Source organism: Polypterus senegalus, chromosome 2 (assembly GCF_016835505.1).
Source record: "Polypterus senegalus isolate Bchr_013 chromosome 2, ASM1683550v1, whole genome shotgun sequence".
Lineage (NCBI taxonomy): Eukaryota > Metazoa > Chordata > Cladistia > Polypteriformes > Polypteridae > Polypterus > Polypterus senegalus.
In genome coordinates this window covers 253,568,082-253,712,260 of record NC_053155.1, presented here as the reverse complement: position 1 = coordinate 253,712,260, position 144,179 = coordinate 253,568,082, and positions in this window count along the sequence as shown.

Genomic DNA, 144,179 nt, shown 5'->3' with positions numbered 1-144,179 from the left:
ATTCCTGTACCCAATCCTGCCAGAACAAGCTCAAATTTTTATTTACTCTATATTTGACTGAGTTACTTAAAAAATGGATGGACTTACATTGAATGAACTTTGTCAAGGTGGCTGGAGGTATCATCTTTTAAATCACCAATTAATTGAATCCAGTGTTAGGCTAAGAACATTCTAAAACAATCCTGGCCTGTGGTCATTTTAATTTTTTCATCATACTGTATTCTCTAATACGAAGCCATCTTAAGTATCAAGAATGACATGGTGCACCTCCATGCCCTCATGATTATCTTCAATACTTAATAATCATTTTTTTATCAAAAGAAAGCTCTTGAGAATTAAGTCTAACTAGATGTTTGTTTAACGAATGATACTAAGCACAAAAATACTATGCTGTCTTGAATAAGCATTCAACTTGAAGTTCAATTTTGCCATCATATGTATATAGCACAAAGAAATTCTTACTCCCATATCTCCTGTGAATAATGACATTAATACAGTACCAACAAAAGACAGAGACATAAAAAAGCATGAACAGAATGCAACATGTATACAATTATAGGGTACCAGTCAGTAACCTCATTTAATGTCTGATAAAAAAGCAAACACTCAAAATTGCGCATGTGGCTGCAAAAGAAAGTTGCTTCTAAGATGGAGTTCTATCTTCTTCAGATGCTGGTCTTCAAAAAACTCCCAACTCCAGTGGCTTCTGGGGTTTTATGTGACCAATGCAGGCTTCGTAGGCAGAAAAGGAAACTAGGTGAAATGTCATCTGGTCAGCGAGTGAGGATAATGTTAGAGACAGAGCCCGCTCTGTGCTATTGCCTATGTTTTCTAAGTCTTGACAATGTCCCCTATGCACACACGATTGACAGTACAGTGGAACCTCGGTTCACGAACGTCTCGGAACACGTACAAATTGGTTTACGACCAAAAAGTTTTGCAAACTTTTGCATCTGTTCACGACCACACACTTGGTATACGAACAAGCCAGTTTCCCTTTCGTTTTGTGCATGCCAATGATTTCCGCACGTTTTCAGTCTCTCCCTGTACAGAGACAGAGAGAGAGAGACAGACAGACAGACACACAAACAGATGCACGCATGCACGCGAGAGAGACACACACTCAGACACACCTGCGAGAGATACACACACAGACGCACACGCACGCGAGAGAGAGACACACACACTCAGATGTGCACGCGAGAGAGACACAGACACACGCGCGAGAGAGACACACACACACACACAGACACGCGCGCGAACGAGAGAGACACACACACACATGTGCGAGAGAGAGAGACGGCTGGACGCATAAGGCCGAGAAGGCAGTTAAAGAATGCACCAGGCTTGTTTTTAAAGAGACAGATCCGAGCATTGTTTTAACCTTGATGTATTTAATAAAGACTCTTTTCTATTGGATTTTAACCTCCACTTCACTTCTGTTTACAGCGATCAGTTCATAGCGTGCATTGTTACTTTTCTTGGTGGTTTATTAAATTACGGATTTTTCAAATGTTCATTTTTTTTCTCTGTGCTTAAAACTCATTACAAAAAAAGTGTTTTTAGCGAGCCGTTCGTAGCGCTATAGTATTAGTTTTCTCTGTTGTTCAAGGTTTTCTCAGTGTTATTCAATGTTTTTAAATTTAGTTTACTATTATGCTGTGCATTCTATGGTATAATTAACTATATTTGTGCCTAAAAATCTTTAAAAAAATATATTTACATACAGTTTGTACGGTCTGGAACGGATTAATTGTATCTACATATAATCCGATGGGGGAAATTACTTTGGTTCCACTGTATATATAGTATACACAGCATACTGTATAGAACACTTATTTGATATAGTGACTGGATGTTAAGTAAGTTTACGATAAGGGAAAAAAAAGAGTCTGATGCAAAAGTAAATGCACCAGAAGGGAGCAGTAAGAAGACTCTCTAATAATTTTTCTCTTTCACATTTATGCTTATGTGGTTGATCCATTTGTTAGTACTTTTCTTGAAAATTCCTAATATAAGTTTAGGATCAGAGTTTCCAAGGGTTTGTTCCATCAGCATCAGTCATAACCTTAATTATATGGCTCCCAATCAAATAGGAGTAAGTCTCAAATATTATTATATTAAAGAATGTCATTTCTTTTGTTTTTCCTTGCCATTTGTAACCTTTCCATTTTTTTCCAGCTATCAAATTGCTTAAAAACTGTCATAAATCTCCAGATCTTATATTCAGCTACTACAGTGTATATACTATACTACAGGGTGGTCCAGATCTAATTATGCAGATCCAGATCGTCTGGATGACTTTGATTTATGCGGTAACTGGCGCGAAGATGATTCTTCGACTGATATAAGTTATAGCGCACAGAAAATTACATAATTAGATCTAGACCACCCTATATACTATACTATATTCTGCTTAGCATATTTAAATTTCTAGTTTCATATCTCTTCAAAACAGATGACAATATTGACAACAGCAATATGCATTATATTGTGCATTTATATATATATATATATACTTTATATATATACATGCATATATATATAAAATTAAATACATTTATATAGCATTTACTAAAAGAATAGATTTATACATGCATACATACAGATTGTTTTTTAAGTGGCAATATCTCTTACAGTATGTTACATGTTAATTATAGTTTATACACAAACATGAAGCAATATCTTTTGATTAAACTTTTTAATTCGGGGTTGCAAATTTAGACAAGTACTTTACTTTTCCATCACATTGATTTGAATGTGTAGTCTGTGACCATATCTCAAGTATTTCTGCCAAACGATATCAATATTGCTTCATCACTTTACATTGTATTCTGAAGTGCTATAAAACATTGACAGAGGAATTCTAAATATAATGCAGCTGATTGGATTTTTTTTTACACATACTGCTATAAAGTTGGCAAGAAATGTTAAATTAAATCTGCATATCAAAAGGATAGGGATATGGCAGCAAGTATTGCTAAACAAATATGTATAGTCTCTTGTTTGTACAAGAAACAACTGCCTGTTTCATGCAAGAGCACTTGCTCAAAGCTGCATGAAAAGTAAACAGCTCTTTTCTCTGACTGTCAGGCATGTGAATCTAAAGCCAAGGAACATCCAGACATGTTGCTTCTCCACTGCTGCCTCTGTGGGTTATTCTTGAGTCTAAACTCAAGACTTTGCTGATCTAAATAGGGGAGAACTGGTCTACAGTGGCAAAAATGGCATATGCAAAATATGACATTATATACAACCAGTGGTGTTTCTCTCTTAGGGGCGAGCCCCATTAGATGTTTTTAGTAATTTAACTTACTTGCTTAAATGATTTTAACTACCCTCAACTTTCTTTTTTTTCAAGCATCAAATGCTTAAACATCGTATTTGGAAAACATTTCTTTTTGTAGTATGTTAAATTGTCTTCAAGCTGGCTGCTGCAAGCTTGTTTTTAGGTGTTCAGGGGCAGGTTCTATTGGCCCTGTAATTTGCAACCTTAGCTTTGCAGTTTATAGCCGTTCATTCTGTGCAATAAAATGGGCATGACGAGTTTGCACTTCTTGTTCAAGTTTTTCCTAGCAAATGCTATAAAGCACAATCGTGCAAATAGGTATGAAAATCATAGTAGAATTTTCTCTCTTACAGATTACTACAGTGATTTGAAAAAGAAAAAAGAAGAAAGCAAATCAGAAGCAGAAAAATAACCACAAGACATTACCCTGTTGGGGCTGAGCGTCATTTTATTCCTTTGCTAAGGAGATCTGCCTGATGACAATACATTTGAAAAAGCCATCAAAGAAGTCTTATGTATGCTCCTTCCACTTGATGTCTCTGTTTCAAAGGAATGTAGGAGAGTCCTGGCACAGAAAGAGTAGGTCCTGTATGTAAAGAATTGCTTAACATTTACTGGTCTCGAGCAAATAGTGTCAAGTTATGTTGAGTTATTGTCGAGTTATGTAGTATGTGTAGTCTGCGTATTCTTCTGTGTTATTGAGGCTTGTCCTTTTTCACCACAAAAATATTCAATTCTAATCCTTGAAGTGTATATTTTATATTTATTTATTTTATAATTTCTTGGGGAGCTGTTGGCTACAAGTCTTTCAGTTTACATAAAATTGAAATTTATATTGCCGTATTGCATCAGATAGTGATGATGTCGATATGATATTGTCTATATGGTCAGGTAGAGACCGGGGGCAGCATATTTTCTATTAAACAGAGCAAGTATTAAAATTTGGCAGCTGTTTTTGTTCTTTTAAAGGATAGGTTTTGAATTTTTCAGATCAAATGTATTTCTTCACAATTGTGTTTGAAAGTGAAGTGTTATTAATAAAGTTTAAAAATACCTTGTCTGGTCTAGTAGTTTACATTGGGGCTGTAGGGTACTGGGGTCCAAAGGTGAAAGAAGAAGCCTTAGAAAATTATCCGCTTAAGTGGTAAAGGTTTCCATTGAAGGAAATATTCCTTCTGTGTTTATTAGGCTACCATGTAATAATGAAGGGACACTAGAAACAATTAATTTATCACAGATTCTTGGTCCTATTCTCTCGAGGTAAGGATACATTTCTTTCTTGTGTGTCTACTTATAGCGACGATCATGGGTGGAGTTGTGACCGTCCAACACCAAACATCCCACCCCTTCCCTCAGGCCATTACATTCTGTATTGTTATTTTACATAGACTACAGAGTGAAATGCACACAAGGTGGCAGCCAATAGTAGTAAGTTTTATTGTATTTTCTACACATATAACAATATATCTCAACTGTACAAATAACAATATATCTAAACTGATTACAATGCATTGTATTTTTAATAAAACGTCTTTTTGAAAGAGCCAAGCCATATTTTTCACATGCGTAATAAAAGTAAATCTCAGAAAACAAAAAAGTCAGAGTGTGCAATAGAGCAGACTGAAGCGCCACAAAACAATTATTGATTTTTTTTAATACAATATGAGTCACTCTTCCTGACGATATGGTAATAAATAAACTGAGCACAATGCAGTTCAAATACAGTTATAGTGTACTGGTATGTACAGCCCTATTTGAATCCTTGGGAAAGTTGCCTGCGTAATATTCTCTTTCACTAGTAGCACACACAAGCACTACCAATCTAGTGGCATCGAGCAGTATCTATGCAGAGTAAAGAAAAAAGCTTCCATATAGTGAAAGAATATAAGCAATTATGTGAATTTTTTCAGTTAATATTGTCAAGTTGTCTACAGAACTGAGACAGCAATTCACATCTATTGTAATATAACGAGTGGCTTCAGGGAGTGATGTCATGTCTGGGAATGCCAGAGGTCAAACTGGCCTGGCAAAGAGTTTAGCCAGAAATTAATTTCAGTGGGGTATGAAAAATTACAAATTCATAATTCCATGTATGATCAACCAGTTGGGACTGTCATAATACAGGTCAAAAACCATTATAGCGAATACCAAAGTATTGAATTTTCAGAATAGCTAATACTTTTCTTTGGCCGGTCAGACTCTCATACAACATCATGATTAATGGATTTTCTTTTAATCGAAATGTTAATTTTTGTATAACAAATGTTTTTTTGACCAAAAATGGCCACCAAAGATAATAATGCAATGCAAAAAATACTTAATGCCGCATCTATACTTTTGCTGCATCTGGAACCCTGCAACAGGCTCTTTCTTGTTTGACCAAAAGAAAGTGATGGTCTGTTGCAGAATTTCCAGTCACGGGCAGTCTCGGTGAGGCTTACCAAGAACATAGGTGCAACTTAGCGTCCCTGTGGGTATTGGTGTCATATGCAGACAATGTATTGTTTCAGTTCTATAGTGTTTGTCAAACTTTTCTTTGCAAAGAACAAAAATGTGAGAAACAGCATCAGTTTACACTCAAACAAAAAGTTACATCTAATGTCTCATTTTCATTCTGTATTCATACTTGTGTTTCTATAAAAACTGTGTTTTTTTCAGTTTAAGAAACACTGTTTTTATACAGGTATTGTAAAGTTTTGGTCACAGAGTTGCACAAGAGACTGCAAGGAGAGTCCAGGTTTCCAAGGAAAATGCAGGTACTTTATTATTGTGGTAGGGTTTCAAACCCACAATCTCCCATCCAGCTTTGCCTGTGGCTCTAGAATTTTGTGGACGCATCCTTGACCCTGGTATTAATCATAGTATGTTTCTGAAAGGAGCTTTACAGCATCCTTTAACGGCTGCTACTTGCAAAATCATCAGAGAGCTTTGAGCTAGTAACTGATGCGAAGTAAGATATCAAATGGCTTAGCTTTAGGGCGGCTAGGGTATTAAAAGTGGTGTGACCAGCAAAATCATTAATCCATTTAAATTTACAAGGTCTGAATTTGCAAGTAAGGAATAAGAATGAAAACAATATAAAAAAAATAACTTGCTTGTTATTTAGAACCTATTGTTGATATTATTGACCAATCATTATTAAATAGCATGTAACAATTTCCTTCAAAACAGCTGCTGGTAAACTTCAATTAGATCTGAATGCTTTTTAAGAGTTAAAGTCCCATCCATCCATTATCCAACCCGCTATATCCTAACTACAGGGTCATGGGGGTCTGCTGGAGCCAATCCCAGGTAACACAGGGCGCAAGGCAGGAAACAAACCCTGGGCACACACACACACACACACTCACACCAAGCACACGCTAGGGTCAATTTAGAATTGCCAGTCCAACTAACCTGCATGTCTTTGGACTGTGGGAGGAAACTGGAGTGCAAGGAGGAAACCCATGCAGGCACGGCAAGAACATGCAAACTCCACATGAGGAGGATGCGGAAAGTGAACTGGGGTCTCCTAATTGTGAGGCAGCAGCGCTACCAACTGTGCCACTGTGCCACCCGAGTTATAGTCTATTTATCAATTTATCTTTTCTTTTTTCATAAAGTATCAAAGAAAACTGTAACCACACTAACTCTTATCTTTAAAAATACACTTTTTACGAAATATTTAATTGCAGCTTTTGCTCTGGACAGAGCACAGAAACTACTTTAACTGATGTTGTAAAGGATATCCTTATGTTTTCTGGTTAAGGAAATGCCACAACCATTATGTTTTTTAGGTTTACAGTAAGAGCTGTTTTTTACTCGTACTATTTGTTGGTTTAAACAGTGGTATAAACAACAAAAGGAAGTTGATCGAGTGACATAGCGTGTCAGAGAAACTCAAAAGCAACAAGTTCACAAAGTCACACAGTGCCCAAGATAAAAAAGAAATTGTCAGATATCAAAGTCGCCGTGAAAAGGCGAGTTGTAGCCCACCGTCTGAGTGTCATATGAAAGCTTATTTTTATTGTACAGTCAAAAAAAAGGCACACAGTGGGGAAAAAGCATGAAATGTCAACTTTAATCTCTAAATTTCCACTTTAATCACATAGTTTATTTTGTCATTAAAGTAGAATATCATAAACTTAATCTTAAAATCGGTTAATTTACTAGTTTCTAAATCCCATTGTAACTAAAGTACCACGTTAAATGCTTTGTTTTGTATTCGATCTTCTATGTGCTCTATGTGTGTGAATCACTACGTGCTTCAGGGATTTCTCTTCTTCCAACAGAACCCAGAATCCATTACATTCGTGATATTACAGCTCTCTGAATAACTAAAATACTGAGATGTATACGTGATATAATTTTCATGATGATAGGAGTTAAAGCATGTTATAAACATGGGAACATGGTGGAGCAGTGATTGTTCATGTCTCATGCAAGATGTTTGCTGCGCCGTGTGCTACCTTCCATGAAATACTTTATTGTAGCAGTACTGTCTCTTTCAAACGTATGAACCACCAATTCCTGTCCTTACTTTTCTTTCTCCAAATACTCAATCACCATACAATCAGCTCTGTAATAGACATTAAGCCATCTGTAAGATTAGAACGCTGATTCTTCAAAACTTTTAAGAAACATCGAAATATCTTCGTAGTATGTGTTTAATTATTCTATCCGTCTATCCTTCTAGTGTCTCATCAGCACCAGCAAGAATACAGCGTGAGGGAGGAACAATCCGTGAAAAGAGCGCCAGCAGCTCGCTAGCGCTGCGGCACCATGTAGTTAAAGTTAAAGTTTCATCTGTATAATATAATAAACATATTTAGCTGCATTTCATCTTAAAAATGATATTGTCATCATATATAAATACGCTCTTTATAAACTGGCTCAGGTTGTGCAATATTATAACTGTAGTGCAAGTTTACAGTGAGGTGATTGTACTAATAAGTACAAACAGTTCTACAAGGAGCACTTGATGGACGGATTGAGTGAGTTTAGAGTTCTTGGGATGCAAATGTTTCTGAACTGCGAGGTCAGTACAGGAAAGGCTCTGAAGCGTTTTTCATATGAGAGCAGTTCAATAGACAGTATGGCTGAGGCAGTGTGTGCTTGTTGCTGTATACTGATAATTCTCTTTCCAATCAGCTGCTGTACATCTGTGATTCACACTCAGATACAGTGATATACATACTCCGAGTGGTGCAGTGAGAGTAATATGGAAAAAGTTGATCCGATTTGGGATCTGAAGGGCAGTGAGAGTAACAACGCTAAAGCATTTATGGTATTTGTAATAGTTTGACCATTCTGTGGAACATTATATTCTTACAGGTTAATTACAATCAGATGCATTAAACTTATAAACAATATGCAGTTAATTTCAGTGTATTTATAAAGCTGCGTCAGGGATGTGGATCTAAAAAAGAAATGATAACCACACAGGAACAGTAGCACTGCTTTGATGCTGGGCGCCACCAGTCTGCAAAACTGAGCAGAGAACTGGCATATGACAGGGTATGAGCTACTGTGGAAATGTGTGTGGCTTTACACCAAGTTTAGGTTTTATACATCGTGATTTGAACATGGAAACGTTCTTACACATTTTTGTGTGTACGCATAGTTTATACATGAGGCCCCTGGCCTGGAAGCCCTTAGAATGGAAGGACCAGTGGATAGAATGTGCATGGAGAATTATTTTCCCTGGAAACCCTACATGTCAGCGAGTCCAGGCTTGGATCCCCACATGGGTGCCCATAAGGCATGCCGGGTACTGTAATCCCTGGGATCAGCTTTGCTGCATCCCCTGGGGGCTGCCAGGGGGTACTGCAGATTTGGGTGTCCCTATTATGTGTGGCTCCAACCTCTCCTGGAAATGCTTCGGAGCCGCAGCATCATATCACCAGAAGCACTCCCGGGGGATTAGATAAAAGGAGCTGCCTGCCTAAGATTGACAAGCCAGAGGTGGGTAGAGAGTAGGACGAAATGTGTGAGGAGGAGTGGAGGAGGCAGTGAGTGATTTTCAGTCGACTAGATTACTGTAACGCACTCCTCTCAGGACTACCCAAAAAAGACATAAATCATTTGAAACGAGTGCAGAATACAGCTGCTAGAATCCTAACTAGGAAAAAAAAATCCGAACACATTTCTCCAGTTTTGATGTCACTACACTGGTTACCTGTGTCTTTCAGAATTGACTTTAAAATTCTGCTTATGGTTTATAAAGCCTTAAATAATCTCGCTCCATCTTATATATCAGAATGTATGACACCCTTTGTCCCAAATCGTAACCTTAGATCCACAGATGAGTGTCTACTTACAATTCCAAAAGCTAAACTTAAAAGAAGTGGTGAGGCGGCCTTCTGCTGTTATGCATCTAAGATCTGGAATAGCCTGCCAATAGGAATTCGCCAGGCAAATACAGTAAAGCACTTTAAAACACTGCTGAAAACACATTACTTTAACGTGGCCTTTTTATAACTTCACTTTAACTTAATCCATATACTCTGCGTGTTCAATTCATCATAATAACTATTCATAGTAGCTCTAAAATCCGTACTGACGCCTACTCTCTCTTCTGTTTCTTTTTCCGGTTTCTTTGTGGTGGCGGCCTGCGCCACCACCACCTACTCAAAGTATCATGATGCTCCAACATTGATGGACTGAAAGCCAGAAGTCTACGTGACCATCATCATCAAATCCTTCCATGAGAACCCTAACTACAAACAGGACTGTTTCATTTATGTTAGGTAGAATGCCCAGAGGGGACTGGGCGGTCTCATGGTCCCTGCAAATTTTTTTTTTCTCCAGCCGTCTGGAGTTTTTTTTTTGTTTTTTCTGTCCACCCTGGCCATCGGACCTTACTATTTTATGTTAATTAATGTTGACTTATTTTATTTTCTTACTGTGTCTTTTATTTTTCTATTCTTCATTTTGTAAAGCACTTTGACCTACATTTTTTGTATGAAAATGTGCTATATAAATAAATGTTATTGTTGTTGTTGTTGTTATTGAGAGAGAGAAGACGAAGAGTGATTTATTGTGCTATTGTGCTTTATTGTGCTTGTGGCTGTGATTATGGTGGGAAACGTTTATAGGGAAGAGTTTGCTGCTCTTTGTGCTTTGAACTTGTGTCCTGAGTCTGCTTGTATTGGGTGTTTGGGGAGCTGGATTTCCCCCTACTTTCCACAGGTTCTTTTATTGGCTGATAACTAAAGTAGTATCTAATACTATTATCTCAACTGCTTCCATTAAACTGATTTAATCAAATTCACTCTTATTCCACAGTATTACGTGTGGCATCTTAAAAGTTTAATAATCTTGAAAAACTAGCTTATCAGTTAGTTTCAAGCAGAGGGTAAATTCTTTATAACAAGGCTGTTTGTTTATTTCACCAACTGCTCAATAATTAATTTGAAAGCTCAGCATCAAAGATTGCAGCCAGAACTAAGAAGGGGAGCATATAATTTACCTTTTCCCTCAGATGGAGTATGTGTCTGCAGCATGAGGATTTGTTTGAAATTAGGCTTCTCAGGTGGTGCAGTCATCAGAGACACAGTTACCTGAGAGCATCATTTAAGATCCTCACCTCTCTGAACAAGTTGTTGTGGTATTAGTTAGTTTGTTAGCTGCTGTTCTTATCACTGTTAAGGGTAGCGCCAGAAGTTGTTAATATAAGCAAGGGATTGCAACCAGAAGACTAATAGAGACATTATCAAACCCAGACTGTAACCGAAAACAACAGTAGAAATACTAACACAAAAAGTCAGGATCCAAGATGTCTTTTAAAGGAAATAATAAACCATCACAGTCAGATAATAATGGTTCTGTTTTGTCAATCTTATAAACCATTGTGATGAGGATGTCATTTATGCAACTGCCAGGAGTGCTCTCTGTGGCAACCACAGACACAAAATAGCTACTGCAATTGTAAATAGTAGTGATGAGACAAACAATAACATTGGTGAACTATTTCAAAGTAATTAATAAATAAATGAAAAATAATCACAAGTAAAAAGTATGAGTCAGTGTGGCTGAGTTAGTTTGTTTTATTTTTGTGAACATTCTCAAAACTATGTTTTTTTAATACTGAAATGCTTCTGTTTTACATATTGTGAATTTTGTTTAATGTGAATCCAATCAATGTATCTTTTGTATAATAGTTCCTGTTTGCCTGTTGTAGACGTTGGGGCGGGGGGGCTTTAATTAATGACACACCCATAGGACGCACATTTAGCGTACAGCAGACTCCTGACAAAAGATGGGTGACGCTTTCGCAGTTAAATGACATTGTTGCGGAATAAACGGCAGAATCCGGATATTGGTGTGTCTGTCTTCTTTCAAACCGTCAGCAACCATTTTAAAGCCACTACATCAGGTATAATAATCATGAAGTCTTCATAAAGTGGGTAGAGAAGAAGAACTTTGTAGTTCTTTGTCTTTATTTTGCTTCTTATTTTAGCTATGATTTCTTTTTTATTTCTTTTTTCCTTTTTGATATAATGGATTAGTTATGTTCCTTATTACTTTTATGGATTATTACTTTTTTGGATTTTTAAAGGCTTGTCCTTTCCTTACATTTTTGGTAATTTTGGATTTTGTCTTGGTTTTGCTCATTTAGGATTTAATCTTAAGTTTAATTCATTTTCTAGTGTTTATTTCCTGTAAAAAATCTTCCGAACATTCTAACATTTTTTTTGTTTAGTTTAATGTTTTGGATTATTCTTTTTCTTAGTTTCTTTTGATTAGTTATTTTTTATATATATTGTGAGGTTTCTAAATTCTTTTGGTACTCCCCACAATGGGATGACACGCAGAAGAGTGTCCTGATGCACAATCGCCACACCTGTGGAAGACACCCTATCAGTTGCCGGAGCAACCGCAGGCTCCCAGTGCTGTAGCAGTTCACCACAAAAGCAAATCAGAAAAGATTGCGGTTGCACTATAAGCTCCTGCTGTCGATGGGTGATGCAAGGAACATTATAAATGCAGGGAGCAGTATTACTTGGCCACTAACCTGGCCACGATCCTGCCTGATTGCTGTGACTGTGTATAGGAGAGTAGTAGATCTCACTACAATAAGTAACTGTGCTGTTCCTGTTTCAAGCTGAATAAAGGTGGTTTTGCAAAAGTACTGAGACTCAGCCTCATGTTTTGGGGTGCAAGACAGGGACTCACACGTCACAATGTTTAGAAGAGTTCTTTCTCCTCAGTTATTGTAATTATGATGTATTTGAATTTTGCACTCAATCTTTGTTTATACTGATTTTCAAATTTATCGAAGTTCATTTTTATGTTTTTGTTTTTAAGTTTTGAAAGGTTTATCTAATTATTAAAATTATCAAAGTTCATGTTTGTGGCTTCTTTTAATTTTAGAAGGTTTTTCTGTGGTTTTGGTCTTCCCGCTTTAGGGCAAATCATCACAATTATAGTGATTTAGGTAAAGGGGTTAAGCCTTTGGCAGTTATGTATGTTGAAAGGTAGATTTTCAACAAAATGCCCTAAACCCAACTAGAAAATTACTGTGAAAACTGAAAGCCATAAATGTTTTATATCTCAGCTTCACTTCCTAAGGTTAACCCAAATAGTAAAAGTAACAATACACTTAAGGAGCTGACATTGAAAATATAATTGAACAAAGGTAAAGGTTATTTTGATACTGAAAAAAGGAAAGAAGAAAAGAGAGACTCCATAAGCCTTTTTTTTGTTAGTCATACACCTGGTGATAGATAAAGGATTTTGTCTTTTATTTATTCGTATTCTTTTTTAACATGAGGATAATCTTTAATTTTCTTTTGCAGATGTATGCAGCCATTCAGGAACTCAATTCAAAAATAATTATCTCTCCTGTTATTTAAAACATTTATGTTAGAATAATGTAATGTATCATTGCAGTTTTGATGTGTTTATATATATTTTGGAATTTTGCTGGGTTTCTTTACTTTGTCTGGTTTATTTTGTTTTACTCTAAGACTACAGTGTTGATAAGCCACTGTATCGTTTAAAGATGAAGCAGGTGGTTCACTTAACTGCAACTCATTTATTGGATTTCGGAAACAAAAGCAGTTTTTACATTTTTCATTTTCTTCAAAATTACACCACACTCGCACTTTGAAACTGTTCAAATATGCCTATGTTTACCTTACCCAACACCTTTAGTAGTTTAAAAGTACCAAACCTCATGTAATTATCATCAAACTGTAATATGTAGCATTAACCCTTTACTATAAAAAATATTTCAACCACCACACCATCATCTTAGTTAATCAGTAAGTATCATGTTGAAAATGTAATCATAAAAGAGTTGAACATTTCTCCCTTTCCTGCCTTATCATTGTCTTTTGGCTACTCATCTACAGAAATGTTCATCTTTCTCTTTGTTATCTACAGCTGGCGGAAACTGTTCCACCCAACATGTGTGCATGCATATTTTCAATGAATAAACACACAATATACATATCCACATCTTTACACTAGCATTATATTGTCTATCCATGCATCCCTGATCACTAAATTTGCTAAATATCTTGATGCCAAGTATACAATGATGCCATTCCTTTTAGGCATAAGCACACAGACACACTCACATACTGTACTGGCCCTCTATATAGCTGTCATGATCATCCCATTAATGTCCATTAGCTTTCCCACTATTGCAGACAAAGAACTATATACAAATTTACATAGCTTAAACAATGCATGTCAATGTATATACATTGTTATTTTACTTGAAACAAAAATACAACAACATACAGTTTAAAGTCATGTCATACTCTTAGTATTCTGCCTTTAAATAGCTAAGGCAGGTTTTTATGAGACTTGTCAGAAGATAAGATGTGGTCAAAAGTTAAAAACCAGGAAATTGTAGGTTAGGTAACAAAAGTTGAGACATGAAGCAAAAATCAAAGTAAAAAGTTGAGAAAACAAGATCAATATCAGGAATTTCAAAATAATTGTATAAATAGTAACACTGCCTACAAATATAGACTTATCCTGCATATGGAAGCTTTGAAAGAGTGACTTGGGGTCATGAATTACAGTGCCACACTCCCAGCAAACCGTGATGGAATTCCAAATTGTGGGTTCAAAAATAAAAACCCCTGCAAGAGACAAAATGATGGCAGGAAGGAGCTTAGTATCAATAAACAGAGGAGCAAAAAATAGTTGACCCTGATAATATGCAGCCTGAAACTAAGGGAAAATGCTTTTTTTTATTTTACTCTCACACGTTTCCACACAAACTTCAGCGTGAGTATTCCTACTTACTGGGAGTTACAGTCCCATCCAACATCCTCTGAACATCTGTAGAATAGTGGAATGGGAAAAGGCAATATTGTTTTTTTTCCTTTTCCTTGTATATACCTATATTTTTTCATAATGTGGGTCACACCACAGTTCCCATGTTACTGTATGTATGCACAATTATACTGCTACTGAAGTGTGATGTCATGTGCAACTGTGATAGCCCCGGCTACAAGAACTGCAACATGGGTGACTTCAAGTATCTTCTAGTTCAAGTACAAGAGGATAAACAAAACTTTAAGCTCCCAGACTTTTTTCCTTCATTCTTGTTGGTCAAAGGTCAAAGAAGGACATTCCTCATTGAAAGACAATATCTGAAAAAATAAAAATAATCCACTGTTTCATCTCCCAGATCACTGTAGAACTCTTATGAGATGTCTCCACAGTACTAGATTCTCCAAAGGCCTCTTCTCCTGATAAAACCCAAACTTCTCTTCTTGAATTGCTCAGACGGTTATCTCTACAAACATGGTTGCATCGTCTCTTTCAGAAATTCTCAAGAGCTCTAGCACAAGCAGACACAATGACTGGAATGATTGGAATGACAACTGACTAAAAGACAATGACTAACTGACTAGCGACTGCAGCCCTGTTTTAAGTACCTAATCTCTGAAGATACCTGACCCATTCCCACGAATATGGGCTTTCACCAGCACTCTCACAATGCAACATACCTAATCAAGCAGCAACTCCTACATCTGGGGATAGCCGATGCGCCCACATGTGTATTCAAACATACAAAACCTCCTCTACCCAGGCACATTACCTAACCAATGTACATGTAACTTTTTCAACTTTTTCTGTGTTACCCTCAAGGCCCTCAGCTGCCTCACAGCTCCTCTTTTAACTCCTTTTTCTAACATACTGTTCTTTAATTGTAGTGCCAGCACCCTGCCAAGACATCATTACTTCCACTACCATGCATAGGCACAGCACATTTGCTTCCTGGACCCCTGCACATCTGCACAAGTGCACTGCCTCGGGCAGCTGCCCAGCCAGTTCTCATAGGCATATTCCCACCATAACAATACCGACCAAACAAACAGGTAAATTCAAATGAAACTATTTAAAAATTACAAAACTAAATATATAAATAATTCTACCTGCAACCTAACCTCAATTCTGTTATATGACCTACTACAGCCTCATTTTGTATTTATGTAAGTGCTAAGCAGAAATGTTTTCATCCTTGTAAAAGCAAAACAAAATCAGTGAAAGAATACTTTCCATTTCTTTCTTTGTAGCAAAGTTTGCAATTCTTAATAGTTGGCCACTTTAAAGTGACAGACTGACGTGTGATTGTTGAAACTAAAAAAGACACAAAGTTTATTGATAATTTTTGAGGATATGACTTCTTGCTTTTGATCTATGTGTGTTAGTTTTGATCCTGTTTCTAATTATTGGGTAAGTTCATTAAAAACTTTGCAATTTAATTACTGATTATCAACTTAGCAACTACAATATACAAATGTGTTATTTTTCCAGTATACTGTATATTACTGAGTAGAATTGCCATTGTTGGACTGGAGCACAATTTTTATGTTTTGCTTGCACTTTGCACAATGGACACACATGCAAACATTTTGACTGACTGTTTGATCCACCTATGGAAGCTGAATGATGTGAACCTTGGGCTAACAATATATGGGCTGAAGAAGAGGCTGCAAGTTTTTAAGTGGTGCAGCTCTGCCTCTATGGTGGGGGAAGAGACAAAAACAAAAAAGTGCACATAGGAAGCTACGCATGGTGTGGAATTGGGAAAAAAAAGCATTTTTAAGACTGACGGGAGCGAGAGTAATTATCATCATGGATGGTGGCTACAGAACAGCTGGCCAAGGTAACGGAAGAATAGTGTCTCATTCAATGTTAACAACACAATACAAAAGCTACTGGCCCAGACATAGTGTGAGTAATCCAGTTTTTTCAATTTGTGGTATATTCAAGCGATGCAATATTGTGGGATGCTACATGTGGAGAACTGCCAGTGTGTGTTTTTTTGTAGGTGCAGTGCTGACAGAGAGCGTATATAAAGGCAGAGGGGCTGAAGGCTCGTGGATGGCAAGTGCATGGATTGTGTCGGACAGGGATCGCTAAAGACTATGCTCCAAGGAAATCTTTTTTCCCCCTTCCTCCCATATTTAAAAAGGACTTTACGTGACACTCAACAACCTTGTATGATTTTGAAATTTTTGTTTCTATCACGGCTGATTGGGATATTAAAACGGGTCTCAAATGTTTTAGTATGTGGGTTTTATGTATGTATTTGAGGATTATTTAACAAGTTAAAAAAAATAGTTATACTGGTGTACTGGAATTATTGTACAGCCACAACTCTGGGGAAAAAAAGTACTTGAACAGTGTGGAATACTATTTGGGTTCCCCATACCTTATAAAATTGGGGTGGTGTAATTGATTCTTTGAATATTTAGGAGGGGGAAAGGTGGGAAGTCTGGGTTTTGGTTCTTGGATACTTCCCACCTCAACATATACTACACTAGCAAAATACCCGCGCTTCGCATCGGAGAAGTAGTGTGTTAAAGAAGTAATGAAAAAGAAAAGGAAACATTTTAAAAATAATGTTACATGATTGACAATGTAATTGTTTTGTCACTGTTATGAGTGTTGCTGTCATATATATATATATATATACAGTATATAGACACACACACACACACATATAAACATATATATACATATACATACATATCTACATACAGTATATACATTTACACATACATATATATGTATACATACACATATACATATATATACACATACATCCACATATATATACATATATACATACATATATATACATATACACATATATATTTATACATATACACATATATATATACATATCTACATATATACACACATACTTATACACACATAAATATATATATATATATATGGTATATATATATATATACCAATGTAACAGTTTTGTCACTGTTATGAGTGTTGCAGTCATCAAGGATTTGATTATCATTATTTCTTTCAATCAGGTTCGTATTTGGAGGATGTGTTGTGTTCATGTTATATTCCATGTTTGTTAACTGTGGTAAAAATAACAGGTTTCATTCATTGAAGTGTTCACTACCCAAATCGGTACTCGTGAATCTAAGATGTTTAACAGGCATTCCCGGTATTAAGTTGTGGATTTGCCTGTGAATATTTAGCGGTAGCATGTCTATGAACTTAATTTAACCTTTCCCAGTCCTGCAAAGTCAGTTCACGTGAGCTGCTCGGAGTACATGCATCGAAGCTTCTCAGCTGTGCTTGTGCTATCTCGTGCGATCTCATGATGTCCACGGCTTTATTTAATGTTAGCTCAGACCTGACATACCAGCAATTTAAACTCCGTTACAGCAATTTTAACTCTGTTACAAAGTGATCAAAAGTCTTGTTTAAACCCTGCATCTTTTCATTAAACTTGTATCTCGCGAATATTGTATTCGTTGTGGGCATGACAAACGCCAGCGGTAGCCTGTCTATGAACTTAATTTAAACTTTAGGTTTACACCATGCTTTGTTTCCGAAGTAGCTGCACTCATGAATATGCTTGTATGCGTCACTCACTTCATATTCTTTTGCTGCCTTCTCAATTGTGTAATGCTTTTTTTGAACAGGTTTCATTCATCAAAGTGATCACTTGTACTGCGTTCACAGTCAGTTCACGTGAGCCGCTCTCTTGTGTGATCTTGTGATGTCCACGGCTTTATTTAATGTTAGCTAAAACCCGGCACTTAAAGGTTTCTCACTACAGCAATTTTAACTCTGTTACAAATTGATCCAAAGTCTCGTTTATACCTTGTGTCTTCTCATTAAACTTGTATCTCGCGAATATTGTATTAGTCGTAGGCATAACAAACGGCAGCGGGAGCGTGTCTATGAACTTAATTTAAACTTACGGTTTACACCGTGCTTTGTTTCTGCAGCAGCTGCACTTATGAATATGCTTGCATGCATCACTCATTTCATATTATTTTGCTGCCTTCTCAATTGTGTAATGCGTTTTTTGTTCAGCGCTCTTTGGAGCTGTTGCTTTTTGTCTGCATACTGCGTTCACAGTCAGTTCATGTGAGCTGCTTGGCGGCAGAGTGTTTCTATTGGATTGCCGCTGACGGACGGCCTTATATGGCCAGGCACTCAATTATGTGGAAGGCATGACGATGAGGGACGCAACTCCGCCTGACACGGCGACCAAGCTGCAGGCTATGGCCGGTATATATGTACATAAGTAGGTTCCAGTTATGACCGTTACATGTAGAATTTCGAAGTGAAACCTGCCTAACTTTTGTAAGTAATTTGTAAGGAATGTGCCTTCCAAATTTCAGTCTTCTACCTGCACGGGAAGTTGGAGAATTAGTGATGAGTCAGTGAGTGAGTGAGTGAGTGAGTGAGTCAGTCAGTCAGTCAGTCAGTGAGGGCTTTACCTTTTATTAGTATAGATTATGAAAATTCCAGATAATTATGTATATTGTGTATGTTCTTGCCAGACAACCCATAGGAAATAATCAGCAGAACGTCAAGATTCATTAATAGTGTCAGAACCTTCAATTTATGTTTTTACTGTAATAAGAAGGAAATTTAGTTTGCAAGTAGAGCTGTTAAACACAGACTAGAACATCATAAATAAATAACAACCTAATAGAAAAGCTAATCTTTGTATATAATTAAGAACAAATTATTGAACATGGGTAAACCAGATAGGTCATCAAACATCAAACATATAAGTGTTAAACAATAGCTTTAATTATGAACAATCTAGGACAAGAACTGAAATGCAACAGAGGGCACTAAAGTCTCCCACTTGGTCTATACAGTAAGTAGATTATACATAATATATATAGTTTCAGGTAACTATATGTAAATCACAGTCACATTTTCCTCTGTGCAGTTCAAAGCTGTGTTGTGTCTTGTCCACCACAATAAGTACTAAATGTACTGTAGCTACAGGGGGTTTGTTAGTTTCCCCAAACTCTTCCAGGGCCTTTCCAATGGGGCAGTTCCAGACTGGGAGAGAGAGAGAGAAAGGGAGAGGGCTTTGATCAAGAACTCTAGTTCTAGAGACAAAGCTGTGAGGTGAATATATTTAGATGATACTTTTCAACCATCTGCACATGGTTTGGCTCTTTTCTCACCAGTAGTTACGTTTCAAACCCCAAAAGCCAATTTCCATTGCCAGGGCCTAATGTGTTCTGATCCCTCCTGCTCTTGCCTAGAATATAAAAAGGACTGCAACTGGCCTTCTTTCTACACAGTATGGGTGATGAGCACACAAGGCAGCTCTACAATGTTTTTGGAACTCAGCCTAATCATGCTAAATGGGTTATCCGGCCATCAGGTGCTCGTCAGTGAGTGGGTACTGGTACATCTGATTTAGATAAACTAATTTTTGGTTTATTTGAGATTATCATGAGGGTCATTAATGGATCGTTTTTAGTCTGGCCTATACTGTACCTTCACACACATTTACCATGGGTATCCCAGTCGGGAGCAGAGATCTCCGAGTGATATAGTTGTGTGTTGCCAGAGGCATGCTGAGTCCTTAATTATGTTGCAAAGTTATGTCAGGAGGCCCTGCTGTCTTAAGCATAACATACAAACTAATATAGTTACAAGCAGACTTATATGACAAAATCATCTTAAAAGACAACAAACACAAAACACATTATCAAAAGAGAAAGAATAACAAGAACATTAAGATGAACAAATATAACACAATAAAACACAATGAACCAACTAATTTGGAAAAACAGAAATGCACCCTTTTACACCCTTTGCTCGGTGATGTCATGCACTGTGACAAAATTGTGGTGCCATTAGAAAAAATAAAATGATTGTGTGAAAAGACATCAAAATAATTTAACAATTGCAAAACATTTTTGTAAGTACAAATAAACCAGAAAAGACAGATTCAGCATGTTAAAAATAACTAAATGAACATAAATAATGCCAAAATGCATTCCAAAAAGGCTAGAAAATGTTTTAAAGATCCAAGTCATGACACCTGGTATACCTTGTATACATTAGTATGGCTGCTGAAAGTGTATATATCAAATGCATTCACAGACGTAGGACCATATGTAGCACATACACTTGGCATCAACTGTGCAGATCAGGATGAGCTAAAACTGATTAGGATTACTAGACATGGCTAAGCTAAAATATACAAGTCCATAAGGATGAAACAGGCAGAAGGTCAAAAATAGGTTGGCAAAGATATTTAGCAACACAATCCAAAAAGGCAAAGGTCAAAACAGTGTGCAAAAAAACAGGTAAAGGGTAAAAGCACTGGAGATAAGAACAAGACCAATACCACAACAAAGTCAAAATGACAAATACTTGGCACAGTCCAACATAATCACTGTTGTACAGTTAACTAACATAATCAATAAACACCAAATTTATGATCCACTGCCCCACCAACATGTAATCACCTTATAATAAGCATTACAAAACAACAAAGCCAGGTAGGAGGCGGAAGCAGCAAACATATGTAAGGGCTAAATGTGAAGCCCCAACACATTTGTGAAATAAAGTGGAAGGGCTTGGGGCAGAACCCCGTCCTACTGCAGACTTTAAGGACAGGCTGAATGCAGAGCCTTTGGCAGTTCCTAAGAGCATAATTGTTATTTATTTGTCTACCTCATCCTCTAAACTTGCTGTGGCTAAAAGATTTCTTTCCAAAAATAAGTGTTACTTATAAGCCAATCCAGAAAGTTAAATGAATGTTTAATTTAATTGGAGAACTTCTTCTTCTCTCATCCTATTGTGGGAATCAGTGCTCATCATTAACCATCACCTACTGACCTTTTTCTCTGTCATTTCTTTCTGTGTACATTTTTCGAGCACCTACTTCTTGAAGAACTCTCACAAGTCCAAAAAGTTACCAAGTTAACTGTCCTGCTTGTGGAAATTTTGTTGTTCACATTCATTTTAATTGGCAAGAGTTCAAGAAGAAAAGGAACAATTTTACAGGGTCAGAATCCATATATTATGAAAAAGTTGTGTATAAAAGTTACTGTAGGCACTGTATGCTAAATTAATTGACATGCATTAAAAGCTATGGCAGTAACTTTTCAGAGGAAAATAAAAGAAACCCTATTGGTAATTTCTAAAGTTGTGGCAAAAGTACTGTAAAAGCAATCTAATTAAATGATAAAAATCAATTTACAGAAGGCTTCTAATTAAGACATTAGTTGGAACAATTCAAATCAGTTTATTTTTATTAACCACACTTCCACTTGAAAGCCTAACACTGTATAAAATTACAAATATAGTATGGCTGAAAGGCAAATACAAAACATAATCTTAAAGGAAAAAAAACAGCAGCTGCAATGATTTCAGCAGATTAAGAACCACTGGTCTAGAATAAAACTGGCACTCATGTTGTTTATATATATATATATATATATATATATATATATATATATATATATATATTGTCACACACGAGCGCATCGGGAACAACTGAACTGAACTGACTCGACGCGCACCACAATAAACCCGGCCGGGCCTCTCTCTCCTTTCTCTCACAGAAAAGACGAAGCCACGTCGCCATAAAGCCCAGAGCACGCGACAGTCTTCACTTCCGGGGTCCTTTCTTCCCTCTGGTCCCCCAAAGATGACATCAACCTCCCACAATCCATCACGCCTTCCCAGCAGCCATCATGTTTGATTTCCCGTCCTTCCCGATATATTGTCGCCCTAAACCCGCCATCTTTGTCTTATAGTTTTACTGTTTTGTCTCAAACGAAGACCTATTTCTGATACAGTACAAGGGGTACAAACTCCCCAAATCTTTATGCTTGTGTCCTTCTCTTCCTTTTACAATATATATATATACACGATCACGTGGGGGCTGCCACCATGGGTGTTTTGGGGGCCACGGGTTAAGGGCTTGGAAGCCCAACCCTGTAGGGGCCCGTGGTCACCGCCAGGGGGCCCCCCGATGCCTTGGGAGCACTGGACCTCAGCACTTCCGCCACACCAGGAAGTGCTGGGGGGAAGAGAAGCACGGACACCTGGAGTGTTTCCGGTAGGACAGCCGGCGCTTCCGCCACACTGGGGCGTGTCAGCGGGTGATTGCCAGGGAGCACCTGGAGCACATCCGGGTGTGGATAAAAGGGGCCACATAGTGCATAGTCAAGCCCTTCATTATGGCTCCAAAATGATCTGCTGCTGCTTCAGGGGCCGTGCCCAAACGCAAACGGAAGATGTTAACGATTGCCGAAAAGGTAAACGTTTTGGATTTGTTGAAGGTTAGGATTCTTTTTATTTAAAAAATAGGAAAGGAATATAAGATCTACAGCCACAGTTTCCTTTTAACCAGGGTGCAAAACGAGTTGTAAGTGGATGTAATAAGGCAGTAGTCTGGATAGAATCTACTTTAGGGATTTGGATTGAAGACTGCCAGAAGAAGAACAACGGCAGTGCTACACAATCGCCTGAAATGGCTACTTTGGAAGAACTGTAACGCTCTCCTTTATTGTGCAGTAAAATTAAACTCATTGTTATCGGACAAGTCATCGTGTCATTGTTGGTGAGTAACCATAATTAATTTTCTACTTACAGTACTTAGTACATGTACGTACGTTTAGTGTCACTGTACACACATTTACTGTATACTATTTTTCTTGCGTTGTACATATTTATTGCTGGTGTCTATCGTAATGGCTGTAACATATGTGATATTGGAGACACTCAATATCTTTAAAATAATATTTAGGTTTTACTGTATATAAACAGTGTGTTTATATACATAATTTCAATTAATCTTACCCAATATCTAAGAGAATACAAAGGAATTATGCTGTATAACTCTGCGGGGAATATTTATAAACAGTGTGGGAGAGTTTATAAGGGCTTAAAATATATAAAAATAACCATAAAAAAAATATGGTTTCTACTTCGCGGATTTTCACCTTTCACTGGAACGCAACCCCCACGATCGAGGAGGGATTACTGTATATATATATATATAACCTTTTTATGTATTTATTTTTTCTCCAGCCTAAAAAATATCAATTATATTCAGAAATTATTTTTGATCAATGCATGACTAAAACAAGTCAATAAACAATTTGTTTGTCACTAGCCAACCCGCGGCGTACCATACGCCGCATAATCAGGCCGTTTTTTTAATGATTTTTAAGCACAGGAAGAAAATTAACATTTGAAAAATTGGTAATGTAATAAATCAGCAAGAAAAGCAACATTGTAACAATGCACGGAACAAACCAACACACAATCGTCCGTGCGGCGCTCAGGCGCGGAGGGTGGAACGGGAAGAGAGAAGGACATCCACCCCGCTCCCTCCATAATGCTAGTCTGCTGATTTCTCGTCCAGTATGCACTGCCTGCTTATGTGCCCACCTCCAACTCGTCACTCGAGTCGTTGTCTTTGCACAGTCCAGATGCACCTGTGACTCACGTAGACTTTTCATTGCTCTGTGCGGTTTGGCTGCCTTTTCAAGACACCCGACCACGGTAGTAGCGAAGTGGGAGGGGGGTGTGTACAAAGTGCAGGAGCATCTAAGAAGACGCATGTTTGTCGTGGATGCGAATTGCTGTATGTAGCATGTAAAACAGCTTGCTATGGTCACGTGGTCGTCCGTCGTAACCGAAAACTCAGTTTTTAAAGACCGCTTACTTCATTGTGTATACGACTGTAGGTGAATGAAAAGATATAACTCTGGAGAGGGCAACATACAATACAGCGTTTGACACGCTGCATACAGCGATTCACATTCACGACAAATATGAATCTTCTTAGATGGTGCTGTCGCGTCCACCCACGCTCTCGAAACACACACTGCCTGGTCATGTGCCCGCTCGTAAGATCAACTAACAGAGACCCGCCCACCAAATGTAAGACCATGGAATACCCCTCGCAAACTGTTCTACACGCCGCATACAACGATTCACATCTGCGACAAACAAACTGTTTTACACAGTGCATTCAGCGATTCACAGCCGCGACATGATTTTTCTTAGATGGTCCTGTAGCGTCCACCCTCACACTTGAAGCATACACACTGCCTGGTCATGTGCTCAGTCGCAAGAGCAACTGACAGAGACCCGGCCACTGAGTCTAAGACCATGGGAAACCCCTCGGAAAATGTTTTACACGCTGCATACAGCGATTTACATCCGTGACAAACATGCCTCTTCTTAGATAGTCCTGCCGCGTCCACCCTCGTTCTCGAAGCACACACCGCCTGGTCGTGTGGTGCCTCTGTGTGAACCAGTCAGGCACAGAGAAGGTCAGCTGCTGAGAGAGTGTCTCGACTGTTGCAGGGCCTGCATTGGTGAAGCAGGTGAGACGGTAATGAAACAGAGGCACAGGTAGTGAGGTGGGTGTGTACAAAGTGCAGGAGCATCTAAGAAGACGCATGTTTGTCACGGAAGCGAATTGCTGTATGTAGCATGTAAAACAGTGTGCTATGGTGCACGTGGGTCGTGGGTCGTGCGTCGTAACCGAAAACTTGGTTTTTAAAGACTGCTTACTTCATTGTGTTTTAACCTCAGTTGTGAAGGAATGTTTTAAGGATCTCATGGGATACCCCTCGCAAACCATTTTACACGCTGCATATGACGATTCACCTCCGCGAGAAACATGCCTCCATGAACAGTCAGCGTGGGTCGGAGCTGCATGTTGCCTCTACGACAGACGAATATAAATGACGCCATTTTTTCTGTGCCGTTGTGTCTGATTTGGTGGGCGTGGCTCTGTGAGTTGTCATCGTATCCAATGGTCTTGGAGTTGGTGGGCGTGACTCCTTCCTGCGTGCGCCATAGGTGTCTCACTTGTGGCTTAGTGAATCCACGCCCCTTCCGGCGTGCTTTCCATGGTTGTCTTGCCTTAGTGAATTATATATATAGATTTTGGTGTGTACTTTAATTTGCTTTAAAGACTTTAAAGACATACACTTCTTACACATCTTTTTTGCTCTATATAAATACAGTAATCCCTCCTCGATCGCGGGGGTTGCGTTCCAGAACCCCCCGCGATAGATGAAAATCTGCGAAGTAGAAACTATATGTTTCTGTTGTTATTTTTATATATTTTAAGCCCTTATAAACTCTCCCACACTGTTAACATTATTAGAGCCCTCTAGACATGAAATAACACCCTTTAGTCAAAAGTTTAAACTGTGCTCCCTGACAAGACAGAGATGACAGTTCTTTCTCACAATTAAAAGAATGCAAATAGATCTTCTCTTCAGGAGCAGAGAATTTCAGAGAGAGAGAGAGAGCTCGCACTCAAAGAAAAGCAAACAATCAAAAAATCAATACGTGTGCTTTTAATTTTGCCGCAGCATTTTTTAGAGGAGCTCCAGTATCTTCTAAGCAAACAGCCTCTGTGCAAACAGCTCCTCTGCTCACATCTCCTCCATCAGGCATAGAGAACGTCAGAGAGAGAGAGAGAGAGCGAGATTAAAGCAAACCATCAAAAAATCAATAAGTGTGCTTTTGGAAGAACCGCGATAAAGCGGCATTTCTTAGAGGTGCATCCGTATCCACTAGGCAAACAGCTTCTGTGCAAACAGCACCTCTGCTCACAGCCCCTCCGTCAGGCGCAGAGAATGTCAGAGAGGGTAAGATAGAGGCAGAGACAAGCAAACAATCAAGCTCCGCCGGGATGCATATCTTCTAGCATTGAGGAGTTTTAGTTAATATGTAATACATGCTCTGATTGGGTAGCTTCTAAGCCATCCGCCAATAGCGTCCCTTGTATGAAATCAACAGGGCAAACAAACTGAGGAAGCGTGTAGCATAAATTAAAAGACCCATTGTCCGCAGAAATCCGTGAACCAGCGAAAAATCTGTGATATATATTTAGATATGCTTACATTTAAAATCCGCGATAGAGTGAAGCCGCGAAAGTCGAGCGCGATATAGCGAGGGATTACTGTATAGGAGTTTTTTTATAAACACATTTTAAATGAAAGAAAGAGAGATTTTCTTCTGATAGCTTGTCCCACTGCAGAATACAAAGGTGCACCACTAGAACCCTTTATTATCCCTTAGACTCGATAACATTATGGTTCTGTACCTAATGATTGCATGTACGATTCCTCTGCACATAAAATAAAAAACTTTCAGATCTGTCTACATCTAACCAAATTTTGCGTAAATAATATGCAAGCAATAATGTTGACTATTAGAAAAGAGTTAAATACATTTTCTACAAAACTATATATGCATATCGTGAATTGTATTCAACCTTATTATATTTGTAAATGTGTGGTATTACCTCAGGTACTTTAACAGAATAAACTGAACTGAAATTAACAAGCAGGGTGCAGTGTAGGGCTGAAATGATTAGTCAACGTAATTGACGATGTTGACTACAAAAAATCGTCAACGCAGATTTTTTATTGTTGATGCGTCATAAACAGAACCTTCAATAGAGGCTCCAGTCACAAAGAACCAAATTGGTTTTTATAACTGCAATACACTACATGAACGTCTGGGGGCAGTATCGTTTGTTATTGTTTGACACACAGTCCTGCCAACGAAGAAGAACATCTGAGGAGAAGTAGAATGTAGAGGAAAATAAATGTAGTTGCAATGGCGAGTCGGATAGAGGAGGTGGAAGGAGGTGGAAAAAAATTGAGACAGAAACTATCTAAAGTGTGGGAGCACTTCACCGAAAAAGGAAAAAAAGTTGAATGCAGATTATGCAAAGTGGAGCTTTCTTTTCATGGCAGCACCACCACGATGGATTAGTATCTGAAACGTAAGCATCCTGGAGCTGCGATGCCGTCGTCTCTTGAGAATTTATGCTGCCGCTATTAGTTAGTTAGTTAGGATCAGATCAGGAGGGGAGGGAGAGCGTGAACGAGACTGAGAAACAAAGAAGCAAGTAACAAATTTACACCTGATCTGTTAATTTTCAAATAATATTGCATTAGTCTGATGATGTTTTCGGATTGGTACTATTCAGGTCATACTATGATTTTTTAAAAATGTCACATATATTTGTCTCTTTCTATTTTTCCCCAGTGCTGTGCGCTGACACCAGAAGGCGTGAGCTTATTCAGTGCTAGCAGGAGCAGGCAGATGACCGGTTGCTTGTACTATAACAAGCTTGACCTGGCGGCAATCAAAGCACATGTACTGTGCAAGGCATGTACGGGGTCCACTGAGAAAAGAAGAGTGTTCATGGCTCACCTTGCAGAGGAACATTCTTTTGTCTGCATGTCCTGGAGTCACTGATTACAACCACATTCATATGAATATGAATAATGTTGCATCTGTGCCACAATGTTTTCCGAAATGTACTATAAGGTCATAAAATGAACAATTCCAAATATCACATATACCTATGTCTCTGTTTTATTGATATCACGGGCCATAAGGCGCATACTAATTCAGTGTAAGCAGGAACAATGAATAAAATTGAATTAAAAAAATCAAGTGACAATGAGATATGAATAAGGCAGATTCACCAGTGTTTGTGTGTCAGCTTGTATCCATCCAGATCAGAGAATTTCCAGTTTGATTGTCTCAAAACACCACTCACATCTACAGTTATTCCCAGTATCAGATAAAAAGTAACAGCGTCAGATCCTTGGTGGGCGGTAGTATGTATCGTGATTGTAACTTAGAGAATAAAAGTGAAAAAAAACATAATTTGTACAAGTTCTATACATTTATAGTGGCTGTTACAGATGCAAATCAAATGCATGTGTTTATTGTATAATATTAACAATAAGAGCAACTCACTACTCAAAACGGTAAATATACGAGGCAGTCAGGATCGAACCGAGAGACTCTTGATTATAAGTCAGCAATTCCTACCGCTGCACCACAGAAGCTATTGTATCAGCCTTGAACCTTTTGTGAAAGTGTTTATTTGATCTTTGCACTTCAGGCTTTACACATTATATAGTTTATGTCTACATTTTGTCATTTATTACTAAAATATGAAAAATGTTTCAGTTTTAACAATGTATTTTTTGGTTAAGATAAATGCACTTTTTTTGTTTAAAGACTATGTGCCCTTTAGTTTGTATTGTTTAATGTATTTCTTTTTTATTGTGATGGTCACACTAATATAAAAACATCTGATTATTTTCAAATTCATATGTTTCACTGGTTGTTATTTCAATTTGATTATTATTAATTTTAATCTTGTTAATGCAGAGACATCAGGGTGACATTCACAGGTTCACAGACATGAGCAGATGAGGTAAGACATGCACAGGAGCCAAGAACAGGATGTGCAACCACAGGTCGCAGGCATCAAAATAGTGAGGCATGAAATAATCATGACTAATCGACTAATCTAAAAATAAATTGAACGATTAGTCGACTACCAAAATAATCATTAGTCGCAGCCCTAGTGCAGTGATGTTACCACCCTCCACCAATGTTTCCACTCATGTGTTTTTCCACATAGATCTGTTTTTCTGCTCCTATGTCTCTCACGTTTTTGTCTGTATAATCTGTTTTTTTTATCAAAATCATTTATTTCTTTTGACGCAATTTTTGAACTGCATTTTCTTTTGTGTTGCAATTTCTCACAATTTGTACATCAATTTATTGTTTTTTTTATATGTTAATGAAAAATGTACTCTTTGCATGACTAAAACTAACACGTGCCTTGCGCATTGTGTAATGTGTCCATGAACATGGCAGTTTGTTGGACATCATTTTGTCAAAGTTTGTGATAGTGGTAATTTTTTGATATTTTACGTTTTTTACGTGTTATTCAATAACCCTTTGGCCATCAGTTCCAAATCAAATTTTGATTGTGGAGATTTCTCCGTAGCTGGCCTAAGACATACTACAACTAAATGTTGAATGTGTACTGCTGTTGTATTTAATTCGAAATTTCTGTGTGTACCTAATTAAACCTGTCTGTGTTTTTTCAGTTACATGGTCTAAGTTATTCCTTAAAAGTTGGGATAGAAACACTACCTGCCCCTGAATGAGAGTAAAAATAGTTTCCTAAGCTATGGGAATTAGCAGGCTAGGGCAGCCTGACCAGTGTAAAAATTTAGATATGAAGTTAGGAGTAAGATAGTATGTAGTTCATCAAGGGTGATCAACATCAATCCTAGAGGACTGTGGCGGCTGCAAGTTTTTATTCCAACCCAGTTGCTTAATTAAAAAAACAATCCTTGCCAATGCCAGGTTTTATTCAATAGCAAAACTTGTTAGTATTTTAATTCTGCAATGTCAAGTCATTCTTAAATCATGGATTTTTTTTCTTTCTAGTGATATCATCCTAATGATTTGATGTATAAAACAGATGAGTAATTTTCAGTCCTTCATGTTTTTCTCTGCAGTTTCCATCTACGGTATTTTAGTCAACCAAATAGGGCATAATGAAAACACACAGATGAAAATGAATACAAACTAGATGGTGATGGTTCCTTTGTAATTTGTAACTTATTGCTAATAAGAAGCAACTAAAACAATGAATGTAGCTGTTTAAGGCTAAAATGAGTAATTAACAAGCAAGGCAACTAACATAAAGCAGAAAAATGTCACTTGAGCAGTAAGTGCTTCATCAGCAATAAATGACTTCTCATGAAGCAATTGGGATGGAACAAAAACTTGCAGCCTCTGTGACCCTCCAGGACCAATGCTACTCTCCCCTGATTTTAAGGGTCTGAGTCTTAAATAGAAAATAAATTAAATGAAGCTAATTAAGGAAATGGTTACAATGAAAACACATAGACATTGTGGGCCTTCAGGATTGGAGTTGGGCACCCCAGTAGTAGATGTAATGCAGATGAATTGCATCTTCTCATTTTTTTCACTTTTGAACATGCAGTTGGTGAGTGCCATGAAAGAACAAAGCAGCTTGTACTATTGTATTGTATTTCAGATGTGGCAATGATAGACTGACCATCAAGCTCTGTGAAGAGAATTACCAGTGGTCTGTTTTGTGTGTTGTATTTACCCCACATTTTGATACCCATTGCACATACAACTTTTTTCACTATAAGGGTTTATTATTTGTCTTCTTAGGGAGTCAAAACAGGGGTGTGGGATGGGGGTCAGAAAACAGGGCCTGTTAAAGCCCAATAAGTCATTCCTTTTGTGATATTGGGCTGTCCAAGAAATAAATTAGTAATGGGCAAAGAGACACTATAAAAGAACACATACTATGTGAAAAGTAAATAATGTGAGTGATTGTAACCTGATATTTCCAACTGATATTCTTGTTATTTGTGCAGGTTTATGATATTAGCTAGGGTATGTTCTGTGCTTGTCCACAGTTCACTTTTTCAATCCTTCCACATGTGTGTATGAATAACATATATAAACCAAAAATGTGCTTGAGGCAAAATACAAAAGCTCTGTATTCCTGTCTGGAATATGGCACCAAAGTTGCCTATTAAAACACTCTCTCATTCTCAGCACATAACTAAAAATGAAGAAAAATGTCTCAGTATGGGACTGAGCATAAACATGAAATATTAGCTAACATTCACTGGAAAAATAAATTAGACTCAGAAATAAAATAACACTTCAGTCACAATAAAGGGGATGTAAACAAATAAAAAAATATGTGTATGATATGATATATTGGGCAGAAAGTCTGTTAATGACAAAAGGAGCTCCTAATAATAATAATAATAATAGTATGGTTTGCTTTATAGTGTTCATTACTCTAACTTTGTTACATGCAGTTAATTGGTTATGGAGGTGCTTTCTTCAGATAATCCAATTCCTTCTATACTTTAGTTATTTTTATTACTGTTTTTTTTTTCTTTTCCTTTAAATTTTAACACAGAAACAGCATCGCTAACCATCGCACAACTTTATCATCCATGATAAAGACCAGCACAGTTAATTCAAATACAAAGAATGGTAAGGAAATAAAAATAATATAAAGCAACTATATTTTACCTGCAGAAGCAGGATAATAGAGTCATCATCAGCATAGTAGGCACACAAGTATTAGCAATTAAGATAAAACAGACAAAGCCGATTTAAAGAAAGAAGGATGTGCTACTGATCTTCAGCGTGTTAATAGATTTTTTCTTCCTGGAGCAAACATTGTAAACGATGGATTTTGACTTCAATGTCAAAAATGAGAAAAAAGGCATAGATGCTGCCTCACATTCTCAATCTTCTGTCCATGTATTGTACTACTGAGCTCATTTTCTTCCCTTTTTGTCATCCCATTTAAATGAACTCATGACTTTAGTATTCATCTTTTCCGGCTTTACTAGTAACATGACAATATAACGGGTCCAGAAACCTCATTCATGTGTATTGTGTGCCTTTGTATGTATGTTTTTAGAATAATTGATAATAACATAATAAATCCATCCATCCATCCACCCTCTTCCACTTATCCGAGATCGGGTCGTGGGGGCAGCAGCTTGAGCAGAAATACCCAGACTTCCCTCTCCCCGGCCACTTCTTCTAGTTCTTCTGGGGGAATCCTGAGGCGTTCCCAGGCCAGCCGAAAGACATAATCCCTCCAGCAGCCAGAAATTACAAATTACCATTTGTTTTGCTGGTAAGTTTCAATAAAAAATCGATAAATGTGTATAAGACTGATTGAACATATTGCTTAAGTAGAATGGTCAAGTCCTGGACCATTACATAGCCTCATGTCAAAGAAGTTGACTTACTGTATTTCCCAGGTATGAAACAGTTATATAGACTTTACAACGTTTTTAAAAAGTACCTTTTCTGGATTTTTGTACATAAACAGCAGAGTCCTCACATAACTGTGTAATCTGGCCAGCAGAGTGATTATGTGTTCATAGAGTCTGGTGTGTGCTGGAACTCTTTGAGTATTATTTTGAACTTGTTATAATCCGGTAATCCTTTTTTGTAGAAAGAGATTTGTGGAGAGAATTGCAATAATCGAATTTTACGTCAGTTTACCCAAGTCACATCCAGCTGGCATTTAGACACATAGAAAAATGACAGTTTAAAAATAGCAAACATTTTCTAATTTATTACTATGTGTGGTGGTTCTGTCAGGTAATTTAAATCTATAACTAGAGTGAAAGAATGGTACACTGATTTTAAAAAAATAAATGATAATCTATTTATTTTCTATTTTATCTGTGTTTATACTGAACTAGATTTTATATCTTTAAACATTTAACACTTGCAAGTTCAAAAGAACCTGCAAAAATAATTAAGCATTTATAAAGCACACAGACAATTCTCTCAGGGGGCGACGTTTACTTGAATATTCAAATGTGGAACTCTATTTGAAATGGTAGAGTTTTTTGCACCTTCCATCAATTCAAGTGATAATGTTCAATGGTCTGTTTCAAAAGCCGGGTACCCATTGCTAATTGTGGTTGCCATCCTGAAGCCCCTGCTATAATGACAGCTCCATTACTGAATGTATCTAAAGGTCCTTCCACTCATTACACATCTGGCTCTACCTGACCTACTGGAAGTTAAATTTACCAGGACTTCAAGACATTGCCCTTAAGTTTCTCTAATTTACAGAGAAGAAGGATGAATCAAGGATCTATCTTGTTATGGTGATATTGTGCAAATAAATTTCAGTAGATCAATGTGGTAAAAACTTAACTATTGCACTCATTGCATGATGAGCACTGCTATCCATACTGATTGCTGTTTCATATTGGCATAAAGCCCTGATCCCTAAGTATTTGCCAATACTCTGACTCTGGTTGTCGTATGTGTATGTCTATTATTTTTCCTGCACACTTTATTTGACTATGATTTTTGTCATATGTATTCGGACTTGTTTTTTTAGTTTTGAGTTTTGAGATTCTGGTTATGACTCAGAATATATTGCTTTGGTTACAATTCATCTCTCAATTCCTTTCCTAAATAATGCACTGTCCCATGCAGTTAGCTCATGCTTTTTGCCATTTCACCATATATTTGGCTTTTTATGGTATTTGCTGATCACAAATATGATTTCTGAAAAAGCCACTCCCAGAAGGACAGAAATGACAAATTTCAAACATAAGCAGGTAGAGCATCATTTTAGACTACAGCATGGACAGTTAGTAAGATTATAAATGTTATTTTTGATATTTGATCTTTTACTAGGGATCTAACCCTTTCTGGACCTCTATCAAAAGATGAAAAATCACTAATTTCTATTACAATCAATTTAAATTCATTTAAATCAAAGTACACATTTTAATATTTCAAATATCCAAAGAAACTCTTCATGTTTATTATGTACTTTACTTCATGAAGAAAATCATTGCATTTTTCATGAACACCCTGAATTAGGATGGCTTACACTAATTGAGGCTTCTTATAGTTAAGTTCCTTAACCTCGTAAAAATTAAAGTGCCCTGGTCTAAGAACTAAACAAAAAGAGACACAGCTCATAGCTTTCCCGTTGTAAGAGCAGCTCACTGTGGCATTCTCTAACTAAGGATTAAGGAACAAGAATTGAAATAAATGTAATATTAATTTAGGTGTGAGAAAAAAAGGGTTTTGATATACAGTAAATCTTTAATGATTATCTCCCTCTTGCCAGCTAGTATAATGTATTGAAACTTTTTTTGCAGTATTGTGTGTCTCTTGATGACACACTCCTCACAGCAATGAGCAAATCCTGCTCTATCAAGCTAACCTGACTTTTTTATGTTTGTTTTCTTCAGGTAATGTGCCGAAGCATTCAAAAAGTAGGAAAACAGATTTCTACAGAAGCTTAAGCCTGTTAATAGATTTAAATAATAGCAAGCCAACAGATGGTGCCTTTTCACCTAAATGAAAAAAATGACACATTGGCTTGCAGTTACACTGTATGATTTTATTCACAGGCTGTGTTGTGCTATGAAACTGATGAAAAAAATCACTCAAAATTTCTAAATCTTTGTACTTCTGAATTAACATTATTACTATAATTGAATACCTGTTGTTCATATGCTTATTCATGTTTTCAGTTTTACCCACCTAAAAGATTTCGATTTATTCAGTTGAATAACTGCATTTCTCCCAATACACCTGTTACCCATAGTGTGCCACATGGTTCAGTAATGGGCCTCTTGCTTTTTATTACGTAAACTTCTCCCCCTTAATTATGCATCATCATGGTGTTCGATTTCAATTTTATGCTGATGATATCCATCTTTATATTTCTACTAAACCATCTGAGGCTTATTCTGTATCCTCTGCGGTTAGTTGCCTTCTTATATTAAAATTTAAATGGTGTGTCATCTGCTCAAGCTTAATAGTGCCAAGTCTGAAATTCTCCTTGTGGGCTCTAAAGCTAGCCTCTTAAAATTTGGAAATGTTCAAATCTGTTTCAATGAAACCCCTGTTCCTTTACACCCTCCAGTCAAGAGCCTTGATGTTGTTTTTAACAGCATTTTCTCCTTTTAAAACTCACATTAATGCTATGTCCCATGTTGCATTTTATCACCTTTGTCATATATCAAAGACTTCATCCTTCACTGTCTAACTCTGCAGCTTAGACACTAATTCATGCATTTGTCACTTCAAGGCTAAACTACAGTAATGCTTTATTGTCTTGCATCCCGACTAAACTTAAAAAAGCTGCAATAATTCTGCTGCAACCTTATTGAGTCAAAATAGGACTCATAATCTCAATACACCAGTTCTACAGTATACAAAGTTTATTAGCTTCTAGTTCAGCACCATATTAACTTAATATAATTGTTCCACACTTACAAAGCAAACCATGATCTAGTTCCCACTTATTAAAGATTATACACTGGTCCACTCACTGTGCTTGTCCACTTCTGACCTTTGTGTTGTCCCTTCAGTCTGCCTGTCTTTCATGGGAGGCCAGACTTTCAGTTACGCTGCTCCCTCCCTCATTAAGTCCGGACTCTTAAATCTCTTTATTTAAGAAGCAACTAAAATCTCACCTTTTCAAAATTACTTTCACAACACCATAGATTTTATCTTTTTAAATTATTCTGATTACTTGTTTGTTGTATTTTTTAAATATATGAGTGTTTTACTTCATTCATTTTTTTTTATTTATTAACTTAATTTTACTGCTTTATGGTTTTATCTTGTGATGTATCTTTGAGTTTTTAGAACGGTGCAATTAAATATAATGTATCATTATTATTATTATGGTTATTATTATTAAAAACGTGCACCACAAAATTTCAAAGTATGTGCAAATACAATTAAATATTACATAAAAGTAGCATTACGTATGTATTGTGGTCCCCGGCCGGGGCAGGAGCCCGGCCAGGACGCCCAGGAGGACCAGAGGAGGGCTTGTGCCTCCTCCAGACCGCGAGGGGGCGTCCGTCCTGATTATGTTGGGGGCCACGGGTAGAGGGCTTGGAAGCCCAACCCTGTAGGGGCCCATGGCCACCGCCAGGCGGCGCTCAGATGCCTGAGGAACCCTGGAGCCCAGCACTTCCGCCACACCAGGAAGTGCTGGGGGGAAGACGACAGGGGACGGCTTCCAGGTGTGCAGCCGGCACTTCCGCCACACAAGGGCGTGTCTGCGGAGGAGTGCCGGGAAGCAGCTGGAGCCCATTTAGGTTCCTATAAAAGGGGCCGCCTCCCTCCAGTCATAGGCGGAAGTTGGGTGGAAGAGGACGGAGCTGGAGTGAGGACTGGAGGCAGCCGGGAGAAAGAAAGGCACAGGACTGTGTGGCCTGGACATTGGGGGAATCGGTGCTGGAGGCACTGGGGTTGTGAGTGCACGTTACACTGTAAATATTATTGTAAATAAACGGTGGGTGGTGAAAATATGATGTCCGTCTGCCTGTATCCGGGCCAGAGTCCACAGTATGTATGTGTTTAATTATTCACTTATTTAGTCTCATTTGCTATAAAAAAATATGTGTAAAGAGCAGGATGGTGTAATAGTTGAGGTTGCTTCCATACTCCTTCCATTTGAGGAGAATGCCTTGTAACTCCCTGTGTTTATGTGAGGTTTTCTTCTCTTGCTGCACCATTATGTTGATTAGAACTAATAAACTGACATGGTAAGATTGAGTGTGCTGTAATTCTAGCTATACACCAAGAGATTTCAGGACTAACATGGGCTACATGCAACTCTAAACCCCCTTTGGACCAGGCATATTCAAAGGTGGATGGATGTGTTTATGGCAGTAATGCAAAGGAATATGTCTTACTTAAAGATCTTTCAGTTTTCAGGTATACTTTGCATACGCCATATAACTCTATGAACTCAATCAGACCTAAATCATTGTTCTGAAAATATACAATCTATTGGATATGTTAGATTTTTATAAACATGACATTTGTTTTTATTTGTGTAGTCAGTGAAAAGAGTTCCATGATGAGTACATTGTAGAAATTAAAGCTTTTATTAAGAATTTATGCAAGAATAATTACAATTACTAATTATTAGGCTCAAATTGTACATCCTGACCCATTATTTAGGACACTGCCTCAAGAAAAATGGAAGAAAATATAGACTGCTGAGAATCCAACATGAACCCCACATTTATAGCTGTTTGCTAAAATAAGTGAGGGTGAACGCTTTTTTGTTGGTGTCACCTTTGTGCTTTCATCACACATTGTTTCAGCCTCATGCAATTATGACAGATCTTTGGGACTATACAACCTGAAGATCTGAGTGAGTGGAAGGAGTATCAGTTTGGATTTGAACACAAAATAGCTCTTCTATATATCCCCATTAAATTGTCCCACATAAATTTTGTGATAGTCTCACACATGTTTACAATAGATAGATAGATAGATAGATAGATAGATAGATAGATAGATAGATAGATAGATAGATAGATAGATAGATAGATAGTGTGGGGGAGGAACGATCTCCTCAGTCTGTCAGTGGAGCAAGACAGTGACAAAAGTCTGTCACTGAAGCTACTCCTCTGCCTGGAGATGACACTGTTCAGTGGATGCAGTCAATTCTTCATGATTGACAGGAGTTTGCTTAATGCCCATTGCTCTGCCACAGATGTTAAACTGTCCAACTTTACTCCTACAATAGAGCCTGCATTCTTAACTAGTTTGTCCAGGCGTGAGGCGTCTTTCATCTTTATGCTGCCTCCCCAGCACACCACCGCGTAGAAAAACTGACTGGGATAGGTGAAAAAAATGGCAGAATAAAAAATTAGTAAAGGTAAATTAAAATGAAATGCAGTGACGACAGGCAGATACAGAAATGTTCCTTGCATCAAGTTAGATTCGTAAATGTATAAATCAACTAGTTACATTAAAAGAATTCTCCAGAATAACTTGACTTTTCATTTTTCCAGATGTGAAATTCTTTCAACAAAACTATTAAATTGCATGTCTCATTATATCATTAACCACACATGCATTTACTAAATCTGCTCTCTCCATTAGAGGGCTATAGAGGCACAATGTCATGGTTTTGCTGGAGTTCAAACCATATCTGTACCGTTTGTTCATTTATTTCCCTTCATAATCCAATGTTATGACCGCTTCAGCTGTAATTTTCCCCCCTTCACATTGAGATCAGAGCCTGTGGGTCAGGGTGTGGTATCTACAATTCCAAATCAATTGTGGGGTATTATTTCTAATTATCAGTGCAGTCCCCAGAGGGAAAATAAAATAGAGAGCCCTACTTTTAGATTATCACTAAAGGTAATGTTTATTTTTTTGTTATGTTGGCTAGAGAGAGAAGATTTGGAGTAAACAGGAAAAGGATGTGAAAGCAGAAATGGTTCAATTCTGGGAGATCAAAGAAAACCATGCATTAAGGACAAAAACGATTACAAAATTCAAGGACAAAAGTGAAACTTGGATACACAAAACAATGAAACACAGATTTTAGCAAGCAATTGAAAATTATTTTTTTTTTATCTGTAGTCTGGATAGGGAAGGATTTCCATAGAAGAACCTTCATCCCATTGTCCCATAATACCCAGATCACAACCACTGAGGACATGGCCATAACTACCATCATGTGTGGGAACAATTGTCTCCCAAAACTGTGGCAAATATGCGCAAAACAAAATGGTGAGTGGCACAGTCTTAAAAATAGCCATTCAAATAGAGTAGAGTAGCAAAAAATAAATGCCAGAATAAATTCAGGGGTACTAAAAAAACCCAGACAATTGCCAGATCAAAAAAATGTACACACAGTTACCTGTAAAAAACAATAAAAAATGGCATAATTCCTAACAGATGTGCATCTTTTGAAATGCTGAGCTATTTTGGATGGTTATCTACCAGATAATCCTTGTGGTTGGTTGGCCAGTTAGCAACAAGTGCCACGTCCTCTCAGGTGCAAAAAGCAGATCTTAGATATGTGATACACTACCTGCCAAGTAACACAAAGAGTACACAACACATGTTTCACCCTAACTGGGGTCATCAGGTGTATGCATCTTTACTTCCCTTTACAGGGATCAAACCTCAGGCTTCAGTGCCCAAGGCAAATCCTCTGCTGTTGTGCCACGGCAGCTTGTTCACTTACTTGACAGTGTGAAGATTGGAGTATTATTTTCATAGGTCTGAATCGCAATCTAATTATTTTGGTTATCTAATAAGTAATATTTGAAAAGATCTGCCACATCTTCTCAGTTGCGAGAAGCAGACCACAAGCGTCTGTTTGGTGTTATTGTCTTTGCTTATGGCCAAGCCAAAATATAAGCAGGCACTTCAGTGAGGTTCCCATTTTGTTTTTGTTCCTGTTCTCAGAAAATGTTTGTTCTCTTTTAAGAAACAAATTAATACAATCTATCAATAAACACAAATAACAGATGTAGCTGCCGTAGTATAAGGCGAGTTCAAGCACGGGTAAAACACGTGCCAAAAGAAATCTCTCAGTCCAAAAGTTTGTTTTAAAAATATTTAGTGAAAATTAAAGGCATATAATCCACACAAGAATAAAGAAAAAGGTTGTTACACACGTAGGGTACAATGCAAAAAAAAGGAAAAATGTATCTTCTCTAAACTTAGCTTTTCTTGAGAAACTTTAGCTATTTCTGTACTTAAAATGTCTTTACTTCTTCTTCTATACTTAAAGATTTTTAACTTCTTATATACTTAAAGATTCTTAACTTCTACACTTAAAGATTCATAGCCTCTTCTTCTGTACGATTTAAACGTACGACTCAGCACTTAAATAAACATGTTGTCTTACATATTACATCACACACTCAAAAGGCCCGTAGACACGTTTTAAACCATGTGCCCTCTACACCTTACACATGGCAAGGCTGGTCATTTACTAAGAATAATGTTTACTCAAAGCTGTTAGAAATGGCTAGAATATACCAATTCAATTCTACTTATGGGGTTATAGGAACCTCCTATAGATTATGCATTGTCATTCAGCAAAACATTTATTAATCCTATGTAACTATGAAATGGCTCTTACAACAGAAATAAGATAATTGCTTATTTAGTCACTTGAAAGTCAATACAGGGGACAGATAGAGTTTTCTAGAGTTTCATGAATATACAAACTTTTCATTATATGTCAGTTTTATGTTGCATTATTTGTGTGAATCACAGCTAACCCTTGCTCTAATTCACAGACTTGAGATACACAATGTACTAAACAATTATGCAGCAATTATGGAGGTCTTAAGGGGAGTAACTTTCACCCACAAAGACACATTTGGGTTAAATTTCTACCTCCAAAGAGACTGGATGAGCTCAAATTCCCAGAGAACAAAGAGATGCATGTACCTAGGTTTTTAACACTAGAATCACCAGAGCCTACGAAAAAACTCGTAGATCCGTCCCACCTTAAATCGCTTCTTAAAACTGTTCTCACCTCTCCGGCAGTGTCTTTTGTTCATCTAAATGTACTAATAAACACAAGCTGCAACAGCCGGCTATTCCATCCCCCCACCAATTTAGAACGTGCACAAACTTCTCCCAGCTCATGCCTTGATTGATTATCTGGGAGTGAAGTGGAGTTTTAGAGTGGAAATAATAGATCATTATTTGGAACACACTCATTTCATGTGTGTTCCGTTTCTACAGTAATCTGTGTAAACACATTGTTAAAACAGAAACTTTTTCATATGTTAGCAATAAACATTACAAAATGTAGGCATAAACTATAAAATGTGTGAAGCCTGAAGGCCAAAGATCAAAGAAACACTTTCACAAAAGGTTCAAGTATATCACAACAGTTTCTGTGGCATACCGGTAAGATTTCGTCATTCAGAGTGCAGCAGACTTGCTGTACCTCAGAGACCTGAGTTCAATTCACCTCTGGGGAGAAAATGTTTTTTTTTTTTTTACCTTCACCGTTCTGCCTGCCTTAACTCCCTGTCTATCTACTGTATATAGTAATAACAGTAATTTTATTATTATATAGCAGCTTCCCTGTCTGCCTATCATATAATGCCTTTCCTTCCTGTCTTTATATCTATCCCCTTAGCTGCACCGTCCTTTGTATGTAAGATCCAGATCTAATGTTATTACCTTTATTTATTTACTTACTTACTACAGCGTAAAGTCACGAGTGCAGTGCTTCCCATGTACATATACAAAGTACAGCGATGGCAAAAGTGCATTCTTGATCCGATGTATAACAGTCATCATGATTTGAGTTTGCCCCTGTTATAGCGCGTCTGAGAAAACAGCAGTGAATGATGCGGCGGGTGTTTATTTGAGTTGGGATCATGTACGCGGCTGAAAGAATGACATAATAAAAAAAAAAGTATCATAAATTACACCGGCTGTTACAGACTGGAATCAAATGTATATTTTTATTTAAAAATAGTAAGAATACGTGCAGCTCACTTTTCAAAGCGGACTCATCTGGAATCAAACCCGTAAAGTTCAGACTACCAGTCAAGAGCTGATACCCTTTGCCCTCTTTGCAAATGCATGTCAATATCGCATTCTAACGTGGGTTGTTTTTCTGTAGTTATATTTTTGAATAAAAGTGTACTTGTTCTATTAAATTTGTAATTTTTGTGAAACTGTTTCTTTGATATTTGGACTTCAGGCTTCACACATTATAAACTTCATGTCTACATTTTGTCACTTATGACTAAAACATGAAAAACGTTTCTTATTTAACGATGTGTGTACATAGATCTATGTAGACACGGAACACACATGAAATGCAAGTGTTCCAAATAACGATAAAGTATTTATAAAAGGTGTCGTTTTGCTTGACTTCTCACTCTATACAACTCTAAGCAACTGACACAGGTAAACAGACTTGACCTGAGAAAACTGTGCACCGGCGGGGGATGTGATAGTAGGCTGCTTGCAGTTTGCTGCTTAGCCACAAATTTAGAAGACAAAAGACGTGACGGAGAGGTGTGAAGCGTTTTAAGGTGGGTCGGATCTACGAGTTTTTTCGTAGGCTCTGGTGAATCTAGTGTTAAGAGATTTGACTGCTAATTAGATGAGAGTCCAGTTCCAATTAGTCTGCCTTACAGTAACAAGGCTGAGATGAATGTTCTTTAAGGTGCATCTTACAAACATATCAGCAATTAGTACCTGTTATTATAAGATGAAACTCTGAAAACAGTTTCACCAATTGATGGTTAACAGGGAAATCACAGGACAGCTTCAGCCACCCAATTTAGCAAACCACTGAAATGTGTATGGAACTTTCTGCATCTCTGTTAAGTCTGTTCACTAAACAGAGAAGACCCTACCAACTGCAGCAATGTACCCATTTTATACGTGTGCTTATTTTACGGTTTTCTACTTTGCAGAATTCGTTTTTCAGGTTATTTGATTTTTTCAATGCACTTTGAAAAAGTTTTATATTATTTATTGTTTATATAATGTGGTAGAATGCGTCTTGGTTTTTGATCCCCTTTGTGCTTTTGACTCGTGATTCTCAGTTTGCCCTCATGATTTAGTTTCCTTTTCATTTGCTTTTTTTGGCTTTGCCTTCATTTTCTGTCTGAGTTTAATTTTTTGCTTTACATAACCATCTTCTGGTTATATTTTTCCTCACAATCCTTTGACACCAGCATGTCATAACACTGTATTTTATCATAATGTTTGCACACTTCTGTACCATGAATAGTTTGGCTTATTATTATTTTGTTACAACTTATTTAGTTAAAATAATATATATCAAAAGAAATATCAACACTAAAGAGAATATTGCAGAAAAAAGTAAAGCAACTATAACCGCAATATTACAATTTTGGAATCATATCCATCTATTTTTGTTTACAGTAGAAGTTCTTGGGGTAATTTTGGACATATACTTCTTAAAGAGGTGAACTGAGAAGTTAAGCAAAATGGCACTTTTTATTGGCTAGCTAAAAAGATTATAATATGCAAGCTTTCGAGGCAACTCATTCCCCTTCTTCAGGCACATTACATCTGCCTGAAGAAGGGGCCTGAGCTGACTTGAAAGCTTGCATATTATAATCTTTTTAGTTAGCCAATAAAAGGTGTCATTTTGCTTAACTTCTCACTACATCCATACTGGCTAAAACGGTACAACACCCTAGTACTACTTGAAGAGTTGAATACAGAATACTATAAAGTCAATTCTGCCATTCATTATCAAACTTTTTGGTTCAGCTTAGGATCATGGGGGTTAAAATCTCTTCTGCTTCTTCTCTTGGCTACTCCCGTTAGGGGTCGCCACAGCGGATCATGTTGGTCCATATTTTCCTGTCTTCTGCCTCTTGCTCTGTCACACTCATCACCTGCATGTCCTCTCTCACCACATCCATACATCTTCTCTTAGGCCTTCCTCTTTTCCTCTTTCCTGGCAGTTCTATCTTTAACATCCTTTTCCCACCATACCCAGAATCTCTCCTCTGCACATGTCCAAACCAAAGCAATCTCATTTCTCTGACTTTTTCTTGGAACTGTCCAACCTGAGCAGATCCTCTAATGTACTCATTTCTAATCCTGTCCAACCCATATAACAAAACTGGTGTCACTACCGTCCTGTAGACCTTCCCTTTCACTCTTGCTGAAACCGTCTGTCACAAATTACTTCTGACACTCTTCTCAATGGGGTTCAAAATCTACATTGGACATATTGGATGCAAGGCAGGAACAAATGCTGGACAGGGTATTAGTCTGTCATGGGCATTTCATGGATGGCATTATTAACCCAAAGACATTCAGTGTAAGCATAGCACCGCAATTGGTGAGCCAACTCCTTAGCACACTTTGGTATAATGTAGTCTTGCTCTGCATTCTTTTTGTTAAAGAAAGTACATGTTGGCATGAGTTTTTAATGAGGGACTAATCTTAATGAACTGAGAAATACCTATAAAACCATATGCATTCTTTGGCTCAAATAACCAATATGGTTTCATTAAAATACTGGGATTACAAAAATTAAAAGTATTTTTAAACAGCCATACCAAATTTTCATTAGTAAATCCTCGCTTTATCTGAACACTGCAATCTGTATACAATGTTTTTCATTGCACGTAAATGATTTTGTTTAATGATGTGAACAATGTTGTTGCAATTGCTTTATTATGAATAAAAGTATAAAGGCAGCCATTATATTTATATATCAAAACTGACAGAATGAGAGTAAATGAGAGAGAAGAAAAGAAAATGAGAAATTATAAAATTGCTAGAAAAACTGAACAGCAAGAACATGGAGGAAGATTTTAAGATTACAAACATAGACAAACAGTCTAGTTTTATTTAACTAAGAACATGATTAGTAGCTTTTGCATGTAGGTGTTTGTTTACTTTAGATTGTTAATGTAATTTGGCAGTTTGACTAATCACTTTCTTTATTATCCAGATTAGTTGTTTCTTGTGTTGAATAGTTGACTTGGTTTTTCAGTTAATGACAGATCTATTCTATATCACACATTGAATTATAAACATAACTGAAATTAAAATTTTTCAGAAAAGCTATTTTTTTTAACTTACATCGTATTCATGTTTTATTATTAAATAAGATTTCCCTATGGCTCTTTTTTCACTAGGCTTCAGTTTCTGACACACTGCAATGACACAACTGGGTAACATTTGGAAATGTGAAATACTTAATTTTTCATTTTATTTTCACTTTCTGAATAAGCACTTTTTTGAAGAATGTTGGTAGAAAGGCAGTGCTGAACTAAACAGTGTCATACACTTTATGATTTTATGCTATCTGTTTTTCTTATTTATATGAAACTTTCGCCTTCGACAATCACTGTGAACAGATAAGTGAACAGAAACATATCCTTACCTGAGGAGTCAAGATGCTGTGATAAAATGTACTTATTTCCCATTGTTGTCATTAACATCCCACAGAAACGCAAAAATGATTTTTCCTGAAATTGAATTTTTTGTTTTTCCTAAGCTTTTTATATTTGGACCAGTGTCCCATAAATCCCATTTTAGACTGCAAGAACAGGCATAGTATCTTTTTTTTATTTATAAAAAGGCATTACTAAAGAATGCCCATTGAAAATTAAAGTAAACCATGATTGTGAAAGAAAAAATGTATTATTCAAAATTGGACTTTTTTTTTATTCTAGTTAAAATTATTCCAAAGTTTCTGTGTGCTAGTGTTTGAGGTTGCCTGTGTAAGGTTGTATTTTTAGCTGGAGAAAAGAAGTTTTTGAAAACGGGTACTTTTACAAAAAATAATTCATAACTCTTAAATCTATTCAGCATGGTCTGTTTTACTCGAACAAAATATGGGCATCTTGTTCTGTTCATTCACTTATTCATTTTGAAAAGTTTTCAGTAAAAGAAGGTCATATAGTTTCAACAGATGACTCAGAGCAAGGGTTAAATTATGTTATGAAGACTTACCATGTTTCTTCCTATGTTGGATATTACATAACCCATTACACGCATCTCACTGAAGGGAAAACTCTTCTAGTTAGAATTTGCCTTCAGTTCACTTTAGGTCATACTATTTTACCTTACTTCAAGAGATTTATTTTGAAGAACTATCGCTTGTACAGATAACGTCATCCTTTAAGATATTAGCATTCTTAGTTATTGGGTTTTAAAAGTAGAAATGGTTCACACAAATTAAGTCTATATCAACAGTACATATCCTTTAACTTTAGCAATCAAGTGGAATTAAGTTTTTTACATTAAATTATAAGCTCTGATTATTTTTGCAGCTAAATTTGCAACAGCAAGAGGGTTTCAGCTTGACGGGAGAGGACAAAGGGAAGTAGTGCTGAATGCCTGTAGGGTTGAGATAGAAGCACAATGGCAGCAAGAGTGATCCCAGTAATGACATGTGGATTTACAGCAGTCAGCAGGGGATGGAACACCCAGCATTATTGCCGGGTGTCTCAAAAGCTCAACAAACAGTATAAGGATGAACAGTATGGCAAAACCTGGGAGCTGTCCTATCCATTCAGTAAAGGCTACTTAGTTCTAACAGGGAACTCATGGAACTGTTCTGTCACTTCAAAGAAATAGGCATCTAAGAGGATACCTTGGATAATTGGCTCTTTATTTGAAAAAGAAGACTCAGGGTAGAAACCAGGGTTTTGCTTGGGATCCCAGTAGGCAAATATTCAGCTGCTCTGCACCTGCAGGTAATTTAGGAGCTTGGCTTGTTTTACCTGTATAGGATGGTGGCACACAGCTTCTGGCATCCATGGATTGGATTAACTTTAAAGGTCTTGTTCAGAGCTAGTTAAGGAAATTTAAGGTTAAGACTTTTTGGCAATGTTCTTTGACTTACAATTATTAAGCAATATATTAAACAATAGTTTTGTGGTCTAATGTATTGTTTCCTTTCCTTCATGGCAGTTGCATCATGAGTTTTGAGTGGATTTGCAGAGATACTTGGAGCAGTGTGATCAGGAGAATAACCTCATTAGTCTCAACTACAGTGGTGATTACTCTTCGTCTATGCTAGTCAAACATTGCTTATGAATTACCCATAGTAAACCTAATGTAAAAAGTAAGGGACTGTGCATACTGAGCATATTAAAAACCTATGTCTGCTTTCTTGGCTTCAAGTTACGTTTTTTAAAGAATTCAATTCTGTAAAGAGTGTGTTTTTGTTCTACCTCTTTTATTCATGCACAGACTCCCTGTTCTGCCCAATTTTGTCAAACATTGCTCTTCTCAATTCTGCACCTTCTGCACTGATGATACCTATAATTTACCTCTATAAAACTGAAGTTTTAAAGATCTTAAAGAATCCGATATTGGGATTAGAAAGCACAGGAATGGATAACCCAAGCAGTACTTGAGACATAAGCTGAATTAGAGAACTAGGTAATGGGCAAATAAAACAGAAGGTCTAAAAGGCAGTCAAAAGCAAAATGTAGAAAGACTGGTGAAAGGTAAAAATGAATAGTTATAAAACACAACCGATGTACGTATGACTAAGAACCCTTTTGAGGACATGGAAGATGAAAGGAAGGGCACACTGACTAATAGAAAGGTATGAAGTGGTGAGCCAAATGTATAGGGTATATAGGGTAATTATTGTTACATATACAGAGTAAACTGAAATTCATACTTTTATGTGTTAGTCCACAGACAACACCAGACTTCAGTACCATAATGAGTGAGCAAGACTACTTACCTCGAAATTTTGTTTTCCATAACTTAAAAATCTCATAACAGATAAGATACGCTATTATAAGAATAGTGTAACCTCAAAATAAAAACCCTTTGTTATATATATATATATATATATATATATATATATATATATATATATATATATATATATATATATATAAATGTACTCATTTGCAAAATGTCAGCAATTTGATATGCGTGATGCTAAATTTGTGTGTATAGAAAACAAACCACAGGTTTTGACTATTTGTGCTACAGTGATTAGTGATTGTCAGAAAAACTGGAAGAAGAAACATAAAAACTATTCTTTTTCTGTGAGAAAATAAGCAAGCCAAAATGATGTAAACCAAGTATTATTTTTAAAATGCCTTGGCACAACAACATTCTCTAAATAAACACAGAGCAATGCAAAACACATTAAAACTGTAGCTTACTTGTTCGAGTGTTAGCCAGCCATCCTATTAGCTGTCTATGGCCATATTTAGAATTATGTCAGATATACAGTATGTGTATATAATATCAGTTTGGCACATTTAAACATGATGTTACAATTTTTGTATCTTCTGAATGCAAACTCTAGCTTTTATGATTCTTGCCAGCACAAAAAAAGCTCAGGGTGCACAGTGTACACATAGTGCAAATAAGACAAAACTTTGTCCATAAACAGGCAAAGCCGTACAACATAATGTTTAAACAGGCAATTTGCTAATACAATGAATTGCCAAAATTACACAGAGACAAAATAAATCCAAGTTCACATATCAATTCAGTGACTGATGTTTTGACATGATAGATAAAGGGACTTGTGCATAAACTGGAGCAAACATCAGATATGAGATGTAAGGGTAAGGTGGCAGATCATGGTGTTTGAGAAGTCTGGTGCTGTAGTATGTTTTTCCAGATGGCAGAAGAAGGAAGGATCCATGAGACAAATGGGAAAGGACCTGCACAATACAGCAGGTCTTGCAGACACAGCGTTTAGAGAACATGTCTTCCAGAGAAGGAAGAGGCACCACGGCAATATACTGTACTTTGCTGACTTCACTCGTCTCATCAGTCTCCTGTGGTTGGACATTCAATTTTTATTCAGGTGGTCAAAACACTCTTGATGTGCCTCTGTTAAACATCTTTTGTAGGCCTTTTTAGTTAAAGTAGTGGTATTGTTAACCCATGCGGAATCCTCAGGTGAGGATATTTGAGTTATGTGTCTTGTTAATGTTGAGGGACAGATCTTTGATTCTGAACCTAATGGCGAGCTGTTCCTCCTCCTCTCTATATGCTGACTCGTTATTCCTGCTATATCATTCCCAGCATGGTCATGTCATCAGTGAACTTAATGATGGAACTAGAGTTATGTGTGCCTGTGCAGTTACAAGTCAGTAAGGTGAAGAGCAGAGGACTGAGCAAACAGCCCTGAGGAGATCTAGTACTTAGTATGTTGGAGTTGAACTGACAGGGGCCTCTCTGTCAAGAAATCCAAAATTACAGAAGAGGTGTTACAGCATGAAGTACTCATTTTCACAATCAGAATCTTGGGAACAATTGTGTTAAATGCTGCACTAAACACATAGGCTTCAAATGTCCACAGAGGCCTACTATCTGAGTGAGCCTTACCCCAAACTTTAGAAGCAGGCTCATGACCTTCACTGTCCCGACAAAAAAAGGAGTACCTTGAAAACATAAAAAAAAAACCTCAGAATTGGAAAGAGGAAGACTGTATAAAATCCTAGCTAAAAATTTTTGAAAAATTGTAAAACCCCTAGCTAATAAAATGTAAAAACAATATTCCTTTATATTTACAAATGTATTATAAAATACTCCAAAATAACAACAAAAGCAGGACAAAGTGGAACTAAAAAAGTAGGCCTAAAAGGTAAACTGAAAGCAAACAAAGCTTATCTGTAATTGAAAAATCTTAAAACCTAAAAAAAGTCAATAAATAAAAATCTGAAAGAAAAAATAACATATGCATGAAATAGAAATGCAAAATAAATGCAAAATGTGTTTATCCATCCATCCATCCTGTTCCGCTTATCCGGGGTCGGGTCGTGGGGGTAGCAGCTTAAGCAGAGAGGCCCAGACTTCCCTCTCCACGGCCACTTCTCCTAGCTCTTCTGGGAGAATCCCAAGGCGTTCCCAGGCCAGCCGGGAGACATAGTCCCTCCAGCGTGTCCTGGGTCTTCCCTGGGTCCTCCTCCCGGTTGGACGTGTCCGGAACACCTCACCCGAGAGGCGTCCAGGAGGCATCCTGATCAGATGCCCGAGCCACCTCATCTGACTCCTCTCGATACAGAGGATGTTTTTAAATGTGTTTACTTAGGCAGAAAAACAATATGTAAATAGAATGAAATTTGGTGCTTAAATTACTTTTGCAAAACAAATTAAACTTTAGTTATATTAATGTTATTAGTTGATATGATAAGTTTTGCTACCTTTGATTTTTTTCCAGTTTAGGATAGGATTGTGGTTGAAGAGTAGGCCAGACAGATTCCAAGGGATTCTGGGTTATTTTATGATCATGGGATATGCACTTTGAATATTTGCATTTGTAGTTTAAGTATTTTTTTATTTTTGGTAAATTATACTTTGTGTTAAATATAGTATTTTGTTTGTTAATTGCCTATATTTATGGATTTAAGTGTATTTAATTTAGTTTTTGATATTTTAAGTGACAAAGGGTAAAGGTTAATGGAGGAGCCTTTTTAAACCCTGTGTGCCATCCATTTAAAGAGGGCTGTTCAGGAAGGGCAGTGGATGTGATTTTTTTTTCCTTCCTTCTTCTATCCAAGAAGAGCTACAGGGAAAAAGAATCCCTTGTGCTTTTTGAATTGCTTCAAATATAAATGTGAGTATATTTACATTTTCTTAGTTAAAATTGAACTATAAAATTACCTATTAAGATATATATATTCCCGGGTTCGCTTCCCGGGTCCTCCCTGCGTGGAGTTTGCATGTTCTCCCCGTGTCTGCATGGGTTTCCTCCCACAATCCAAAGACATGCAGGTTAGGTGGATTGGCGATTCTAAATTGGCCCTGGTGTGTGCTTGGTGTGTGGGTGTGTTTGTGTGTGTCCTGCGGTGGGTTGGCACCCTGCCCAGGATTGGTTCCTGCCTTGTGCCCTGTGTTGGCTGGGATTGGCTCCAGCAGACCCCCGTGACCCTGTGTTCGGATTCAGCGGGTTAGAAAATGGATGGATAGGTGGATGTTTTGGATTGGTATCAGTCCTCTATTACTGCTTTCCTAACATCACAAGACATACTGACCACAATGCAGAAGCTCAGTATTACAGCTGATACAAGCATCAGTAGCCCTTCCACTTAGGCTCAAAACAGGGAACATTAGTAATCAGTGAATCCATTATTTACATAATTCTGAATCATACAATAATAAATAAAATGAAAACAATGAATAAAACAAAGAAAACATAATATACAAAATTGAACTCATGAAAGAGAAAACACAAATAAGCCAGAGATGAGATCTTGGCTTTGTCCTACAAAAGATTCAGGTGCCATTCAAAGAGTTTTTTGATAGGGTTTAACTATGTCTATGTTTTGGCCACAGGTAAGGGCAAGAGTAAACATCAGATGGATGAAAAACTTGGAACAGAGAATACAGTGCTGCTGCCTCTGTGCAGGTCATTTGTGACGTAGTGCAAGGCAAGTTTTTAGGTAAATTTAGATGGTATGGGCATCTGGTGAATAAAACTCCTGGGCTTCTTATGATGTTAGGGCCTTGCCCTTGCCTAATGGGAGGAGACCCCCCAGGGCAGACCGAGGCAATGCTGGAAGGAGGATTTCTCACAGCTGGCATGGAAATACATAGGAATCCCACTGGAAGAGCTGGAACTTATTGAAGGGGAAAGGGACATGTTGTTTGTTTTCCTCAGATTGCTGAAAATGTTGTCTTCCTCAGAAATATGTTTATAGTATAGATGGAAACTGATAGATATTCAGACTTCTAGGTAACATTGTAATTACAACTGTGCTACCTTTAGTATTCTATAAGCAAACAGCCATGATAAGACTATGGGAAAAAGTGTAAATTTAAAAGATTTCTAACTATTTTGCTGTTTTTCCATTGCAGACAATTTTAGCCATTTTCCTGATAAAGCTTGCAATATCACATACTGCATAAATTATTTTTGCTGTTGTTTAGCTGTCAAACATTCATTAAGTGTTTGAGTCTATATTATATATGTAAACTGGAATAAATAATTAGTTTTCATTTTACACAGAATTTGTTTTATCATGAAAAGATGCAAATTACTTTAACAAATGTTATGCAATGGGTGTGCTTCGATAGGTGTAAACAATTTCAAGCAAAATTTCACCTTTAAAGTACATTCAATTTATTGCACACCTGCAGATCACTAATGCCTGCTTTTAATGTAAAAAAACAAAAAATTGAAGAAGGGACTAAGAAGCCAGCAAATGGATAGAACGCCAAAGAACCTCACAATCTTTGTATATTTATACAAGAGGTCTGTCAGTGTCTGAGAATTAAGTCCAGTCACTACAAAACGTAGATAAAATTAAAAGGAGTTTTTAACTCACTCTGGGCAGCCTACCAGTAGTCAGTTAATACAGGGGGATGGCACTTTATACTTAAGTTTCAGCAAGTTAATTTAATTAAATATGTGTTATTCCATCCATCCATCTTCTTAACATGCTGGCCTAACCCGTTTTTCAACAGTAAGGAGATCAGCGTTCATGTCGAGTTTTACTCCCTGCATGGAGTTTGCATGTTCTCCCTGTGTTTGTGTGGGTTTCCTCTGGGTACTCCAGTTTCCTTTAATAGTCCAAAGTTATGGTTTCTAGTTGATTTGGTGATCCTAAAATTGGCCCTATTGTGATAGACTGGCGCCATGTTCAAAGTTTGTTCCCTGCCTTGTACCCTAAGTTAGCTGGGCTAGGCTCCACCATCTTCTGCAATTCTGTTCAGGACGAAGTGGGTTAGAACATGACTAACTGTTTAACAGTTAAATAAGCTTCTGTTTTGTTATTTTGGTTCAATATATAACTAAAGCCAGTAAATATTAACATAAATATAATAAATTACTATTTTACACAACATAAATATAATAAATTACTATTTTACACAAAAAAATCAAAACACAGGAGGAGTGATGACCTACAGATTCTTACTAAGTTGGCAGTAGAAAGAAAATTAGAATGCAACAGACTCAACATTAGATGGCTAAAGAACTGTTCTTATCTGTGTACAGTATGTTCTATTTTATGATGTGTGCTCTCAATAGGATAACAGGTCAAGTCTTTCTTACCAATATCTTCAAAGGAAAAACACTTATGGGTCTATTGTTTATTGCAAACACCCTTTTCAAAATATTAAAATGGAAACAGAATATGCTGTTTTGTTCCGTGAGTTTATTTTTTACTTTTCCTGACCTTTTTTCAGTGCTGTGAGTCAAATATTCATGGGTAATATTTCATTTACACACATATTGTAAAGATGAAATGTCTGCCTCAGTGAAGCAAAAACAGTTTTCTGCAACACTTAAAATTTCAGCTCTACTAGATTTCAACCAATGATTAAATATTTCACAAAAATTAAAATGCAACAGTACCTTAGTTTAATATTGAAAACTTAACATTAAAACAATGGATTAATTTAAACAGAGTACTAATGGATAAGTAAGTTAACTAATAAAAATATAAAATAGCAAAGACCTGCTACCTGCCTTGGTTTAACTATATTGGTTTTGGCTGGACCACTGTGGTGGTGTCAGACACATCAGTTTAATGAAACACAAGTGGAAGACATGCAAGGTTGCACAGTTACCAAATTACCTTTGTTTCCACCCTTAGACTACAGGAAGCAGAATGACATCATTTCCGCTTTAAGCCACACCCTTTTCACAGAATCATATAACAGAAGCCAAGATACTAGAAGTTGTGCTTCATTTGGGAGCCTGGATCCATTGGAGAAAGACCCCTCATAGCACAGCTTAACCAGTCAGCCCTATTTAAGAAAGAACAGCTCTATTTCACCATATGTTCTTACCACCCTTTAAAAAATTCACTAATCCTGTTTTTGCCTGTGTTTGCGCTTTTTGCAGTAATAACACATTTTCTTAAGTATATGGCTTTGCCTCAAAGACTAGGGCCTTTTGGCTGCAGCTTATTTATAAGGAATCCATTGTGGCTTACTCTATTTAAAGCACCTACGTGGATTCATACTTTATGGTGGCATTTCCCAATTCTTGCCATACTGAATGCTTCTTGTCCTGGTATTCTTTTTGCTTTCGGTATGTTTTGGTAAAATAAAACCTTAGACTAGTTTTTGGAGTGGCAAAGTCTTTGGTCTCGTAATCCCCTATCTTGCTAAAATTTGGATTTGGTTTAACTATTGTATCTGGCAAAAATTTATTTGTTCCTTTGTGGATTTTGTACTTTTTAGTTTGACATATTTTACTAATTTATTTTAATAACTTACCTCATAGTGTTTGATAAATTTATTGCTGATATAATACTTCAGATTACTTTTGGAAATTGTGTTTTTTAAATGCGTTTCAATTAAATTGAAATTCCCCTCTTTGGGACTGCTTGAATCTTTTTTTTTTTTGAATAAATGAAAGTCTCCAGGTCTAAAGAGTCCCCTGATCAGTTCTTTTTTTTTGGTTCTTTTGAAGACTGATCATAACATCACCAAAACAAAGTGCCCTGGTTGGAACTCCAACCCTTTTTTGTAACGGTTATTTTGTGCTTATTCACAGTGGCTACTCCACTTGCTCAAAATATTCCACTCTAACTAATTTCAGTGTCATATGCCTTGGCTTCTTAGACCTTTCAATCTAATTGAAATAACCAAACAAAATCCTAGGTGGTTGTAAATTTAAGTCTGCCTAACCTCTGTTACACATGCTCAAATGTATATTCATTTTGTGTATGAGTATATGAGCACTTACATAAGTGGCAGGATGTGGCATTTTGAAATGTACACATCTAAAGAAAAATTACAGTGGCAAGCTATGAAGTGCCAGAATGCTTTATCAGAGTGAGAGAATCCCCCTGGAGACAAATAAAGTTTTATCTAATTATAAAAAGAAGGGCATATATATTTAAATTATATCAGATGTTGTAGGTAATATTTGAATATAATGATAAAAGAGGGGAGGTCTGCCCATCTGCTGCCATCTGTTGTAACTTCATGTTGTAACATCTGAGTGCTGTCTTACTGTCACAGCAGAAGGCTTTTGGGTCTTTTTACAGATCCAAGTTACCTGAGCACAACTGAAGAGCCAAGACACTAAACAAAAGATAATAAGCCTATTTATGTTACTGTTATGAAAAAGAGTCTTGTTTTGATGATGATGATGATGATAATGTGTTGGTGATGATAACTATAGGTGCAAGTTAAACCATCATTAAGTTAATGAGTTAAGTTTAGAACTTTTTTTTCTCTGCAAGCTGTTTTGAAATTAAGGCAAATGTTTTTTTTTTTATTTTTTTTATTTTTGGGATTTTCTGTGGGACTAGCATTAGGAAAAAGATAAAAGAGCTCAGCTTTCAGGGAGTGTGTGTCTCCTGTAAAAGTACACCTTGCTATGGCAGAGAGCTCATAAAGGGTCCAGTAAAATGGAAGAGCAGGTCAACTTGCAACACAGTCTAGCTGGAACAAAAGTTTGTCCTGCTCAGTTGCAAGAATTCTAATGCCCCCTCCATATCTAAATGAGAAAATTATATTTTTATATTATCTGAAACTAGAAAAACAAATCTAATTTTCCTTATGTGGAATTGTGCTGAACTTCATTCGAATTTGGCGCAATTTCATTAATGCCATCCTAAACTACGTCTGCTGGCATTTGCCCGTGCCTCTACTAAACACCTAATGTTTTAATTAAGAGGTTGTAAAACACAGTGGGCTTCTCATTACTAATTAGATCTCCATTTTAGGTGACAATGAGGGTTTTAGTGTGGCTTATGATTACAAATCTACATTCTTTCTGTAATATATGAGATTGATTATATTTCTGACTGAACAGACTTTTTAATTTTATTTTGCAGTAACGTATGTTTGATTGTCCCATTATCAAACCTCTTCTGTAATATATACCTTTGCAAAAAAGAAAACCAAACAAAAAATAATATATCTTTAAGAATTAGTCACTACAACCAACAGAAAATACCATATCTTAAAACATGCTGCTTTTATTCTGTTTGGAGTTTAAAAGTGGTATACAGTAACATCTAGAGCTGCCAGGAGGCAGAATTATGTGGCAAGCTCAAAATGGTTGGCTAATCTCATGGAAACCCAAGAATTCATTTTGAAAAATTCCCTTCTGCCAAGGCCCATTTTTCCTTGGCGGGAGAAAGGAGACAAAAATTTGCTGGGGCAGTTTATTAATATAAGTTTGACAATATTATATCATTTCTTTTTTCTTTCCTTGCATGTGAATAAGAGCCAAAACACAAAAGAAGAAAAAAATAAAGAATTTTTTTCCAAGGTTTCCAAACAATTGAGGACACATGATTTAAGACAAGTTCAAAGACATCACATAGAAAAAAATCCTTGCAAACCAGTTATTTACCATAAAACAAAATATGTGTATATTACTGTAACAGTTAATAAAGTATTATTAACAATCAAAACGTATTCTTTGAGTCTGCCAGCAGTTATAATAGTTTTGTAAATTAAATTAGCGAAAAAAATGACTGAACATATATGTTTCTCACATGAATTTTTCAAAACCGAACTAATGTAAAAATGTGAAGATAACATGAACGAACATGACAGTTGTCAATATACATTATATTTTAGATTTAGGAGTTATTGCTGTATTGTGACACCTCATAAGAATTTCTAACACCAATAAATATGATTTGCAGCACTTAACCTTGAAGTCAGTCATCCAGAAAACATCATGTTATACAACAGAAGCCTTTAAAACTAAATTATGTCTTTTATTATTGACTGTGATATTAAAGATTAGGTAGAATAACAAAATTACAAGACCATAGAAGGCACACAAGAGAGAAAAATATTGTTCCACTTCAAGGGGTCCTTTTAAAATAACAAGAATCTCGTAAGTTTTATTCTATACAAGCATTGTTATTTACAACAAATAACACGAGTTAATTACAAGAAACTAGAAACAAAATGTACTTATTTTTATTTATTTATTATTATTAGTAGTAATCGCAGTATTTACACATTTAGACATTAGTTATTTATATATATATATATATATATATATATATATAGATATATAAAATTTTATTATTAAGTGTACTTTAAAATTCTTTCTATGCATATTTGTCAGTTTGTTATTATTTAAAAAACAATTAGGGTTAAATAATCTATCACACCTCCTAACATGATAGAAGCATTATTTCAAGTTTGTGAAAAGAGATTTTGTGTTGCAAATTACTATTCAAGGTTCCTGGTTTTTAAACGTGACATTTTCCTTCTCATCCTATAACAGACAGAAATGCAATAAAACAAATAAATAGACATATGACAGGTTAAAACTTTCACATAAATTCTAAAATGTTTACATTATTTGAAAAACAGATACTTTGATAACTGCTTCTAGCAGTTTGATAGTATGTTACGGTTACGTAACACATTTGAAAACTCGACACTCAGGAATTTTATTATTTCCGATATTCCTTGTTTTTAAAGACATATGGTACTGAGAAGAAAGGAATTTCTGGAGCTATTTGTGCGAGTCTTTAAACCAACTATCATCAAATTTTACTGAAGTTAAATCATTTGAGATGGTTTCCAATCTTTTCAACATAGCCCTACAATCTCTCTATTATAAAAAAAAAATCTTGAGACAAGACTATTGCCAAGAGATTTTTCAAGTCCCGCTCTCCTCTCAACCATTTTCAACCACACCAACGGTCCTCTCTCCTCTCAATTGTGTGAATGCTTTTGTCAGGCACAGTTCCTGTGCTCTCAGCTCTTATACATTTTTACGTTTTCCTCACTTTAAGTTCCCAATAAAAGAAGACTTATTATCTCCAAATCTTATTAAAGGATTTCATCCTGAAGGGTTATCAACTGAAGAAATGAGTACACGAGCAATCCTAGCACGAGAAATGATGAAGTCAAATAAATTAACATGAAAATTGTTGATTGTTGGTTAAATATATATATCAATAGACTATATATAGCATACAAGAAAGGAAAAGAAGCATACAGTAAAGGCGACAAGAAAGGTAATGTAGTACATCTTCCGCGGATGACATTAGACACCAAAGGAGATCTTGATATGCTCTTCATATTAAAATGTTTATAGTTTCCCGTTAGAATAGCTTTTGATCTGACAATTAACAAATCACAGGGACAAACATTTGAAAAAGTTTGTTTATTTATTAGAGAGAAAGAAACAATATTCACTCACTTCACTCAACTAAAAGTACAACATGAGGTTCTTGTCCACTGTGAATAGCCTACAATTACAGAGGAAACATACTGTAAGTGCAGATTGCATTTACAGTATTGGTATTTTTTTTTATAATTATATCCATACTGAGATTGTTATGTAGGAGAGTTAAGTATTTATATTCAGTAACTATTTCTACCTTTTACCTCAGTATAATGTGCAGATTTCTTTGGTTGTTTTGACATTTAGATTAAGAGTTTTTATTGCCTGAGTTTACTAAACAACCCACTTGAGTTAAGCGATGACATTCATCCTCTGCAGATATGCTTCCTGTCAGCATGGTGTCCTCATCATGCTGTACTTGATAATGGGACAATATTAATATATTTTATTGTTATTCTACTGTAAATATTGTAGAAATTACAGCATTATACTACAATATATATTTTGGAGCCTGTTCCAAAAATTGATGTTGTAAAGTACTTCTTCGTTTCATTTAGCCTTGATGATCTCATACATTCCCAGTAATAATTTTCTGTAAGCACAATTTCAAATATCCCAAAACAAAACTCAGTTAATCCCCGTATCACAATTCTATTTTTTTAGTGCTGTTATGTGTACAAGATATAAATTGCTTTGATATCAGGTGGATAAATATTTTTATTGCTTTGTTCATATATTTGCATTTTTGGGAGGCCAAACATCATAGGTAATAAATGCTATTAGCTGTATGCTCCTCCTCACACACCAAAGTTCAGCAACCTAATTTTCTTTTTTCTTACTACTCTAGTATGAAAAACAGCCATACATTCCCCCTAAGGCCATGTACATTTTGCCAGACTGTAAATATATTGGAGTTTTTTTCGGGGGATGAACATCTTTGGTAGTAAATGTCATTAGACAGAATTGATTATTTGTTTGTTATGGTGTTCTGTAATAATGAAATTTACTGTGATTTTTACAGTAGATCTATATGAACCTTGACATTTCAGAAAACATTGTTTTATATGTACTTAGAAGTCCATGTACAGAACTATCTGTTATGAAATTTATTTTAGTTCTTTTGGCATTTTGTAAAAATTTTCATGATCTTTGGATAGTCCTCTTTAAAGGTTTTTCAAGGCCTGAAGCATTACCACAAAAGTAAAGACAATTATAATGGTTTAAAATGAAGTAGTGTTTATTTTAAAAATGTGTGTTTCCTGGGTAACAGGATGCTGCAGAATGATACTTGTATCCTTAATTGTATTTAAATATGCAATTAAGTACTCCTGAAAAAGTGATGTAGAAAGATTTGAAGATTAGAGAGACAGTTTCTTGTCCCCACTAATCACCTGAACGATTGTTCCTTTGTTAAGGCCCCAGTCTCTGACCTTACATCACATGAGTAACTAGTTATTATCCCATTAGAATGCGGCAGTTGTGTACAGTACACCCTAATCAAAAAATGAAACAATTTTTAATGTGTGAATGATGGCTAATAAGATTCAACAAGAAAAAATAAGGTTGTGTAAAACTGCATACATTTCACTTAGAACAAAGAATAACTTCACATCAACCTGACAAAAACTGTGATGTTTCAAATTAGAATGGGCACAGACGAAAGAACTCGAACAAAAATGTGTGCAGCGACAAATACATGTATCTAGTAGGTTGCTCTTTCCACCTCCAGCAGTTACTGTGGAAAAGAGTGCAGGAATTTACTTTGGTGGATACTTAGAAAAATGACAAAAAGATTACAAGTACGGTACATAATGTGGCGTTTCAAATTTCACTGTACAATTACCCTATTATTTACATTGTTTTGTGTGTTTAGTTTTTCCCCTTGCATTACATGTTTTGTTTTGCCACATTTTCACTTTATTTACAGTATTTTTATAAAAATAAAATCTTCCTGTTAAATAAAATTAATTCTAAGGGGGTTACTGTGAGCATTTTTCCTTCACATATTTGTTACTGTGCACTTTCGTTTGATTGCTTTGTCCCCATTTTATTTTGTAGTGTTATCATTAAGATAATTTTGTGTGTCCTCTAAAACCAGCACCTAAAGATTTAATACTTTTTAATAAAAAAAAAGTAGAAATTATAATACACTGAGGGAATAAGCAGTACAGGCAGTCCCCGGGTTATGTCCAAGGTAGGGACTGTAGGTTTGTACTTAAGTTGAATTTGTATGTAAGTCAGAACAGGTACATTATATTAATAAATGCTATTGTTGACCGACTGTAACCAAGTATAAAATGATAAAATAACAACAACAACAATAATATTGTACAATGATAAAAAGATGAAAAATACACAATATGAAAGTATAAGTACAATATACATGTACATATAGTGCAAATGGTTCATAAACTGTAGTGCAAGTTAAACAGTAAGGTAATTGTAATTCTAAGTACAAACAGTTCATCCAGGAGCACTTGATGGACTGATTGAGTGCATTTATAGCTCTTGGGATCAAACTGTTTCTGAACCTCAAGGTTCGTGCTGGAAAGGCTCTGAAGTGTTTGCTGAAGAACTTGAAACAGACTGTGCACATGGGTGAGGCAGTGTGTGAGATAAACATTCTCCAGGGTAGATGCTGTATCCTGATAATCCTATTCGCTCTCGACACAGCCTGCCACAGAGCTTTTCAATCAGCTGCTCTAGAACTGTGATTCCACACTCAGATACAGTGGGTTAAAATACTCTGAGTTGTGCACTGAGAGTAACAACACTAAAGCAGCTATGATATTTGGAATAGTTTGGCCATTCTGTGGACCATTATACTGTTACAGGTTGATTGCAATGAGCTGTCTTAAAATAGAATGGGAAACCAAACAGAAACCGTAGCACTGCTTTGATGCTGGGTGCTGCCAGTTTGTTTTTGCTGAAAAATTGAAATTGAAATGTAACCTTAATTGGGGACTATCAGAAATGCTGCTATAAACAGTAACAACAATAGCATTACTATAATCAACATCAAGTACAAAAGTATGCATAGAGATAGTAGTGAAAAAATTCCATCCATCCATCCATTTTCTAACCCGCTGAATCCAAATACAGGGTCACAGGGGTCTGCTGGAGCCAATCCCAGCCAACACAGGGCAGGAACCAATCCTGGGCAGGGTGCCAACCCACCACAGGACACACACAAACACACCCAGGCCAATTTAGAATCGCCAATCCACCTAACCTGCATGTCTTTGGATTGTGGGAGGAAACCGGCGCCCGGAGGAAACCCACGCAGACACGGGAGAACATGCAAACTCCACACAGGGAGGACCCGGGAAGCGAACCCAGGTCTCCTAACTGCGAGGCAGCAGCGCCACCATGCCGCCCATGAAAAAATTAAACATATTAAAAGTGAAAAAGTATGTAGAGAAAAAGCAGAAAAATAAACAAACAAGACAAAATTAGACAAATTTGTGTCATAACACAGGGAATATGGTAGGAACCTTTCTGCAGTGATAGAGCTAATTCTGTAAAAAGGACTATTCACTTTTGATTTAATGCATCAACTGAAAACATGATATGTACACATGAATATAAGCAGTAATCCAGAGAGATTTTTGAGTGTGTGCAAGTCAGGCTTAATGGCACAGAGGGGTAGGTGAAAAGGGGGCATAATCCTATCATCTGAAGTATACTGCCTCAGTTTTGGATAAACAATAACTAGACTAATCAGTAACCCCTACTTTTGTAAGTATTTTGTAAGTACGCATCAATCAAGTTTATACCAAATAAATGCAACAAGTACAAATAAACAGCAACCTTTGTAGTTATCAAACATTTAGTTACAGGGAAGAGTGTGCACTAGGAGCAATTTAATTTTCATTTTTTGTCTATAATTTTTGTTTAACATGTGAATTGAGCTTGTTAATTACAATATTTATGTATTTTCAATGTGTAGTGTGTTCATCTTACATTAAAGTTTGTAGATACCTGAACATGATGTCTGGGGCCCTTGCCCAGCCAGGACACTAATCTGATGAAAGGACTGGGAGAGACAGCATTTGTGAGGCGCTACCTCCTCTGGGCCACTAGAAGGCAGCCCTCCTGGGCGGCTGTGGCACCATGGATTCCTGCAGGACACACTGGCAGTTGTAGTTTGGTATGGCATTGTTGGGTTCCATCGGGACCACCAGGGGGAGCTGCAGAGCCTTTTCTTGAACTTCCATCACACCTGGGAGTGATTCCAGGTAATGCTAAATGAACCACCTGGAACCCTCCCAGGAGCAACATAAAAGGGGCTGCCTCCTTTCATTTGGGGAGCCAGAGTCGGAAGGAGGTAGATGAAGCTTGCTGGGAGAGGATTGGAGGCAACAGAGAAAGGAAGAAAGAACTGTGTTGTACTACTGATGTACTGTACTATGCAGTGTAGTGGAGAGCAAAGGGAAAAGGCTTCCCCACGGGAATAAATGTGTGTGCTGGACTTCAACATGTGTCTGCCTGTCTGTGTCGGATAGGGTGGCTGGTACGCCCCCGTTGTGGCCCACAATACTTTGTCAAGAAGATTCATGAATCTGTTATAGCAGGTGTATATTGAAGGAGGTCACCAAATATGCAACCATATTAAAATTTTTTGAGGAGAGAATAGATAGATAGATAGATAGATAGAGACAAAACTTAATTTGGTTCTTTACAGAAGCTCTGTAAGTAAATTCATAAATAGATAAGTAAATAAGTAAATATACTCATACACTTTGGCCTGATCAAAGAAGAAAATTATAAAGATAGGAAACTTCTGACTTAGCTGCCACAGTGAGGTATTCGGCAAGTATATGGGTGTTGATATAAAGGAGCCCCCATAGCGTTTCTTGATACACATCTGTTGAATACTTCATTGGCTGAAATTAGTCAGTGCTAGTGTGTCAGAGAGTCAATATTTGGCATTTTTCATAATAGTTTTGTTTTAACTCTCTGCTTTGCTACTACCTCCAGGATGTCCAGAGCAGGAAAATAAAATATCAATTACTTAAATAAAGCTCTGACCGAATTTAAAATATCAAATTTAATAGTGAGTATTTTGCACTGTTTATTGGGGCTAAAAGTGACAAAGCTTCACTTTGGTAGTTGAAACCGGTCTGTTTCAACTAAGATGTCAACAATCCTTATGCAGAATTTCAGACGTCCCTACTGGTGCCAGCCTTGGGGCAAATAATTAATGACTGTATTAAAGTCAATGTTTGAGGAAGCTTGAACAGTGGTCTAGACAGAAGATGCAGTAGGAATCCATTCTGAGTCTATTGCTTTTTGTGATAATGATGGAAGCAGGCTAGAGTGTGAAGGATTGCTACGTGAGCTCTTATATGCTGATAATCTTATGGTAAGAAGAAAAGTAGAGTTGAAAGAGATGATACTGAAATTGAAAGCTAGTTTGAAAGTAAAATGCCTCAAGGTAAATACAAAAAAGACCAAGGTGATAGTTGGAGGTGTATGGGCAGGAGAGATGGAGTAGATTGGTGCATGGCTGCTCTGTGTGTATGACTAAGGTATTGACAGAAACTCAGTTTAATGCACAGGTTATCTGAAAGGTATGCATAATAGATGTATTGGTGTGAAAGGTAGTCTGAAGGAGGCAAGTGCAATTGTCATGTGTACAAAGTATGTGAGATGCATGCAGAATGCTGATATAGTAGGTACAAATGTAGATATTGGTAGTGAAGTTATTTTGCTACTTGGGTGAAATGGTGGATGCAGACACACATTAGCAATAGGGAGAGTAAGAAGTGCATGGCAGAATTTCTGATCTGTTCTGATTTCTGACTTAATGTCCCTTTTTTAAATTTATAAATGTCTATCTGCAGAAAAAGAAGGAATCAGTCCTCAAGTTCTTATGACTTGTTCTGACCAACTTTGTGATGTCCTCTCTCACTGTTCCATCTGTCCCTAAGGATCCAGAAAGTGCTGCTGTTGTGGAAAATATCCTGCATTGTTCCTGCTCCAAAGATCGTGGGTGCCTCTTCACCTATTAACTATATACCAGTGACATTTCCATCTCACATCATGAAGACCTTTGAGAGACTGGTCCAGGACTATATGAGGCTTCTTGTGTTAGGCCATATGGACCCACTGCAATTTGCTATTGGACAAAGATTGGAGTGGAAGATGCAATGATCTATCTACTCCACAAGGGTTATTCTCACCTGAACAGAGCTGGCAGCACTGTGAGGATTATGTTATTTGATTTCTCAAGAGCCTTCAATACCATCCCGTCATCCCTTTCAAGGGGTCACCTCAGGGATATGTAGGTGAATGAGCCTATGGTGTCCTGGATAACTTGGAGATTGGGGCTGATTGTGCTTGCATGTGAGAGAATAAATGGTTCTAATTGCCTCATGGACTTAACAAGGGTCATAATTAGGATACTGTGGTTACAGAGGGAGAAAAAAGTAGCCTGAGCATGAAAAATGAGATTGAACAAAAAACACAAAAGATGAGAGACATAGTCTGTGTAGTAGTGATGTGACAGGACATCAGCAGCCTGGCAAGGGGGCAAGTAATCACAAAGGGCAGATCAAGCTCCGCTGAACAGTTTAGCGGTAGTAGAGCCAATTGAACTATTCTTCTAGGGATCCAGTAGACATGAGGAAAAGGGCGCAAGGAAGATGGAAGTTCTGCAGAAGCTGACAGAAGCAGCAAGATATGGAGTGTCAAGTCTGAATGTTCCGGCATATGGCAAAGGAGTCAGTCAAGACAGGAACTGGTATGAAGAGCCTCAGCTGTCTGAATTTCCGGCTAGCTGCAAGACCTGATAGAGTGAGATGGTGAAAAGGAAGGAGGAAGATGTGTTGGGCTGATAAAAGAAATGGAACATAATGTCTGCATTTTTTTTCTGGATTTTTAAATTAGTATTTTTTTATTTAATGATTTAATAAACTTTCTATTGGATTATTTAGTTATTAAAAGAATGCACTCTACTTTGCTTCTCATGGGCTCACCACCTATGGGAGGGGCCAAGGAGGTCGGGTGCAGTGTGAGTTGGGTGGTGGCCGAAGGCGGGGAACTTGGCGGTCCGATCTTCGGCTACAGAATCTGGCTCTTGGTACGTTGAATGTCACCTCTCTGAAGGGGAAGGAGCCTGAGCTAGTGCGTGAGGTCGAGAGGTTCCGGCTATATATAGTCGGGATCACCTCAACGCACAGCTTGGACTCTGGAACCAATCTCCTCGAGAGGGGCTGGACTCTCTACCACTCTGAAGTTGCCACCGGTGAGAGGCGCCAAGTGGGTGTGGGCATACTTATTGCCCCCCAACTTGGAGCCTGTACATTAGGGTTTACCCCAGTGGACGAGAGGGTAGCCTTCCTCCACCTTTGGGTGGGGGGACGGGTCCTGCTGTTGTTTTTGCGTATGCACCAAACAGCAGTTTGGAGTACCCACCCTTTTTGGAGTCCCTGGAGGAGGTGGTAGAGGACATACATTCTGGGGACTCCCTCGTACTGCCGGGAGACTTCAATGCTCACGTAGGCAATGACAGTGAGATCTGGAAGGGCATGATTGAGAGGAATGGTCCCCCTGATCTGAACTGTTTTGGTATTGGACTTCTGTGCTCATCATGGATTGTCCATAACGAACACCATGTTCAAGCATGGGGTGTTCATATGTGCACTTGGCAGCAGGACCCCCTAGGCCTCAGTTCAATGATTGACTTTGTGGTCGTGTCGTCAGACTTGCGGCCACATGTCTTGGACACTCGGGTGAAGAGAGGGGTGGAGCAGTCAACTGATCACCACCTGGTGGTGAGTTGGCTTGATGGTGGGGGAGGATGCCGGTTAGGCCTGGTAGACCCAAACGTGTTGTGAGAGTCTGCTGGGAATGTCTGGAAGAGTCCTCTGTCAGAAGTGCCACCTCCGGCAGAACTTCAACCACATCCCGAGGGAGGTGGGGGACATTGAGTCCGAATGGGCCATGTTCGATGCCTCTATTGTTGAGGCGGCTGACCGGAGCTGTGGCCGCAAGGTGGTCGGTGCCTGTCGTGGCGGCAATCTCCGAACCCGTTGGTGGACACCGGCGGTGAGGGATGCCGTCAAGCGGACCCTTTTATCCTGTGGGACTACGGAGGCAGCTAATAGGTACCGACAGGCCAAGTGGAATGTGGATTTGGTGGTTGCTGAGGCAAAAACTCGGGCATGGGAGGAGTTTGGGGAGGCCATGGAGAACGACTTTTGGACGGCTTCAAAGAAATTCTGGTCCACCTGTCCGGTGTCTCAGGAGGGGGAAGCAGTGCAGTGTCAACACTGTATATAGTGCGCTGCTGACCTCAACTCGGGACGTTGTGGGTCGGTGGGGGGAGTACTTCGAAGACCTCCTCAATCACACTAACATGCCTTCCAATGAGGAAGCAGAGCCTGGGGACTCGGAGGTAGGCTCCCCCATCTCTGGGGCTGAGGTCACCGAGGTGGTCATAAAACTCCTTGGTGGCAGGGCCCCGGTGGTGGATGAGATTCGCTCGGAGTACCTCAAGGCTCTGGATGTTGTAGGAATGTCTTGGTTAACACGTCTCTGCAACATCGCATGGACATCGGGGACAGTGCCTCTGGATTGGCAGACCAGGGTGGTGGTTCCCCTCTTTAAAAAGGGGGACCGGAGGGTGTGTTCCAACTACAGAGGGATCACACTCCTCAGCCTCCCTGGAAAAGTCTATTCAGGGGTCCTGGAGAGGAGGATCTCTCAGATAGTCAAACCTCGGATTCAGGAGGAACAGTGTGGTTTTTGTCCTGGTCGCAGAACAGTGGACCAGCTCTACACCCTTGTCAGGATCCTGGAGGGTGCATGGGAGTTTTCCCAACCAGCCTACATGTGTTTTGTGGACTTGGAAAAGGCATTCGACCGTGTCCCTCAGGGAATCCTGTGGGGGGTACTCCGGGAGTATGGAGTACCGGACCCCTTGATAAGAGCTGTTTGGTCCCTGTACAACCAGTGTCAGAGCTTGGTTCGCATTGCCGGCAGTAAGCCAAGCCCGTTTCCAGTGAGAGTTGGACTCTGCCAGGGCTGCCCTTTGTCACCGATTCTGTTCATAACTTTTATGGACAGAATTTCTAGGCGCAGCTAGGGTGTTGAGGGGGTCCGGTTTGGTGGACTCAGGATTGGGTCACTGCTCTTTGCAGATGATGTTGTCCTGTTTGCTTCATCAGACCGTGATCTTCAGCTCTCTCTGAATTGGTTCGCAGCTGAGTGTGAAGCGGCTGGGATGAGAATCAGCACCTCCAAATCCGAGACCATGGTCCTCAGCTGGAAAAGGGTGGAGTCCCCTTTCAGGATTGGGGGAGAGATCCTGCCTCAAGTGGAGGAGTTCAAGTATCTCGGGGTCTTGTTCACGAGTGAGGGAAGAATGGAGTGTGAGATCGACAGGCGGATTGGTGCAGCATCCGCAGTAATGCGGGCTCTGCATCGGTCTGTTGGGGTGAAAAAGGAGCTGAGCCGTAAGACAAAGCTCTCAATTTACCAGTCGATCTATGTTCCTACTCTCACCTATGGTCATGAGCTATGGGTAGTGACCAAAAGAACGAGATCGCGAACACAAGCGGCTGAAATGAGTTTCCTCCGCAGGGTGTCTGGGCTTTCCCTTAAAGATAGGGTAAGAAGCTCAGTCATCCAGGAGGGGCTCAGAGTAGAGCCGCTGCTCCTCCGCATAGAGAGAAGTCAGATGAGGTGGCTCGGGCATCTGATCAGGATGCCTCTTGGACGCCTCCCTGGTGAGGTGTTGCGGGCACATCCAGCCGGGAGAAGACCCCAGGGAAGACCCAGGGCACACTGGAGGGACTATGTCTCCCAGCTGGCCTGGGAACGCCTTGGGATTCTCCCAGAAGAGCTAGAAGAAGTGGCCGGGGAGAGGGAAGTCTGTGCCTCTGTGCTCAAGCTGCTGCCCTCGCGACCTGACCTCGGATAAACGGAAGAGGATGGATGGATGGATGGCACTGCACTTTGGAACATTGTTGTTTGCACCTTTGTTTTGTTTACATAAAAGCACTGTACTTTTACATCTTGCTCATTAAGTGTCCTCATTGCAAGGGTAACCCTGGTCATTTTATAAACGGTGCTGGGTTCAAGGACATTAAGGCAGCTGGAGCTAACCTGCGCCGACATATGCAATTTCATAGCTGAAATATACAAAAATAAGACGTTTATGACATGATTTTGTTTTCTAACTATACACAAGCTATTTTCATCTGCAGTCTACTTTCATCTCCTATTACATTTTCTTTCAATTAATTTGCTCATTTCACCCCAACATACACTGGTTAATCTTTCTCTGTAAGGACAGTCCTTGTTTCATCCCTTCCAAATTTCAGATCAGGCCACCTTTAGAAGCAAACAGTTTATCCATTGCCAGGAAGGCTCCTATGAGTGCTGAGGCTGACAGATGTTGTTGGCTTATTATGACCTTGCTGTACCTCTAATTATACAGTAAATCTTTAGAGAAAAAGCAAGGTTGTGTTTAAATGATACTCACTTTCCTGGTCTCTCTGTCAACTAGATTGACCATTTTCAAGTTTTCAATCCCTGAAAGGGGTGTCATGGCTTCAAACCCTTACATTAATTAGCCTTTTGCTGCAAGAGAACAGGATCTGTTCACACTTGAGTGTTCCCTTGTCATACATTCTTTGTAAGCGGCTCTCTACAACTACTGTATGCTTCAATAATTATGACACAACATATTGTTAACTGTCCAAAAAAACTGAAAACAGTAAAATATGGTCTTGTATATTGTTATACACTCAAATGCTTTCCTAGGCATATTGATGTCAGCATACTGAAATACAATTAAGTCACTAACAACATCTGCATACCTGTGAAATGACCTAAGAAGACTTCTTGTTTCCAGTTCAGATGGCACAATTAAAAATAAATAAGGCTGTTAGAATGCATGTGCAGGTTATCTCAAAATAACTAGCTGGGTCTTTCAAAAACATTCTGTAAAAATCAGAGCACCTGCTGTGCTGGGAACACAAATAAAACATCTCATCACCCTAACTGCTGGAGGACGAATCAAAGTTGATCAAGGTGTATTGTAGAATCATACTTTTTGATGTTCAAGACCCTGGGTTAACGTCTTGCTAATCACAGAAGTAATGCACTAATAAATAAGACTGCATTTTGATCTGTGCTTTGTTACCTTCAAACCACTAATCATACAGGACCTCAACTCTTTATTGTGTGTACTCTTTATCTTACATTACCTGAAAGGAAGGCAACAAGCTTGATACTGTTTTTATGTAACAAAAATACACAATTCATGAAAGAGTAAATCAAGTGTTGGTGGCACAGTGATGCATTGAATCGACCATCTTTAACCTAGATACTAGAGTCTAGAGTTTGCACATTTGAACTTGGAGATTTGTGTTTATAACTGGAGATTTTAAATTTGGGTATTTCAATAAAAAAGATACTCTCCATATTGTACCACATCCAACACAATTCACCAAAAAACAAACATCAGAAGTAATGTCTGCATCGCCATGTCTTACATTTCCATCCTAATACTCTTTCTCAACTAGGGGTCATTAAACAAAATCTCCTTATTTTAGAAGAGCCATTTTTCCTTATCCACCTATCCACCTCATTCTGTTAACCACCTAACTTATGCAACCTTCATTTTTACTACTCGCTTCACAAAGTGAAGCCACTTCCCTGCCAGGCACTTTCTGTTATAACAGTAGATGCTGTATTACTTGCAAATATTTTTTACCAGAAATACGATGAAACCTTATCTCACAGAAAAGAAAATGTTATACTCGTGTTTCTCAGACTCAGTTATGGGAACTATGTAATTGCAGGTTTGCTCCAACCAGTTTCACAATCATTTAGCCATTTTAAACTAATTAATCTTACTTAATTAGCGGGTTATTTTTTTCCTCTTCTCTTATGCAAAAAACACTGCATTTTGATTTTTAAATTTATGGAAATTTTGAAATATTTATATTTTTGCTTTAGCTTTAAACGCTGTACTCTCCTTTACTATTTTCCTGTTAATTTGTCCTATTTCTATGTACTTTGCTCCATTAATTTTATTCTGTAACTAGCAAAATACCCACGCTTCGCAGCGAAGAAGTAGTGTGTTAAAGAAGTAATGAGAAAGAAAAGGAAACATTTTAATAGTAATGTAACAGGATTGACAATGTAATTGTTTTGTCATTGTTATGAGTGTTGCTGGCATATATATATATATATATATATATATATATATATATATATATATATATATATAGTAATCCCTCGCTATATCACGCTTCGACTTTCGTGGCTTTACTCTATCGCGGATTTTAAATGTAAGAATATCTAAATATATATCACGGATTTTTCACTGGTTCGCGGATTTCTGCGGACAATGGGACTTTAAATTTATGGTACAGTTTGTTTGCCCAGTTGATTTCATACAAGGGACGCTATTGGCGGATGGCTTAGAAGCTACCCAATCAGAGCATGTATTACATATTAACTAAAACTCCTCAATGATATAAGATATGCTTCCCATGCGGTGCTCAATTGTTTGCTTGTTTCTGCCTCTCTCTCACCCCCTCTGACATTCTCTGCGTGGCGGGAGGGCTGTGAGCAGAGGTGCTGTTTGCACAGAAGCTGTTTGTCTAGTGGATACGAACGCACCTCTAAGAAATGCCGGCCGCTTTATCGCGGTGCTTCCAGAAACACACTTATTGATTTTTTGATTGTTTGCTTTAATCGCTCTCTCTCGCTCTCTCTCTCTCTGACGTTCTCTGCGCCTGACGGAGGAGATGTGAGCAGAGGGGCTGTTTGCACAGAGGCTGTTTGCTTAGAAGACACTGACGCTCCTCTAAAAAATGCCGCGGCAAACTTAAAATCACACGTATTGATTTTTTGATTGTTTGCTTTTCTTTGCGAGCGATCTCTCTCTCTCTGAAATTCTCTGCTCCTGAAGAGAAGAAGATATATTTGCATTCTTTTAATTGTGAGAAAGAACTGTCATCTCTGTCTTGTCATGGAGCACAGTTTAAACTTTTGACTAAAGGGTGTTATTTCATGTCTAGAGGGCTCTAATAATGTTAACAGTGTGGGAGAGTTTATAAGGGCTTAAAATATATACAAATAACCATACAAACATATGGTTTCTACTTCATGGATTTTCATCTGTCGCGGGGGGTTCTGGAGCATAACCCCACTCGAGAGGGATTACTGTATATATATATATATATATATAATTTATATCTATAATAATAAAAGGCAAAGCCCTCACTGACTGACTGATTCACTGACTCACTCACTGACTCATCACTAATTCTCCAACTTCCTGTGTAGGTAGAAGGCTGAAATTTGGCAGGCTTATTCCTTACAGCTTACTTACAAAAGTTAAGCAGGTTTCATTTCGAAATTCTACACGTAACGGTCATTACAGTCTACAACGTCCGCCATGTTGAACTTTCTTATTTATGGCCCCATCTTCAAGAAATCTGGTAGGCGGCTTCCCTGCGCTAACTGAAACCGATCTACGTACTTATTTCGGTGGTATGACGGCTCTGTCGGCCGCCATATTGAACTTTCCAACGTCACTAATTCTCCAACTTTCCGTATAGGTAGGAGGCTGAAATTTGGCAGACTCATTCCTTACAGCTTACTTACAAAAGTTAAGCAGGTTTCATTTAGAAATTCTATGTGTAACGGTCATAACGGTCAACAATGTCCGCCATGTTGAACTTTCTTATTTATTGCCCCTTCTTCACGAAATTTGGTAGGCGGCTTCCCTGCGCTAACTGAAACCAATGTACGTACTTATTTCGGTGGTATGATGCCACTGTCAGCCACCATATTGAACTTTTCCACAGTCTTTGTTACTTATGGGCCCATCTTCAAGAAATTTGGTACGCGGGTTACCAACGCTAACTGAATCCTACTTACGTCCATATATATATATATATACGTCCATAGCCTGCAGCTCGGTCACCGTGTGAGGTGGTGTTTGGTCCCCCATCCCCACGCCTCCCATGTTGTTGGCTGCCTGCCTATATAAGGCCGTCCATCGCGCCTGTCTCTACATTCCCTTCCTTGCTTTGCCACGGGATTCACGTCTCCCTGCTGATAACTACAGCCTTTTTATTTAATCCACAGCTTCTCCGATGTTTTATTGTTCATTTATTACGATTATAGTTACTGTGTAGGTATTTTAGACTTACTTTACATTGTTAAGGTACCCATTTCCTTTATCGTTCCAACCATACCTCCATTAACTTGTTTATTGAGGTGATCACCATCAATCAAAGAACTGTCACTTACTGAGTGGTTTCCATGCCCGGAGATGGCACCTGCCTTTTCCATTCTCTTTGTTACATATTGCATGGCCATATCAGGCTCACTCTTGATATCCGGAGGAACATTGTGTCTTATGTAATGAATGATTGGGACAGGTTTAAGGTGTGGACTGATAACGGTTTAAGGAGATAATTATACTACACAGGAGCACTATAAGAGTGAAATGCTTAAGCCCTTCACCTGTGGTTCTGCATGTGAGTTGATTGCTGCCGCTGAATTGTTCGGTTGTCACTTTCTAGTGTACCGAAATGGCCAAATATTTTCCACCTTTCAACAACCGCCAATACCTCTTAAACATCTTAGATTCACAGGTGATGATTTCAGTAGTGGACACTTTGATGTTTACGAATGTCACTTCAACACAAGTCCTGCAAATATTGTCGTAACTGAAACAAACTATGAAACTCACACTGATTATGACAGCAGCAATCCAAGCTGTGAGATTTGAGACAAGATTACTTTTCACATGGCCAACTGTACGTTACATGCTCAAGAGTAAGCTCAGCGCACAGCTTGGTCATATTACAACCGGAGGGCTGAACTGACAACGTGGTAAACAAAGAGATCCTTAACAAATAATTATTGGTATATTTTCGCTCAGTTTAAAAAGGTTTAATTTTCTTCTTAATAAAAATTTTAAGACAGTACTTAGCAGCTCTGGCCTTGGTATTTTGCTAGTATATATATATATATATAGAGAGAGCAAAATACCCACGCTTCACAGCGGAGAAGTCGTGTGTTAAAGAAGTTATGAAAAAGAAAAGGAAACATTTTAAAAATAACATAACATGATTGTCAAAGTAATTGTTTTGTGCATTTGGTAGCAGCATCACAAAGTTGTTTCCGTCTAGCTGCATCAGAAAATGTACACACCTCCTTTTTAGTGTTTTCTCACAGCTTGGATTGCAGCTGTCATAATCGGTTTGAGAGTATATATATATATATATATATATATATATATATATATATATACACACACACATACAGTACATACATATATATATATACATATATATACATATATATATACATACATATACACAAAATACATAGATACATATACATATATATATACATATATACACATACATATATCTACACTCCCCATGGGCTCACCACCTATGGAAGCCAAGGAGGTTGGGTGCAGTGTGAGTTGGGTGGTGGCCGAAGGCGGTCTGATCCTTGGCTACAGAAACTGGCTCCTGGGAAGTGGAATTTCACCTCTCTGAAGGGGAAGGAGCCTGAGCTAGTCTTGCGAGGTCGAGAGGTTCGGCTAGATATAGTGGACTCACCTCGGCGCACAGCTTGGACTCTGGAACCAATCTCCTTGAGAGGGGCTGGACTCTCTACCACTCTGGAGTTGCCCCCGGTGAGAGGCCGAGCAGGTGTGGGCATACTTATTGCCCCCACTTGGAGCCTGTGCATTGGGGTTTACCCGGTGGGCGAGAGGGTGGCCTCCCTCCGCCGGGTGGGGAAGGGTCCTGACTGTTGTTTGTGCATATCGCCCGAACAGCAGTTTGGAGTATCCACCCTTTTGGAGTCTCTGGAGGGTTGCTAGAGGGCATACCTTCTGGGGATTCCCTCGTTTTGCTGGGAGACTTCAATGCTCACGTGGGCAATGACAGTGAGACCTGGAAGGGCGTGATTGGGAGGAATGGCCCCGATCTGAACCCGAGCGGTGTGTTGTTATTGGACTTCTGTGCTCGTCATGTATTGTCCATAACGAACACCATGTTCAAGCATAAGGGTGTTCATATGTGCACTTGGCACCAGGACACCCTAGGCCTCAGGTCGATGATCGACTTTGTGGTCGTGTCGTCGGACTTGCGGCCATATGTCTTGGACACTCGGGTGAAGAGAGGGGCGAGCTGTCAACTGATCACCACCTGGTGGTGAGTTGGCTTCGATGGTGGGGAAGATGCGGTCAGACCTGGTAGGCCCAAGCGTGTTGTGAGGGTCTGCTGGGAGCGGCTGGCAGAGTCCCCTGTCAGAAGTAGCTTCAACTCCCACCTCCGGCAGAACTTCAACCCGTCCCGAGGGAGGTGGGGACATTGAGTCGAATGGGCCATGTTCCGTGCCTCTATTGTTGAGGCGGCTGACGGAGCTGTGGCCGCAAGGTGGTGGTGCCTGTCGTGGCGGCAATCCCGAACCCGTTGGTGGACACGGCGTGAGGATGCCGTCAAGCTGAAGAAGGAGTCCTATAGGACTTTTTGTCCTGTGGGTCTCTGGAGGCAGCTGATAGGTACCGGCAGGCCAAGCGGAGCAGCGGCCGGTTGTTGCTGAGGCAAAACTTCGGGCATGGGAGGAGTTTGGAGGCCATGGAGAGCGACTTTGGACGGCTTCAGGAGATTCTGGTCCACCGTCCGGCGTCTCAGGAGGGAAGCAGTGCAGTGTCAACACCGTATATGGTGGGGATGGTGCGCTGCTGACCTCGACTTCGGGGCGTTATGGGTGGTGGGAGGAGTACTTGAAGACCTCCTCAATCCCACTAACATGCCTTCCAATGAGGAAGCAGAGCCTGGGGACTCTGAGGTGGGCTCTCCCATCTCTGGGACTGAAGTCACCGAGGTGGTCAAAAACTCCTTGGTGGCAGGGCCCGGGGTGGATGAGATCGCCGGAGTTCCTTAAGGCTCTGGATGTTGTAGGACTGTCTTGGTTGACACGTCTCTGCAACATCGCATGGACATCGGGACAGTGCCTCTGGATTGGCAGACCGGGGTGGTGGTCCCCTCTTTAAAAGGGGACGGAGGGTGTGTTCCAACTATAGAGGGATCACACTCCTCAGCCTCCCTGGAAAAGTCTATTGGGGTTCTGGAGAGGAGGGTCCGTCGGATAGTGAACCTCGGATTCAGGAGGAACAGTGTGGTTTTAGTCCTGGTGCGAACAGTGGACCAGCTCTTCACCCTTAGCAGAGTCCTGGAGGGTGCATGGGAGTTTGCCCGACCGGTCTACATGTGTTTTGTGGACTTGGAAAAGGCATTCGACCGTGTCCCTCGGGAATCCTGTGGGGGTGCTCGGGAGTATGGGGTACGGACCCCTGATAAGAGCTGTTGGTCTCTGTACAACCGGTGTCAGAGCTTGGTCCGCATTGCGGCAGTAAGTCGAGCCCGTTTCCAGTGAGAGTTGGACTCCGCCAGGGCTGCCCTTTGTCACCGATTCTGTTCATAACTTTTATGGACAGAATTTCTAAGCGCAACCAGGGTGTTGAAGGGGTCGGTTTGGTGGACTCAGGATTGGGTCACTGCTTTTTGCAGATGATGTTGTCCTGTTTGCTTCATCAGGCCGTGATCTTCAGCTCTCTTTGGATCGGTTCGCAGCTGAGTGTGAAGCGGCTGGGATGAGAATCAGCACCTCCCAAATCCGAGAGCATGGTCCTCAGCGGAAAAGGGTGGAGTGCCCTCTCAGGGTTGGGGAGAGATCCTGCCCCAAGTGGAGGAGTTCAAGTATCTCGGGGTCTTGTTCACGAGTGAGGGAAGAATGGAGCGTGAGATCGACAGGCGGATCGGTGCGGCATCCGCAGGGATCGGGGCTCTGCATCGGTCTGTCGTGGTGAAAAGGAGCTGAGCCGTAAGGCAAAGCTCTCAATTTACCAGTCGATCTACGCTCCTACCCTCACCTATGGTCATGAGCTATGGGTAGTGACCGAAAGAACGAGATTGCGAATACAAGCGGCTGAAATGAGTTTCCTCCGCAGGGTGTCTGGGCTTTCCCTTAAAGATAGGGTGAGAAGCTCAGTCATCCGGAAAGGGCTCAGAGTAAAACCGCTGCTCCTCCGCATCGAGAGGAGTCAGATGAGGTGGCTCGGGCATCTGATCAGGATGCCTCCTGGGCGCCTCCCTGGTGAGGTGTTCCGGGCACGTCCAACCGGAAGGAGGCCCCGGGGAAGACCCAGGACACGCTGGAGGGACTATGTCTCCCGGTTGGCCTGGGAACGCCTTGGGAAGTAAAAAGAAAAGGAAACATTTTAATAATAACGTAACATGATTGACAATGTAATTGTTTTGTCATTGTCTCATGAGTGTTGCTGGCATATATATATATTCAAAAGAATTAAAGGAACACTTTTTAATCAGAGTATAGCATAAAGTCAATGAAACTTATGGGATATTAATCTGGTCACTTAAGTAGCAGAGGGGGTTGTTAATCAGTTTCAGCTGCTGTGGTGTTAATGAAATTAACAACAGATGCACTAGAGGGGCAACAATGAGATGACCCCCAAAACAGGAATGGTTTAACAGGTGGAGGCCACTGACATTTTTCTCTCCTCATCTTTACTAACTGTTTCTTCACTAGTTTTGCATTTGGCTACAGTCAGTGTCACTACTGGTAGCATGAGGCGATACCTGGACCCTACAGAGGTTGCACAGGTAGTCCAACTTCTCCAGGATGGCACATCAATACGTGTCATTGCCAGAAGGTTTGCTGTGTCTCCCTGCACAGTCTCAAGGGCATGGAGGAGATTCTAGGAGACAAGCAGTTACTCTAGGAGAGCTGGAGAGGGCCATAGAAGGTCCATAACCCATCAGCAGGACCAGTATCTGCTCCTTTGGGCAAGGAGGAACAGGATGAGCACTGCCAGAGCCCTACAAAATGACCTCCAGCAGGCCACTGGTGTGAATGTCTCTGACTAAACAACCAGAAAGACTTCATGAGGGTGACCCAAGGGCCCCATGTCCTCTAATGGGCCCTGAGCTCACTGCCCAGCAGCATGCAGCTCGATTGGCATTCGCCATAGAATACCAGAATTGGCAGATGCACCACTGGTGCCCTGTGCTTTTTACAGATGACAGCAGGTTCACCCTGAGCACGTGACAGAAGTGAAAGGGTCTGGAGAAGCCATGGAGAACATTATGCTGCCTTTAACATCATTCAGCATGAGCAGTTTGGTGGTGGGTTAATGATTGTCTGGGGAGGCATATCCATTGAGGGTCACACAGACTGCTACAGGCCTGACAAAGACACCTTGGCTGCCATTAGGTATCAGGATGAAATCCTTGGACCCATTGTCAGACCCTATGCTGGTACAGTGGCTCCTGGTGCACGACAATTCCTGGCCTCATGTGGTGAGAGTATGCAGGCAGTTCCTGGAGGATGAAGGAATTGATACCATTGACTGGCCACCACACTTAAATTGGACCTAAATCCAATAGAACACCTCTGGGACATTATGTTTTGGTCCATCCAATGCCACCAGGTTACACCTCAGACTGTCCAGGAGCTCAGTGATGCCCTGGTCCAGATCTGGGAGGAGATCCCCCACAACACCATCTCTCATCTCATTAGAAGCATGCACCGATGTTGTCAGGCATGTATGCAAGAACACAGGGGCCATACAAAGTGCTGCGTACAATTTTGAGTTGCTGCAATTAAATTTTGGCAAAATGGAATAGCCTGCCACATAATTTTTTCACTCTGATTTTTGGGCGTCTTTGAATTCAGGGCTCTGTAGGTTGATCATTTTCATTTCCATCAAACGATGTGGCATCCTTTCGTTCCTAACACATTACCCAGTCTATATTAGTATAGATATCCAGGAGGATTTCTTTTTCCCATTGAGATCTGATGTGTTTTCAAAGTGATCCTTTAATTTTTTTGATCAGTTTATATATATATACATACATGTGTTCATATACTGTATACAGACACACATATACTATGGGGTGCCAAACAGGCAAATACATTGAGTTTGTGAATATATAAAATTGGCGTCAGAATATATAAAGTCAAAACTTGAATATATAAAGTCAGCGTCGGTATACATAAAGTCAAAACTTTTTTCTGAATATATAAAGTGAAAACTTGAATGTATAAAGTCATCGCTGGAATATATAAAGTGAAAACTTGAATATATAAAGTCAGCGTCAGAATATATAAAGCGCTGACTTTATATATTCCGATGCTGACTTTATATATTTAAGTTTTGACTTTATATATTCCAGCGCTTACTTTATATATTCAGAAATATTCCAACACCATCTTTATACTGTATACTCAGGTTTTGACTTTATATATTTGGGAATGACTTTGTATATTCAAGTTTCAAAGAAATAGAACCTACTTATATCCAAATTCGAGCTATTGAGCTGTCGCCTGCCTGCCTGAATAAGTCACCCTCGCTTCGCTCTTACTTTTTTTACCATTCATTTAATCATGGCTAGTGGCGGAAAAATTATAAAATGGAAGGAGGATTACACTGAGTATGGCTTTACCAAAACAATTATTGATGGCGAATTGATTATTCATAAAGCTTCAATTGGTGATCTGTTTTTCTGTGTTAACCTCATATTTTTTCATACTTCTTCTCAAACCAAGGGGGTGCAAGGGTAAAATGAATCGGGAAGCGCTGATCAATGTAATCGGTGTACCATGAAATCATGCATTGAAAAAAGTTCCCCTTTGCTTATATTGTAAAGTGTGATTAAATGCGTGATTTTTTAACGCGTAATGGAGCATATACATTGAAGCTTCTCAGCTGTGCTTGTGCTAAGAAAAGGAAACATTTTAAAAATAACGTAACACAATTGACAATGTAACCTTTTGTAAGTAGTGCCTGGAGGATTCAGTGTGGAGAAACTGTAGAGACAGCGTGTGTATTAACTTGTGGATTTTTCTGTGAGTATTTGGTGGCAGCGTCACAAAGTTGCTTCCATAACACTGCGTTATAGTGATGGGTCGTTCTTGAACGATTCGTTCATTTTGAACGAATCTTTAATCTGACTCGGGAAGAATGAGTCGTCTCATGGGAGTGATTCGTTCAGTCGCGCATGCGCATTTGCACAACTTCCTATAGTTTCTGTATTGGAATTGATTCACCTGTTTCGAGTCTTCGTCTTCGTTCATCACGTGACAGCCCCATAAGCTTAACCAACTCAGTCTGAGCCTGAAACAGAATTGATTAGTTCATCGCTCGAGTCTTCGGGTTTGAGTCATTCGATCATTACATGACAGCCCCATAAGCTTAACCAACTCAGTCTGAGCCGGAAAGCGAATGAACGAATTGACTCGAAAAAAGATTTGTTCATTTTGCTGAACGAGACTCAAAGGTCCGAGTCGGTAAAATGATCCGAACTTCCCATCACTACTGCGTTAGCTGCGGAGCTCAGCTGAGAGCGAAATGAGGTGAATGGGAAGGGAGATGATGACGTGACTCCCCCACCCGCCTTAACTGTCAATTTCCCACAAACACAGTCTCTCGGAATTTGCATAAGCACAGCCCTTCACGTGCAATTTTAACTTAGTTACAAAGTGATCAAAACTCTCATTTATATCCTGCGTACTCTCATTAAACTTGTATCCCGCATTACCCGTGGGCATGACAAATACTAGCGGCAGCCTGTCTATGAACTTTAAAGTGTAGGTTTACACCTTGCTTTGTTTCCAAAGTAACAGCACTCATGAATATGGCTGTATATGTCACTCGCTCGCTTCTTATTGTTTCGCTGCCTTCTCAATTATATAATGCATGTTTTCTTCAGCGCTTTTTGGAGCTCTTCCTTGTTTTCTACGCACTGCGTTGACAGTCAGTTCACGTTATTACGTGGGAGGCGTGATGATGTGACACGAAACTCTGCCCCCACAGCTTTCGAGCTCAACTCCATTACAGTAAATGGAGAAAAATAGCTTCCAATTATGACCATTATGCGTAGAATTTCGAAATGAAACCTGCCCAACTTTTGTAAGTAAGCTGTAAGGAATGAGCCTGCCAAATTTCAGCCTTCTACCCACACGGGAACTTGGGGAATTAGTGATGAGTCAGTGAGTGAGTGAGTCAGTCAGTCAGTGAGGGCTTTGCCTTTTATTAGTATATATATAACTGATCACCCATTGGCCTCGCTCACTGAGTGCAAGGGAAAAAAATAAAATGTAGTCTATAAGTTATTAAAAGTAAAACATTAACGTTTCGTTCAGTTTCTTGCTACAGCAATTTTAACTCCGTTTCAAAGTGATCCAAAGTCTCGTTTATACCTCGTGTCTTCTCAGTAAACTTGTATCTCGCGAATACGGCCATTCGTGGTAGGCATGACAAACGCCAGTGGGAGTGTGTCTATAAACTTAATGTAAAGTTACGGTTCACGCCGTGCTTTGTTTCCACAGTATCATGCATTGAGAGAACTTCCCCTATGCTTGGAATGCAAAGTGTGATTAAATGTGATTAAACAAACAGAAAGTAGGAACAGGTAAGCAGCAGCTCTAGACAAGGTGTGCTACAATAAAGTAGTGAGTCTTCAGCCTGGATTTAAAAGCGGAGACTGAAGGGGCATCTTTTATACAAGCAGGCAGATTATCTCACATCTTTTGGGGACCAACAACTTGGCAAGTGGCATATGAAAAAGAAAGAAAGCTTTCACGTAATTAAAAGGCTTACAAAGCCTCTCACATCTCTTGCCTATGGCTATACTTAATTCTTTATATATGCATATTGTGGTTGAACAATAGTTAAACCCGGATCCAGGGATGAAATGTTGGGACACCAACCAGGTTGTCCTCCTGTTAAATTAAAAAAAAAATAAAAATACATTCACGATGGCACTACAAAACGGAAAATACAAGCAATAGCCTTCTTTTAGCAGTGTTGTTGTTAATTTGAGTGGGTCTTTGCTTCTCATGAAGCTTCATCCTCAAGGCTGGCTCGACTCAGATTGAGTCTAGAGATTTCTTGGCTTTATGTTTGTGTTTCTGAATGGATGAGTAGAAATTTTTTTGAACTAATTAAGGAGAAAACAGAAATCTTAGTGATTAGCATAAAAGGATATAGTGAGGGCATTAGAAATAAACTTGATCAATTAGGCTTAAAAGTCAAGACAGAGGTAAAGAATTTAGGGGTAATTATTGACTCTGACCTGAATTTTAAATTACATATTAATCAGATTACAAAGACAGCATTTTTTCACTTAAGAAATATAGCAAAAGTTAGCTCTCTTATATCTTTGCAAGATGCTGATAAATTAGTTAACACTTTTCTTTTTATTCGACTAGATTATTGTAATGCACTCCTCTCAGGACTACCCAAAAAAGACATACATTGGCTACAACTAGTGCAGAATGCAGCTGAAAAAGTAAAGGAAAAGAAAATCTGTGCACACATCTCCTGTTTTGAGGTCACTACATTGGTTACCGATGTCATTTAGAATTGACTTTAAAATACTGCTTATGTTTTACAAAGTCTTAAATAATCTTGCTCTACCCTATATTTTGGAATGCCTTTCACCTTAAACTCCAAATCGTTACCAGAAATCTTCAAATGAGTGTCTGGTGAGGTGAGGCAGCTTGCTACTGTTGTGCACCTAAAATCTGGAATAGCTTACCAATAGAAATTTACCAGACTAATACAGAGCAGCACTTCAAATGACTGCTAAAAACTCATTATTTTAACATGGCTTTCTCATAGTTTCATTTTAGTGTAACCCTGATATTCTGCATATGCATTTAATTATCATTTTTATCATGGCTCCACAATCCGTGCTAACCCCTACTTTCTCTGCTGTTCTTTTTCTGGTTTGCTGTGGTGGCGATCTGCACCACGACCACCTGATCAAAGCACCATGCAGTCCCTACATTGATGGATTGAAGGCCAGATGTCCACATGACCATCACCATCTAATTCTTCCTCGTGAAGCCTATAAACCAAGATCTTTTATGTTAGCTAGAATGCCCAGTGAGGGCTGGGTGGTCTTGTGGCCTTGGAACCCCTGCAGATTTCATTTTTTATTTAACTTTTTCTCCAGCTCTCTGGAGTTTTTTTTTTGTTTGTTTTTTCTTTCCTTCTGGTCATCGGACCTTACTTTATTCTTTGTTACTTAGTATTGCCTAATCTTATTTTTATATTTTTATTTAAAAAAAAAAGTTTTTCTTTCTTCTTCTAAAGCACTTTAGGCTACATCTTTTGTATGAAAGCGTGCTATATAAATACATGTTGTTGTTGTGGTTGTTGTTTATAGGACCTGGCCTGGAAGGGGATGGAGTCAGTTTTCCAGACTGGGCATCTTCTCTGAACTGTGAAGGCAGAAACAGGTGACAAGATTTTGCTTCGAGGTGATGCTACATACCTTAGCTGAGCCTGGAAGGCTATATATATATATATATATATATATAGCGCCACACACATCTTTCCAGTGACCTCGTGAACCCCCCCTGCTCTCCCAATCCGTCTACTGACTTCACAGAAAGATTTACCAGAGACATGAATTTCACTGCCAAGGTAAGTAAACCTCTCAACAAGGTCAACACTCTCTCCTCAAACAGACACACTGCTGATGGCTGTGCCCAAGAGGTCATTAAAGGCCTGGATTTTGGTAGGTTTTTATCCAGGACACTCGCAAGCCCAGACACTCAGACTTCTCACTCAGTCTCTCGAGCGCCCAGATCAGAGCCTCCATTGACTCCACTAAGATCACAGCACCATCAACAAAGTCAAGATCTGTGAATCTTTCATTACCAACAGATCCCCCACAGCCGCTGGACCCCATGATCTTGCCCAACACCCAGTTCATACAAGCATTGAACAGAGTAGGAGCAAGAACACACCCCTGACAAACCCCAGAATCAACTTGGAAAAAGTAGAGGTCCTGCCTCCACTCTGCACAGCACTCACAGTACCAGCCATGATATCCAGCAACCTCAAGGGGACCCTGCGAGCCCTCAGGATATCCCAGAGGGCAGCTCGATCTACTGAGTCAAACTCTTTGTGAAAATAAACAAAGACTGCAAAGAAACTCTGCTGATATTCGCGTTTGCGCTCCATGAGAACCCTCAGTGCCAGGATGTGGTCGATGGTAGACTTCTTAGGCGTAAAACCAGTCTGTTCCAGTCGCAGGTAGGTGAGCAAGTGATCACAGATCCTATTGAAGACGACCCGAGCAAGGACCTTACGTGGCACCGAGAGCAGTGTTATCCCCCTGTAGTTGCTGTAATCCAGGCGATCATCCTTCCCTTTCCAGATAGGGATGACAATTCCCATTTTCCAGTCAGTTGGGATGATGCCAGTCTCCCATATGGAAGCAAAGATTGCTTGCAATGCCAGGAGGACAGCCTTACTACTAGCCTGGAGAGGTTCACCCCGGATACCGCAGATCCCTGCAGCCTCCCATATCAGCTGGTTCAGCACCTGTGCAATCTCAATGATATTGGGTGGTTCACAGCTAATTGGAGGATCGGCCTCAAGAACCATGGACCCAAAGATATCCAATGTCCTAGCTGGAAGATCAGCTCAACTGCTCAAAGTAGCCAGCCCAGTGGGTCACAACTGCAGTGTCATCTGTAAGAAGCGTTCCATCAGTTGCCCTGACTGCGACTCTCCAAGGAACAGATTCAGATGTGCGTAATGCTCACAGATTCCTCTAACAAATGCCTCTTTATCTGCCCTTGGAGCTGTCCTTCTCAGTTCCCAATACAGACCAGAGTTGCCATTGAGCCGTGCTAGACATATATACAGTAGATAGACATATATACAGTACATATTTTTTCTGTATATTAAATGATGTTTCCTGTTAATTTTTTTTTTTTACCAACACTACATATTGTGTTTATACATGCTGTTTACCCATTCTAGGTTTGTAATTATTGAAGTTCTTGCTGGGATGAAATGACAGAATGTGCTTAACAAGTAAAAATTTACGGAGGTTTAAATTACATATCCCTATAGGTGCCACTATTGGCTTTTAGTTTAAAATTTTAATTGGAAAATATTTATTCAATTTCTCGTTTAGAGTCATACATATCTGGGTTAGTTCCCTGCCCCAAGATGGGATGCCAGTTCATCACAGGGCACATTCACACACACCAGAGTGAAAGTTTTCAGTTAATACAACCTGAACATCTTAGGGACACAGAAATGTCCACAAAAAAACTTATTCGGACAAACTCCTGAGGAAGTGCCGTAACTGGGATTTTAACTAGGAGGTAGTAGCTTTGAACCACTATTTAACACATTGCAAGGACAACCAAAGTGAAAGGAAATCTGCTTTCATTTATAAACAAAAAAAGTTGGCACCAGTTATTAATAAATCAGTAAACTTTCCAAAGACATTTATAACACAGCCATAGATTGAAACGAGACTGAAGAATAACAATTTTAAATGAACACTTATTATTTTTCTAATGTAAAAAGAGAATACCACACTGTATATTTGCAGGACAAATATAATGTAAATAGTGAGATTTTTAATCTTAGGAGCCTAGCTACTAAACTGATGCAGCATCACAGAATTTTCATTTGAATGAAGACCACTGCAGGTCTTGTTTACAATGGCACTGGTGAGTGCTGACATGCTGCATGTTGGTTGGATAAGTAAGAATATATATACTTGTGACAATATGACTTCTACGAATATTTTAACAGACTGGATTACGTACTCTGATAAAATCATTCAAAGAAATCCTTTTCCTATTTATATAGTAGTATAGAACATGGCTTTTTGTGATTAATGAAGATATGAATAATTACACAGTGATAATGCTGAATAGAACTCTTCTGCAGGCAATTCCTTATTTCATATTTCAATATTTGTTTCATGTACTGTTACATGTTTCATTAGTAAGTACTATTAGCATTTCCCAAATCAATTAAAAATGTAACATACCGAGCAAAACTGATGTATTGACAACTATATGACACACAAGGAACAGAAGATAAATACTTACAGATATTTTCCTGTACTATGAAAAGAATTAAATTGATACAGCAATCTTGCAAGTAACTTTGAATAGAGCCATTAGGTTTAACCCAATATCAATTAATTATTGTTGTTACAATATAATTCCTAACATTACAAGAGGTCAGATGACACCTTTTATTGGCTAACTAAAAAGATTACAATATGCAAGCTTTTGAGGCAGCTCAGGCCCCTTCTTCAGGCAAGATGTAATTTAGTCTTCAATAACCCAAGTCTTTAGAGTTCTGGGGCCTCATGCATAGCCGTGTGTAGAATTCACACTATAACATGGCGTACGGGCAAAAGCGGAAATGTGCGTACGTACAAAAAAAATCTAGATGCATGATTGTCTAAATTGTCAATGTAATTGTTTTGTCATTGTTATGAGTATTGCTGTCATACATATATATATATATATATATCTATACTAATAAAAGGCAAAGCCCTCACTCACTCACTCACTGACTCACTCACTCACTCACTCACTCACTCACTGACTCATCACTAATTCTCCAACTTCCCGTGTGGGTGGAAGGCTGAAATTTGGCAGGTTGATTCCTTACAGCTTCCTTACAAAAGTTGGGCAGGTTTTATATCGAAATTCTACGCGTAATGGTCATAACTGGAAGCAGTTTTTCTCCATTTACTGTAATGGAGATGAGCTTCAACGCCGTGGGGGGAGTTTCGTGTGACATCATCACGCCTCCCGTAATCACGCAGTACATAGAAAACCAGGAAGACCTCAAAAAGCGCTCAAGAAAACATGCATTATATAATTGAGAAGGCAGCGAAACAATAAGAAGCGAGTTCTGCTACTTCGGAAACAAAGCACGATGTAAACCTACACTTTAAATTAAGTTCATAGACAGGCTGCCGCTGGCGTTTGTAATTTAGTGCCTGCCCATAGAAGGCCGTCCGTCAGCGGCAATCCAATAGCAAACTGCCACGGGTAAATATTCACGGGTGAAGGACTGTGCTTATGGAGAGGAAGATGAGATGGTCAGGGTGGTGTTTGACACAAACTCAGCGAAACTGCGAGAGAAAGTTTTAAGTGCCAGGACTAAGGTAACATTAAATAAAGCTATGGACATAGCGAGATGGCACCAGCACAGCTGGGAACCTTCGATGCAAGTACACCGAGTGGCTCACGTGAACTGGCGCGTGCACAGATAAAAGCAACAGTTCCAAAGGCTGAACAAAACCGAATTACACAGTTGAAAAGGCAGCAAAAAATATGAAGCGTCTGATAAGCATATTCATAAATGCAGCTACTGTGGAAACAAAGCACACGGTGGAAAAAGTCAATGTCCGCTAAAGGAAGACAGTGTAAAAAACCCGTGCATGCAGTGTGTCAGGTCTCAGATAAAGAAGAAGGCGAGCTGTTTATTGATGCAGTAAGAAACGAATCGATGAATGAAACCTGTCATCTTTACAGCGATTGACAAACACGGAATGTAACTTGAACACAACACATCGTACAAATACGACCCTGATTGAAAGAAATAATGATAATCAAATCCTTGATGACAGCAACATTCAATAACACTCACAAAACAATTACTGTATATTGACAATCATGTTACGTTATTTTTAAAATGTTCCCTTTTCTTTTTCATAACTTCTACTTCTCCACTGCGATACGCGGGTATATATTTAAATGTATATATATACCCCTATCTACAGTACATACTCTCGCATAGACAAGCCACATGCTGTGGCTCAATTGTAGAGTCTTAATGCCTCTAATGCCGACATTCGAGATTCGATTCCCGAGATTCATTTTACCTTCGCATCTCCTTGGTTTGGGACGTATGAAAAAATATTCGGTTAACGCTGAATCATGTTAGTTATTTTTAAAATGTTTCCCTTTATTAGCACAAGCACAGCTGAGAAGCTTCGATGCATGTACTCCATAACGCGTTAAAAAAATAACGCATTTAATCACACTTTCAATTCCAAGCAAGCGGGAACTTTTGTCAATGCATCATTTCCTGGTACATCCATTACACTGATGCACACATCACAGCTACAAAAATGTTAGAGTCGGAATAAAGCGCGTTCCTACGACTGATCATTTCGACTTCCGAAGCCTTGATAAAAGCATGGTTTTGTGCACAATGAAAAGCAAGCAAAATTAGATGCATTACAGAAAGCGGACTTTGTGGCTCTTACTGGGGATCATTGGACTTCCGTGACCGTTAGTAATTCTAATTACAAAATGTTCAATGATCACACTGTTTTAGCCTAATGTACAAAATAATTTTGGCTAAGGTTACTCAGAGTTTAAAGATTAAGTTGGTCAAATTACCTTTTATGTTTCTGACTTATTTTTTTAAGAAGAAAAACTGCACTTTATGTTGAAATTTTGGTTATTATTATTTAAAGACAATACTATTCTGAAAATCTACTTAAAGTACTTAAACTACCACTTTATTTTTAAGTCTGCCCAATTTTAACCAGGGATGATATTTTTGTTTCTGTTTTGAATTCAAATGCAGTTTAAAGGCTTTTTTTCAGAAATTAAAACAGCTTCAGTTTACAATATTCATGTACATGTCTATTATTTGATTCTGTAAGCCCACTAAAACACTTTTAAATTAAAAAAAAACCATTTGCGATTTGGGGCAAATTCGTGTCGATTACATACAATTAATCAAGATTAATTCTTACACAGCCTCTAATTAATTGGATTAATTTTTTTAATCGAGTCCCACCCTAATATATATATATATGTGGATATATATGTAGATTTGTATATATAAATGTGTATATACAGTATATATGTAGATATGTATATGTGTATATACAGTATGTATATATACAGTATGTATATATATGTATGTGTGTATATGTATATATATATATAACTGTGTATATATATGTGTATAGATGTATATATATATATATATTTATATATATATGCCAGCAACACTCATGACAATGACAAAACAATTACATTGTCAATCATGTTACGTTATTATTAAAATGTTTCCTTTTCTTTTTACTTCTCCGCTGCCAATCGCAGGTATTTTGCTATATATATATATATACAGATATATACAGATATATATATATATATATATAGATATATATAAATATATATATACAGATATATATAAATATATATATACAGATATATACAGATATATATAAATATATATATATATATAAATAGATAGATATGACAACAACACTCAATATCAATGACAAAACAATTACATTAACAATCATCTTACGTTATTTTTAAAATGTTTGCTTTTCATTTTCATAACTTCTTTAACACACTACTTCTCCGCTGCGAAGCGCGGGTATTTTGCTAGTATATATATATATAGTAAGATATGGCCGGCCATGTACCCCGGCCAATACCCCCAAGCTGCCAGGTGGAGCCCTCCTTGCAGCATGGAGGACCCCAGAAGACCAGCAGGGCATCATGGACAATGGAGTTTTTATGCACCGCCCTGCTGGATGCCATGGGGGCCACGAGAGGGAGCTGCAGGGAGGGCCGAAGAGTTCTTCGTGCCCTATGACCCGGAAGTTCGTCATAGGAAGAGCGACGGTGAGAAAAAGTATTGTTTACCCTGACCCGGAAGGAATAAGGACTTGTGGACTGTTGGATTGGGAACATTTCCGTATGTACGTAAGTAGGATTTAGTTAGTGTTGGGAACCCGCATACCAAATTTCTTGAAGATGGGCCCATAAGTAACAAAGACTGCTGAAAAGTTCAATATGGCGGCCAACAGTGGCATCATACCACCGAAATAAGTATGTACATTGGTTTTGGTTAGCGCAGGGAAGCCGCCTACCAAATTCCGTGAAGATGGGGCCATAAATAAGAAAGTTCAACATGGCAAACGTTGTCAACCGTTATGACCGTTATGTGTAGAATTTCTAAATGAAACCTGCTTAACTTTTGTAAGTAAGCTGTAAGGAATAAGCCTGCTAAATTTCAGCCTTCTACCTAAACGGGAAGTTGGAGAATTAGTGATGAGTGAGTGAGTGAGTGAGGGCTTTGCCTATTAGTATATACTAGCAGAATACCCGCGCTTCGCAGCAGAGAAGTAGTGTGTTAAAGAAGTTATGAAAAAGAAAAGGAAAAATTTTAAAAATAACGTATCTTGATTGTTAATGTAATTGTTTTGTCATTGATATGAGTGTTGTTGTCATATCTATCTATATATATATATATCTATATATATATATATATATAGATATATATATATATATATATACTGCTCAAAATAATTAAAGGAACACTTTTTAATGAGAGTATAGCATCAAGTCAATGAAATTTCTGGGATACTGATCTGGTCAATTAAGTAGCAGAGGAGGTTGTTAATCAGTTTCAGCTGCTTTGGTGTTAATGAAATTAACAACAGGTGCAGTAGAGGGGCAACAATGAGATGGACCCTCAAAACAGGAATGGTTTAACAGGTGGAGGCAACTGACATTTTTCCCTCCTCATCTTTTCTGACTGTTTTTCACTAGTTTCACATTTGGCTACAGTCAGTGTCACTACTGGTACCATGAGGCGATACCTGGACCCTACAGAAGTTGCACAGGTAGTCTCAAGGGCATGGAGGAGATTCCAGGAGACAAGCAGTTACTGTAGAAAAGCTAGAAAGGGCCATAGAAGGTTCTTAACCCATTAGCAGGACCGGTATCTGCTCCTTTGGGAAAAGCAGAACAGGATGAGCACTGTCAGAGCCCTACAAAATGACCTCCAACAGGCCACTGGTGTGAATGTCTCTGACCAAACAACCAGAAAGACTTCATGAGGGTGACCCAAGGGCCATATGTCCTCTAATGGGCCCTGAGCTCACTGCCCAGCAGCATGCAGCTCGATTGACATTCGCCATAGAATACCAGAATTGGCAGATGCACCACTGGTGCCCTGTGCTTTTCACAGATGAGAGAAGGTTCACCCTGAGCACGTGACAGAAGTGAAAGGATCTGGAGAAGCCATGGAGAACATTATGCTGCCTTTTACATCATTCAGCATGAGCACTTTGGTGGTGGGTTAATGATTGTCTGGGGAGGCATATCCATGGAGGGTCACACAGACCGCTACAGGCTTGACAAAGGCACCTTGGCTGCCATTAGGTATCAGGATGAAATCCTTGGACCCACTGTCAGACCCTATGCTGGTGCAGTGGCTCCTGGTGCACGACAATTCCTGGCCTCATGTGGTCAGAGTATGCAGGCAGTTCCTGGAGGATGAAGGAATTGATACCATTGACTGGCCACCACACTTTCCTGACCTAAATCCAATAGAACACCTTTGGGACATTATGTTTTGGTCCATCCAATGCCACCAGGTTGCACCTCAGACTGTCCAGGAGCTCAGTGATGCCCTGGTCGAGATCTGGGAGGAGATCTCCCACAACACCATCCATCGTCTCATTAGGATCATGCACCGATGTTGTCAGGCATGTATACAAGAACACAGGGGCCATACAAAGTACTGCGTACAATTTTGAGTTGCTGCAATTAAATTTTGGCAAAATGGACTAGCCTGCCACATACTTTTTCACTTTGATTTTTGGGGCGTCTTTGAATTCAGGGCTCTGTAGGTTGATCATTTTCATTTCCATCAAACGATGTGGCATCCTTTCGTTCCTAACAAATTACCCAGTCTATATCAGTAGGATCAGTCTATATCCAGGAGGATTTCTTTATCCCATTGAGATCTGATGTGTTTTCAAAGTGTTCCTTTAATTTTTTTGAGCAATTTATATATAGCAAAATACCAGCGGAGAAGTAAAAAGAAAAGGAAGCATTTTAATAATAACGTAACATGATTCACAATATAACTGTTTTGTCATTGTCATGAGTGTTGCTGGCATATATATATATATATATATATATATATATATATATATATATATATATATATATATATATATATATATATATATATATATATATATATATATATATATATATATATATATATATATATATATACACATACATATATATATAGCAAAATATCCGCGCTTTGCAGCAGAGAACTAGTGTGTTAAAGAAGCAATGAAAAAGAAAAGGAAACATTTTGAAAATAACGTAACATGATTGTCAATGTAATTGTTTTGTCACTGTTGTGAGTGATGAGTGTTGCTGTCATATATATATATATACACACACACACACATATAAACATATATATATACATATCCATACATATATACATATACACATATACACATATATATACACACACACAAATATACATACATATATACACATACATCCACATATATATACATATATATATATATCTACATATACACACATACATATACATACATACATATATATAAACATATATAAACATATATATACATACATATCTACATATATACATACACACACCCACACACACACACACACACACACACACACACAACTATCGTTTCTGTTCAAGTTCTATTTAAATTTTAAATAGAAGGAATATTTATTTAGTCGAAAGAATATTATTCCGGAATAAATCAACTCAAACCTTAAATAACTTATAATATTTTGGTCTCCATAAAAATATATCCTGTCTAAATTATACAAGTTAGAAATAAAGTAAACGTTAAAAGAACAAACATTGAAATTTCTTTACTCTTATGTAATTTTATATAAAAAATAAACTTAAATTTTAAATATCCCAAAAGATTTTGCTCTCCATAAAAATATATCCTGTCAAAATTATACAAATTCAAATATGAACATGCTGCATAACAAAACCTGGAAATATAAATAAAATTTGTTCTTTTCAGCAATAACAAATCAAATCATTCAGTTGTCTTTGCTCTTATGTCATTTTATGAGAGCTGGACACCTGGCATCTTTTTTTGGCAACAAGTTCGTTTATGTTTGGTGTGAGGTTCTGTGTTGTGGAGATTCTCAGGATGGACTGCAGGTGCTCATCAGTGAGGCGACTCCTGTGTGCTATTTTGTTAGTCTTCATCACTGAGAAGAGCTTCTCACACAGATATGTGGTACCAAACATGCACAAGGTTCGAGCCGCATGTAGACGGAGCTGGAGCATTTCTGCGGGAATGGAGTGAATAAACTGTGCGGGCCGTGCAGTATCGTACTTTGCCTTCAGTGTGCCATTACACTGCAGCTCAATCACCTCCATCTGAATCTGCACAGGTGCAGTTTCCACATCGACGGCAAATGGGTTGCGAAACAACTCAAAATTCTTTTTTTGTTCTTCAAAGTCACCAAAGCGCCGTGCGAACTTAGTGTGCAGTGCGCTCAGTTTATCAGCAAAGTGCGTATTTGGGAACACCGTAGTGCCGATTTGGTTCAACATTACTTGGCAACAGGGAAAGTGGGGCAAGTTGCACTGGTGCATTTGTGTCTCCCATAAAAGTAGCTTCACTTGAAATCACTTTGTGATTTTGCACGGGTAAAAACGTCTGCTGAAGTGTCAGATTCTTCTTTAACTCTTCTGCTTTCTGTATCTTGTGCATTGCATTCAGGTCTTTCAGGTTATCTTGATGTTTTGTCTCATAGTGCCGTCTTAGATTAAATTCTGTAATTACAGCCACATTAGCTCCACAAATGAGACATACGGGTTTACCGGCAATGTCAGTAAACATATACTCAGCCTCCCATCGGTTTTTAAAGGCTCTATGTTCAGAATCACCTTTTCTCTTCGGCAGCGTGTGGGCTAGCTTCGCAATAACTTGCAGCATCATAAGCTAGACTTGAAAAACGCGGTAAGTGTTCGGCAAGGCAGCTGAAGCGCTGCATTATGGGATCTGTAGTTTATTGTGTTACCATCGCTTCATATCCCCGGGCCATTAATAACAATAATATATAAAATGATCTCGCGGGCCGGATATAACTACATGCTGGGCCGGATGTGGCCTGCGGGCCTTGAATTTGACACATATGGACTAAATAGAACTTGAAAAGATATATTTTTTCAAATGTGATCGCGCAATTCAGATTGAGTTGACGCGCACTACAGTACATCGAGCCCGCATGCTATTGTGGTTTTGCCTGCGTGCCTCAATAAGTCATCCTCCCCTCACTCTTACTTTTTTACTGTTCATCTAATTAATACACTGAGTATGGCTTTACCAAAACAATCATTGATCGCAAATAAAGTATCCATTATTCATAAAGCTTTAATTGGTGATCTGTCTTTCTGCGTTAACCGCATATTTTTTCATACGTCTCAAACCAAGGGAATGCGAGGCTAAAATGTATCGGGAAGCGCGCGTACATACTCAGTGCATCCCCTCTCAGGAATCAAACCTCGGAGCTACAGGCCTCTACTATTGCGCCACGGCGTGTAGTTTGTCTATTTGAGCGTAGCAGTGTAATTCAGTTTTTGTTCAGCACTCTTTGGAACTGTTGCTTTTTGTCTGCGCACTGCCTCAGTTCACGTGAGCCGCTGAATATGGTTTTATATGTCACTCGCTCGCTTCTAATTGTTTCGCTGCCTTCTTAATTATATAATGTATGTTTTCTTCAGCGGTTTTTGGAGCTCTTTCTGGTTTTCTACGTACTGCGTGATTACGTGGGAGGCGTGATGATGTCACACGAAACTCCGCCCCCCACGACTTTCGAGCTCAACTCCATTACAGTAAATGGAGAAAAATAGCTTCTAGTTATGACCATTATGCATAGAATTTCGAAATGAAACCTGCCCAACTTTTGTAAGTAAGCTGTAAGGAATGAGCCTGCCAAATTTCAGCCTTCTACCTACACGGGAAATTGGAGAATTAGTGATGAGTCAGTCAGTGAGTGAGTGAGGGCTTTGCCTTTTATTAGTATAGATATATATATTTATATACCCATATATATACATAAATATATACAGTATATATACACATACATACATATATATACATATATATTATATTATTATATATTATATATGTATATATAATTTATAATTGAATGCTTGAGCTGGCTTCACCACTTCTTACAGCCTGAAATTTCATTCACAGATGTAGCCTGTGGTAGACCTCACTACAAGTAACCATTTTCTGATTCTATGCTCCTACTCTTTGCCAGCATATAGAGGTGATATTCTTGATGTTGGGGACTTGCTTGTGTGCAACCTAAACTTTACACCATTGGACCTCAAAACTTTGTGTCCTGCTTTTCTGGTGCTAGAGCTGAGTTAGGGTAAATGTTTAATTCCACAAGGAGGGTTCAAAAACAAGGTCAGGTTCAAAAGACAGAAAATGATAAGAGACAAGGAGAGAGCTCATGAAGTATTAGGAAAGCAAAAAGACCTCTCCACCACTCCGACAGAGCAAAAGTGGTGAAGACAGACCTGGAGGGGTACAACTATTATTATGTTTAATTTACTTTGATATTTTGTGTTCTTCTTTTTCCCTCCTCTGTGTTTTTTATAAAATAAACATACCATTTTTGGCAACTGTGGCTCATGTGCAATTATTCCACATATAGAAAGGTACCAGGTGGTCACACATGACTTTTACATTGTAAAAGTTATTATACAATTTAGAAAACAATAAAGTTATATACAATATTTTTGCTTTCTTTGTAACATCAACAATGTAACCACAGCGACTATAAATTATAAATTCACACTTTGTAAATCACAGTTGCCCCAAAGCAGTTTCATTTGACAAGAACAGAGATCATTTTGCTTTTACGAGATGGTTTATTGTGCCCTACAAAAATAAACCTTATGTTCTTTTTAGTTCACCTAATCACCACTATAAACATGAATGAGTTGCTACATCAAGTGATTAAATCAAAAAGAAGAGATATGCTAATAAGGCAAGAAAGACTTGTTGGATTACAGAGCCATCACTTGAACCAACAGAATAATGGACAGAAAATGTTCTGGCTGGCGCAACTCATGGGAAAAATGGGTCACAGAGTATACAAGTTATAGATTGATTCTATCAGCATGCTGCATACCCCTTACAATGGAAAAGGCAGATACAGAAAAAATGGTGAAATGGTAACTCAGGGGTTAGCAACAATTCCTCAAAGTTGTTGGGTTTTGAAACTATCTTGAGCACTGTGTGGAATTCAAATGTTTTAACCCTTTCTCTGTTGGGGTTTTCTCTTAGTAATTCAACTTCAGACAAATCCCAAGTCTATAGAAGTTAAATTGCTTGATAACATTAAATTACACCTGTGTGAAAATATGCTGGTATATCCACATTTGTGCTCTGTGATGGACTGTTCGCCGTTCAAAGTTTGGTTCCTGCATTGTGTAATATGCTGCTGTAACTGGCTCTAGCAATTAACAGTGTAGCTGCGTTTTTCCAAAGTTACCAAAGTTCAGCAGCTCTAACTCAAAAAATGGGATTCAACAAAATACTGACGTGCAGAAATGATTCCACAGACAAAATATCTTTGTTTTTAAAAGTTTTGTTAAATTTCAAAGTAAAACAGTTCACACAAAAAAGAAAATTAAAATAATAAAAAAAGGAAAAATTATTGTTTAGAAAGTTCTGTTCAAAGCTTAAATCTTGTTACATCTCAAATCATTACTATTTACTTAACATTTTTGAACCATTTTAAAACAGTCAGAAAACTGTATGCTTATCCCATCTCTAGAGTAGAAGATGGTCTTTCAAGTCCCTATGTACTGGGACTTGTTCTAAACACAACTGAGCTGATTATCACACTGTTTCCCAGTTATAGCAAGAAGGTTCTATCTCTTACTAACTTATAGGGGGAAAAGACTATACCATACGCTATGACTATGGAAGAAATTTATATTCTATTCAAATTAAGCAAACATTAATATGAGTTTAACTGAAAACTTTAACTTTCTAAGATCGGCTCTTACAAACAGTATTAAAATTGGATTGCACTGGTTTAGAACATGGAAGTGTGAAGAAATTAATAACTATAAGCTTGAGTGTGAGTGTGTTGTGAAGGTCAATATCACACATAGTGTTGCACCCTTTTCTACTCTGATAGATTCACATTTTCTAAAGCACTGTAATGTACAAAGTAGATTAAGAAATCTGATGGGTGGAAGAATGAAAAAAATGGATGGGTGGAAGAATATACCTACTGTAAATATGACAAAATATTCTGCTTTAACAGGACTGGAACAAGAACAGGGTACATGTGTCTGAAACAAAAAAATCAATAAAAAGTCAAAGTGAACTAAACATGGAGATGCCTACTCGGGTGAATTTCAAAAGATAAGTAAAAATAGATATAACTGGTAAAGGAACTTACCAATTCATTCAAAATGAAAGCATTTCCAAAACATACTTTGCATTAAAATTAAAGATTTAAATGCTTCATCTGCAAACTCTAAACAGATGAAAATAGAACAACTGCAACAAATTGGTGCTGGGCGATATGATGATATATATCGTGGGGACGATAGAAAAGTGTCTATCGTCCTATTTCTCTTCTATCGTTTCTATTGTTTCTAACCTAATTTTATCAATTACTAAAGAAAATATTGCATTAAATAGGCTATGACAAATGAATGATAATGTCTTGTCGCTATGCAATGCATACTCTACCCTTTATATAAGTGATAATCAAGAATAAAAATGAACTTTTTCGCAAAGAAACTCCATGTTGTGGTTTTGTGACAGTTCAGTTAAATGTCACTTCAAAATAAAGTTGCAAAAAAAAGTATGCAATGATATTTTTGTCAAACTTTTAAGAGAATAACTGGAAACGTACTTTATTGTGGGTGGTATATCGTGATATATATCGTTATTGTGATATAAAATAATCCATATCGTGATATATGATTTTTCCATATCGCCCAGCACTACAACAAATTATAAACAATTAGAATACAATACCAAGCATTTAAGCAACACAGTTTACATCTTATATATTGTACTTCCATGCATGAGCATATTTTGTTAAGTATGCTGGCAATGCTTTTCAAAAAACATAAACATGTGAACTATTAAAGTAGAGCAGCAACAAAACAGAACATACATTAGACAGATTAACAGCAGTACCTAGGAATTAGTGAAATCATTTTTAAATAAATTTAGATAAATGTTGAAATTGTATTTATTTATGCAGATAGTAAACCCAATACAAGTGATCATGTAAAATCTAGTAATCAGAGTATAATAATGACTTCATAGGGCAGAGCAAACACAGCAATTCTAAAACTAGTAAATGTAATTTGTAAGGTAAATTTTGAGATGTACAGTCTCTTCTTCTTCTTTTGGCTGCTCCCGTTAGGGGTTGCCACAGCAGATCATCTTGTTCCATATCTTCCTGTCCTCTACATCTTGCTCTGTCACACCCATCACCTGCAAGTCCTCTCTCACCACATCAATAAACCTTCTCTTAGGTCTTCCTTATTTCCTCTTGCCTGGCAGCTCTATCTTTAACATCCTTCTCCAAATATACCCAGCATTTCTCCTCTGCACATGTCCAAACCAACACAATCTCGTCTCTCTGACTTTGTCTCCCAACCGTCTAACCTGAGCTGACCCTCTAATGTACTAATTTCTAATCCTGTCCTCCCTTGTCACACCCAATGCCAATCTTAGCATATTTAACTCTGCCTCTACCTCCAGCTCTGTCTCCTGCTTTCTGGTCAGTGCCACCATCTACAACCCATATTATAAAAATATAGTCTGCTGGGGATTTTGCTAAGCATATGAAACAGTAGCTTGTACGTTACATATGCGCAACATAAAAGCTTTTTAATCTCTGAGAATGGGAAACACCCCCTGAATATTTTCAATAGACTTCTGAAGCTTATTTTTGGTACCAAAACTCTCATATTAATTTATTTCCATTTGAGATATCCCTTTCCTGTGTTGTGCTAAAATACAGAATAATATTTAATTTCATTATTTGTATACTGTTTCAAATTAATAGCATGAATAAGGGATCAGTGAAGAGAAATTACATGAACCATAGAAATAAAAGCAGGGTATATGTTTAGTTAATTGTAACCTTAACATTATCAAATAAGAAATAGTTAAATTTCACTCTGGTCACACTAACAGTAACATTCCATTGTCCAACGCTTACCAAGTTAATAAAACTGCATGTATGCCAGTTAGTGAAATATGGAAACATAGAGTATGTACTTACCAACAAAAAGGGGCACTCTCAAGCTATCCCAGAAACATATAACATATCTTGTTTCATCTAACATAAAGGAGCGCTTGAATCATGGGGTAGAAGGGTCATTTCATCAGATTGACCTGTTCAGCACTGACGCCATTTAAAATGGCCAGTAGAGGGGAGGCAGCTAGTAGGCCAAAGTCTCCAGAAGTCTGAGTGTGTTTGACTTGTCTGACTCCTTTTCAACAACAATAGGGCTGTAGTTCTACAATTAACAGATATTGTTGTTTTTCATTTATGTTAATTAGTTTCTACTTTGTTTTTGATATATTTCAAGAAATCTGTATCCACATATGTGATAGTCCTGTATTTAGTGAGTGGTATAATCTATTCTTGAATTTTGCCCTGAGAGTTGTCGTGGCGCTTGGTGCCAGCATTTGGTGAGGTGTGTTGTGCTAGAACAAAGGAGTTTGTATCATTGTATTGTATTTCCAAGGTGGCAGTGAAATATTGGCCATCTAACACTGTGAAGAGGATAACGTGTGTTCTGTTTTGTGTATTTACCCTACTTTTTTGACACTCATTGCTTGCCCAATATACTTGGAAGAGGACCTCTCTCTCTTTGAAATCCCCATGATTTTTTCTGTTTTTCTCCTACAATGATTTTTCAGGAGTTTTGCCTTGTCTTCTTAGAGAGTCAATTCTGGGGACTGTCAAAATCAGGGCCTATTAAAACCCATTGTGGCATCCTTTGTGTGATTTTGGGCTATATAAGAAATACATTGTTGTTGATATTGTTAGATTTATGTTAATTAAACTTGAAATTTCAATTCCAAGCTTGAAGTTTTACATTGTCTTTAATATAGTTTGTGTTCATGTAAGTTAATGTTGTAAATACAATGGTTACTGCATTATAGTTGTAACAAAAGAGGCTACATTATGCATTTGCAGCACTGGATTTCTCAGGATGCCAAAAGAGATGGTGAGGAAGGCATTAAGAAGAATAGGGATGGGTGACTCTAGGGATTTCATTGAATGGCAAAGCACAAATAATGGTCAAAATGAAAGATGGGAATAGTGAATGTTAAATGGTAAATGTAGGTAAATGCAGGACTGCACCTGGGAACCATTATGAGTCCATTTCTTTTCATGAATTTGATGGTTGTGGTGACCTTAGAAGTGCGCAAAGGACTACTATATGAACTCTTATGTGCTGTTGATCTTGTATCAATAGCAAAAAGAAAACTGGAATTGAAGGAGATGATACTGAAAACTAGTTTGAAAGTGAAAGACCACATGGGTGTTCTTTTATGCAGATGATAACAAAAAGTGTAGCAGAACTGAAGGAGAATATACTTAAGTGGAAAGCAAATCTGTAAGCAAAGGTCTAAACATAAATGCCAAAAAGACCAAGATGATGGTTAGAGACAAAATGGAAGTGAGGCATGGAAGAGGATGGTGCACTGGTTTGTGTAGTAAAGGTGTTGGTAGAAAATCAAACCTGTCTTATCTTTTCATTGTCCCAAAGGACATACATCCCAAAAAGTTCCAAAGACGCTTCCAATAATTCTCACTGTGATCAGATTTGCCATCAAAACCCTGGCTAGATAAGAAGGCAAATGCAAGATCTTAATTCAGGATCTTATAAAATGCAGGCACTTATAATGCAGAATGCAGCCAAATGCAGAATCTTATAAAATAAAATCCTCCCTTACAGTGTAGAGTCCCTTAAGAGCAAAGAAGGCATAAAAGAGTACCGGCAATCCAAGGTGAACAAAGTCCATTCATCCATCCATCCATTATCCAACCCGCTACCCGTGAATAAAGTCCCAATACAATAATCCAAAGAGTGGTCAAAAGACAGAATAACACGTCGAAATTCCAAAAAATCACAATGTGCAAAATCACAAAGGCGAATTAAAGCTTTTATGATACAATTGGTTACATTTCTTTTGGTTTTTGCATTTGGAGCACAGGCAGGTCAAGTGACTTGCTCATGGTGACACAGTGTCAGTAGCAAGATATTAACCAACGCCTCAGGGTATGATGTCTAAAGCCTTAACCACTACACCAGACTGCCTTCCCATATTAGTCAGGACCCTCTCTATTTTGCATCTATAGAAACAGTCTTGGGGCACAGCTTGGTTTTGCTCAGTATCCTTAGTAAGTGCAGGTGCTGCTGTGCCTTCCTTACTAAGGTTGTGTTGTTGAGTGCCATGTAAGGTCATCAGAAATGTTAATGACAATATACTTAAAATTGCTGACAAACTCTACTGCATTTGTTCTTAATGCGTATGAAGGCATTAGAAGCTTAGAAGTGTTATCCTTAAGTCAATAATAACCTCTTTTGTCTTGTTGAATTTGAGAGAGAGATTATCATGCACAAACCCAGTTTCAGGCAGCTCTGCCTTCTTTCTTTCAGTTGTCTTGCCATTATTGGAAACGATGCCCATTACTTTTGTGTTCTTAGCAAACTTCGTGAGTGGGGTATTATTGCTTTAAGCTATGCAGTTATGTATGTACACACATTCTAACAGAGGGCTGAGCACACATCCCTCGGGAGTGTCACTACTGACATCAAGCTTGTGAGACATTTGACCAGAAGCTCTGACATTCCGGGGTCTTTTACTCAGCAATCTTGGAATATGGTGTTCATGTTTAGTGTGTTGAGCTTGAAGATAAGTGTTTAACTAATGATGCCAGTGAAAGTGGAAATTAATGTAAAGCAGTCTGAAAATATATGATTTTCCTTCCATGTGAGACAGAACAAAATGTAAGGTAGTGAACATGTCATCTTCCATTTATCTGTTGGGAAAATATGCAATATGTGCAAGTCATTAGAGCCAGAATTATTGCCCTTGATATTTGGCATAAATAATCTCTCAAATTGCTCCATAATGAGTAGTGTGTGTGCAAGTGTGACAGAGCACTAATCATTCATCCAGGTTATGGGCAAATTCTTACACACTGGTAGGATATTGGTAGACTTGAAGCAGGTAGGAACAACAGAAAGTAGCAAACAGATGTTAAAAATATCAGTAAGACACCCTGAAAAATCACATGGATTCTGGTCGGACAACTTTGTACATGTTGACTGTTAGGTGAGTTCTCCTCATGCTGTCTGTAGCAAAAGTGGGGACCTCATTATCTGGAAGAGACACTGACTTCAATGATGGCTCTGTACTGTTTGCTGATGATATCAACCCATGAGCATTGGCAGAGAATCTTGAGTCCATTGAATCTTTACAAAGGGACTTGGACAGCATAGGGAAGGGTAGATTTGTGGCAGATGAAATTTAATGTAAGTAAATGTAAAGGATTACATATATGAAGTAAAAACGTTAGGTCTGAAAACACAATGGGAAGTCTGAAAATCAAAAATACACCTCATGAGATGGATTTAGGATTGTAGTGGACTCTACACTATCAACTTCAAGATAGTGTTCATAAGCCATTAAGAAGACAAACAGAATGTTAGTTTATATAGCATGATGTGTGGAGTACAAGTCCAAGGGGGTTATGTTCATGTTTTATAATGCACTGGTGAAGCCTCATCTGCAGTACTGTGTGCAGTTTTGGTCTCCAAGCTACAAAAATAACATAGCAGCACTAGAATAAGTCTAGAGAAGAACGACTAGGCTGATTCCAGGACTACAGGGATTAATTATGAGTAGAGATTAAAAGAGCTGAGCCTTTTTAGTTTAAGTAAAAAGAGATTAAGCGGAAACATGAAGTGTTTAAAATTCTTAAGGGAATTAGTACAGTGGATCGAGACTCCTATTTTAAAATGAGTTCATCAAGAACACGGGGACACAGTTGGAAACTTGTTAAAAGTAAATTTCACAGAAACATTAGGAAGTTTTTCTTTACACTTGGAATAAGCTAACAAGTAGTTTACTAGGACTTAATAGCTTTCAAAACTAGAGTTGATGTTATTTTGAAAGAATAAAGTGGATAACTGGTAGAAAAGCATCACAGTCACAGGTGACACTGGCTTCCTTGATTAATCACTGATGACTGGTATCCTTTACCAGTATTTTATACCATCATTTATTATTTTATATTATTACTTGACATTAAGCCCGTTATAATAACGGTAGCTAGAACAGTAGTGCATAAACATTAGTAGGAACAGTCTATATTAAATGGCAAGGGACCTTGTATGTGGCTGTAATATGCATCACTGTATTGGTGCCTTTAATTTTCTCTCTCAGTAATACTGGTTTGTATTTCCGTAAAATGCCTGTAATTTTGTCTGACAGTAATACAGGGGAACCTCGGTTCATGACCATAATTCATTCCAAAACTCTGGTTGTAACCCAATTTGATCGTGAACCAAAGTAATTTCCCCCATAGGATTGTATGCAAATACAATTAATCCATTCCAGATCGTATGAACTGTATGTAAATATATATTTTTTAAGTTTTTAAGCACAAATATAGTTAATTATACCATTGAATGCACAGCGTAATAGTAAACTAAATGTAAAAACATTGAATAACACTAAGAAAACCTTGAACAACAGAGAAAACTAACACTGCAAGAGTTTGCGCAATAGCCTTACGACCCGCTGGCTAAAAACACTTAATGAGTTTTAAGCACAGGGAAAAAAAATGAACATTAGAAAAATCCATAATTTAATAAACAACCAAGAATAGTAACATTGCAACAATGCCCACGTGCGTCTGTGTGTGTCTCTCTCACTGGCCTGCATGTGTGTGGTTGTCTGTTTCTCACGCGTGCCTGTGTGTGTGTCTGTGTCTCTCTCGCCTGTTTTGTGTGTGTGTCTGTCTGTCTGTCTCTCTCTCTCTCTCTCTCTAGCGCGCGCGCCTGTGTGTGTGTGTGTCTGTCTCGTGTGTGTGTGTGTGTGTCTGTCTGTCTCGCGCGCGCCTGTGTGTGTGGGTGTATGTGTCTGTCTCTCGCCCGCCTGTGTTTGTGTGTGTGTGTGTGTGTGTCTTTCTCTCGCCCGCCTGTGTGTGTGTGTCTCTCTCTCTGCACAGGGAATGCACAGGAAGAAACTGAACACGTGCCGTGTGGCCCCGCGCATGCACACTTCACCAGAAGATACACACACACGGACACCTGGACGCACACAGGGGTTTTATTAAAGAGGATTGATGCTATTAAAAGCAAGTAGCATTGCATACAATCAACTGAAACTTAACAAGACTAAATTCATTTCATCACAGTCACAAATGAAGCTGGCTTTCTTTATTAATCAGGGATGACTTGTGTCCATTACCGGTATTTTATACTGTCATTTAGTATTTTGTGTTATCTCTCTATTATAAAAAAAATCCTGGGAGAGAAAGTCTAGGGAAACGAGACGTAATCTTCATGTCAAGATCATGGAAGACACTTAAAAGACCTGCAAGACGAAAGAGATTGGCCACGGAGCGTCTCACAGGGACCTTAAACATGTGACTTTGTGCCAAGAGACTGACCCGGGACTGTCTTGTGGGGACGTAGAACATGAGATTCTTCCAAGACACGCCCTACTTACAACCAATATCAAATAAGACCATGGGTAGCAAAACACTCAGTCGTGTAAAGGATTTGAGCACACACAGAACCAGGGCTTTCAGTGCATATAAAACATATAAGGACAATACGCCATAGGGGAAATGTCGACGACTAAGCGAAGAAGAAAGAGCAGCGCGAAAGAAAGAAACTCAAAAGTGTCGGAGAGAAAAAAATGCAGAAAAGAAAAAGTATAATCTAGGTGCAAATTCAGAAAATAAGGAAAGTAACAATCAGCCCGGAACAAGTGGAATTGGAAACAAAAGCATGTCAAATCGGGCTCAGGATTAAAAGACAAATTAGAACTTCATAAAGACGTTCAAAAACGTTGGCGCTATACACATGCAGAGCAGGTAAAAGATTATGAAAGCAGTGGAATTTGAAAGGCACAAAAAAAGTTTGCGCAATACAAATGCAGAGAAAGTTAAAGAATATGAAAGCAGGAAAATTAGAGAGTATCAAAAAAAAGAAAGTAAAGATCGCAGTAGTGCAAACAAATGGAAATTATTACTCGAAAAAAGGGAAAATAAACACCATGGAACAGGTGTCATTGAAAAAAAAGCAGGACAAAGCGAGGTCGGAAATAAAAGACAAAGAGTACAAAAAAAAGTCAAACATCATAAAGAGGTTAAAAAACAAGGGGGCCAAACACATGCAGAGCAGGTTTGAGATAATGAAAATTGGAATTCAAAAGAATAAAAAAAAACGTAGGCGCAATACATATACAGAGCAAGATACACAATATGAAAGCAGAAAAAAAACGAAAGTGTCAAAAAAAGAAAGTAAAGATGGCATTAGCGCAAACAAATCGAAATTATTACTCGGAGAAATAACGAAAAGGCAAAAAGAGATTGAATATAAGGACATAGGTGTTATGTCAGAAGTACAGTATGTAAATATTGTAAGGCTTTAAAGTTTAAGTCAGAGAATTTCAAAAACGGGGTTTACCTTACATTGGTTACTTTACAAAAAAAAAATTATTAACTGCTGATGATATAGATTGTTTTGTCTGTGCTGAAATTCCAAACAAAGAAACCTATCCTGAATTATGATAGAAAGTCTTTAAACACATTTACCCCATTTGAAAGATTCTGCATGTCGGGACTCAAAAGATTCCAAATATTGTTTTTAACGAAGTTCTGAAATAAAAGTGAAACTAATGAAATAGCAACAATTCAAAGAAAAAAAAATTTTAAAGTGTGTATCTGGAAAATCAAACAAGCGAGCAAAGCGAGTTATAGTTATTTATATTTTTTTATGTTTTTTTAAACATGAGGAAAATGGCTGAGAACAACTCTAACCAAGGGCACTCAAATCTATTCATTTTTTGAAATTACTTTCATCTATAAAAAGCTGGGAACCAGACCATATCTAAATAGCAATGCCTATAATTCAAGAAACAGTGCATAATGGGATGATACATTTAGCTAATAAGTTGCATGTGCATGCCTTTGAGATATGTGAATTAGAATACCACTTCAAAAATCAACAAATAAAAAAATAAAAAACAAAGGCACAGAGGGAGATCATTTCATCTAGTCATAGTTAATGAATGGGTTGAACTTGATCCCTGGTCTTTGGAGCTGTGTGACTAGAAGCTAACCACTCATCACTGTGCCACACTATATTAATGCAAGTGCTTTATCATTGTTTTAGATGATATCAAATGTTAGGATTTTTTTTTTGTATTTCTTTTTATTAATGTGACATGATCAAAATGTAAAAACTGGGCAAAAATACTAGTGAACATGTAGGGGAGTGCTAAAAATAATTTCAAAACACTGAAAACAGAATCAAATGAAAGTGCCAAGTGTTTGTGCTACACATGGCATTACACCAAATATACCTGGCTACAGCTAAATGCATAAAGCTAATTTAGTTCAAAAGTTAGAATTCTATCTTTATAGATAGATCCAGCCTTTAAAAAACACATTTGAAGTGTGATATTGTATTAAAGCTATAATTGTTAACAAAAAAAGATTACTGTGCTCACTCAGTCTTATAGCATTGCATTTTTCCTTGGCAGATTTAAATTTGCCTGCAATTTCTGAAGTTTTATTTTAATTATGTATTTATTAATGTGTATAGTAGTTCATAAGAAATAAAGGCTAATATCAACTTGATGTGATAAGGTTTTGATCTGTCTTTTACAACTGCATAATAACTTTTTTTTATCTGCCAATATATTTCTAATTGTATATTGTGTTTCATGTGTTCTTTTCCTTAATCTTTATTTCTGAATTTATAGAATTTCAAAATGCACAATTCTGTTAACTGTCAAACATTTTTGACTTATAATTAGAAAGTAAAGATAACGTGAATATTTTGAAAGTTTCTGTCCTATTTTTTGTTTTGTTTGCATTTCGTGTTAGTGTTAATGAAAAGATTTTTGTAGACTGAATAATAAATGAATTGCAGGGCCTTAGTTTTAGATGTTTAGTTTTCTTTGCCTATCATCTTCTCAGTCCTTGCTAAATTTTTAATCAGAACATGAATCAAGCCCTAGTTATAACATGTAGAATTGCTGTATTGGAGTTTCTAAGGAAACTGGCCTTGTGGCCTAAGTGTAACTAGAAAGACCTAAAGAAAGATCAAAGTAGACATAGTGGTGACATGTTGGGAAGAGGTCTGCACCAAGAACACAATTTAATATTTTAGGCACTTTAGCTGATGCAACTGTAGAAAGATTTACAATTGCTACACACCATGTATACTTATAAATATTTTGCTGAGCCAGCCTTTAATCATTTATTGGAATTGTTAATCTAATTACACCTATATGGAATTTGCATGCTGCATGTGCCTTAAAATATTATTAACTATGCAGTACAATGATGTCAAATATTCACACATTTATTTGGAAGCCATCTTTATTTCCATATGGAACTACTACACTTGACTTGGGCTTTCCTTTTTATCTTTTCGCATATTCATCTACCCATTTTCAAAACTTATGTCTATTGTCAGGAAGGTAAAAAAGCCAGGGACTATCTGAACTGGACTGAGTGTAAGACAGTAGTAAATGCTGGCCTGCCAGAAGGCACATAGTAGGCCATTTTATAGTCACCAGGTAATTCAATGTGCACATCCCCAGATGAGGAAGAAAACCAGAATACCTAAAAAAAATACATATTCTTTGTTCATTTCAGTGTAGAAGGGGACTAGAGCCCATTCCCAGCAATACTAGGCACACGGTGGGAAACAGCGCTAGGCAGCACACCAGTCTATTACATGGGATAGTCATACACACATATACAGTTAACACAGAGGCAAGTTAACAATGTCACTTAAATTTACATGTACATATTTCAGGATTTGAGAGGAAAAGTGGAGTACCCAGAGCAATATTAATTCAGATAAAGAGAGTGTACAAGCTCTGTGCACACAGCTGCCAGTTGCAAAATACAAATGCAGGATGCTAAATATGTAACCCACTAGATTACCTCTTTGCCATCTGTGATGGTCTGGATTGCCTCCATGTCCTTTGACCAGCGTTTCTCAGCCTTTAAGTATTTGCGACCCGAGTTTTCATAAGTTTTAATCGTGCCCTCCCTAACATTTTTTTGAAATGCAGATGCATATTTTATTATACCTATTTAACTTTTATCGACATTTATCTAACTCTATATTTATTATTCTAGTATCAGAATGTAGTTTAAGTTCATTTGTTTTGGTTTCATTAGATGTTTTTTTCATATTTTTGATTCTTGTTTTCTTTTTTTCACATCTTCACGCCCCCCTTTTTGTTACTTCGCGCCCCTAGGTGGGCCCGCCCCACAGGTTGAGAACCACTGCCTTTGACAGTTTTAATCTGGAGCCATCAATAGTCATAACTGAGGATAAGCTGAGCAAATGACACACAGTCAGAAAGAGTATGCAAGAGAAAAGTGCTTTAATTAAAGGCAATCTTGAGAGAGGTTAAAAAAAACCCAATGTGCAAAAACAGTCTAGATGCAAAATCCATAGTCAATAAATAAATAAATAATTCAAAAGTTAAAATTGGTAAAATTGATAAAAAGTAATTCCACGCCAGACCAGGGAGTGGTGCAATAATTCTTTCTCTATTTCTATTGCGGACCTGTTACGGGAAGTTCCGCCTGGTCTCCATGACGTCCCTTCTAGCCATGAGCCCAATGATGTCACTTCTGACCCAGACGATGCCACTTCCGGTCATGAGCCCAATGATGTCACTTCCGGTCATAATTACCTCACTTCCTCTGCCACACCTTTAAAACCCACCACCTACACCAGTCATTTCTGTTTTGGAGATACTTGTACATAAAATCAAACCGTTTTTGGCTCTCTTGTCTCATCTTTTGACTACATATATATATATATATAATATTCTTAATCAGGTATCTATTTTGAGTTTTACAGTTAAAGTGTCAACACTTAGTATGAAATAGGAATACAAAAACACAAGTACAAATTATTCACCTACATAGAAACTTTTTTAGGTGTGCTGTGGACAGCAATACACTAAAAGTGATTACCATATCTCTTTAAAGTAAAATGCAAAAGATTTTTTGCTAGCACTAGCATTATTCCAGGGGGAAAACAAAACACTCTCAATGTAATGAATAAATGGCAGTCCAGATTGCACATTAAACATTTCTTTTCATTTACAATACTCCACTGCATGTACCATATGCTTAACTAGGGATTTAAAACTCTTGAAAAATCATGTGAGACACCAATGAACTGACGGCTTGCATGTCTTTTGTTTATGTTTTGCAAGTTATATTTCCCTGTCATAAGATGACAAAATAATCAAATGTCATTTTTAAAAAAAAATGGTTAGAGCTAATCTCAAACTACACACCGGCACATCTGATAGCAAGTGGAATAAGATGGAGTACATAACAATTACACTTCATTCCTGGGTGTAACTGACAGTGATGATCTTTCTTGCTTGCTGTTTAAGCCGTTTACAGTGTCAGCATGTGGTTACAAATCTTGACACCCACATTGACTAATGTCAAAAAATATAACACATAAAACATAGAGAAAATATGGTTTTCATTTTTTACTTTTGTCAAAAAAGATGACACATACCTTTGTGATGAGGGGTTAGAATAAGGGTACCATCCTTTGTGTATATGAAAAATAAATGAATGTTGACATTTGGAAGGACATCCGACTAAAAACACCCCTACTTCAGTACCTGCAAAATTTGGGTAACAACTAATTAGTGACATATCACGTGTCTCTGGGATAGTGAAGTGCTAGGGGAATGCTGTCAGAACTGAAAGAGAAGTTGTTTAAAACCACTGATTTTATTTTTGCCCTTCAAATATTTTTATATTTTGATGCAAGATAATACATAATGTGAATGCACAGGAGGATTGTTTGCATTTTTACACAATCTTTAGATTAAACATTCATGTTACAAGTATTGCAAATTTTATAATTTGATCTCAATACTATTATGAATTGACTTTCTTTTGATCTTTTTTCTAGGTTATTTGAGGCTATAAAAATAATCTAGTTGTCATTTCTAGGTTTATACACTCTTGATTATAGCCTTGAATTAGAAGTGAAACTTTATTTAACACCTTTTCGAATACCATTTTGTTTAGACTATGGAGGTGGCCATTTTGTGGTTTCAGATGTCACAATGCAGCTCCTGGTTGTAATGGGTCTGACCCCTAGCTTCATGACACTGAGGTAATTGGTAAAGGGTAAAGGTGAAAGATGTTGGTGAAGGTTTTGTATTAGAGACTACGCCAAACCTGATGACTCGCTTTACTTGAAATTTTGTTTATTAAAACAATGTTTTGCTTTTGGACTTTTGGTTTACGATTTGACCTTTGCTCCGTTTTTTCTTCTGTGCCTCACATTTATTTTCTGGAATGACTTGTCTTCTTGCAGACAGTAATCTCAAAAATCCATGAGTAACCCCAAGAGAGAATCAGAGTTTTTTGATTTAAAAGAATTAATGGGGTAGGTTGGCGCTACGTGAGAGCAAGCTTCAGAAATTACCACTGACCTCAATAAAAAGAACTATAATAATAGTTCTTAGCAAAAAAATAAAACATACACTATTTAGAGAGGAATTAAGTCACAGAAATAGTCTAATCTTGCAAGTGTAAATTTAGGTAACCAACTTTTCAGTATTAACTTACCTATGGTGCCAACACTCATGAACAATGTTGAGGAGCAGATGCTCTTGTAGATTGTGGAGCAGTAGAGAAGTTTATTAGTAACTTATTGTTAAAGGATCTGGGAGTTAGTGCTATACCTGGGTCTTTGGAATATATACTTCCATCTTTATGTTTGCAAGTGGAGTTATTCCACAAAGAAATATTGACTTTTTTGTTATTCAATCATCCAGCTCTCAGTTTATGTTGGGCCTTCCGTGACTGTGTAAACATAATCCTGTAATGGATTGGGAAAACAAAGAAATTAAGAATTAGGGTATGAAATGTAAGGAGTAATGTCTTGATATTCAGGTATACACCCCTATTCAATGATATATTTAGGGATGGTCTTGGGTATATATCAGCTAAAGGCCATTGGTTTATTTCTAGATTTTGAAAGGTGTATTCTGTGATAAAATGGGATGTACAATAAACTTGACCACAATATCACCCTCAAGCCAATGAGCAAACAGGTAGACTTAGCCAAGACCTTAAGAAGTGCATAAAATGTTTAAGGCAATTCAAGTAAATATAATTGGAGTGACTTATTGCTGGTCACAGAATTTTCAAGAAGCATTCTTGAATTCACTCAACGCTTAAACATTCTCAGTTTGAGTGCATGTATGATTTTACTCATTGTCTTCAGTTACATCCTCAGTACTTAGTGTAGTATAACTCAACATCTTAACTTTTTGACATGGCAGCTGGTTGCCAAGTGTTTTGCAGACCGTAAAATTAGGTCAGCTCTGGTATACAAAATTGGGCAAAATGTTTGGCTGGCAACTTGTAATACCTGCCTTAGGGTTCCATCCCATAAACTGTCACTACATTATATAGAAACTTATGTCATCAGTAGGCAGGTGGGTGCAGTTTGTCATGGGATTGCTTCGCCCTCCCTGTTTAAGTCATTTTATATTTCTTGTTTCCCAGTGCAAACCTGTGGATTATGGCACATATTACTGTAATAAGGAGATTTCTCTCCTGTGTCAATGGATGGTTCTGAAGAATTTGAGATTTCCATTTTAGATTTTCAACGCTGGGATAAAGGGGTCAAGTATATTGTTCAGTGTAGATGATAAAGTCCAGAGCACCACTCTTGGGTCCATTTCAGTGCACCTGGTCTACTTTGCCGGTTTCCTAACAAGATTATTGGGTGTTTTCAGAGATCACACCCTAGATGGTAGGTTGGGTTCTGTTAGGAATAGAGTTTCTTTTGAATTATCCCAGGCTATTTTGAGGCTATGAAATCATCTAGGTGTCATTTCAGGGGATTACACAGTCAAGAAATGTAATTATAGAGTTATTTTCCTGATTAGATCCTTCATTTAGAAATTGACCTTTATGTATCGTTATTTTGTTTATGTTATTCGATGGCCATTTTTTGTTTTCAGTCGTCATGATGCAGGTCCTGGTTGTCTGGGGTGGCCAGTAGGTCATTGGTAAAAGGTCGCCTTGATGGACCTTTTGATTGGACTAAACCTAGCGATTTACTTTGATTGTTATTTGTATTACTGTTTATTGAAAAAAAGCTCTACCATTTGACTCTGATGTTTAGTTTGTGATTTGGCTCTCATGTCTTCTCGTTTTGACAATTGGTTTTGACCCTCGCTTTGTCTCGACTCTGCTCTTTCACCTTTACCTCACTCCTATTTTCTGAACTGACTGCCCTTTCTGAAGACAAATCTTGGAGACACAGGTGAAGATAAAATGTAGTAATGCAATCAAAGTGAAATGTACATATTAATAGATCACTATTGTTTTAATTTGTGTGTAATTATCATTTTTAAGCATTATTAATTAGATTTTTATATATCTTATATTCCACTTAAAACCTAAGTTATACTGTGAAGTAACAAATTCGAGAAGGGATCAACACGATGAGAAAATATAATTAGACAAAGCCCAAGCAAACCACTGCAAATTGTTCCCATCTCAGCTCCCATTTCTCCCTTGACAATGAGCCAATATGCCTTTGCCTCAATTCTCAATCCAATTTTAGAATTCCTGACCCGCTGTTTAGTACCATGAGGAACGACTACCACCTTTTTTTCTTTCTCTGATGCCTCTAAATGGTTTCTTTGGTATATGAAAAGCAGTCTGCCTTCATAAACTGGCTCTTTGTCTTTGCCAGTGTAAGAGACAAAATAAGAAAATGTCAAATGTACATAATTTATCAGTGATAATCATGTTTAATTAGTTTGCATAGTTTCCTGATAATTAAAATAGCCTTTGAAGTTAGGTATATATTTTTTAAAGAATCAGCATAGTAACTGTTAAGTGAAAACAATATGACAGCAGATAACGTTTTGAATATAATTCTTGTTTCAATAAAGATGATGCAATATACTGTAATTATTGCTGTGGCTATTTATATATTAATTCAAAATACTCCTGCAAGAATTATTACACAAACACATAACTCCAGTTCTCAAGTCCTTACACTGGCTCCCAGTTAAACTCAAGGCTGATATCAAAATTCTCCTTTTAACTTAGAAACTTTAACTTATGAAGCATTAAATGATCTGCTTACTTATCTGAGCTCATCATTACTTACAAACCAGAGTGCATACTGAAATCTCAAGATGCCAGTCGAAAGAGTCCAATGATTATTAAAATAACAGTGGGAGCTTTTAGTTACAGGGTCACAAAGCTATGGAATGATCTGACCCTTCAGTCTCAGCTTTTAAAGCTAGACTTAAGACTCACTACTTTAGCTTAGTATACCCTGACTAGAGCTGCTGATTAGTTGTGCACGCTGCATTTCTGTTTGTTAATCATTTCTGCAGTAATAGAAGTATTACAATATTTTAAAACTGTTTCTGTTCTTTGTATCTGAATCTGGTACTTGGTGCCACTGCTCTTCTGCCAGGCTGCTCTGGCGTATGGAAAAGTAATTTATTTTACAATTGTAATCTCCTCCATTGTCAACTGACCATAGTTATTCAGTTAATTAATGGGCAGATATTGTTGGTTTCCATTTTGTTTAATCAGTTTCTACCTTGTTCCAAATTATATGTGTACCATTTCTTTATATAGTAATTAATATAATCACACTTATATTTTAATTGATAGTTGTTTAAGGCACTGTGTGCCTGCACTCATAATGAAGAGTAATCTAAAAAATGGCAACAATATTGTTAAATGAAACATTATGACACTCAGAAAATGAACACAAAAAGTCAACAAACACTATATTACTTTTTTCCTTTTATTAACACTGTATAATGTTATATTAGAGCATTATAAATTAAAAAAAATCATATAAACCTTAACAGTGTGAATGTGCACTATGTAGCATGAAATAAACTATGAGAACGCATAGCTCCGTTTACCCATTACCTTAAATCACATAAAATTATCTACATTACTAATTGCAGTGCAATTATCCTTGAAAAAGTAACTGGGTATCTTAATTTTTGGATTCATTACTGTAAAACAGCAGTAAAAATGAAATAGTAGTGGCAAAACAATTTATATTGATTGTGTTCAATTCATTTTAATATAGTAGTACCTCCCTGTACTGTGCAATTTTGCAAACAAGTTAAACAAGTAGATAAAACAAACAATACTAAACAATAAAAACTAGAAACAGGAAGAGCTAAATGTGATAAAACATATTAGTGCTATCATGAACAGAATTACTATAAATCAAAAAAGAACTTCTTACTCTTGAAGGTTATGTAAAGGTTCAGAAACCTGTTTTTATGGGTTTCCTTAATGCTTATTGGTCTCACGCAATACAATCCCTTTCTGATATTTATGGACAGTTTAAAGTAATAAAATGTGTATCCTGTAATAGCCATGGAGTGGCATGCAGATTCTAATGAAATGCCAGAAAATGAAAAAAATACCCCAAACAGTTTATTTAAAAGCATAATTCAATTTCACAAACGAGGAGTTTCAAAGTCCAGTTTGTGTGAGTGACATCGTGAATGGCCATGTATCTTGGACAAGAAGGTTTTTAAGGAATCTGACAAAAACTACAAATTTTGACCTTACCAAATATTAAAAATCAAATATAAAACCGAGACTTCATTTGGAACATCAGTTTAATAGTGTGTTCTAAAGAAAATTAAATATGTGTCCTGCATACTCATTGACTGCAAGTAGACAACTGAGAAATGAAACAAATTCAGCCAAACTCACTGAAAGTATAAAAAATCAGTTAACTTAAACTGTTTGTGTTTAATGACCCTTGGATAGCAATAGTATATTAAGACAGAATAAAGTTGTATCTGAAAAATGGATCCTTGCAATTCCAGGCTTAAAAATGCTGTCCCTGGCAACAAAAGAGGCTGATAAACAAAATTTTCATGGTTTCAATGGTCATCAGTTTTTGTCACTGTTTTACAAAATCAGAATTCTTACTCATTTTTATAAATAATCATTTTCAGGAACATTTCCTATGTCACTGAGCCAGTGTTACATGCATTAAAGAGAAAATGATTATGCTTAGTCCTAGTCTAAAACATTCTTCCCTATGGAAGTCTGTTGTAAAAGAAATTCTGTTTCTGCAGCTATGGGTAGTTCTACAGCATCCTCTTCAGCTCAGACCAAGCCTTTAGCCTTTAATACACTGTGACTAATTATTTTTTAATCAAAACATCAATCACACATAACACACACTGGAAACATTTCCACACACCTTAATGCAGTATATATCATTTAAAGAACTTTACCGAATTATTGGAAATGTCCGTACTCTACTCACTGAAACCTTCCTTTGTCTGTAGTCTTATTCTTTTAAGACTTTTAATTACTTATCTTCAAAAACAAATCAGAGTGACAACAACAACATTTATTGCTATAGCACATGTTTATACAAAGAAACTAGCACTGTAGTGCTTTACATGTCAAAAAGTTGTTACATGCAGAGAAAAGCATATTAAATTTAGATAAGAAAAATGAAATGCACACTTACATTAGAAAGATTTAAATAAAAATAGTCCTTAATATAAAAAAATGTTTTTTTTTTAAGTTTCTAAATGACAGTCCAATGATTTCTTCAGGTAAAAAAACAGGGGTTCAAGGCCAAGAGATTGCCTAAACCCCACAGGGTATTCTACCTAGCATAAATGTTCTTAAGCAGTTCTTTATTGGTTCTTTTTAGGCTTCATCTTACAGGATTTGATGCCATGGGTCTTGTGACTATTTGGGATATCTGCTTTCATTCAGACATTGCAGGTGGCTGCAGAGGACTTTCATCAGGTGGTGGTGGCATAGAACAGGAAAATAAAGCAAATTTTGAATATACGAGCTATGATAAAAAAAATATGGTGAATGCTTAAATAAAAAAAAATGATTATAGTAAAAGAACATTACCATTAATCTTCCTCAAAATACTGCATTGCTTCAAACACACTTTATCCCATTGTTCTTGCTACTTTCTGAAGTAGTTCTAGAGTCCTCTTTCGTGAGTGTCTTTAGTTGTGCTATCGTGGCTGTGAATGAGACCTGATTTTCCAAAATGAAAAAACTATGAAATTAAAAAAAAACTAAATAAAATTGAAACTTGCCTGTTTTTCTCATCACTACTGACAAGTGTAAAGTATTCCTGCATCATCTGAGTTTTTTTCTGATTTGATATGCTTTATTAATCCTGGAGGGGAAATTGTGTTTTCTCCCCCTTTGGTGGTCAAAATGTCTGGTCAGCCATTGTACAGCACCCTTGGAGCAATTTCTTTGTTTAAGTGCCGTGCTGAAGTGCCCAACAGAGTAGGATCCCTTCTGGCAGTAACAGGTTAGGAACTGATATCAACCTTCCAGATGCCAGCACAGATACTTAGCCATAAAGCCACCACTCTGCCCAAGCTGTCTTGCTATTTCTGCCTATTTGGTTTTGAACCCAACATTTGCGCATGGATTAAATTGTTATAATCCAGATAAAAGATTACAATTATTAATTATGAATTCTAGACAGAATTCAAGCGAAGTGCCTGAACACACATTAGCTCTTTATGTCTATGTTATTGTGTGGATGTTACTCAATATATAATCAATTGCTCTAAAGGGAATTACTTGATGAATGAAAATTTCCACCACCCCATTAACCCAACAACCCGGTCCCCCCACTCCCAAGGGTCTTCTTAACATAGTCACAGCAAAAAACTAATGTTGATCCCTAATTTTTTAGTGGGTCTTCTATCTGACCACAAGAGCTGAGAAGTGAAGGCACTTTCGTTCTTTAAGTTCATGATGGAGACTTTTGCTTTTCCATTTAATTAATGATCAATATTAATGGATTTTATGTTTTAGAGCTCATATTTCAAAATAGAAAAAGAAAATTACCATATTTTTAACTTTGTATACTTTAAGTGAAAATGTCACAATTTGGAATACATTTTGAAACCAGTTAACTTTCAGAATGAAAGTATAAAAAGTGAATCAATAATTTTCATTAATTTACTCAAAATTGCCAGAAACCAATGTTCATTCTAAAGCAATGATATATTAAATTCACATTTTTATTACAGTGGGTAATTACCTTGAAATTTTAAAGTAGGTAATTAAAAATAGAGAAATCAGAGTCAGTCTGTGCAGTGAATTCTGTAACAAAACTAATTTAATTTGATGTAAAAGGATTCATTCAATTTACTGTGGCACTAGCGTAGCAATTTTGGTTTGGAGCAATGTATGCCAGCTACTGTATATGCCTTCTGCATCATTCAGCCAAAACCAGATTTTAAAATTCATTCCCATAAGAAAGAGGAACCAGCCCTGTGGAGAAACCTCTAGACTAGGTTGTATGGTATTAAATAGTGTGAAACCTGAAACTTCATTGAGATCAGAGGCATCATTGGGTGTGCAAAATATTACAGAAATAGAATTTTTGCTTAGTGTTTACTTAACAGTACATATCCTGCATAACAAGAGAAATTTCTAAAAAGCAGTTAGGAATGCTAACCTTTTGAAATTATATACATGGAGACACCTCAGATTTGAATCATTATGCAGTATATATTAACATTACTGTTTAAAGAAGCATGCATTTTTTTCCTGATTTAACTTTAATGAACAATAGTTTAAGTCAGCATTCATTCTGTACATCAAACACAAACAACAAACTTAATATTGCTGCTGAATTTAAAACAGACATAGAAAATTAATCCAAGACATTTTCATAATGTCTTTTATTCTTTACTTTTTAACTTTATCTGGGAATAAATGCCATACAAACACTCCTAACATTAAAGACACTTTACTAATTGCTGACATATTCAGCAGACATCATTGTACTGTGTCTTTTACCTAATTCTGATGTTTTTCTTTGCTTGTAACTATTTTGTTGACATCTTGTAAAGCACTTTCCACTACATCTTTTGTATGAAAATATAGAAATAAATTTTGTTGATTTTTAATTTACATGATATAATGCAGGAAGTGAGGATAGTGTTCTTTAAACACTATGCAGCTGTTGTCATTGTTGTATGTATTACCAAACAATTGCTTGTATAAAGTGTTCCTCAGCTGACATAAACTACTATAACAGTAGCTACATCACAGTGCAACTGTTGTGAATAAAAATAAGTGAATGGACCCTATAGACTTCTTATCACATATGTGATTGTATCTTGCAGGGTGTGTTCTGTCCCTTGGAACATATGCAGCCTACAGCAGAGAGATGACTCATGGTAGCACCAAAGGAATATATATACCAAACTAGCTTTTAATGTCAGCAATTGAAAAAAACTGAAATAAAGCCCAGTTAAACAGTATGATGTTAATACTGGACTTCTGACACCATCCTGTTCCTTCTTCAGAAAGAAGGAAGCGATTTTGTTCTAGGCACAGCTGTGGGATGATCATCTACTGTCCATGGATCAGCTTCAAACTTAGCACAAAGTGCACTTGCCCTCTTTCTAAACTCAGGCCACCAGTTGTTACCATATAAACCAATCAAAACATACACATTTTACAAAAAAGTAGGCTCCAGCTGCCCACACAACCCTGTCACAATACTACACACATAAACACTTATATGTACTGTATAAAAATACAGGTATTGGGGCTTAACACTAGAATCCCTGAAGCCTACAGATAAAGTCACAATGCTGGGCCACCTTAAATTCCCCTGCACCTCCTCATCAACGTCTTTGTTTTGGAAATGTGTCAAATAGCACAAGCAGCCTGCTATCCCATCCACCAGCAATGCAGCTGAAATTGAATTCAAAGTTCTCCTACCTCAAGTTTGGGAGTGAGGTGACTGGAATTGTATAGGGTAAATAATATCTCATTATTTGGAATAGATACATTTCATGTGTGTTCTGTATCTACAACGATCTGAGTAAATGTAGGATGACAGGAAATGTGAGGCAAGAAATGTTCAACACATAACTAAAACAGAAGCTTTTTTCATGCTATAGTTATAATGACAAAATGGTGACGTGAAGTGTGTAATGTGAAACCGTTTGTCTTTGTGTCAAATCAAGTGTATGTTTTTATTATACAATAGTAATAATAATGGGAGCTTACTACTCAAAACGGAGAGAAGCCAAGTTTGAACCTGCAACCTCTTGATTACAAGGCAGCAGTTTTTACTTCTGCACAAGCAAAGCAGACATTTCAACTTTGTGTCGATTGATATTTGGGTTTGGGTTTTTGACAGCATTATACCTTTTGTGAAAGTGTTTATTTGATATTTGGACCTCAGTCTTCACACATTATATTATCTACTTGTCTTATGGTATTACAGAGAAAGTTGTAGCTGGATCACCAACCCTTTTTGAAAAGGATGTCTCCTGAGTTGGAAAACCCTATCATCCAGTCTCATACTTTCTTGTATCAGTGCTATTCTGATGATACATAGCTGTTCCTATTGTTCCCTCCAGATGACTATACAGTATCGCCTAAAACCTCTGCAAGTCTCACTAATATTGCAATCTGGACAAAGAAATACCATGTCTAACTCAGCCTATTATCTCAGATCGTCTACTCTACGGTTACGGAACCCCATCTCTGTTTAGATTGGCTGATTATCAATGATACCTGCCAATTCTGTACAGAACCTAGGGATGATGATTGATCATCACATTTCAGGAACTATCTTGCTATGGTCTCTTGGACTTCCAGATTCACTTTGTGCAATATCTAAAATATCAGACTCTATTGGATGGAGTATGCATTGCAAATTGTAGTCCAGGCTTTGGTCTTATCTCATCCTGGGTACTGGAAGTCTCTGCTGGCAGGAGTACTGGCATGTGTCAGCAAGCCTCAGCAGATGATTCAAAATGTAGCAGCACATCTGTTTTTTTAACTAGTTAAGGAGGGCACATGTCATTCCTCTTTTCAGATCACTACTTTAACTTCCTGTAGTGGCACATATAAAGATCAAATCCTTGATGCTTGCCTACAGAGTAGTCAATGGGTTAGAATCCACATATATGGAGTCATGTCTGAGGTTCTATAATCCTTGAGCACTCAGGTCTGCTGAAAAAAGGTGACAGGTGATTTTTTTGTGAAAACCTAAGTAAAAGTATCTGACATGGAAAATACTCAAGTAAAAGTAAAAAACGGGGTACAGTAAAAATGAAGTACAGTGGATGTACTTTAGAAAAAAAAATTAGCAAATATTCTCAGATACCCATGCTAAGTCACCTATTCTAAGTCAGTTACCTTACTACTGTAAATCTTCCCCTGTTTTTTAAACCTAGCTGCAGGAGGTACTGTTCATATCAGGACCGTCACTAGGTATTGTGTGCATTCCCGATTTACTGAAGAGAGCAGATTTAGCTTTTAAACTAGACAGCCATATTTAGAGAGTGCACTTTTTTCCCTTTCAAGTTTCATACATCAGATGAAAAGATACAAAATGGCTTTCCACATGAGGCAATGCTCCACAAACTCAGATGTTTGCTGCCCTGCACAAATCAATAAAAACATAATGCATGCATATACATTGGCACAAAAAGGTCCATTACTTATAAATTATGTATAAGCATAGTCCAGCCGGTGTTGACAAATGGTCATAAATTCTGCAGTTAACTTAACATGAAGGTAAAAGAATAAAAAAAAAAAACATTTGTATTAGAACTGGTTTTAATTGTACCCTACAGCATTTGTAAAATTATTATATAATATATTTTACTTTCCTCCATATAATACCAAATCCTTTCAATGAAGTTGGTTGCAGTACAGTAAAATTTTATGATACTATTGATACCTTCAACTTAGAATTCATGATTTAAACAGGGCAGTAGAGACATAATTCTCTAAAGCAGGCACTTATTCTGAACCAAGGTTACAGTGGAAATTCATTTCATTTTATAAATGATGTAGGATATACTGTATATTCTAGTCTAGGGATTTCTGGGTTTGCCCAGTTTGAACAATGTTGTGTAAATCACTTTAAAGATGAATCTGGTTATTTCAATACAAGGGTGTTATGGATGAGGCGTGAAGCAATATCATGCAAATAAAGTAAGCTAATCTACATAGGACCATTACTGATTACATGGCAAGGTCACATCCACACTTATTCTTTTTTGGCCAATTTAGAAGTCACCAATTACCCATACCTTCATGTGTCTGAGATGTTGGTGGTAACTGAAATCTTAGATCCTCTAACACTGGTTTGTTCAGTACTTCAAGAGTGAAGCATAAAAGAACTGCTGAGGCGGCTTTCTGTTTCTATGCACCAAAAATCTGAAATACTTTACCATTTGGGAGATGCCTGGCCAGCACAACTGAACAAATCAAATAATTCCTGAAAACCCACCTCTTGAATCTGGCATTCATGATCACTTGAGAAATTACTAGCAACACTACCATTCATTCCTTCATACTGAGGGGAGGAGGAAATTGCTTATTTTTATTAAATGCAATTCTTTTTGCTGTTTTAAAGGCTGTTCACTAATCACTACTTTTGTATGTTTTCTTTTTTTTTCCGATACTCTGTGGTGGTGCTATGCATCAGTGCCCCCAGGACAAAGAATACTGCAGCTACCTGGGATGCTGGAAAGATGAAGACAGCTTCACAAGTATATCCTGTTAATGGTGACACAATCATGGACTTTAAAATACCAGAGATTTCTGGGCAGTCTATTGGCTTTGGAACCCTACTGGTCTATTTTCTCTGGCATTCTGCCAATTACAGTTTTTATTTTTTATCCTCCTTGGCCATTTGACCTAGTTTGTAATTAAGATTGACCTTAACTGTTTTTTTAAATCTTAATTTTCTTTTTGTGACTATTGTATGTTTGACTATTGTATGTTTAGCTATTAATATTGTAAAGATACTTTGAGCTACTTTCATGTATGAAAATATGCATTATAAATAAATGCTGTAGTTGATGTAACCATAATATAAGAAGAAAACCCTCACAGACAAAGGGACAATAAATACCCTGGTTTATAATTTAGTGTAATGGAATGTATATTTAGCATTTATGTTGATACATATTGTGTATATTTTTATTTGTGACCCAGACAAACTAAATGTAACATTAGTGTTTCAAGAGGCAAGTTTTACTTTATTGATAAGAACGGCAATGCTTTGATGTTTACTTAACCAACCTCCAAGTCTGATTCAGGATGTGAAATAGTTTGGCAAGGGTGACTATATTTGGACTGAAATGAACCTATAAGCCACCCCCCACAGAAAGGCCATAAACTGCCTATAAAATCAGCTGGGGGATGAGTTGTACCTGAGTGCCTTCATTGGTAGATGGGACTCAGGATGGGACATGTAAACTAATTCTATTAGTCTAAAGTATGACTGTTTATGATTGGTTTTGAATTGGAGGCCATTCTGTGCCACAACACCTGATTGGCTCATCATTTGTGATAAAAATGGTATAAAGTTGGTCACCTTGAAGTCAACTCCATCCTGGCTGCCTTATTGAGACATTGCATTATTGATTCCAAATTGCATTGTCTAAGTATGGCCTATGGTGGCATCCTGTATAAGACTGTTTCCAACTTTGCTTCAGATTCTGCTGGGATAGGCTCTGAATCCTGATGATAATGCATTGGTTTAGGAAAGGTCTAAAACTGTTGTATAATGTAGTTCAATTCTACATGAGGAACTGAATACATATTACTTTACATATAGTTAATCTTCTTCACAAGCCCTCAAGTTAAACTTTGTTCAAAAATAAGCATGATTTGCGTGTCATAAAGATATATGCATATGGACAAGATTACAAATGCTGAAGTCAAAGATATATCTGTTTCAGGAAAGCTTTCAAAAAGGATTAACTCCCAAAAATGCTGTTTAGAGGTCTGTGTACATCGAAATGTATCATTTTAATAACAAGGTGAAGTTTTCTAGGTAGAGCCTGGATTTCACAACAGATTGCTAAACTTGGTGGTACAGAATTGTGTAATAATGTATCTAAATAAATATGGGGAAGAAAATTCTTGGCCTACTACTTTCAGAACTATTCAGAATGCAACACTAGATTTTTTTGTTTAATGGCATGAAGCCAAAAAACTGTTTTGGGCATCTCAAAAATAATTTTGTCTGAATGTGTAGCTAAAAAATTATAATCCACATATTAAAATCCAAAATGAAACCACAAATTACACTCATTTAATTTTAAAATTTAATTTGGATTCAGTTAAACAAAACTTCACATTTCACTCACTTGGATTCTTCCAGTCAGTGACACTACAGATTTCAGTGCAATCAAATAATATAAAACCTCCAGGAGGCAAAAAAGGCAAATTGTGCAACCAAGTAAGACAAGAATGTGACTAATTACTTAAGTTATTTATATTAATCTTACAAAAGGATACACTAAAACTATATTTGTATAAATGAAAAAAGATAAGAAGCAAAATGAACCATTACTTCATGTATATTAGCAGAGAAAGCATATAATATTTACTACAACAAGCAATATCTAAAATAATAGACATTACTATTCAATAAGTGCAAAAATCTAACATTAAAAAATTGTTGTTAATTTATAGTAATCATCCGGTCAACATGCTTTTAGCTATCCATGACAAATACTACTAAGGTGTACAAAAACTCATCCCAAACCTGAAGCCGCGCTTACCAAACCATAGAAGTGAGAATATCTTCATTCCCTGGGTTGCTGAGATTCTGTATTATGGCAAAGGCCTTAATATGGTGGCAGCTGGTCTGGAACCAAACAAATTGCCTTTCTGTCTTTTTTAGTTCTTTACAATGCAACAACTTCTGATAACTTCTGATACAAAAAATTAGCCCATTTCCTGTTGTGCTTTCATGTACTTTTCCTGAAAAGGTTACTTAAGGATGGACTAGGAGAATAATGAGCTAAACCAAAAGGATCATGGCTGAAACTGCAAGACAAGACATTTTAAACCAAAATAAAATTTGCCAGACAAAAATAAAATCTGAAGAAACATTTGCAAGAGGTTGAAAAAATCAATATTTAAAAATAAAAATAAAACTTGATCTGATGTAAATTTGTCTTCTGAAATTTAAAAATTGGGATGCTGGTCACGTGGCTGTAAACAGCATGGTGCCACCCCTGAGAAATCAAAATGGTGTTGAGGTAAATTAAAAGTTTAAATAATTAATTAAATAAACAGCAAATAATGAGTTCAGAGAAAACCCAGGGAGTCACAATAAGTGCAGTAATAAAAATTCAGTATCTGGTTACTTATCTTGCATATTCTAGGGTACCTCAAAACTGTAGGATTGCCTAAAATAAATACATTCTTTATTTATAAAACTTGGCAAGGAAAAGGATAGATTGTGCACTTTCATCGAACTAATACAGGACTATGGAATAGAGGAAAATCAATATCTGCAACTTCTTCAACTAAAGTCTGTAGCCAAAGTTAGAATCATAATAACTTATAATACACTCCACTCGCATGCATTTATAGAGAAAATCAATGAACTTGTTAACTCAAGACAAATGTTTTTAATCTTGAAAGTTTACTTAAGGTTTATTTAATGTGAGGTCAAGTAACATAAGATTTTTTTGATATGTCACCTATAGACAGTAGAGCTTTGGAATTTGTTAGGAAGTTGGAGATGTTGGACTTTGGGCAGCATGAATTTGTTCTGACACACAAATAAGGGCACTTTTGGCAATTAATAGTAATAAAAGGTGTAGATACTAATTTATCTATATGTAAGATGTATAAAAGTCAATATTATCTGGAGATGTCTGTGGCTTTTTCCAGGCTAAACTGATTACTGAAAAGAATGCTCCTGAATATCATGTGAAATAATGCTACACTGATATACAAATATTTATCTGTTTTAGAGTAATATATCCTGCACATACTTATGCACTTGACATTAGTGAACTACTTCACATTAACACAAAATCTAAATCAAATGAGACACCTCAGAGAAATTATTATATTATTTACCTTAGATTAAATGACACAAATCTGAGTAAAAAAAAAAAAACTAAGTTGCAGATACACTTGAATATTCTAAAAGAGCAAATTTAATTGTGTATTATTGCTATACGAAGGGCTAGACAGCCTTTCTGTACTTTTCTAGAATTTAAATAAGCATAAAAAATGCCATTGTACAGTTCTCCACTAGAGATTGATTGATTAATACTTAACCTTTACACAGCAATTTTTCCTCTTCACTGAACTGTGAAAAGTTTGCATCTTACTTTCAGGATATGTTTGACACAATCAGATAGAACATATTTTAGACAAATATTTAAACACTATGATTGCCCTGATTGACTACCTACTGCCTTTTTTGATAGAAATTGACACCTTTTTTAAATTAAGACACCATTAAATTGATTAAAAATATAACCAAAGAATAACTACTGTTTAAAATGATTGATATTTAATTTATTATTCACATATGATTACAAAGCCCTGTTTTCACATCAAAGTCTGTAGCTGGAGAAACAAATGCCATACTGGTCCTCAGTTGGCTTCTTCTTCAAATTCACACCAAATACCAGTGTCATCTGCAACAAAGAAAAGAAGATTCCAGGATGATGGCCATGATAAACTTGTCTAGTCATCTTCTATCCAATCTCTGTGTTCTTTTGCCCAATTTAACCTTTCTTTTTATTTGCCAGTTTCATATATCAATTTTTCATTGATACTCTGTCACTTAGGCCAGCATCCTGAAGTCATCTTTTTACTGTTGCAGACAAAGTCAAATGAGATCCTGAAGAGTGTTTGTTTCTCAGACTACAAATTCTGATTTCCTTATTCTCTTCTGAAGTTGTGCATCTGGGCTTTTCTCTTCTTTTTCTGTCCTAGTTAGATCCAGTTTATCTTATAATCTAAACAGTAGTGGACACCTTTGTATGAAATCTGCAGTTATTTTGGCATTCTCTCTAATGGAATAATCTTCTGTAAAATAAAAAATAAACAAAATAGAATAACACGATTCTTGAAAAAGCTTTATAATTTTGGCCATTTCTGAACCCAGCACTTAACTTTAGGAATGCCGATACCTTGTAACTCAAGTGAACCAAATAACAGGTTTCAGCTGTGCTAATGCAAGTACAAAGGCTTTTCAATAAACAATTCACTTTTATACATGACTAATTAATGATAATCTAAGGAACGTGACCATTAGAACACTAAAGAAATGGCAGTTTAAAATAGGGCTTTGCAGTCATATGTGAATAATAAATTAAAAAATCAGACATTTCAACCAGTAAGAGCCATTAAAAGCACTAGGTAATGCCTTGGCTGTATATTTAAATCAATTTAAAGATATTAAGATAAAAAGAAATATCAGTTTCTATCAAATACGTTAAAATTTCCAAGTTTGTTCTGACTTTGACTGGTAGTGGATGCAGTATTTTATCTCTTTTTCACATTTGTCATTTTCATAATTTTTTATATAGTTTTGCTATGCTTATTTAACACATCAAAAAGGTATACAGATGTGTCCAGTATTGCATATCTAGATCACCAGCAAACCTATTTAAATTATGATGCATATCATTGGAAACATTATTTAATATATTGGGTGGGCAAAAGTAGGTTTACAGTTGTGAGTATGCAATACTAACAATTTGAGCTTTTATGAGATTTTACCTAAGCGCACTGTGCCATTACAACATTCTTTTGAGTTAATAAAGCTGTTGAGTTAATAAAGCTATTACAATAATCTTACCTGCATGTCTTTTTCCATATGAACAAATGTAAACCAACTTTTACACTCCCCTGTATTGTCATGAAATTTTCTTACCTGCTTAATCCAGACCAGTGTGGTGGGTTTGGGGGCTTGAGCCTAGTTTGCAAGGCAGGGGCAAACTCTGGACAAGCCACCAGTCCATCACAGGGCACACACAAAAATGCACACTGGAGTCAATTTACTGTCAGAAAATTCATTGAACCTGTATGTCTTTGGACAGTCGGAGAAAATCAGAGCACCTGGAAGAATCCCATTTAGACATTAAGGTACCAGGAACTAGAACCTCAGTCGCCTTACAGCATCACAGTGTCACAGTGCAACCCCTATTTAATATAGTAAACAGGTAAAAATATATATTTAAATGATATAATTATGCTGAAATTACATACAATTATATACAAATAAAATTATGTTATCCTTTTCTTTTGTTATAAATAACTGGAGGTTTAGATTACATACCCACTGTAGCTGGAAGAAGCTGGGTAATGTACAGTACATAACAAAAAAGTGTTCACAGTTCACCAGACCAGTCACCAAACGCATGGCTGTCTTTTTATAATGGACAGTGGAAATGTCTCTCTGCTCTCTTTTACTAATCACAGCAATATATCTTGAGTGAAGTATAGCTAGGATTTGTCAGCCCCGCAAATTCTCCAAAAAACTATGGTCTTATGAACATTGATAAGGTCGCCACCTCAGTGGAAAAATTACACAAAGGCAAGGCAATGCAGGGAAAATAAAAATTATATTCTTCAGTGGACCTGGCATCTGCCCTCTCCCTGTAGACTTCAGCAGCCTTGTTTGAAAAAGCAGTATTGCTTCTAGAAATGCACTTTTCCATGGGTGACTTCAGGACAGACACAGTTTTTGAAAATATATCAGCAGGATTCAGATACAGAGTACAGTACTGCACAGAATATTTTGTAGATTGAACTTATAATTTAATCATCTCACTGAATTGTCCATTATGGCAGTTTTGACAGTTAGGAGCTTTTTGGGCATAATGGTTAAAGTGTTCCGCTGATCTAATTATCATATTTATAGAATGCTTTTCCCACAATCAAACTGCTTCACAGATATTCAAAAGAACACTTGCTGTCATTGGAGTCTGATTTATAATAGGAAGTGGAATATCTGTAATCCATATTTTCTTTACCTCCAGTTATCTTTAGACACTTTAGAACACATTTTTACATATTTTTTTCTTTTACTAGTTTTTCTTAGTATTTACTTTTAAAGTATTTCTTTGCTTTGCTTTTCTTACATTTTGTTACTTAAGGCATAACTCACCTAACTGACAACACACATGATCTCATATATTCCTGAAGTTCCTTGACAGATCTTTACTCTCTGAAAGTATGGGAACACTGACACAAATTTAATTTATATTTGAAAAAAACAGAAATATATAGTATATAAATGTACTGTTTGAAATAAAAAAAAGTTTGAAAACAAAATTACTGATTTAAAACAAATCCATAAAAAAAGACATTGATAATATTGCAACCGTAACATCTTTGTAATTAATCGTATTGTTGGTTTGCTTTTCTTGCTCCTCTTTTCTGGGATTTGGTTCTATAATATATTTGTTTAGACATCTCCTCTCATTCTGAAACTTGTTTATGCTTATTGTAAAAGCAAAGGTTGGAAAGTAGGAAATAGCCTGGTCAAGATGCCAGTCCATTACATGTTCAGGTTTAAACATTCTATATGAAAATATCTACCAGCTTTTGATTATGCATGATTATTATTAGATTTATTTAATATATAATCATGTTAACATACTATCGTCATCTTCTTCTTTCGGCTCTTCCCATTTAGGGGCTGTTATAGCAGGTTGTCCGTCTCCATCTATCCCTGTCTTTTACATCACCTTCTGCCACATCAACATTCCTTCATGTCCTTGCTAGGTTTTATACAAGTGATTTGAAAAGATAAGTTCAAAACTACACATGAAGGTCCAATTAGCCTTAAATGGCATTTTTAAAAAGGGGTTTATTTATTTAATAAACATATGAAATTTATGCCTGTAGACCTGGTGACGTAGGATGTAGTAATGTTTGAGAAAAAAAAAATTAAATACTTGCAAAAAATGAATGCTCTTTGTCTAAATGTGGTCTTAACTTTAGTCTAAAAAACAGACTCAAACCCCACCTCTTGTGTACTTAGTGGCAGAAAGAGTTTACATAATTAAATTGGTGGGCCCAGAGACAAAACAATCAGCTTCAGACTTCACTAAAACCTCAACATTTAAGTTATGAACCACAGGTAAACTGCTGCAGATGCAACTGTCCCACAAAATCAGGCCAAAACCTATTCATTATAGGTTAAATAATTATTTATGTCTCGCATTCATGAACCGTCATGCTCAGCTTCTTTGCCTCAGCAAACTTCACAAGCAGTTATGGAGTACTGTTATTTTAAAGGAATAACTTGAGTTATTGTAGCACTTAAAACAGTGATAAGCAAATCAAAATTAAGAAACACAAAATGTTTTGCAAGCTATACAATTTTTAATATTTGTATTTTGTAGGTGTAATAAAATAAACTTTTTTTATTTATGGTCAGCACTTCATTGAAATAACATAATATGAAATTAAAACCTCAGAATGGTCATTGTCTGTTGTGGAGTTAGTGTATATTACCTCCGTAAACATTACCTTTGATTCTCTATTTTCATTCCATATTAAATGATGCACATAAGGAATTTGTAAGAGTAAAATGATAGATATACACTGTGAAAGAAATTTTTCTTTCCAATGGCATTCCTTTAATTTTTTTTTGTATTAACCCACTCTTCATTTGCTTTATTCAGGAGCCATGAAAGTGCATAGTACCCTATTGTAGGCGTTTCATTCTTTTTTATCATTATCTCTGTTTAGCAGAAGATAAGAGCTTCAAATTCTGTAATTAAATCAAAGAGTCGGCTCCCAAAGTATTGACATTCAAATTAAAATCAGTCACCTTGCCAGCTACATACATTTTTTAATAGTATGGCTTATCTGTCTCTTTCTCTCTTTATTTTTTAACACAGTAGTGCATTTTACTTTGGATTTTATTTAGTTTGCTCCATTTAAAAGCAATGCAGATGGTGGATGTTTAGTGCATTAAAATCTATCAGCAATAGCAAAAAGATAACTGTCAACAGTATGTAGCATTTTATGGTATAGATCAAAAAGTTTAAATATATTTTTTACAAGTTATATAAATGTTATTACTGCAATGTACTTAATTTGATTGTATTTGCAATGATCTGATCTGGTATATTTCATGCTTCTTCTTCGTTCGGCTGCTTCCATTAGGTGTCGCCACAGCAGATCATCTTTTCCCATATCTTTCTGACCTCTGCATCTTGTTCTGTTACACCCATCACCTGCATGTCCTCTCTCACTACATCCATAAATCTTCTCTTAGGCCTTCTTCTTTTCCTCTTCCCTGGCATGGCTCTATCCTTAATATCCTTCTCCCAATATACTCAGCATTTCTTCTCTGCACATGTCCAAACCAACACAATCTTGTTTCTCTGACTTATATATTTCATACTAATAGTAATAAATCAACACATTAATTAGACTTTTAGATTAAAAATAAGGTAAACACCTCTCTTCACCTCTCGCAAAAGAAAAAAAAGTCTACTGAATATACTATAAAGTCTCATTTGGAAAGTTACAGGACCATTTTTCCCTTTAAAAGAATTGTGAGTGTAGATAACTGTTTGGAAGACTCAGCAGTCAAATAAGTCTCAGGAGTACAGAGAGATCAAAGGCCACTAGTAACCCAGGGACAAAAATTAGGACCACCTTGTCCCCAGAACTGATTACTGGACTTAGCCAGTTGCAGCTCCAGGAGGAGCATTCATAGCTGCCTCAAGTCCAAAAATGCAGCAAGTGTAGCGTTAAGAGGAGAGGTTGAGGTAAGATTTGATAGGGAAGAGGAAGAATCCAGGTTCTTTTTAAAAGTTTATATTAAAAACAATGCAATGCAAGAAAAATGTTATAATCTTAAGGTATGTACTGCCAAGATGGAGAAATAAAAATCTAAAAGACAAATTAATGACAGTTTAGAAGAAGAATAGTAGCTTATAATGTGCAGCTAAAACCAGAAAAAATAGCTGATATTTTGGCAAAACCTTAGTGAATACCTCAGATGAAGTTATAAAAATAATAGCTAAGTCATTTGCCAGAAAATCCTAGAAAAATACACACCAACACCTTTCTAAATGTACCCAGAGTCTTGGACAGTGAGTAATCCATGAAACCGACTCATATATCATTGCACTGATGATGTCACTTGGCAAGACATCCAGAGAACATTGCTAAGCATCCCACAAATGCATCCAGCAAATAAGGTGCCCAAAATGTCCATGTTCATAACAAAAACAAAATGTCATTGCAGCAATTTCAAAAAAATTAAAGTTTTTTTTTTTAAATTCAATAACAATTCATAATAAAAGTAAACAGATATTTTAAATCTTCACACTGAAAAATATGGAAAGCAGACCAGGAATACACAGAAAAAAATGTGTAACACTAGAACAGAAAATTAAAAGTAAGCACAATCAAAACACATTCAAAAAAGTATTATAACAATTGAACATATGTGGCTATAAGTAATAAAGAGATAAAAATAAAATAAAATTAAGACAGTCCAATAAGTAATACATCAATCACAGGAGTCACAACAAGACTAAATATTTGTTAATCTTAAACCACACTAAAAAAACACTTTCACCCAAACAATGTATTAAATACTATTACTACTACTACTACTACTACTACTACTACTACTAATAATAATAATAATAATAATAATAATAGTAGTGTTATACCTCTTTACATTGGTTAAAACAATACAAGATTAGCAGAAACATTGACAGGCGCCTGGCAGATTCATTTTGCAAAATCATTATTGAATTATTGCCAAATTCTAAAGGAGCTCTACACAATTCAATCTTTGTAATATCCTCTGGAAGTAAAATCTGGACCAGATATTCATTTTTATTATATTAATTCTGCTTGCTAAAGACAGCTGAGGAGTTTAGTATCTACTAATGTATTGGTTAATGCTTGTCATCAAACTGCAAAAGCTGAAATGTTCTTATAATTGTAACTACCAACTGGAAATGTTTGAGAAGTCAGAAGAAAGTGCACTAATATATTTTAATATGATGCAATAGGGAGTTTATCCCATGGAAAAACACTTTTCTAAATCAATTAATAAATTAATTAAATCCAGAGGTCTTGTAAAAGTCATCTAGTATGTGTACTAAGCTCAATCATAAGACAGGGGGTTACAGTTCACATAACGATATTTTTGTACCATTTTGAACATTCATTCCATTATAATTTCCTTATTTTTATGTGTACATTTTGGAATAGACAACAGTTAAGCATTTTGATACTGATTACTAATAGCATAGTTGATAGTGGATAGCCTTATTCCGTCCCATCTTCTAATCTCAAATTATATGAATTTATATTGTTGTATGGAAGGCTACTTACTTGAGTAAAGACACTGATATACTGTAGTCATAAATAAAGCTTTATAAGGTCATTATCATCATTGTACAGAGTACAATAAAATTCTCATCTCAACCATGCCCAACTTTGCACAATACTTTATATCCTCTCCACTATTAAGCACTTTCTTTGTGACCAGAGGCACCAAGACATGTGGAAGCTTATTTTTTGAGGAAGTGTATAGGTTGTCAGCAATATCTGAAACATTTGATGATGGTTACCTGCCTTTAACAAATCCAGTTTGATTTTATATTATTACAGGTAACACTTACTCAGTTATTTTTGGAAGACCTTTTACTATCATTTTAACCTCGTTATTCAGCAATGACAGTGGTTTTTAGACGCACATTCCACAAAGTCTATTCTTCTTTAGAAAGACAGTAATCCCTGGCATTAAGTGCGGGGTAAAATATAGTCTTCTTTAGGTTCTTCAAACATAGCTACCATTAATATACCTAATTTGGCAGATGTCCTTGTTTAAATTCTACTGGGTATCAATCTGAACACACAGCTTTGCCACTTTGTATGGAACTTAAAGTTTTCTGAATTGTGATTAATCTCAGGGGTATGTCCAATTCTTCTATGAGCATTACATTAAGTTGTGGCAGTTCTAAACAATCAAGAAAGCTATTACCATGGGTTTATGCTTCATTACATTCTGATGTGTACTAAGCCTTATAACATTCCTGAAATATATTAGTTATTGCTGTTTGCTCACTAAACTTAATTACATTTACATTTTTAATCTCTGTTACTGTGTTTTGCACTTCTTTTTTATGTAACTGTTGAACTATCTTATTAGCTTTTACTCTGTGCTCAAAGATTATGACTTATAGATTAATTTCCCTTTTCTCCTGTGGTTAGAAGGTTAAATTCTGTTTGTAGAGACAGCCTGTTTTTATGTAGTACTTTTTAGGCGAGTTTGCATATTCTTTATCTATCTTGGATATCTCAGTAATTAATTTTAATACCCATCTAGTTTTCAATGTATGGATCTAAAATACTTTTTCCTGTAAAATTCATTTTCAACAGTTTGTAAAATGTTTCTGCAGATATATCTGGAATTTGATAAAGTCATCATCCCCTTCAATTAAAGGTTTCAATTGCCAACAATACATTGTGTCAGTTGATCGAAACATTTGGTCTGAGTCTTCACCAACAATATCTCAAAAGTAATCTGTCTTTCTTGAATACGTAATTTTAGTCCTGTTTTCAATAATGCCATGTTAGGAAGTGATAATTCTCTAGTGAGTAGATATGCACCATATTAGCACTATAATAACCAACCATAGTCTAATTAAAAAAAACAGACAAAGCAGTATAAATGTGCATAAATTAATTACCATTTCTCTTATATGTGTGCACTGTATTAGAGCTATAACAACAGATCATAGATTAAATAAAAAATATATACAAAACAGCATAAACACGAATAACTTAATTACAATTTCAAGCTGCTGTAAAACTTCGATTCAGATCTGCTCCTCCAAGACATTAAATATGACTTTACTAAATATTAGCGCTTTACCTAGCAAGACTTTTTATATTCACAATCTTACCAGAGCTATGAAAATGGACTTTCTTACATTAAGTGAAATGTGATTCATCTATAATGGTGCGGCAATGTTATTTGAAGCAGCACCTCCAAATTGCAGCTTTGTTCTTTTGGTTTGCCAAGGTAACAAAGGCGGGGGTTTAGCGAGTATTTACCCAAGTTGATTAAACTGTAAGGATGCTGGTTTTGGTACTTTTGCGTCTTTCAACCATCTTGCCATGGTTATTCAAGGAATATTGCAGTTTCTCGCATTGACCATTTATGGACCTCCAAAATATAATGTGCCTTTTTTTGAAGAATCATTAGACTTGGTATCTATAATAATAACTACTGTAACTGTGACAGGTTCCTAATTGTAGGCAATTTAAATTTTCATGTGGATAACCAATGTGAGCCGAAAGCAAGTGAATTCATGAACTTACTGTACTTTATTGATCTTAATCAGCATGACAGCCAGCTCAGACTTAGGGGATGACACATGTTGAATTTAATGATTTCAAAAGGATTCAAAGTTTATGTAAGGGAAGTTGTGGAAATCGGTATATTGGACCATTTTTGCATATTTTTCAATGTAGAAATACTGATAACTATAATAAGAAGCATACTGTTAAAGAACATAATTTTGATACATCTGCAGCTTCAGTGTTTGCTGATATTCTAAACATTCAGTCCGATTGTAGTACTTACCTCAATAATTCTAATAGTGTAACCATCCATCCATCCATTATCCAACCCGCTATATATCCTAACCACAGGGTCACGAGTGTCTGCTGGAGCCAATCCCAGCCAACACAGGGCACAAGGCAGGAAACAAACCCCGGGCAGGGCGCCAGCCCACCGCAGAGTGTAATCAGTAAGGTGAAAAATTTTAATGCTAAGGTGAGAGCCAGCAGCTTCCATAGTGGCCCCTCTAAAACACAGTTAAGAAATCCTCCGGCACTATCATACCATGGAAGACCCAAAAATTATCTGACTTAAAGAGTACATGCTGGAGAACTGAGCGTAAATGGAGGAAAACAATAATTAGTCCACTATGAAATACCGAAGGCAAAAATAACTGAATGCAACAACACAGCCTGCCTTAAGATGCAGTCCAAGTTCTCTAATATTTTAAATGATAATGCTGGTAATCCAAGAGTTTCATTCTCAACTATTGATCATCTTCTAAACACAGCTCATTAAATGGAATGACTCCTAAAATCTACTAGTGAAGCATGTTGGTTTTGCTATATTTTTTAAAAACAAAATAAATAATATTAGAAATGATATAGTATAGGCCCCCAATCTTAGTCCTATTGAACCCCAGCATGCCCTTTTAAGCATGTAAAATTCTTTCACTGAAATAAATCTACCTGAAATACATAGAATAATTTCTCAGCTAGAACCCTACACCTGCGTCCTTGACCTAGTACCAACAAAATATTTCAAAGAAGTCTCTGATGTGCTAATTGATAGTGTATTTGACATAGTGAACTCATCATTAGATATGGAAGTCTTCCCTGACTGTTTAAAGACTAATCTTAGAAAACTAATCTTGATTCCTCTGTCTTCGACAACTTTAGACCAATTTCTAACCTGCCTTTCTTAAGTAAAATTCTTGAAAAGTCAATTTTTAAGCAAATAAATGACTACTTGAGTAAACACTATTCTTCACAAGTTTCAGGCTGCTCCTAGAACAAAGCATATTACAGAAACTGCACTGGATAAAAGTAGGAAATGATTTCTGTGTTAATGCAGAGATATGAGTGCAGTGTGGATGATCTGACACCAAACAAAACACAGATTTGCCCCATATATTGTGGTTAAGTTATCACTTAAGACTGATACCGGTCTTTTTCTCTGTAAAATGACAAAAGACAAGTGAGTATGGTACACAAGTTGGTTTTATACAAAAATGACAGGAAATGAAATGATGTCATTGGTATGAGAAGGAAGTGAGGTCATCAGTAGAGAACGGAAGTGAGATCAATAGGATGGGACAGGACAGGATGGAACTGAGCATATCTGAAAAGGAATGGAAGTGATGAGGTTTTGACTTAGTCTTCCGTTGGTCTGTAAGAGGAAAGAGAAAATTCATTAATGCCAGTTCTGATGTCTATTACGTCTCATGTTGGAAGCTTTGGCTGTCTCCTAAGCGTGTGTGTGTGACAGCAACATTTGACACCATAGACCACATTTTTCTTATAAATTGCCTTAGAAAATGGGTGGGACTCTCTGGCAGTGTCTTAAATTGGTTTCAGTCTTATTTAACAGGTAGAAAATTCTTTGTTAGCTGTGATGATTGTACTTCAGAGGCTAATGATATTGTACAGTATATGGTTTACCACAAGGATCTGTTCTGGGTCAGGTGTTTTTTTCAATTTACATGCTTCTCTTATGTCAGTTTATTTCAAAGCACAAGGTACAACATTTCTTAGTACATCCTTCTGCTCCTATTCTTTCTTAAAGTTAGTTTTAATAATCATATTGACTTAGTAAATTTATTAAATGTTATTATTGGTACGATTTTTTCATCTTTGATCTGTCTGAGTTGTTTAAACAGTTTAGACTTCTTCTCAGGAAGCTTCTTGTATAGTCTCTTGTTTTTAATGTTTTGAAATTTTAGTACCTTCCAAAAATGGTTCTCTTTCATGCAAATTCTGTTGAAACTAAGTAACTGTGATATCACTTTTTTAAAAATATATTCCTCTGGTCTTTAAACATCTGAATATTTCTGTAGGAGATCACTCATTACTTGTACTGCCTTAGACATCTAATGTAAACAAAAACTCTCTTGCAGTGTAATCTCTTATATTTTGTTGATAAAATCTGTGTTGTCTTTCACGTAGCTTTTGTGTAAATTTCATAAGGTGTTCAAATGAGAATACAAATACTCTGCTACTCTATATCTTTCACTGTCAAAATCTGAGAAAATAAATTTAATCCAGGTGAAATTCTATATGGGATTGTCTAATCTGTGGGTTACCTGTGTATTTTCGGTAAGATATAAACATTTCTGGGTTAGTAGGTTCTTTCAAATATTTTTTGTTGTTTAATATTGATATACCCTTTTTCTTTCATTTCTTGTATAATATTGTGCATTTCTTTTTGTGTTTTAAGATTCCTGTATTTATGTATAATAGTTTTTGTTCTGCTTCTGAGATATAGTGTTCTTTGTTCACAATTATTATTACATTGTTTAGTTTACTTGTTTAATTATTATGTATGCCATTTCTTTAAGTTGTTTTAAGGCTTCTTTCTTATGGTGTACAGTTCTCTAGGTCTATTCTAAAGTAATGAGGGTTAGTTTTAATTTTTCATTCATTGTTTTTAATGAATTGTGTTATCTCTTGACTGATTTATTTCCCAAATAGTATTTGACTTTGACTTTTCTATGAAATTGTTTATTGCTTGTCTCTTTGTCCTGAATAAGTAATGCATTTGTTGTATCATACTGTCTGAAGAATGCATATCTCAATTGTCGATACCTATTGAAAAAGGTACAGTCTCCAGTGATTGTCATGGTGGTATGATTTTTTCAAAATTGAAACAAAGTTGATGATTCTAGCTCCTGGATAACATTCCATCTATCTGTTATTATAATGAAAACATGGAATATTTTAATGTTTGAATTTCCCATTGTTATAGTGGGTTAATTGAAATTTAGTGTTCAGTCTATATTCTTTTTTGTTGTTTTGCCATGACATTTATTGTAGAAGGTTTCTTTTTGTATCAGTCCTGTATTTGTTGGCTTCTCCTCTTTTACCTTAGATTAAGCCCTAGGGTCAATAGTAACTTTAGTTTCATCAAATATTGGAGAGAGAAGTGCTGGCTAGGAAGATCACGGATTCTCGGCAGCGTTTGAAGCAGATGGCAGCTCTTTAGCGAACATTCTAAACAATTAAGACACATTTACGCCAAATTTATTTACTGACAACGCAACTAATCCGGTAAGTATAACTCACTCAACCTGGAGGTAAGTGAAGAAAATTTGGAAAGTTTACAAAATTATATTGATCAAGTTTTTGAGTCTGTTGTCATGGGGCCTAAGAAAGCAGCAGCTATCACGGAAACACCTGCTACCAAGAAAAGCCGTCCTCAAGATTCCCCCGAGGCGACCTCATCTCCCCACAAGGATATATTAGAATTATTAGATTCTATAGATAAAAGGCTTTTGGGATTTGAGGGACGACTCCACCTGCTCGAGGTTCTACACCAGGAGTTCCAGAACCTCCGACAATCTCTGGAATTCAGCCAGGATCAGGTGGAGCGGCTTGCTGCTGAAAACACGTCCCTGCGGGAGACTGTGTCTTCCCTGACAGAGGGATTGACACGGATCTCCCAGGACAACAAGACCCTGAAGGAGACGGTTTTGGATCTTCAGGCCCGCAGCATGAGAGACAATCTGGTGTTCGCAGGCCTGCACGAGACGGGAGGACAACCGGAGGATTGCGAACAAACAATCAAGTATTTTCTCCAGACCCACATGAAGATACCCGAAGAAACGGTAAAAAACATCACCTTTCACCGGGTACATTGCCTTGGAGCCAAGAGAGCAGACAGCAGAAGATCTCGTCCCATCGTGGCTAAATTTGAGCATTTTAAACAGAAGGATTTTGTTAAGAGCCACGGGAAAGAGCTCAAAGGGAAAAATTTTAGCGTGAATGATCAATTTCCTAAAGAAATTTTGGATCGCCGCAGAGTTCTGTTCCCAATACGTAAAAAATTCATCCAAGAAGGGAGCCGCGCTGTCATTTCTGTGGACAAGCTCTACGTCAACAACAGGCTGTACAAGGAGCGAGGAGTGACAGACTGGCTTTATTAGCCCAACATCAGGTCACAAGTTTATTATTCTTATCAGGATTCGCTGGGTATGAGAATGTCAGGATATAAAAAAAGCTGCTATATCCGTGTTTAGATGATGGGATCACCTGTTCTCTCACCACCCCACACCTCTAACACCTTTTCTTTTTACTTTTTTTTTCTTTTCTTAACCTTTATCACTCTTTCCTTTCCTTCTTTTACCTGCTTCTGGAACTTTACATCCGCATGACACAATCACACAACTTTCCTACACTGCGTCAGCACACACACAACGCATACAAACACTAGATTATAATTATTACATTTTATCATACAACCACAAACACTTTTGGTTCTGTCTGATTATTATTATTATTATTATTATTATTATTGTCTGATTATTATCAGCTTTAGTATTATTATCCGAATTATTATTATTATCAGCATAGTATTATTATCAGCATTATTATTATTATTTATTTTCAGCATTAATATTATTATTATCATCAGCATTAATAATATTATTATTGTTATTAGCATTATTATACATATATTTTTATTTACTTATTTATTGCTTTATTTTTATTTATATATATATATTTTTTTTTTTTTTTTTTTTTTTTTTTTTTTTTTTTTTCAGATTAAATTATACATTTATTTACTTAACTAACTCACATGAAGGCACCATACATTAGCTAATCACACACACAACTATGGGTACACTAAGGTTTGTCAGTTGGAATGTTCATGGAACTGGCTCTAGAGAGAAGAGATTAAAGATTTTTGATCAGCTTAAAAGACTGCAGGCAGATGTTGTCTTATTACAAGAGACTCATAGGTCTGCCACAGTTGCAGATGAACTTAAAACATCTGAGTTTCCCAGACTGTTCTCTGCCGCCTATAACTCTAGACAAAGAGGTGTAGCTATTTTAATACACAAAAATACAAATTTCAAAGTATTGGACACAGTCTCAGATCCAGATGGTAGATTTATAATACTAAAACTATCTATACAAAATCAAAGCTTATGTATTGTTAGCATATACTGTCCAAACATAGATGACCCGCATTCTTTCATAATTTTTCTCTGTACTCTCCGAACACTTGGACTGTCCACTTATACTTGCGGAGATTTTAATTTTGGATGGATCATTCTTCAGACAGGCTCAGTACAGCTGGGACTCAGCGCAATTGGCATTCCACTAATATAGTCAAACAGTATATGAGTGATTATGGGCTTTGTGATGCATGGCGATCTTTTATCCCAGCCGTAGAGAGTATACTTTTTTCTCACATGTTCATCACTCTCACTCACGTTTGGACTATTTTCTAGTCAGCAGCTCATTATTGGCTGACATTTCAGACACGAGATACACCCTATAGTTGTCAGCGATCATGCTCTAGTTTCCTTAACTCTGTTAAATAAGAAAACAAGGAGGTTTAATACGTCACTGCTTAAAGATGAAGGTTTTGTGGAATATTATAAAAAAGAGTGGGCTTTATATTTAGAACACAATGACATTCCTGGAACATCAGCATCTGTTCTCTGGGAGGCAGGAAAGCAGTGATGAGAGGTAAAATAATTTCCTTCTCATCACATAAGAAAAAATAGAAAACAAACGTATTCAGGAATTAGAAGAAATCATTAAGTCTCTAGAGGCATCCCCAGAAGAAGAATTACAAAACAAATTGCGTAAAAGTAAACTAGAACTTAAAGGAATTATTGACAAAAACACAATTTTAGCACAAAGACTACGAATAGAAAACTTTGAACACGGTAATAAATCAGGCAAGTTTTAGCCAACCAGTTAAAAATAAACAAAGAGAAACCTGCCATATCTGCTGTTAAAGACTCAACTGGGAATATAGTATATGACCCTGAAAGAATAAACAACACTTTCAGAGATTTTTACAAAACCTTGTACTCACCACAGATTAACCCATCAGATAATGAGATCAATGAGTTTCTAGACAGGATAATACTTCCTAAATTATCAGATAGCCAAGCTACAGTCCTGGACTCGCCATTAACATCAGATGAGCTTCAGGAAGCTCTTAACTCCATGCCTAATAGGAAGGCTCCAGGTCCAGATGGGTTTCCAGCAGAGTTCTACAAAGAATTCTGGATCATTCTGGCTCCAACATTCTTCAGAATGATGAGTGAAATAGAAGAAAATGGTAGACTACAGCCAAACATGAATTCAGCCAACATTAGTCTCCTGTTAAAACCAGGCAAAGATCCTATATTTCCTACCAGCTATCGCCCAATTTCTCTTATTAATGTTGACCTGAAAATAATTTGTAAAGCCCTTGCAAAAAGATTAGAGAAGGTAACCCCTTTCATAATACATCCAGACCAAACTGGTTTCATTAAGGGGAGACATTCATCCACAAATTCACGTAGATTACTCAACTTAATAGACTTTTCTTATAGCAGAAACATGGAAACCAGTATATTATCTCTCGATGCAGAAAAGGCTTTTGATAGAGTTAACTGGAAGTTCTTATTTGCAACTTTACATAAATTTGGTTTTGGAAACTTCTTCATAAACCAAACATCAGATAGCTTCTGTCTTCAGAGGGGGACCAGGCAGGGATGCCCTCTCTCCCCCTCGCTATTTGCTATCTTTATTGAACCACTAGCAGCAGCAATCAGGCAAACTACAGTTATTAAAGGCATAAAGTGTAAGAACATAGAACATAAAATCAGTCTTTATGCAGATGACGTGTTACTTTATCTTCAGAATTCTCAATCCTCTCTCTCCCAGGCAATTGAACTAATAAACTCCTTTTCAAGAGTTTCAGATTATTCAATAAACTGGTTAAAATCCACAGTTCTTCCAATTAATTTCTCTTTGTCAATTCCCTTAATACACAATTGGAATCAGGGAATATTACATACCTGGGCATTCATGTCTCTCCCAGGCTGGCAGATCTAACTAAACTAAACTACATCCCACTATTAAAGAAAGTGGAAGATGATCTTGCTAGATGGAAATCCTTACCGATATCACTTATGGGGAGGGTTGCCACAATTAAAATGATGGTTTTACCAAGAATCAATTACTTATTTTCTATGATCCCAAACAAGCCATCATCTGATTGGTTTAGATCCCTGGACTCCTCCATCACTAAATTCCTTTGGAAGGATAAACCTCCACGAATTAGCTTAAAAACACTACAGAAGACCAAAGATAGAGGGGGCTGGATCTACCCAACTTCTATCATTATTTCTTAACCAACAGGCTCCAATATATACCAAGATGGTTACAACATAACCCGCTGGATGAGTCCTGGTTAGATGTAGAACAGACACTTTGCAATACTATAGAGCTTTCAGACCTACCGTTTATTAGCTCAAAAATAAGAAAGCATGAAAGCTTTAAAAGTATTAATATCAGTACCTCACTGACAGCATGGTGGGAATATCTAAAAATGATGGAGTCTTCACTAATTCCATGCAGACGCACACCCATCTGGAATAATCCTGACATATTGCAAAACAATAAAATGATGAACCTCCCATACTGGAAAAGTAAAGGAATTCTATACATGGAACACATAGTTGAAGGATTGGATTTCATTCCATTTAACAGAATAGTCTCCCAATTTGGGATAGACAAGAATAGATTTTTAGAATATCTCCAAATTAAATCAGTAGTTAAAGAAAAATTTAAACTTAAAGTAGAATTACAAACACCATCAAGGGTATTAGACTTCTGTAATCTCAAACACCCCAAATTACTGTCTAAAGTATATAAAACATTGACCAAAATAGATGATGCAATAGCAATTCCTATAGGCAAATGGGAGGAGGATCTATTAGTTAGCTTTGATCAGACTTTCTGGTCCCAAACTTGTTTAAAAACTTTTAAAACGATCAGAAACCCCAATTTACAACTAATTCAATACAAAATTCTACACAGAGTACACTATACAGGTCATCGGATGTTCAGGATGGGATTTGTGCCATCTGACACCTGCACACACTGCACAGACAACATTCCTGACAGTTATATCCACGCACTGTGGTCATGTCCACCTGTTCAGGGATTCTGGTATAGAGTATGTGAAGACCTGTCAAAGTGTCTGAAATGTGATATCCCAACTTCCCCCTCATTTTGCTTGCTGGGAACCTAGAGGATGTCCCGATTGAAACAAATTTGGTTCACGTGGTTCTCACTGCCATATGCATCGCTAAGAAAACTATCCTCATAAACTGGAAAAAGAAAGATAATCTTTGCATTAACCAGTATAGAAATCTTTTATTGGATCATATTACACTTGAGACAGCCTCTGCCTCCACTTCAAATCAATCTCTCTGGGCTCCTTTGATCGGTTCCATCACATAGCGATGATGGAGGGTCATTGATATGGTCCTGCGGGATGCTGTGGTTGATGTGGTGGAGAGTCTGAGCTTGGAGTATCTGGAGGATCCCTGGGGTGGGTTCACTAGGGGGGTCTTGGGCTGGGGGGCTCCTGTCCGACTCTGGTGGTGCTTGGGTTACCTCCGAGGGTGGGCTTCTGGTGGTTGTGTGTGGGGCCTTAGGGGGGTCTTGACGGTGGCTGCGGGTCGCTGCCTAGTGGCTGCAATGCCCCTGGGTTGGTCTGGGTGTAAAAAAAAAAAAAGTTTCATTAAATATTGGTGCCTGCATTTCAGGGTTTATTTCTGGATACTCTTGAAATTATTTGGAGCGCTTGTGATATGTTCTGTGTTTCAACCTCTGTCTCAATTAAGAATTGTGATTTGTTCTTTGTTTTGTGGCAGTGTATTAGTATTTGGAGTCGTTGGGGATTTTGCATTATAATAAATAATTATATTCCCTATATTTTCTTAAATTCCTTCTATACGGACAATCACAGGCACCAGCATATCTTCTACTCGACCTTCAGATCAGGATGGAAGGCACAATATGAGTGCTCTTTGTTTTTCAGTGAGTGGTATGAAGTTATAGAAACCTTCTGTTTTTTTAGGCTTAACAATAATTTTAACTTGTTCTGTTTGTTTGTGTTTAGGTATAGTAGAAGATTTCAGTGGTAACTTGTTGTTGTAACTTGTGATGTATTGGTGTCAAAAGTTTCTGTTTTGTAAATGTGACTGTGTGTGAATGTATCTTGTGTTGTATTTGAATATTTTCAGGTGTGCACTGCTTAATGGAGGATAATGCTTCATGGGAGTAGAGGCTGTTATCCTGTAAAATTTGTGTGGAGGTTGGATCTTTGTGTTTTTCTGCTTTTGACATTTCTGTTCTAGCATGTATCCTTGGACTCCTTGAGAGACAAAGTGGTTAAAATGTTTCTATTTGTTGTTCCTGTGTTCTTTTTTTTTTGGTTATTTGTTTGTTCTAGAGGAAAATGAAAAACCACTGCTAGTTCTTTCAGTAAGTTGTCTAGAGCTAGATCTATTTGATTCATTTGAGAGTACTTGCAAGGATCTAGGCCAACATCAGATGGTTGTGTCTGGAACCAAAGATGTCTTAGGAGATTCAAGATTATCACTTAATGGTAATGAAAGTGGTTCTTTTGTGGGCCCTTCTTTTGTTTTTTGAGTCCTCTGTGTACCTTGGTTTATTTGTTTATCTTTTGTGACATTCGCGTATTGAAGTAGCATTGCACACATACTTTTTCAGCATGTCTGTGTCGATCAAACACAGGAAGCTCTGCAGTCTACTTGTGACTTTATGTTGTAGGAAAATAAGTAAATAAATCCAGGTAAATAGGTAAATAACATTTGATCTTACTTTTATATAAGTAACATATAAATGTTTTTCATATAAAGGCCATTAGGAAACATAATTACAAGCAGGACTTTGCACGATACCTTGGCAAGCTCTGTAAGCCCTGCTCTTTCTTTGAAGGACATGAGTGTGTCAGATTGACTGGCAGGATGACGCCCGACCTGTTGCTGCATCCAAACAGAGCCATCTTTCACTTTTACAACTGGCGCAGCTGCATTGTTCTTATGTGTGACTGGACATTTCTTGCGGGGAAGGCTTCAGTTCCGTAGTTCAGTAGAACCCTCATCCTCATCTGAGTATTCAAGCAATAAGACGTATAAGTCGGGATCTAATTTTGTGATGGATTTTTCGGGTTTCAAGGCCCATCTTATACGCAAGTATATACGGTATATATACATAAATTTACACCGGCTGTTACAGACTCAAAACAAATCTATGTTTTCATTCTATATTAGTAACAATAATAGCAGCTCACTATTTAAGGACAGACGTGCCCTGGAATCAAAGCAGGAACCTCTTGATTACAAGTCAGCAGTTCTTACCACTGTACGACCCAAGCAGTCATATCAGTGTTGTACTCTAACCTGATTTATTTTTCTACGGTTATATCTATACTAATAAAAGGCAAAGCCCTCCCTCACTCACTCACTCACTCATTCACTCTCTCACTCACTCACTCACTCACTCACTGACTCATCACTAATTCTCCAACTTCCCGTGTGGGTGGAAGGCTGAAATTTGGCAGGTTCATTCCTTACAGCTTCCTTACAAAAGTTGGGCAGGTTTTATATCGAAATTCTACGCGTAATGGTCATAACTGGAAGCTGTTTTTCTCCATTTACTGTAATGGAGATGAGCTTCAACGCCGTGGGGGCGGAGTTTCGTGTGACATCATCACGCCTCCCACGTAATCACGCAGTACATAGAAAACCAGGAAGACCTCCAAAAAGCGCTGAAGAAAACATGCATTATATAATTGAGAAGGCAGCGAAACAATAAGAAGCGACCGAAAGTGACATATACAACCATATTTATGAGTTCTGCTACTGAAACAAAGCACGATGTAAACCTACACTTTAAATTAAGTTCATAGACAGGCTGCGCTGGCGTTTGTAATTTAGTGCCTGCCCATATAAGGCCGTCCGTCAGCGGCAATCCAATAGCAAACTCCCACTAAATATTCACGGGTGAAGGACTGTGCTTATGCAGAGGAAGATGAGATGGTCAGGGTGGTGTTTGACACAAACTCAGCGAAACTGCGAGAGAAAGTTTTAAGTGCCAGGACTAAGGTAACATTAAATACAGCCATGGACATAGCACGAGATGGCACCAGCACAGCTGGGAACCTTCGATGCATGTACACCGAGCGGCTCACGGAACTGACGCAGTGCACAGATAAAAGCAACAGTTCCAAAGAGCTGAACAAAACCAATTACACAATTGAAAAGGCAGCAAAAATATGAAGCGCCTGATACATACAAGCATATTCATAAATCCAGCTACTGCGAAACAAAGCACACGTGGAAAAAGTCAATGTCCCGCTAAAGGAAGACAGTGTAAAAAACCCGTGCATGCAGTGTGTCAGGTCTCAGATAAAGAAGAAGACGAGCTGTTTATTGATGC